Source organism: Mustela erminea, chromosome 15 (assembly GCF_009829155.1).
Source record: "Mustela erminea isolate mMusErm1 chromosome 15, mMusErm1.Pri, whole genome shotgun sequence".
In the NCBI taxonomy this organism is placed as follows: Eukaryota; Metazoa; Chordata; class Mammalia; order Carnivora; family Mustelidae; genus Mustela; species Mustela erminea.
The window spans coordinates 26,722,488-26,866,666 of record NC_045628.1 but is presented as its reverse complement, the minus strand read 5'-3'; positions in this window follow the sequence as shown (position 1 = coordinate 26,866,666).

Below are 144,179 nucleotides of genomic sequence, written 5' to 3'. Positions count from 1 at the left end.
TAATTTCTTAGCTCCTCTAGCACATACCATCCACTGACCTTCCCAATTTTTCTCAGCTCTCTTCCTTTATTCCTCCTTTATTCAATCTAGATTCCAGTGTGCATCAGTACAATCACTTTCTTATATAAGCCCCGATTCATTTCTTCGAAAATAAAAACAAAAAATACAAAATTCCACATATACTCAGCCTGTGCTTACACAGCTAAATGTTGCTAGAGGAAAACATAAAGCTATACTAATTCATGTCACTTTATAGTACTGATTTTTAGTCTCAAAAAGGCCACCAAAACTCCTTAGAATCATACCAGGTTTTCCTAGTTCACTTTACTATTCTCCCTGAAATTTATTTCATGCCTTCTCAACCCTCTTCTTTCTCTGCCCTCTCCACTCCTGCTTAATGGCTTTGTTTTTATTTTGGAGAGAACACAAAAGCAATGAGAAGAGTGTTCCTAGGGCTCTCACTGCCACATACCCGCATACCACCAATCTCCCTCTCTGACTGTACTATCATCATACCTCTATTTAAAAGATATGATCGCGTGTTTAAAGCTAATGTCGATCCTTTGCATTCACTAGAATCAAGAATGTCTTACTTTCTCCAACGTGTTGATCCAGATATTGATTCCTTCTCTGTTCATACGGGTTTACCCTCTCTACTGAATTACGACAACATTCAGACATATAGCAATACCTCATTATTTACAAAACAAAATTCTCCACTTAATGTGCCTTTCCCTTTTCCTTTCTAAGGAAATCCTCAAAAGAATTATTGGCAATGTTTTACTCAACTTATTTTCTATAGCACTTGACAGAAAATATTATCCCTTCTTTCTTGAAAAACATTTTCACCTGATATGTACAACTGTTCTTTTGCTACCTCCCTGGCCCATCTTTCTCCATTTCATTTACTGGCTATTTACTATTTCTCCAAATTTTGTGATTTATAATGGCCCAAGGATCATTCTTCAGAGTTTTCTATTCTATATCTGTTCTCATATTTAGATAATCAAATATAATCTTATAAATGTAAGCCAAGGTTTCTAAAACATTTTTTCCATTAACATCTCCCCAAAGAGAAAAATTAGATTTATAGTCTCCCTAATGAAAGAAATTAAATATCAAAAATAAGAATTCATCAGATAGGTTTGAGCTATAGAGGCCCATAGACTATTGCAATAGCAAAGATTTTCCCACCTCCAAGAACCAATTTTCACCTCCTGGAGGGAGATGACATCCCTACTGAGAATGCATGCTTTAAATTTTATTTATATTCTGATGAATCCCAAATTTATACTTCCAAGAAGAACCTCTTATCTGAACTCTAAACCAACTGCCTAAATGACTTCTTCACTTTGGGTGTACTAATTATCACAAATTGAAAATGTACCAAATCAAAATCTTGATGTATATGTTCCCTAAAGTCTCTCTCTCTCTCTCTCTTTTTTCCCTGAAACCTTCCCCTGCACAATAAATGGTAATTGTTTCATTAGTTCAGAGCCAAAACTTTGAGGGCATCTTTGTTTCTTCCCCTAACATCGGTATATCCTGTGGGATCTAACTCCACAATTTATCCAGAATCTGACCAGTTATCATTTCTATTACTAATTTACTTGTATTCATTTCCTCAGCTGGGTTGTTGTAATACTTCCTAGTTCTCTCTCTGATTTCTCCCTTTCTGCTATCCACTCATTCAAGTCTATTTCCTAAGTGGTAATAAAAAAAAAAAATTAAGCCACATAATAAATCTAAGCTTTCTAATAGCATCCCATATCACTCACACTCAAAGTCCATAAACTAGCCTACAAGAATTCACATGCTTTTCACTTAAGTTACTTCTCTGATCTCACTCTGAGCACTCATCCCATTGTTCTGGTCTAGCCACACTATCATCTTCCATGGCCTTTATTTATTTTTTTTTAAAGATTTTATTTATTTATTTGACAGAGAGAAATCACAAGTAGGCAGAGGGCAAGCCGAGAGAGAGAGAGAGAGAGAGAGAGAGAGAAAAGCAGGCTCCCTGCTGAGAGCCCCGTGTGGGGCTCAATCCCAGGACCTTGAGACCATGACCTGAGCCAAGCCGTAGAGGCTTTAACCCACTGAGCCACCCAGGCACCCCTTCCATGGCCTTTAAATGCACAAAGCAGTTCTCCATTCAAGGGCAACAAAAAATATTCTCCCTTTACCTGGACTTCCTCATGCGTTTCCATGCATCATTCCCTCAATTCATTCTGTTCTCTCCCTCCAAAAATCATTTTTATAAATTCGTCACTGACCACTTGTTTAAATTAGCATTCCACTCACCCCAACATTCTATATCCTTTTATCTTGTTTTTATGTTTTCTCTATAACTCTTACCACCATCGGTCATGTTCTATTTACCTGATTATTTGATAAATATTTATGGCCTCTTTCATAAATTTAACTCTCTTATAGTCCAAGATATTATTCTTTTCACTGATGTATCGACGGCAGGATACAGAGAGCCTTACAAATAAGATCTTCAAAAATATGCTGGATTAATTACATGAATTGAAAAGGCAAATTGTGTTTGTATAAACAATAAAATATATAGAAATTAATGAAGGAAAAACAGATGAAGAAAGCAAGCAGTATACAGGAATAAAGGAGAAAGGGGGGTAGAAAGAGACAGAATGAGAGAAAGAAATAAACAGAGCAAGAGATTTTTAGGAAAAAAGTTCTTCTTTTAGAAGATAAGATACACAGATACATACAAATTATATACTATGATAGAGTTTTCAGAAATGTTTACAAGGTTTTTTTTAAAAATAATTATAGTAACTCCAGTCTAATCATGAGAGAAACTTCAAACAAACCCAAACTGAAGGATAGAACAACCGACTAGTACTCCTCAAAACTGTTAAGTTCATTAAAAATGAGGAAAGACAAAGATCATTTCACAGACCAGAGAAACAAAGGAAACCTGACAACTAAAGGCAACATGGTACTCTGGACGCCTCCTAAAGCACAAAAAAGGGCAGTAACACACCAACATTAGTCGCAGGTTCGGACAAATAAATGTACCACTATAATGCAATGTAATAACATGAGGGAAACCAAAACTGGGTGAGGTCATACAGGAGCTCACTACCTCTTCAACTCTTCTGCAGGTCTGAAATTAGTACAAGATACAATTTATTTAAAATAAAAAAAGATAAATCAGGATGATGACAGATTGTAATATGCCAGAGAATGTTGTTTTAGAAAGTATATCAAGAAATGTGGTTGGTGTGATCTGACCATAGCCCAGATGAGTGAAGGGAGAGAGAGCCATTCAGATACCCGGGAAAGAAGATTCCAGGAAGACAAGGCAAAGAATCTGAGCTGGGCTCACACATCATCCACAATTCTCCATGAAAAACATGTAACTACTACACGCTACTAGAAAAACAGAAAGAACTGATGAAAACATTCCGGTTTTGCTTGTCAATACATATCACGCGCGGTGGCTACACTGATGGTAAGAATAGCATAACATGGAAAGTTGTCAAATGACTATTGTATACACCAAAACTAAGGTAATGTTGTGTGTCAGCTGTACTTCAATAGGAAATATAAAGATGTATCACTCAGTGATTAATTTCTGGCATAACCTAGAAACTGAATTACTACACATTTCAATAGAAAACAGACTTATTTACAACAGACTTTTTTAGGCCCAGCTAATTATTAGGTTGTTGTATTTTGACATCTTTTATTTCTGATTCATGTAACAGATGATGAGAAAGCAGTTCTCATTTTGTTCTTGGTAAAAAAAAAATGCTAAAATAAAAAAAAAATCACTCTTTCCAAAATATATATGTCCTACATAGTTCTGGGCCTTTAGCCTCTGAACTATCATTTCCTCAATTAAAAACTATAGTTACATATTTTTAAGCAAGTCCCCTTAAAATATATAGAGTTTGACTACATCAACAAAACCATAAGTATCCTTTGCAAATGATAAATAAAATTCCCTGAGCGGCCAGGGTAGTCACAAGGCATAATTTAATTCCTTTTGGAATCCATGGGCAAGGGTTAGTACCCATGAGTTCTAAAAATATAAAGACAATCTGCAATGTTGGCTTTAGTTAAAACCTGAGGCATCTGAACTACTCAGAAGAGCCTACCATTTACTGCAAACTTGCAGTATTTATACATAACACTGTTGTTTTTCAGTGAGGTTTCAATCTGTTTATATAGAACAAAAGTAATATTCATAGAGTCCAATAAAATCCCATGGATTTTGAAAAAGCAAGCATAAAAGGCTTACAGAGAAGAAACAGTACTTTCCAAAAGGGTATTTGCTTAAACAGACTATAAAATCTTGCTAAAATATCAAAAAATATAATTTTGAGAGCAAATTCATTTAATGTAATAGTAATAACAGCTATTATTATTTATTTACATATTATCTGGAGCAAGAACAAGGTGAGCCAAAATATAATGAATTATAGCATTTTGTTATACTTTTTGAATCTCCAAAAATTAATTTTAGAAATTACAAAAGAAAAATAGTATAAATTATAAAAACTGTGATGCTCATGGTAGATTAATTTATAAAAAGCTTTGAATTTTCTCGGGTTATTTAGCAGCTTTTAACTATCACAGATCAAACTAATTACAGATTTTTTTTTTAATCTGGCTATTACTTTTCTTTCTCATAAAATAAGGCTACACAAATAAGACATTTAAAAATGAGACCAAATAAAAGCTACTAAAACAATCAGAGCACAAAGATATTAGGAGAATTAATAGGCAAGTGACTGCTTCTAATTCCCTGGGGGACTGATTAGCTTTTGTGAAGTCAAGTCCCATAAAATCCTCTGTAGTTTAAAAAAAATAAAGAAAAGGAAAAAAAGACACTCTCTTTTTTTCATAACTTTATAATTGTTATATTGTTTCTCTCAGTGAAAGTCACTGCACATAAATGGATGCCACAAAATTTATACCATTATTAACACAGGGCATCGCAGATCACCATGCAGTAATGGGCTGATAATACTAAAATAATTTTTGGAGTGGAATTAATACTGACTTCATCTATAAAATGATGGCTTCACAAAACAGTCCCTGGAAAATAAATAATTCTTTAATTTGCTATCTTATTTTGTTTCAGGACGAAACTAATCTACAAATACATGTTCTTGCCGTAAATATGTACTTAAGGATAGTGAGCAGATTTTAAGACTCTAATGCACTTTGAAATTACCTATGCTATAGTTGTTATTTTGCAGAGAAAGGAATTAAGGTTCTGAGAGTTAAATGATTTTCTCAAGGACACATACTACTGTCTAGGGTAGTGAGGAGATAGACACATTTCTCCTTCCTACACCATATCCTAGGACTTAATGCATGCTCTATCTTTATTCATATCTTTAACTTGCTATGTATTGGAGGAGTTATGAATGATTATAAAACTCTTTTTACTTTATGTTCACATCATAGACTGGCACTTCTATGCACATGTTTTTTCCTTAGGAAATATATACAATACCTAAAATTGTTACACAGTTTGTCATGAAGACACAGTTATTTTGGAATTTCTATAATGAGAATGAAGTCCTGTGGGCTGTTAACAGATTGCTTTTAGTGATAATTGCCTATTTTTTCCAAACATAGGAACTTTTGACATATAATCTGTGGACAATAAGAAGGCCTTCATTAAGGGTATGTGTATCTTATCTGATATTTGATCTGATATCAATAGATTATTATAGCAGAAAAACTGGTCATGAAATTTCAATAAACTACTTCTTTGACAAATCAGATTTTCCAATTTTATCATGTGTGTTCTAATGACGAGACCAGCAAATCTGTTGTGTGATTTTTAAATTAGTTTATTATCAAACCATGCAACGTGGAAAGCAGAAAGTAGGAATGCATGAGAGAGCATGGGGAGAGCCTGATTAGTGATCTGCCCATTAGGTTAAAGCCTGTGCTTTTTCCACTGTTGAAGATACGTCCATGGAGGGTTTTTATTTGTTTTTAGGTTTATCTCTTTTCGATTGTACTTCCTTTCACACATAATCCTCCACATAAACCACTCCTCTACTTAAAACACAGTCACTACAATTAGGACCCCAAATGATCCATTAAATTCGTTTTGTCTTATTATGTACTCTGCTACTTTATTCAAGAAGATGGTTCATGATCTATGGATGCCTTCCCTTCGTCACATTTCTACCAGATCTTTGAGATCACGCTGAAATAGCGACAGTCGATTCCTCTCATCCTTTCAGTCTTTACTCTTTCCTATTTCCACTTTGTTTGACCTGGGGAGATGCATGGGTGCGTGTGTGAGGGTGTGTGTATAAATTTGCACACCCACTTGACCATCATGCCTTAACTTCAACACACATTGGTCTCTCCTAGGAGGAACTTCAAAATTATACATAAATATATAGAGTTAAAAGCTGGTTTTGTTCTATCTGGCCATTGTTTTCCATACAAATAAGACTTTAAAAATGAGACCAACTAAAAGCTACTAAAACAACCACAGCACAAAGTCACTAGGAGAATTAACGGGCAAGTGAACTGCCTGAAAGTAAAAAGTCAAGTCACAGATTATAAAAGTGCAATAATAATGCTTCAGCCTCTGAATTTAGCTAACATGCAATCTAAGTTCCAAGAGACAGACTTTTTCTTTTATAATTTTTTCCATATTGTAAAAAGAAAGAGACATAACGATGTTTATGATTTAAAAGTTTTACTAATTAATATGTTTTCTGAGCTACTCAGCACCAAGATTTTTAATAAAACTCCAGTAATAAATACAGTACTGTATTAGTGAAAGAACAGAAAAACAGATCAATGGAACAGAACACAGAACTCAGAAACAGACCCATACAAATATAGCCACGTGTTCTTTGAGAAAGGAACAAAGGTAAAAGAGAAAACACAGTCTTTTCAACAAATGTCATAGTACACTGGACATTCATGCAAAAAAGATGAATCTAGACTGAGAAATTCTATCTTTCACAAAACTTAATTCAAAATGGATATAGGCTTAAACATAAAACACGAAACTATGAAATTTCTAGAAAATAAAGTAAGAGACAACCTAGCTTACCTTGGGTTTAGCAATGACTATTTAGATATAATACCAAAAGCATGATTCATCAAAGAAAAAAAAATCATAAACTGGACTTAGTTAATAGTGGGAAAGACAGAGTTCAGAAAATGAAGAGGTCAGAAAATGAAGAGGTCAGAAAATGACTTGAAGAAAATGTTTGCAAAACACTACGGTGATAAAGGGACTAGTACCTGAAACATGCAAAGGAAACTTAAAATCCAACAAAAAGAAAACAAATAACTCAAGTAAATAATGGGCAAAATATGAATAGACATTACCTTAAATAATATATTCAAATGGTAACTTAGTATATGAAAAGGTCCTCAACACCATATCATTTTTCTATTTCGAACTAAAACAAACATGAGGTATCATTACATCATTCAAACGGCTGAATTCCAGAACACTGTCAACACCAAACACTGGTGAGGATGTGGAGCAGCAGGAACCCTCACAGAGTGTGGATGGGAATGTGAAATGTCAGACCCATGGGCTTACTATGTATTCTAGCAACATCACTTCTACATTTTTTTTTTCTCGGTAAAAACTGTGTCCACACAAAAGCTTGCACATGAATGTTTGTTATCAGCTTCACTCATAATTGCCAAAGCTGGGAAGCAAACTCGATGTCCTTGAATAGATGAATGGGCAAACTATGATCCATCAATACCACGGCATATTATCCAGCAATAAAAAGAAATGAGCTGTCAAGTCACAAAGCAACATGAGGGAATTTAAATGCATATCATCAGCTGAAAGAAGCCAATCTAAAAAGCCTATCTACTGTACGATTCCAGCTGTATGATATTCTGGAAAAGGTGATACCATAGAGATGGTGAAAAGATGAGTGGCTTCCAGACGTTGTGGGGAAGGAGGTGGTAGGGAAAAAGAAAAAGATGAATGTATGGTAAACAGAGGATATTTAAGGCAGTGAAACTATTTTGTCGCTCTGCCATGGTGCATTCATGACATTACACATTTGTCCAAACCTGTAACACAGTACAATGCAAAGAGTGAACCGTAATATAAACTATGGATGTATTTAATAATGCGTCCATATTGGCTCATCACTTGTAATAAATGTACCACACTAATTCAAAACTTGCCTGTAGGTGGGACTCTGCAGTAGGGTGTGAGGAATGAATATGACAATCCTACGCACTTTCTGCACAATTTTTCTATACATCAAATACCGCTCTAAAATATAAAGTCTACTAATAAAATAAAAATATTTTTAACGTTCTATAATGTAATCTTTCACCAGTACTCTATGGCATGTGAGAACTGTTTGATTTCATAGCCATCTTTTTGCGGTGCACTTAACATGTGAGGCTGTAGGTGGATGATTTAGTAATGCACTGCTTTTCTCTTTGTCATCCTTTAGAGAATACCTTCCTAGTGCTACGTCATCACTGACATATGGAAATAAACAGTAAAAGGCTCAAATGAGTTATAACCCGACTCGACACACACTCTCACACACTTAAATCATTAAAATAATGGATATTTACTTATATGGCCTAAGTCTTTTTAAAGTCCTGACTTTCATGAAGCAACTGCAGTTATGCTGTGTCATGTTAATCTATAATTAACCATTTTGAAAATTACACTTCTTCCCCATAACAAGTACCTGTTATTGTGTGCAATGGTGGAAAGGACACTATACACAATATTATACACATTATATACATCACATTGTAGGGTTCTATATAAATATCCCTCCCTTGCTGGTATGTGCGTGTATCCACTTAATTTGCAAAGTGAGAAGAACGCACTTTAAACTACTTCTCTTCATGTAGCTAGTAGTTTTTACAGTACAAAAGTGACCTTGGTTTGTTTATCATTAAAAACGGTGTTGTGTTTTTTATTTCCAGGTTGAGTCTGCATTATAAAAGTACAGCATAACTTTAGACACTAATTGTGCTCCAGAATGAGACTGAAGGAAAACCCAACAATTTAATTCAATTATTACTCACAATTTGAATATACTGGCCATGATATATATGACTAACGTGGGTATCCTGCTGCCTAGATTTGCTTCTGGCTCAGTTTGGTAAGTCTTCTGAAAGGTTTAGTGTACAGTTAACCAAATTCTTATGTGAAAATTAGGTTTGTGAAGTAACATAATCTAAAATCACTGGAAATATGTCATCACAGAAATAGGATATTTGCTTGAATTGTTCCTCTGGCCTTCTGAAATATTTCTATTGCTCCTGTCCTGATTTATGTATCATTGCTAACCTCTTCTTTCACAGCTCTTTTATAATATTATCAAAACGTGATTTTCCTCCTTCCCTCTCTTTTCCCACCTCCCTTTCTTTTCTCATTCTATTCACTATCAATAAACTGCCAGGCTACATGCCACAGAACAAGAAAGAAACTGTGTATTAATCCTCCTCTCAAAGAGTACAGGTTTTGGAGGTGGGACACAAAGTAATAGTATATAACATAAAATGTGACACATGTAGCAAAAGACTTGCATACATTATAAAGGGAGCTCTAAATCAAGTATTTCCTTGGTTTGCCACCTATGTTTTCCTTCATTCAGGATTCACCTCACAATTCATCTTCTAGCACTCTAAGTTTAAATATTCTCTGGAAAAAAATTACTAAGCTGTCTTCCTTTCTCTGTCAGTTTCTGAAATCCCATTTATTTATGACATTTTCAAAAAGTAAAATAAAGTAAACAAATTATTTGGAAATAAGTAATCACATCCAAAATCATGGTAATAAAAATTATGGAAAACTAAAACTTCGTCTAACACATTCAATAGTTAAGAAAAAAAATTTTTTTTTCAAATTTTTATTTATTTGACACGGAGAGAAAGGTCACAAGCAAGCAGAGAGATGGGTATGCAGGCTCCCTGCTGAGCAGAGAGCCAGACTAGGGGCTTGATCCCAGGACCCTGAGATCATGACCTGAGCCAAAGGCAGAGGCTTAACCCACTGAGCCACCCAGGCGCCCCGAGAAAACTTTTTTTTAAGCAAGCATTCTCACTTATGTATGTGTGTGCACGTATTTTAAAGGCAGAGGTCAGAACTATGTTTTAATTTATAAGTACAAAATACCCTGCTTTCTACTTTCCACTCTATTTTAGGTATCCTTTCATTCCATTCCAATTCATTTTCTTCATGCAGTGAGATCTCTAATTCTGTCTTCTAATCCTGAACTGCTTCAGACTTTTCCTTGTGTGCTGCTCCAGCATTTAACAAGGTTTTCTTAGCTTTTCGGGTTCAATGAATTTGTGAAAGTTTCAGTTATGTGCACATTTCCAATCTTTTTGTTTAGAAAAACCAAGGGAATTGAGGCGGTTAGGGGCTGCAAGGCAGCAGTCAACTATTATGAGCAAAAATAATAATAATAATAATATAGTGCTTACTCTGCTAAGGAAGCTAAGGGACTACAAAACTAGGTTTTCAGTTAAGTAGAGAAATATTGACTCCACAAAAGCAAGTAGGAGATACAAAATACAGAACATTTCACAGAGTAATATTTAGAGATTAGGTAGGCCTTCAAGTCATTTACCACAGCCAACTAAATTAACTAGAGAAGACTAATGCTACAGGGGAGAACACCAAGATTTTATCCTGTAAATGAATGGTTTAGTGATAAACTGTTCTCAGTCTTTTCAAGGATACCATCACAATATCAGTTTATCTTACTGGAAATATATAGATTTATTGAGAAATAGAACATAAATAAAAGTTTATTGGTTACAAGCTTTTAGCAATCTTGAATAAGAGTATAAGCTAGACTCTCCACTTAGTATTTAGCATTAAATGCATATAAAAATGGGAAAACACTACATGTGAAAAAGGATGCTCTTTCTATACTTAAAAAAATCCAAACCTATGGAAATTTATAATAAAAGGCTTACATGAGTTGTAATTCAATTCAGCACACTCCTTACACACTTAAGCTATTAAAATTATGAATATTACTTATTAAACATTCATACCAAAATGTAGTTTTCACAAAATAATAAGGCATAGTGTGCCTGAATGAATCTTTTTTTTTTTAATAAGAACATACTTTTTAAAATTCTGACTTTTATGAGGCAAATGCATGGTACTGTTGCATTAATCTAAGTTTATTCATATTTAAAATGGGGTTTTTTTGGGTCATTGAAAAATATTAGAGAGGAAGGTCAGTAATAAGGCAGTTTCAACTTGAAAAATGAGACTGAGAACAGTAGGAAATAGAAAGTGAGTACTGAACCAAAGCTTGTTTCAGTATTTAAGGCAGGGTAGCTGTTTCAATGGAGGGAAGGAGTCACGAGGCTGGTTTTGTTGTGAGCAATTTCCTGTGCTGTCTATTGCCTGAAACATAAGTATTCAATAAAAACTTACTAACCATTGAAAGGAAGAAGACATGGCTTATATAACTAGTTCTGCTATCCCCTAGATCCTGGAATTAAGCAATTCATTTTTCTATTATGGACCTCAGTTTCTTTGCTACTGAAAGAAATGAAGAAATGTCCTTTCCAGTCGCTAAAATTTTATGTTTTTAGGAGAAGTGAAGTTTTAGACCTAAATATATTTTAACTGTATTATAAATTGCTAAGAATTCATTTCTTTTACTATTTCAAATAAAAATAGTTTGTGCTTTCTTAAATACTGCATACTGAATATCCATTAAACATTCTGATGACTTAGATCCAAATCATGAACATTAGCTGACTTCACTGACTTTCCTCTTACATTTAGTTCATCTTACCCTCAGTTAAAGGAATGTCCGTTTTAAATAGGTGAGGATTGAGTAAACTTTTAGGCCACCGGGAATGATGAAAGAAAGTGGACTCTTTTCAATACAAAATGAGAAAAATTAATACTCTGAACACAGGTAGAAGGAACAGCTTTGGAAAAGCTTTGGAAAATAGTTTATTTTTTTAAGGGGTCTCAAATGGAAATGACTTTGGAATTCAGGGAGTTCACTTCTACTGGAAAGCAGCATGATTAAGACAATACAGAGTGATGGGCACTGCTAGAAGAAATAACAAGCAGGACTCCGCTAAGGACTTCGGGCTTCAAACCTTTTAGATAATGCTGTGCTGGTCTCAGGTACCGAATCTCCATAACTCCCTCAATATTTTCTCTTATCACATAAAATATTCCCAACAGTATGTTCTTATACTACAGACTACTGTAAATAAATATGGAATTTACAGGACTCACTCAAAACTCAAAATGTTTTCCTAAGTGTTAGGGTTTCAAGTGTTATTTTACTTTTCTGTCATTTTTTTTTTCTATTTTACCAAGGAGAAAGAGGAAAAAAAAATAGCAAGTGATATTTGGAAAGTAAATTTGACTCTAAGTGCAGTGTCACAAAACGATTTAAAAAGGATACTATAAAAATCTAATTTTAGGGATTTTTGTTTAATTTTTATTTTTATTTTATTTTTTCAGTGTTCTAAGATTCATTGTTAATGCACTACACCCAGTGCTCCAAGCAATATGTGCCCTCCTTAAAACCCACAACCAGGCTGACCCATCCCCCTACTCCTCTCCCTTCTAAAACCCTCAGTTGGGATTTTTAGAGAGTAAAATAGACTTCCAAATTTTATCACCACCAGGCCTGCCAAACGGGGCGTCTCACAAAATCTTCATTCCCAAGTGCTCAAATGTATTTGCTTTGATTGACAGAATGTTTTTAAATGGTGCCTTTCAATACTTTCAAGAATCTTAATGAATTGCAACTCCAGGTTAAACTTGTTTTTAACTAGAATTTTCTATACATACAGTTCTTAAATGAGTGGCTTTTTATTGAGCCAGAGGAAAGAAATTTGTTTCCTTTCAAATTTTACCCAAAAGAAACACATACTAAACTGCTACATTTTATTCTTTATCCCTAGAATACCCATGAGGTAAGGAATATGGATGGTACATTCACCTCCAAATCCCTGCTGCTCTAACAGTACCCACAAAATGGTAGACTGGATGTTGAAGGCATCAGTTAATCATATGGAACAGTACCAGGGGGTATAGGAATGCTTTAAAATCATGACTTGTGAGAGGTAACATGAAGGGAAAAGTTCCAGATTTTCAAGTCTGGTATTTGAGATGGCCCTGGTGTCATTAACAGAAAAAAGAGCATAAAAATAGAAAATAGAAAAAAATTAAGGGAAATAAGTTCAGAATTAGCTATACTGAGGCAAACAAAGCAGTAAAGCAGAAAATGAAATGTTTTACCAGTCAGTGGGAAAAATCTAGAGGAATTTCAACAGCTATTGATAAAGATTTTGGAGTAATCTTCCTAGATTAAGTACCATATTCCTGAAAGTAGATGAGCTTGAAGGGCAGAGAATATAAAGAGAGTGGATTGCTGCTTTGGAGACACACACACATGGTGGGGGGTAGGGGGAGAAGGAGGTAAAAATGTAAAGGAATGGGAAGGAATAAAAGGAATTTTTAACTGTAAGTGACTCTTAATCTTACAAAACAAACTGAGGGTTGCTGGGGGGAGGGGGGTTGGGAGAAGGGGGGGTGGGGTTATGGACATTGGGGAGGGTATGTGCTTTGGTGAGTGCTGTGAAGTGTGTAAACCTGGCGATTCACAGACCTGTACCCCTGGGGATAAAAATACATGTTTATTAAAAAAAAATTAAAAATTAAAAAAAAATAAATTAATTTAAAAAAAAAGTGTCATGCAAGCCATAAAAAGAGAATTTTCACAAGGAGAAATGAGTCAACTCCGTCCACTGACTTGGAATCATGAAGGAAGGTCTGAAAATGTCCTCTATGACCTCTCACCCACAGTGTGAATCAGAGGCAGACTAATCTAATTGAATTGACCTCTTGGGTTGAGATTTAATTTGGTAGCTCTGTGAAAACTATTTTACTTTGGGGAAATGCAAATGATTAAAGTGTGCATTCTCTACTATACCTAATCATCTTTATATCCTTACAAATTTTAAATTCCCTGTTATACTACCTTGAAACTCATGGCTTCCTTAATAGAGCTTAGTAATAAACACATCAAAATCTTCCATATATACCCCCCCCAAAAAAAAGTCAGGTAGGTATGCTCATAAGTACATTTCCTAAATGTGCATTTTACTTGAACTGATATCAAGTTTGTTGTAGAAATGCAGCCAACCCTCCAGAAATATGTGATACTGCTTTTCCCTCTACTGCTAGAAGGAAAATGGATCTTAAACCCGATATTTCCCCCTCACCAGCCAGTGTCTCCTGTCAATGGGTTTCCCCCTTGCCTTTTTGTGTGATTTTACTGTCTTCCAGTCATTACACAGCCACTACTCTTGCATTACTTTGCAATGAGCTTTCCCGCACTGCCCTGTGAGCTTGTTGCTCTCCCTCTTCACAGCGTCTCAACTTTTTCGCCTCTCATTATCCTTCTGCTGTCAGTCTCATTCAGCATCTTTCTTCATTCTCAAGTCTTGTAACTCTAATCCTCTTCGATGTTTGGTTTGCTGATTCTGTATCCTTTCTCTTCCTTTGTTTTTGGCTTACAGTTCCGCTTTATGTATCTACAGTGCATTTCCTTTAATCATGCTACTTTTTAAAAATTGCATCAGGTCTGAAGTTTCACACATCAGGTTCTATCAGTACCTTCCTTCATTCCATTTTATTCCTGAACGTATTCCCCTTATATCCTATCACTTTACTCTTCAGGCATTTTACTGCTTTAAGTCCTCAGTCTTTGCAGGCCTATGAATCAACATCCTTTATTGTTCTAAAGCAATTTACAGTGGTCACTAGTGAATTGCTCTCTTTGGCTACTCCAGGGAAAGACTATCTTTTTTTTTTCTTGTTTTCACTAAAGAAAAATCACTCTGTGTAGAAAGGAATATAAAAAATAAAGCCCAGATTTATTACAAGTCAGTAATCATGATTTTTCCCTCTTTTGTTTTTCTTTAGTTGAAAGAAACAAAAATTCAGAAAAACAATTATAGTGTCTAATTTTTTCATCATAAATGTGTCATCATAAATTAAAGCATGAAAAAATTTAAGTTCAATTATGTGTTTGATGACACCTTGGTAAATGTCAACAAAGTCTCCTGACTAAATGCAATGTTTTTTAGAGAGTTGAGGCAAATCTCTGCATGCCAGTAAACAAAATTAAAAACATATGGATCTCATACACATGTCAATATGTGAGTATAACCTTTCCCAAATAAATTATTAGAAGACAACAAATTAAGACAACTTAAGATCAGTATGTTTTCCATTTTCTCCACATCACCATCCATCCATTTCCTATTCTTTAAAATAATGGCTTGAACAAGAAGTTTCTCTGGTAATTTTCTCTTAAAATTCATATTTTTAATTTGCATAACAGTTCCAGCTTTGTTTACCAAAATACCAAAAAAAAAATAAATGAAAAATATATCTTTTGAATTTCTCTCTTGTCAAAAGAGTTTGTAATCCTAAATATTTGGTCAGTTAAGGCTACAGAAAGCACATCAAAGAACATTTTCTATAAAAATTCCTTAATCTGAAAAGTTAATATCTAAATTTATTGAGGCTTAAATTTTCCTTACTTCAAAGCGAAAACTTTTTATGCAAAGTAACAATGAGCTACTAATTGCCAGAATCAACTAATTATTTTTTTAATTTTTTTATAAACTTATAATGTATTTTTATCCCCAGGGGTACAGGTCTGTGAATCGCCAGGTTTACACACTTCACAGCAAAGAGTCAACTAATTTTTTTCTGAATTTATCATACTTGATCCCATTGTTGTGATGGCTTCATAGCACATCTTCTGTAATACTTTTCTAGAGATCTTTTTGCTCTGTTTCTCACTCTGATAGGCTTTCAATAGCACCATCTGTCTTTTCATCTATACCTTGATACACTGCCTATGTATTAGTGATTCTTAACGCTGTTGTCTCTATCCTGTATTTCTCAGTTTGCTCTCAAGACATTTACCTATATCTGATGGCAACTCATACTTACATTTTTCACAAGATACTAAAAGTTTAATCTGACCTTACTAGATACCAGTATTTCCCGTCATCTTAAATCTGTTCCACATCCAAACTCTATCTTCATCAACAGTATTATTATCCATCTGATCACCGACCTAGATCTAGGACTTCTCCTGCTCCCTCAGGCCCCACAACTGCTCACTCTAAGTATACTTTAGGGTCACTATTTCAAGAGACTTCCAAATCACAATTGCTATCTCAGTGGCTACCTTTGTGCACCATTGTCACTGATGTTTTCAATGTGGTCCTTCTACAAGTCAGTATAAGCATGTCCTTCTACTAATCTTTTGAGTTTCTTCCCATGGCCTTGAAGTTGAACAAATACCTTTGGATTATAAGTAAGACTTTAAATGATCTGTGCTTTACTAATTCTCCAGGTATATACCTCAAATACTAATTCAATTTTCTGTCCTAGTCTTTTGGCAAGGCCAAATAATTTCTATTCTTTCTTGGTGTATAATCTTTGTTTATAGTTTTCATACATCTTCAGTGTGGCCCCAAAAAAGTATTAATAGCTGATAAAATTCTACATATTCTCTTTATCATCCCCTATAAATGCTAAGGTAGCCAATTTACCATTTTGTTTTTGTTTTTTTAACCTCCTTTTCAACACCTTGTACACAGCTCTAGAAGGGCATTCAGAGGAAATGTGTGTATTTTTAAACATCCAGTAGGGGCAAAGATCTGTATTAAATGTGCCTTGACTTTTTTCTTTATGTTCTTTTCTTCTACCAGATATACATAGATTTTTACTCTTCTTCAGTTTTAGAGAGAGAGAACTTTTGTTATATCTGTAAGCTCTAGAAATTTATAATGGGAATCTTTACCTTTCCCTGGGTTGTATGTAAAAATTGTGTGTAATTTGTATTCCATCTTACCTATTGATACTAGCCATTGTTGAGTTATGCATCATCATACTAAGCCAAAATCTGCCAGGAACTGCTCCATGAAACAAGGACTCATGAGTATTTTTCATACTTGAGTAAGGACTGGGAATGCCATGTAAAAATCAATAGATGTTTTCACTATAGGAAATCTTAGAACTCTCATTGTACTGATGCACACTTTGAATTTTTAGAAGTATATAATAAATAATACAGCAGTTCACAAACTTATTTCACCATATATTTTTAATGACAAGTATTACCTAATACCAAATGAATGTCTAGCAACTGTTACCATGTATCAAATCAACACCAATTTGAAAATGCTGACCTAATTTTCATCCTTTCTGAACTGTCAGAAGATACTTCCTATATTAATTCAGCGAGTGAACATTATTTTTAAGAAGCTAAACTTCACAAGAAGATAAAATCATTAGAAACACCTGGAGATTTCAAAAATAACTCAGAATATAAGAAAAAAGAAAGTCCCTAGCTGGTTAGGTAGGAGAAAAAAGTGAATGGACTCAGTTACCACTGTTTGACACATGATGCCTAAGACCCAGAGATGTGTGATCCACTGTTCTCAGCAGTAACAATGCATGGGACTTAAAACATGGCCTCTGGCCTTAGTAATTGAGTTTGGAATTCTATTTGTACCAATAAGTTGGAGATCATCAGAGGAATTAGTTACATGAATAAATCGGTAATTTTGAGGAAAGTGTAAATCAAATTTAATGTGTCATCTAAAACCTTTCATAGCATTATTTTCAAGCTAGACACCCTCAAGAAGAAAATTTTAAAATCAACTAAACCAAATGTAAAAGAAACTGGCCTTTCCCAAAAAGAGGAACAAGTCTTCTGGATAACTTCCTCTTCAAACAGGATGGCTTCTGCCCAAATCTTTCTCTGGGAGATTTAGCTACCTGACGGAAGTATCTTTTTGCACCTAATTGGCAGCCATTTTCTCCTGAGCAGTAGACTATGGAATCCTATAGCCCTCCTTAGTGAATCCCAAGACAATTCCTAGCCACCTTAGACTTTGTTTCCTTTGCTTGAAAATCCCATTTCAAAAGAGAGAAAATAAACATGAAGGAACTACAAATAAATGGTCCTTTTATTGAGAAAAGATGTATTTTAGATTCAATTACCTAGATTATATATCTTTGAATAATTTGTCCTAGTAGAAAAGATAGTATTTCCTTCAGAATGCATGTGCTTCCACACCAACACTTTAGATTACTTATCACTGGGTTTCATACCCATTCCATTTGCTCTTGAATGATCTCTCTAGATGGAGATCTACAACAAAGATTAAACTTTTACAACATACAAAATTATGTAGCTCTTGGTAGGAGGCATTTGTTGGGGTTTTGTTCTAGCTTTGTCTTTCATTTAAGCCAGAATTAATATTACAGTTATTAACTTTAAAAAAGTCATGCCTTTCTTTATTAGCAAAACTTACATATAAATTGAGATGCTCATGAAAATTGTTAGAGAAGCTATATGTTATCAATTTATCTTGGATAAATATCAAGAGATTCTTGAGCCATACTGGTTGAAGCACAACAGAAATAAATTTGATGAAGCAGTCCATATGATATTGTATCTTCTGACATGAACTTCAACTTACAATTATTTGAACTGTTCAAGAATTTGTTTTATGAGAAACTGTTCATATATGTGCATATGGAATCTGTTCATACATTTTGCTCATATATGTGTATATATGAATGTGTCAGAAACAACAGATGCAGTTGAAGATACACAGATACCCATGCCCAAAATAGAAATCTTGAGAAAAAAATACATAGAAATTGTTACATGTAGTTAATAGTTAGTAATTGCTTTTAATGGCAATAATTTATTACCTAAATACGCCATATTCTTATTTTTCCCATTACTGACTTTCTAATAAAAATTTTTTTTCACTATATTCTTATTTTGACACTCCAGAGATTGCAATAAAAAAAAGGTATAAGGGATCAGTTTAGGGAGACAAATGTTCTAAAATATCCAGTGCTAGGTGTTACAGACAATCTTACTAATAATTGAAATCCATGACATGAATTCTAAAATAAAATTTTATATTAAAGCTCAAGTATGGATATACATGTAATCACTTTCCTTATTAATAATATATTATAACATCATAAGGCATTTTATTTTTTTTTTAAAGATTTTTTTTTATTTATTTATTCGACAGAGAGAGAGATCACAAGTAGGCAGAGAGAGAGAGGAGGAAGCAGGCTCCCTGCTGAGCAGAGAGCCCGATGTGGGACTCAATCCCAGGACCCTGAGATCATGACCTGAGCCGAAGGCAGCGGCTTAACCCACTGAGCCACCCAGGCGCCCTCATAAGGCATTTTAATATACAAAGTACTTTTTTTGTACCTACTAGCCTGTTGCAACTATAGCTCAAAAAATATATATCCTTCTAAACAGGTTAAAGTATGTATTCATTCTTCAATTTAATTTAAATGGCATAGTTTAATATTTAAATAAATAATATTGTCTTTAGCTTATAGCTAGGAACATGGCTTGAGTTTTAATGAAATTAAGCAAAGCAATATTGTAATAGACAAAGGATTTAAACATATTATTTTATTTAATTCCTGTATTTTTCATTCTTTTAAGTTTGTATGCTTGCCCCAGAATGATACATTTACAAGCCTGTAGCTATTATTATCATATTTATATTGTATAGGGAATAAGCAAGAAACATTTGAAATGGTGAGTGTGTTTAAGAGCCTCATAGGGACATTTATATCTATCTTCTTAGAACTTAAGTTTATTTTATTTTTTTTGTTGCCTCTAGTTTGTGGCAATTCGGCACTTTGTAAAGACTCAGCTCCAGGTAGGCAAGAACCCCAGTATCTCATACAAAGTTAAGTCAATTATATATTTTTCATAAAGTGCATTGTAACAGGCCTCATTATAAACAGCAATGCTGGGGTTTAATTACGATGTGCAACTTCCTTTACAGAATTATTTTTTTCAGTTCTCCTACCTGATGTAACAGTGAAGCATCTTAAATAAAACTTTTATTTGATATTCCTACAGATTTTTGCTTATATGAGAGTAGTACAAAGCAAAAAGCCTCAAGGCCAAGTTCCAAAGAGACTGTAGCAAGAGGAAGATGAAAATAGTTAAAGGTACATCCTCACACTTACTCAAATGTTTTGTACACAGTCTGACATGTCCTGATTTTTTTTTCTTATTTCTTAACCTCAAGATTTGAATCTAGCAGGAAACTTATTTTCTTGCTCTCATCTTCTTTTGATCTTATATTTCTTCTTCCCACTATCAGAAGCCTTGTATAGTCTTAGTGATATCATCCTTATTATATTGCTTGACATTTTTAGCTGATTTTCTAGTCTCTAATATCATGTCCTTCTAAGCCATAATTAATAGCAAATAAATGCTATTTAATTACTTTAATTAAATAAATTTTTATTCATATTGAATAGCAAATAATCCTTTAAAAATATTTAAGTCCGGGGGCGCCTGACTGGCTCAGTGGGTTGGGCCTCTGTCTTCAGCTCAGTCATGGTCTCGGGGGCCTGGAATCAAGCCCCACGTCGGGCTCTCTGCTCAGTGGGGAGTCTGCTTCCCCCACCCACCGCCTGCCTCTCTGCCTACTTGTGATCTCTCTCTCTCTCTGTGTCAAATAAATAAATAAAATCTTTAAAAAATATTTAAGTCCTATAAAATCATCTATCTTCTTTAAATTAATGTGACACCCCTGAGCATCTTCCAGGTCCCCCAAAAGTACTGAGCAGTCCAAAAATGGGAGAAAAAAAACAGATCTACAACAGTATAGTGCAGTACCATATTATTAGCAATAATGCCTATTTTAAAAAGAAAAAATATGTTAGAAAAAAACTATAGAAAGAGCAGAAATTGTAAAATAGACATAACAGGAGCAACTTACAAACGTCTTTCCCTACTATCTTGATACCTTTTTTTTTTTTTAAGATTTTATTTATTTGAGATAGAGCACATACGAGAGAGCACACATGATAGCACAAGTGAGAAAGAGTAAGCATGAGAAAAAGAGAGAGAGAGCAAGAGAAGGCTAGCGAGCGAAGGGGAGAAGGGGAGGGAGAAGCAGGCTCCCCACTGAGCCAGAAGCCCGGTGTGGGACTCAGTCCCAGGACCCTGGGATCCTGACCTGCACCAAAGGCAGATGCTCAACCACCTAGGAGCCCCCATCTTGGCACTTTTGATAGATATTACCACTGTTTGTGAATACCTAGTTCCCGTCTATTTCTGGGCATCCTGGAACCTTACTGTTACCCTGATAAGGTAAGGTCGAATGACCTGCTCTGCTGAATGAAACATGAATGGCAGTGATGTGTGGTACCTGTACGCAGACACATTAGGGAAGCAGTTCCAATGACAGACATCTAGAGAGCATAGAAAAGAAATAAACACTGGTGTTTCTAAAATATTGATATTTTGGAATTATTATAGCCTATATTGACCAATACAGTACTCTGAAGTCTACTTTTCAGCTCTCAGGTAAAAATTCTGTATTTTTCACTGCTTTAGCTGTTTGTTTTGAACCTGGAATCTATGTAAAAAATATAAAGGCAAAGACATTAAACCCATGAAATAATAAACCTTAGAGAGAGGAAATTGTAAAGAACTTTCACAGACTCTCATATTCCTGAAGTGATAAGATCTGACTTAAAAAGTTCTATGTTATAAACAATCTCAATCACATGCACGAAAAAAGTCTGAGTTGACCAAAATATTTTGTAACTGACATCATCTATCATTTAATTTTCATGTGCCTACCCATTTATTAAAGGAGAAAAACTTGTTAAATTGTGAAAAATCGTCGAGAAAAACTTATTAAATTGTGAAAAATCATAAAATAGCTTGATGTACTTTAGACACTATCTAATAATTAGCGGGTAAATTATAAATCTTGTTTCCATGGGTTTTTCATTGAGTCAAGTATTTTGGAACCCTTTCTATCAATAAGGGATAAATCAGAAAATCTAGTAATTCATTTCTTTTACACTCAGACTGAGGTTTTATTATAGTTATAAATGTAAGCATCAAATAAGCTATAAAAGTCTCAGAGACAATAAATACAAAAGATAAAAAAATATGCTATATGTTGGTTGACACTTAAATGCCAAGATGATATGTTTGATTTATTTTATATACATCAACGGAGAAAATATTTCTTTAAAAAAAATCTATATGGTTATATAGAGCTTTATTACTTTATCTGTGTGGTGAAAATTACACACACACACACACATACACACACACATACACTTAAAAGGAAGATCTGTGGGGCACCTGGATGGTGCAATCAGTTAAGCACCCATCCAACTCAGTTTTAGGTCAGGTCCAGATCTCAGAGTCATGAGATCGAGCCCCCTGTCAGGCTCCATGCTCAGCACAGAGTCTGTCTCTCTCTTCCTCTATCTCTCCCACTCATGCTCTCTTGCTTTCATCTCTCAAACAAATAAAATCTTTAAGTGAATAAACAAGGAAGATCTATGTATTTCTATCCCCAAAATTTGAAGGGGAAGAAATTAATATGTAGAAAACCATGAATACATTTAGTTTTAACATTAAAAAAGAAGAAGAAGAAGGAGGAGGAGGAGGAGGAGGAAAAATAAGGGGCGCCTGGGTGGCTCAATCATTCATCATCTGTGTTCGGATCACATCATGATCCAGGAGTCCAGGGTTCAACCCCAAGCTCCCTGCTCACTGGGGAGTCTGCTTTTCCCTCTGCCCTTTCCCCAACTCATGCGTTCTCACTCTCTCTCCCTCAAATAAATAAAATAATTTTTAAAATGAAAAAAAAAATTAAATTGTCATAAGTGAGCTATATTTGTCAGTAAATAATATAGGTACGAATTGATTTATATATAGTTTCCTTAAGACACGGGCATATCTAGGCAATATTTTAGAGTCTTAGTGCTTGAAGAAAAGAGCTCTGGAGCTAGATTGCCTGGTTAAAATGGCACAATCAGCTGTGTGACCTGGGGAAGTATACTTCATACCCTATTTTATGATTTCCTCATCTGCAAACCAGGATAAAGATAATACCTGTTCCATATGGCTCATTTGTGGACTAAATTAACTGAGACAATAATAAGCCCTAGGACAGAATGATTGCTCAATATTTGTTAATTATTGATAATGGTATTTTTTGAACAGGGAAAATGTTATAGTGAGAGGTGACTCAAAACAAGATAAGTCTGAATGGATATTTAATTGCTCAAATCTATCCTTTTATATCATACTATAATGCCCTTCTAGAGAAAACAGGTTTTATAACATTCCCATAGAACTGATGGTCAGCTGTAACACCTTATGACCAAAATTTTTCAATATTCAAATTTCAATGGTGTTAATTTTTTTTTTTTTTTTTTTTTTTTTTTGTCAGAGAGAGAGAGAGCGAGAGCGAGCACAGGCAGAGTGGCAGGCAGAGTCAGAGGGAGATGCCGGGATCATGACCTGAGCCGAAGGCAGCTGCTTAACCAACTGAGCCACCCAGACGTCCCTCAATGGTGTTAAATTTTTTAATTCTTGGGGCGCCTGGGTGGCTCAGTGGGTTAAAGCCTCTGCCTTCGGCTCAGGTCATGATCTCAGGGTCCTAGGATCCAGCCCTGCATCGGGCTCTCTGCTCAGCAGGGGGCCTGCTTCTCCCCCTCCCCTCTCTCTGCCTGCCTGTCTGCCTACTTGTGATCTCTGTCTGTCAAATAAATAAAAATAAAAATAAAAATGAAAACTTTTAAGAAAGAGAATAAAAATGAAGATCTGGACACTGGAATTAAAATTACACCAAATTGGGGCCCCTGGGTGGCTCAGTCTGTTAAGCATCTATCTTCAGCTCAGGTCATGATCCCAGCCCTACATCAGCTCCTTGCTTGGCAGGAAGCCTGCTTCTCCCTCTGCCTGCTGCTTACCCTGTTTGTGCGCACTCTCTCGCTCTCTCACTCTATGACAAATAAATAAATAAAATCTTTAAAATAAATAAATACATAAATAAACAAAACCAAATCAAAAACCTCTCCATGAAGATGGCTTCATTGGTAAATTCTACCAAACAAAATTAAATTTTCAAAGAAAATGTAATACTTATCCTTCTCAAACGCATCCAAAAAATTAAAGAAGAGGGATCACTTCTAAACTCGTTTTATGAAGCCCTCATAACCCTGATAGCAAAACCTGACAAGGAAACCTCAAGAAAAAAATTACAGGTCAAAGTCCCCAATGAACATAAAGGCAAAATTCCTCAAAATATATTAGCAAATCAAATTCAACATACATTAAAAGAATCATACACCATGATCAGGTGGGATTTATTGCAGGGATGCAAGAATGGTTTGACATCCATAAATAATTTAGCACGTTAACAAAATTAAAAATAAAAATCATACACCCATCTCAATAGGTACAGAAAAAAAATTGGCAAAATCCAACATCTAATTTACGAGAAAATTTCTCAACAAAGTGGGTGTGAAAGAAACATACCTCAACATAATAAAGGCCATATATGACAAAACCACATCAAACACCATTCTCAGTAGTGAAACACTAACTGCTTTTCTTCTAAGATCAGGAACAAGACAAGGATGCCCACTCTTGCCACTTTTACTCAGCATAGTATTGAAATCCTAGCCACAGTAATTAGATAAAATAATAATAATAATAATAATAATCCGAATAGGAAGCAAAGAAGTAAAACTGTAACTGTCACTATTTGCTGAGGACATGACCCAATATGTATAAAACTCTGAAGATTCCATCAAAAAACTCTTAAAAGCAACAAATGAATTCAGTGAAGTTGGAGGATACAAAAATCAATATACAGAAATTGGTAGTGTTTCTATACACTAAAAACAAACTACCATAAAGAGAATTAAGAAAATAATACCATTTACAACTTCATCAAAAGAATAAAATATCTAAAAATAAATTTAACCAAGAAGGTGAAAGACTTGTACACTGAAAACTATTAGACATTGATGAAATAAATGAAGAAGACACAAATAAACGGAAAGATATTCCATGCTCATGAACTGAAAGAATATTTTAAAAATATCCATACTGCTGAAAGTAATCTACTACCAAATTTAATGTAATACCTATCAGAATCCCAATGGCATTTTTCAGAATGAGAACAAACAATTCTAAAATTCTAAAGTTTGTATGGAACCACAAAGATGCTGAACAGCCAAAGCAATCTTGAGAAAGAGAACAAGTTGGAGTTATCATGCTCCCTGATTTCAAATTGTATTACAAAGCCATAGTAATCAAAACAATATGGTACTGGCATAAAAACAGATGTACAGATCAATGGAACAGAACAGAGAGTCCAGAAATAAGCCCACATATATATGGCCAATTAATTTACTACAAAAGACAACTATATACAATGGGGTAAGTACAATCTCTCAATAAATAGTGCTGGGAAAAGTGGAAAGTCCCAAACAACAGAGTGAAACTGAACCACTAATTTATACCACACACAAAAATGAAGTCAAAATGGATTAAAGACTGGAATGCAAGACCAGATACCATAGAACTCCTAGAAAAAACATAAGCTGTCAGCTCCTTGACATCAGTCTTGGCAATATTTTGGATCTGACTCTAAAGGCAATGATAATAAAAGCAAAAACAAACAAATTGGCCTACATCAACTAAAAAGCTTCTGCGTAGCTAAGGAAACCATGAACAAAATAAAAAGACAACCTTCTGAGGGGGAGAAGATGTTTGCATATAATATATCCAATAAGGGGCTAATATCCAAACAATGTAAAGAACTACAACTCAAGATAACAAAAGATAATCCAATTTAAAAATAAGCACAGGGGGCACCTGGGAGGCTCAGTCAGTTAAGCAGCTGCCTTCTGCTCAGCTCATGATCCCAGGGTCCTAGACTCCAGCACCACCTTGGGCTCCCTGCTCAGCAGGGAGTTTACTGCTCCTGCTCCCTCTGCCCTTCCCCCAGCTCAAGCTCGATCTCTCTCTCTCAAATTAAATCTTTGAAAAAAACAGACACAGGATGTTAACAGACATTTTTTTTCCCAGAGAAGACATACAGATGCCCAACAGACAGATGAAAAGATGCTCAACATCACTAGTCATCAGAGAAATACAAATCAAAACAATGAGATATGATCTCACACCTGTCAGTATGGCTATTATCAAAAAGTCAAGAAATAACATGTGTTGACAAAGATGTAGAGAAAAGGGAATGCTCATACACTATATACAATTGGCGGGAATGTAAATTGGCTCAGCCACTATTGAAAACAGTATGGAGGTTCCTCAAAAGAAATTAAAAATAGAACTACCATATGATCCAGCAATTCTACTTTTGGGCAGTTACTTAAAGAAAATGAAAACATAAACTAAGAAAGGTATATGCACCTCTCTGTTCATTTCAGCATTATCTATAATAGTCAAGATACGAAAATAACCTGTAACCTTCAATGGAGAAATGGATAAAGATGTGATACAACACACACACACACACGAATAGTATTCAGTCATAAAAAAGAAGGAAATCCTGTCATTTGTAACCACCTGGATGGACCTTGAAGGTATTATACTAAATAAGTTAGGTGGGGAAAAACAGCTACCATTTAATTTCATATATATGGGCACCTGAGTGGCTCAGTGGGTTAAGCCTCTGCCTTCAGCTCAGGTCATGATCTCAGCATCCTGGGATCGAGTCCCGCATCAGGCTCTCTGCTCAGCAGGGAGCCTGCTTCCCCCTCTCTGTCTGCCTGCCTCTCTGCCTACTTGTCATTCCTCTCTCTGTGTGTCAAATAAATAAATAAAATTAAAAAAATAATTTCATATATATGCAAAACCTAAAAAAAAAACAAATAAAAATTACAGATACAAAGAACAGATTGGTGGTTATCAGATGGAAAGGGGGTAAGTGAAAAGAATGAGGTCAGTTGTATGGTGACAGATGGTAACAAGACTTTATTGGTGATCACTTTGTTTTGTATGCAAATATCAAATTATGTTGCATACCTGAAACTAATAATGTCATGCCAATTTTACTTCAGTTAAAAATTAAATAAAATTACACTTAAGAGGTTATCTATGGAAATGAGTTTTTTCTACTGGCCTTTTTTTCTACATTCTATTATTATTATTATTATTATTAGTTTCATTTTTATTTTAGAGAGAGAATGAGAGCACAGGGAGAGGGCCAGAGGGAGAAAGAAACTTAAGCAAACTTTTTGTTGAGTAGAGACCCCCACAAAGGACTCAATCTCACAACCCTGAGATCATGACCTATGCCAAAACCAAGAGTCCAACACCTAATTAGCCACCTGTGCCACCCAGTACCCCTTTATAGGTTCTATTTTAATGGGCTTCAAATACTTTTTTTCTTTCCCACTTCATTATTCTGATAACCATTTTCTAAATTAATGCAATTTTTAAAATTAATTAATTAATCTATTTATTTATTTATTTATTTTAGTACAGAGAGTGCATAAAGCATTTTCTTTGTTCCTGGAGGCACAAAGATAAGCTGGAAGGAATACTTGTTTTCAGAGAGCTTAGATATATAACTGGGGGAAGAGCATATAAACACATAATTCCAATATTGCAAGACAACTGTTAAAGAGAACGGTTTACAAAGGAAACATAGCCATCTTTCATGGGTGGGTCAAGTAAGGCTAGAAAAGGAAGAGATGTCTAAGCTGTATCTTGAGTGATGAAAAGGCGCCTCACAGGATAAAGGGCAAACATGGAAGGGAGGCAGTTGAAAGTAGTGCTGATTCTGGTATCAGAAAAAGATAATGCAGGGCAGGAAGCATGAAAGACATAGGGCATCTAAAAATCAGCAAGTGTTGGTACCAAGTGGGAGAAAGTGGTGAGTACAGACCATGAGCTCTTGTACCACCATTTAGTGTTTATATTCTAAGTTACGGAAGGACACTGACTATTTTATGGAGTGTAACAATGTAATCATATTATAGAGATACTGAAATAATAGTATTGGCAGGCTTCAGTATCTAACTGATCAGATACGGAAGGCATAAGAGTCGTCAAAGCCTTGTTGGTTTCTGGCTTGCACTAGGTAGTAACTAAATTAGACTAACTATAAAAACAGTGTAGTAAAACAAACAATAGGTTTGCATTTAATGGAAAAACACAATAAAAACCAGTAGACTGTATAATTGCATTTGTTACAGTCACTAACTACTTTATATCTTTATTCAGGAAAAATATTTGGCTCTAAAAGTTTACCTGATTAGCTATACATGTACAAAGGTGGTTTATTTAAAACAAAATAATGCAGTATCCAAAGCACTTTATGAAACACAAGAAGAAGTAAGAATACCAGTTCAACATCAAATTATTCAGTACTCACCAGATCCTTAATATGTGCTATGTAATAATTACCACTGTAATAAAAGAAGATGTGCTTTCAACTCTTAATTTTCCAAATAATTCAAGTCTGACTTTTGGGGGTAATAGTGGAGATGGGACACCATCATAAAATGTAATATAAAATTACCACTCCATTTACAAAGGCATGTTGAATGAACTTATAATAGGCCATGTGTGGGAGTTACTCATAAAAGGTTAGGTATCAGATTTTACAGTTGAAGAATCTCATGTAAATTATGGTGCAATATACCAAAGTTATTCTCAACATAAAGTCATGCAGAAACTATTGCAGGTTGGTAGAATTCCACTTAGCGCAATACAGAACACACAGCTAACTAGTAATAGAAGGGAGAAGGGCCAGCTGTAATATACCACCACGGAGAAACTTAGTTCTCAAGAGTCTGCTGTTTTCTAAGTATAAACCGTGTGCCCTTTTTCCTTTTTTTCTCTTTGATTCTTAGACTTTTCTGTAAGTCCGGAAGTATTTCAGAATTTAAACAAATGAACTAGTATCTTTGAAAAAAATGGAACAAATTTGCCATGTTTAATCTTTTGTCGGCAATTAAAAGAAACTGGAGAAGAAAAAAATGTGGGAGTTAATTTCAAATTCTACTTTTGTATGTATTTGAAATTTTTATCACATATTTTTTAAGAAGAACAAATATACTGATTTTCTATATGTCATAAATGATCAAGGTTTCAAACTTAAAATATAGCATTCCAGAATGACAATTTTCAAAGTCAAAGAAATTCTTTACATTTATATATTAGACTGTTTAAATATATTCATATCCACAAACATGCTCAACAAACAGTTCCAAGAATAATACAACTAACTTCCATAAACCCACAACCCAAAGACCCTCCAACTGTCCCAATACTGCTTTATTCTACAGCAAAAGAATCCAAGCTAGAATCATAATGTACACTCACTTAGTACATCTTTCTAGTTTCACACAATCTGAAATATTTTCTCAGCTTTTTTTGGCTTTCTTGGCCACAAAATTTTTAAAACAAAACAATAATTTGGTAAAATATTTATATGTATTTAAGGAGTACCACCATTGATTAGATTCATGTTATGTACTGTTGGCCAAATTATCACAAAATCATCATGTGACACCTATTCCAGTGACATTAACTTGGTTTACTTAAGACGGTATCTGCTGTATTTCTCCAGTTGTAAAATAAATTGTTTCCTCAACCCATTCCCACTGTAATTAATAAGTGCCTTGTTGCAGGATATTTTAAAACTATGTAAAGTCTCATTTTTCATCCTATTCTCACCCAATAGTTTTAGTACCCATGGATATCTCTTCTATGATTTAATCACTAATATGATGGTTGCCAAATGTGATTTTCTAATTTAATCTGTTATTTCACATTGACTAGTTGGTATTACATAGCAAGAGATTTTACTCCCTTCTATTTATTCTTCTGTTTATTGATATCATATCAAATATGTGGTGACCCACATATTTCTATTTTATTCAACAAGTGAAAAACTATTCACAGTAGTATTTTCATACTCAAATTGACCTCAGTTTGATGGGTGGAAGCTCCTTGAAACTGGTTTTTTATGTTCTTTTAAAGTGTCTCCACCATTTTATGAGTAATTCTTCACTTTTCTCAAAAAACAAGTTACCTCAGGTCTAAAGTATTCTTTCTTTGCTTTGGCCTTGGAAACAATTAATTTCCCAAGGTACTTAGAAACCATGGTCTGAGTTATAGGTATGCTAACTGTAGTCCCTAGGTAGGCTCAGACGAAGAAGGATAGGAGGGAAAGATGGAATGTAAAGAGAAAAGAAAGGCTCTTCTTTTATTTGGATATATATTAAAGCATATTGATGTCATGTGATTTCATCTCTCTACATATTGAAGGATATATCTCTAGAAGGCATGAAATTTACACACACACACACACACACACACACACACACACAGGTTTTATATAATACCCAGTACATTATAAAATGCCATGGATTGACTCAAAAATGTCTTTTCGAAACTGATATATTCAGGTCAGTCTCTATTAAAATGTATATGTTTTTTACTCAGTGTTATATTTCTTAAGTCTCCTAAGTCCTCCTCTTTTTTTTTTTTTTTTTTTAAATTTATTGTCTCCTAAAGAATTAAGAGTTAGTTGTGCTTGACAAAGGTCTTAACCTTCCCCACAGCTTGACAAAATTTTAGACAGGTTTCTTCCTGAGTAGAGACCTCTGACAGCCCTTTCCTTAGAGAATTTACTTTAGACAACCTGCTATTGTACATTTTCTCTCTGCCTCTTTGAGATATAAATCTCAGTCTCTTGCCAGTTTTGAAATCCAATAATGTCTTTCTAGAAACCTGGGAGCCATTCCTTTGAAATGTAATTATCTGGGAAGATAATGTCCCTATCACCTCCTCTCAGTGGGAGGGCAAGAGTCAATTAAGCACCAATTAGCAAACACTTATGGCCTAATGACACTAACGAACTTCCCCAGTAACATTCTCCAGTACTTCTCACTAGCTCACCTTAATGCTGAAAACTCTACTTTTATTTCAGCAGAGCTGAGTTCAATCTCTCTCCCCCTTACTGCAATAGTCTTGAATAAAATCTCCCTTCCCTGTTTAACTTGTATGGTGCAATTTTTCTTTCAAATTAAGTAAGCCTGCACTTTCTCCCCAGCATCATTTGTCTTATTCCTCACATATAGCTTATACCCAGTCCCTCTTGGTAAGGACTAAACATTTATGGCACCTCAGAATCCATACATCAAAGCCCTAACCCCTAATGTGATGGTATTTGGAGGTGGGGCCTTTGGGAGGTAATTAGGTTTAGTTGAGTCATTGAGGGTAGAACTCATGTGATTGGGTCCATGTCCTTACAAAAAGAAGCTGAGTAGAGTGCTGTCTTCCATGTGGGGACCTCCTACTTGCAAGCCAAGAGGAAGCTTCTTACCATAATCTGATTTTGCTGGCACCCTAATGTCTAACTGACAGCCTCCACAATTGTGAGAAATGAGTTTCTGTTGTTTAAGCCATCCAGTCATTGGTATTGTTACAGCAGCCTGAGCTAAGGCAGCTGTATTTTCTGTGGAACTGAAATTAGTCATAAATTCCTGCTCATGTTTAGATCCAATCTATTAATAAGAATGGTTCATAGGTGATTCTATTTTGCCAATATAGGGAGAATATGCTGTGAACTGAATTTTGTCATACAAAAATTCACATGTGTAAAACTCTAAACCCCAATGTGACTGTATCTGCAGACAGGGTCCTTAAAGAGGTAATTAAAGTTAAGGCTGTAATCCAATAGGAGTAGTGTCCTTGTAACAGGAAGAGACACCAGGTACATACACACAGAGAGAAAAGGCCTCAGGCAAACAGCAAAGCAGGTAGCTGTCTGCTAAGCCAAGGAGACAATCATATTCAAGTTAGAAGATCTAGAGCCACCTAATACCCAGGTAGCACCCAGAACCAATTAAGTCAGAAAACTCTGGGGCTAGCAACCAAACATAAGTATTTTTCATCAACTGAATTGATTTATAAATCACATGCGAAAATATTCAGAGATTAAAGTATATTTTTTTAATGCCTACAAGGAGGAACCTAGTTAAGATATACAACATTTCCATCACTCAGTGGAGTTTTTTCTTGCCTCTGTGTAAGATGGATCCTGGTGACTGGATAGCTACCAAAAACTTTGTGTAAAAAAAAACCTCAAAGGTCCTAAGACTGCTATGAAGAACTAAAGTGATGTAATATAAATCTACAAAAGAACAATATTACCTCTGGATATGTGAACAGGCATAAAGAAGGCTTCTAACCTGCATACCAATTTGCAATAGACGTGCATATTATTTTTAGTACTTTGTTCCCTTCCTGTGTCCTGTCTTCCTTCCTTCCCTCTCTCACACAGTCTTATTTTTTTCTGACCTCCAATTTGCTAGCTATTTCATTTTATTGCTGTTTTAGCCCATGTTTATATTCCTTCTCTCCCCCCCCAATCAATTTACTAATTTTAATGTGCCTTTTAGCTGGAAAACAAACTAAAAGCACATTGGATACTTTTCAGAGCCGAGGGGTCTTTCCTCTGAATAAATTTTATGATGTTTAGTGCTTGACATTTTAACTTTTGCATGCCTAAAGACAGTGTTCTATGTGGGAAATACGCTCTTTTGCCGAATTTTGTATAGATGCAGAATTATTCTTATCATATTCATGATTTTTAGAATACACAACTCTAATCAACTCCTACCATTTCTTTCTGCCATCGGGAACCACATCTGTCAGCAGCAAACTCTGCTCTGAATTTTCTACTTTCTGGCCTATATTAACAGCTGCTTCTGAGACCACCTGGCTGTAGCACTAGCAAGAGGAAGCTATTTGGCTGTTATTAAATCTCAGGACCAGAAAGAGGAGGTTTGGTGGTGTGGACCAGATGTTTTCCCCGTTGCTCAGTAATGCTTCTAAGCCTCCTCTCTGCTGAGCTGTAAAATAAACTCCTCTTAAGCCACTCCTTCAGTCACATCTTGTGCTTCTCACTTAAACTCATGATTCATGTCCACAATTCCTTTAGTCACACCTTTGTAAGCCCAGGTAACTTCACTATTTATGGCTCTCTTGGACCATCACCTCCCATCCTTCCCACTCACTACTTAGAAAATTATCTGCCATTATCTGTATCATCCAAATACCCATTGCACTTACCTCTACATTTTCTCTTCTTTCCAGATTTGATTCCATGGCTTATGATACTCAGATTATTACAAACATTCTCAGAAAACTAGTCCTTCTCTTTATCATCACACTTAATTAGTATACCCCAATCGCAGGTGAAGTCAACTACCCTCAAAAAAAAATAATAAAATCAGTCTCACTGGTTTAATTTTAAATAAATGATAACATATCTCAAACAACTTACACTGCCTTTTGATCTTACTATCTGCCCTTAGGAAGCTCACTTTCTTATTATATATAAACACAATTCTATCCTTCTTCCTTTATCTTCATCATAATTCTACCCCAACACATAGCTGATGGCTTTGAACCTTATTTCACTGAGAAAGTAAGAGATCCTAATATTGAGGCTAAGATTATAGGAACAAATTAGGAGCATCCCAAGAAAACCTAGGTAAAACCTGACTTTTCTGTAGGTTTCATTAAATACTTACTATGTGAGTTTGTCCCCCCCCCCCCGTACACTGGCATTAAAAATAAAGTTGCTTTGGGCACCTGGGTGGCTCAGTGGTTAAGCCTCTGCCTTTGGCTCAGGTCATCATCTCAGGGTCCTGGGATCGAACCCCGCCTCGGGCTCTCTGCTCCTCAGGGAGCCTACTTCCCCCTCTCTCTCTCTCTGCCTGCCTCTCTGACTACTTGTGATCTCTGTAAAATAAATAAATAAAATCTAAAATAAAATAAAATAAAGTTGCTTTGTAAAAAATTCTGTAAAGATAATATTCCAAATAAGTGAGCCTAGATCCTCATCAATGGCCTGAGAAAGGCAAGTGCTTTGAAAACATGGTATAGAAAATGGAAAAGGGAGTTAAGAGCTGTGTTAAATATTCAGCTCTACTGCTAACTATGTAAATTTCTGTACCTTTCATAGTATCTAAGACTTGGTTCATGATTGGAAAAGGAATATATTGGTCTGAATGATCATTAAGATTCTGTCAAAGTGACATTTTGGAATCCTCTTTATATTAGGGAACTCAGCAGAAGGAAAACATGAGTCCTGGCAAAAAACACAGTTAGGGTTTTAGAAACCTGTATATTCATCTTGAGTTAAAAATTTTGGAACTCATAACATTAAAAGATCATTATATAAAAAAGATAGAACTTCTGTCTTTCAGTACAGTATCAGAGATAAATGTTCTCCAATAAATTTCTTTCAATAAAATTGTTGCATTTTGTTCTTAATTGTGGTGCTCATGATTTACTTTTACAGTACCTGGAGGGAGTATTTATAATCTGAGAGTGCTACAACTTTTCTTAAAAATTTCATGGGGGTTTTATATAAGGAAAAAGTGCCCTTGGAGTATCATATAAAATTAGAAACCTAGCCCAACACCCAAATGCTATAAATCCACACATTTTCTTTGCAATTCTGGAGCTTTGTAAATCAAATCTAATCCCCAATGCATAATATATGCTGTCGGCTACTACTTGCTATTAATAACAGGTGACATTCCTCTCCAACAAGTCTAAAACATTTTATCGCATTTAATGTAACAATTGCAAGTCTCTGCAGGTGAATGCAGATAGTAACAGTAAATAGAACTTTAAAAATCCAGAAAAGTACAGAAAATTGGAAATGTACTAAAAGTAGGTTTACTTCTGAGTTAGTACTGGAAGTCATAAATGCAGTAACTGCATTTAGGTGAGAAGAGTCTGAGTGACCGAAGCAGTGATTTAAAACCTATGTACCCACTGAGATGAAGTTAGGAAACCTAATCTTTTCTTATGTTGTCAAAGGTGTTATTTTGCATCACCTAACAAACGTAATTTCCATTATTTCAAAGTCTGCTTTCTCAGAAAACTAAAATCAAATATTAACCATTAATCTTAATGATTTTAATATTAGGCTCTATGGTTTATACTTGGTATATGGTGAGCTTTAAGATTTTTTTCAAAATTGTTACATCTACACAAACTTTACTTTGACCATAGTATTTTCTGTCCAATCTAACCTTATTCAATAATCACTTCTATCAGTCACACACATACACATTCATATATACAAACTAAACTAACCATAAAATCTCTATACTTGTCTATATTGCTTCAATTACTGTTTGTTTTCCCTTTTTTGGTAAAATGTCAAAATATCTCAAAATATCTTATATTAATTTATCATTTCTGCCTTAACAAACTGCCACACATTGGTGCCATAAGATCACAAAAATTTATCTTGAAAGTTCTCAAAGTCAGAATTCTGGAATGGATCTCATGGACTAAAGTTATAGGGGTTTTGTTGTTGTTGTTGTTGTTGTTAAGGACTGCATTCCTTCTGAAGGTTTTGAGAGGAAAAAAACCTTTCTGTGCCTTCTGCAGCATCCAGAGGTTGCCCAAGCTTGGGGCCCCATGCCATCTTCAAACTCAGCAGTGGCTGAGTGAGTCTTTTTCACACTGCATCATTCTGACACTGATTCCTCTGCTTCCCTCTTCTGTATTTTAAGGACTCTTGGGATTACATTTGATCCATCCAGGTAATTTCCCGATCTTAATTTCCATTGATGAGCCATTTTAATTCCATCTGCAATCTCAATTCTCCCTTACCATGTGATGTATTCATAGGTTCCAGGAATTAAGATGTGGAAATTTGGGGGGAGCCATTATTCTACCTACCATATCCTCCCACCTTTAAGTTATGTATTTTAGTAAAACTGTTGTGTTGTTGTTGTTTTAATAGATATTAGCTAATTTTTTAAATGAAGCCTCTTCAGTGCTATGGCAGGTAAACTCCAAGACGGGCCCAACGACATCCACAACCTGCTGTCCCAACCTTGTGAAATTCCCTCCCTTTGAATGAGGACTACAGTAGTGAATTGATTGTAACAAACAGAATATGCCAAAAGTGATGAAATGTCACCATATAATTAGGCTACACAAACTGTGACTTTCGTCTTACCAGCTTAAAAAGCCACATGGGGCAGGGAAACGTGGCAAAAGCGAGAAAAAAACTAAGGCCTTGGTTCAAACCATTCTTATTGGACTAAATGCTATCAACAACCATCCACTGAGTGACCCTGAAGGAGATGATTTCCCACTTGTTCACTGAGATCCTAATTAGAGCCAACTCCTTAATTATACTCTCACAAGAGACATGGAAGCCAAAAAAAAAAAAAAACCATCAAAATAGGACCTGGATTCTTGATCCACAGTTATTTTGAAATAATACATGTGGGTTATCTTAGCCAACTAAGTTTTGTGGTGATTTGTTACACAATAATGTACAACTAATAATTTTTTTTTTTTAAGCAACAACTAGGTCTTAACATGTTGAACAAATCACAAAAATAATGTAAAGTCAAAAAGCAGTTATGAAAAATACAAGTCTCATCTTGACATCTGAGTTTAAAAAATATCTGGTCACCAAGGACTGGACAAAGCTTCATGTCAAAAAATTTTGGAGGGGGCGCCTGGGTGGCTCAGTGGGTTAAGCCGCTGCCTTCGGCTCAGGTCATGATCTCAGGGTCCTGGGATCGAGTCCCACATTGGGCTCTCTGCTCAGCAGGGAGCCTGCTTCCTCCTCTCTCTCTCTGCCTGCCTCTCTGCCTACTTGTGATCTCTCTGTCAAATAAATAAATAAAATCTTAAAAAAAAAAAATTTTGGAGGAAAAAAAATTGGAGAAAGGTAAATTAGAAAAAGCTTTCCACCTACCAAATAAAGTAGTATTTCACACTGTAACTTGAAGGAAAAGAAAACTTACCAGGAAAAGGATGAATAAGTAGATTCGGCTGTCTCCCAGAGAGAGGATCCTTATTTCTTCGCAGACCAAGAACTTGGGAAAAGGGCAACTAATAGATTTTCGTCCAGAGGAGATTGGTGTCTTGAGGCCAGGAAAGATGACGATTAATGAGAGAATACAGCTAGAATGTTGGATCCAGGTAGAGCATCAAATATTCCAATTATTTGCATATACCACAACTGGTTTATCCTTTCAACTAGTGACGGGCCATTTGGGTTGATTCCACCTTTTGCCCGTTGGGAACAGGGCTAAGGTGCACTGGGTCAGAAAGAGAATAACGTCCTGACGCTGCTATCCACGTGAAAGCCCAACAAACAACTCTCCAGCGGTGAATTTTAGACACCTAGAATCTGCCAGGAGGAACAGCTGGACCAAGGAAAATAGATTGGTGTGTTTAGGTAGCTTGGTCGTGCAACTTGGCATATGCCCAGTTTGTGAAAAGGGGCACTGGGCCAGCAGCCCGCTCTCCCGGCAGGGCCCTTTGGTTTCCCGGAAACGCTAAGGATTTGCAGCCCGCGCATGCGCAGTTCACGCCCGCCGTCTGCCCACCCGCGGAGTTCCCTTTCGAGCCCAGTGTCCATGCCAAAGCTGTGCTCCACTACTGGCCAGACCTCTCCACCACACGAGGACTCTGAGGCGGGGCCAGGCACACAAGAGCACTGCGGTTTGCACGATGGGCGGTGTAAGCCAGAAAACTGACGGAAAAGTCTGGGAGGAGAGGCACCAGAAATACCCAAGTATTTCTCAGCCCAGGATTCGCTGACCTCCCGTTGTACTCCGGAAACCTCGCGAGATCGGGCGGGCTCTACAGTGCACTGGTGCACCGCAGTGCCTGGGCCTGGTTTAACCACTCTCTCAGCAGCCCCGGGGTGTAGCACCTCCCGGACAGGCCTCTTCTGCCGCTTTTTCAGGACCCTCACTTACTCCTCCCACACACAGTGGGGAAGTCACTTGATGCACCGTGTGGGCTCCAACTGTGCAGCGTTTGCCTTGATGGGAAATCCCACGTGCACCACTGTCGGGCCAAGCGTGGCCCTGACCTGCAGGTGTCACCCTTCATGTTAGGGAGGAAAAATTGTATTTGAACACCTGTTTGCAATTATTTAGGTATTCACCTCAGAGTGCAATTGCTGAGTCATATATAAATTTCTTCCTTTCTTATTCTGATGCCTTTTATTTCTTTTTGCTGCCTAATTGCTCTTAGAACCTCCAATATTGTGTTGCCTGCAGCCGTGCAAGCGGGCGGGCATCCTTGTATCTTTCCTAATCTTAAGGACAAGATTTTAGTCTTTCTCTATCGAGTATTTTGCTAGCAGTGATTTTTTCATAAATGCCCTGTATCATGTTCAGGAAATTCAATTTCTGTTCTGTTTTGTGAGTGGTTGTGGGTTTTTTTGTTTGTTTGTTTATTTATTAATTTTTATCATGAAGGGTATTGGATTTCGTCAAATAATTTTTCTGTGCCAACTCAAATGATGATGCTTATTTTATTTTTTCCCTTCATTCTCTTAGGTGGCATATTACATTGATTTTATGTTAAACCACCTTGCATTACTGAGATAAATCCCATTATATCAAGGTGTATCCTTTGAATGTGCTGTTAGACTCAGTTTGCTATTATTTTGTTAAGAACTTTTCTATCTATATTCATAAGGGATACTAATCTGTACTTTTCTTTCTTGTACTGTACTTACTTGCCTTGTTTTGGTATCTGAGTCATACCATTGGCCTCATAGAATGAGTTGGGCAGTGTTCCTTCCTCTTCTGTTTTTTGGGAAGAATTTGAGAAGATTTTTATTAATTCTACTTTAACGTTTGAAGCCATCTGTTCCTGGACTGCTTTTTACTGGGAATTATTATTACTGATTCTTTTTTTTTTTTTTTGCAGATTTCTATGTCTTTTTTAATTACCTTTAGTAAGTTGTATGATTCTCAGAATTTTTATATTTTATCTAGGTTAATTTGCTTCCTTTTGATCTTTAATAGTAATCTCTTATAATCTTTTTTATTTCTATAAGTTTGGTAATAACGTGCTCATTTCTTTTTTTTAATCATCTACATATTCTCCTTTTTTAATTTGACAGTTTACCTAAACGTTTATCAATTTTATTAAACTTTTTAAAGAACACATTTTGGTTTTGTTCATTCTCTCAATTATTTTCCCATTATCTACTTCATTTTTTACCACTATAATCTTTATTATTTAATTCCTTCTTCTAGGTTTAGATTTTTCTCTTTTTCTTTTTCTTGTTCTATAAGGAACAAGTTTAAATTATTGAATTTAGATATTCCTACTTTTTTGACATAGGCATTTACTGCTATAAATTTTGTTTAAATAGTCTTTGCTGCCTCCAATTGCTTTGGTTTCTCTTTTGTTTATTTTTTATGTTGTGGTTTTGTTTTCATTTGTGTCTAAATATTTTCTACTTTCCCTTGTGATTCCTTCTTGACACACTATTTAAGAGTTTGTTATTTAACTTCCACATATTTATGAATTTTCAACATAGTAATTTAAATTTTGTTAGATTTCTAGCTTCACTCTATTGTGTTCATAAAAGACTTTTTTTTTTGTTTTAAATTTCAGTGTTGTACAATTTGTTAACACTTATTTTGCTGCCTTATCTAAGATCTATTCTGGTGGCTCCTGGGTGGCTTGGTCGATTAAGTGTCTGCCTTCCGCTTAAGTCATGATCTCCAGGTCATGGGATTGAACCCCGGGTCAGGTTTCCTGCTCAACAAGGAGTCTTATTCTCCCTCTCTTCCTTCCCCTCCTCGTGCTCTCTCTCAAGTAAATAAATAAAATCTTTTAAATATAATCTGTTCTGGAGAATGTTGCATGAAAGGTCCTACTTATCCATGTGGTGGGATGTTTATTTGATGGTATTCCACAGGTCTCAGTCTATCTTAAGTTTTCTTTGTTCTTTTTCCTTTCTGCTCTTCAAACTGGATAATTCTAATGTCCTCTCTGCAAATTTGCTGATTCTTTTCTGCATGCTTAAATCTGCTCTTTACTGCTTTAGGGAAATTTTCATTTCAGTTATTGTGCTAGTATGCTCTTCTGTTTTGATTCTTTATATAATTTCTCTCTTCCTTGATATTCTCTATTTCTTCATACATTATTCTTCTATTTCCCTGTAGCGCTTTGTCCATGGTTTCCTTCAGTTCTTTGAGCATATTTAAAATAGGTGATTTAATGTCTCTCTCTAGTAACAATGTCTGTCCTTCCTCAGGGACAGTTTTGTAGATTTTTTTTTTCCTTTGGAAGGGCCAGATTTTGTTATTGCTTTGTATATTCCATCATATTTTGCTCATAACTGGGAATACCAGATAGTTTAATGTAATTCTAAAAATCACAATCTTTTTTTAAAAATTTTATTTTTAATTTTTTATAAACATATAATGTATTATTAGCCCCAAGGGTACAGGTCTGTGAATTGCCAGGTTTACACACTTCACAGCACTCACCATAGCACACACCCTCCCCAATGTCATAACCCCACCACCCTGTCCCTACCCTCTCCCCCTGGAAACCTTCAGTTTTTTTTTGTGAGATTAAGAGTCTCTTATGATTTGTCTCCCTCCCAATCCTGTCTTGTGTCATTTATTTTTTTCCTACCCTCCAAACCCCCCACATTGCATCTCCACCTCCTCATATCCGGGAGATCATATGATAGTTGTCTTTCCCCGACTGACTTATAAAAATCACATTCTTTTCTTCAGCTTTTCCCCCTTGCTTGTTTTGGGCTGTGACCATTTGTTTGTTCAGTGACTTTTCTAAACTATTTTTGGAATGTTTGTATTCTTTGTGTGGCCTCTGAAGTCTCTGTTCCTTAACTTACATTTAGTTAATATTTTGAAAAAAATTTCCTCAAATGCCAGGAGAGAAACAGAGAATAAGAGAGAATAATGAAACAAACAGAAAGAAAAAGAAAAAGAAAGAAAGAAAGAAAGAGAGAAAGAAAGAATGGATGGATATCCTAGTTTTTGTATATAGAACTGGGGCACTCCTTCATAACTTTAGCCAGGCCATTTACACCCCTGCCTTATCCTTCCCAGTGTGCTTCGCTAAGCCTAGAGATCAGCCAGAGTTAAGATTCAGGATCTTCTTAGATCTTCTCTGAGTACACATCTTGCCCTAGGCAAAGTCTCGGCTCTCTAAACTCCCTAGAATACAAAGGACTTTACTAATATCCCAGTTTCCCAAAGAAACTCTCTCCCCAGTTTTCCCTTCAAGGCTTTAGGAGCTCCGTTGTATACCTCAAACACAATATTTTACCTTAGGCAGTTGAGGGTTGTGTGCCTTACAAGATTTTCCAGGAATGATTACTGTTTTTCCACCCCAAGTGACTGCCACATTAGGTATAATAGAGATAAATGGTTTGCGTCAGTCCTTGGTAGCCCCCAGACAGATTAGAAGATACAAACACAAATTCTTTGTCTATAAGAGCTGCTCTGTTGCCCTGGGACCAGGCTCCCAGCTTCCAGACCACCATCAAGCTGTGAAGGAAGGAAGGGCAGGCCAGATAAAAATGCCACATAGCTTACTTGCCATTTTTAAATTTCCTTTCCCTAGATGAAGCATTCCTCGGTTGCTGGAAACCTTTGTTTTCCAGAGTTCTGACACAGCTAATTCTGATAGTTTTAGCTCGAATTTTCGATGTTTCTGTGGAGGGATGGGCCACTGGAGCTGCTGTCTCTGCACTTCCCTGACGGCCTCCAAGCCCCTCAGCTTCCTAAGTTTTTGCTCAGTAATAGGTAACAAATACAGTGACTCAAACTAAAATTTAGATGCATGTATTAGGACACACAGTATGTGTCTCTTTTAGACTCAGCACTGCCATCTTCCCCGCCTGTTTCACTTCCCTTCCCACTCCCAAGTCTGCTGTTTTCAGCTGTTGCAATGAGAACCCCTGAGTCGTGAACCATATAGCCACTATTTCATGGACTAATGTAGCCACTAACAAGTGACCATTTATTTGTATGAGACTTCTGTGAGCTCCTCTGCACAAAAGTGTAAGACTGGGAGCCAAGCACCAGGCTAATAAACTAGACCCCTATATTATTAGCTCTTCCCAACCTTTCCAGACCTGGAGAAAAATCTAGACTTTTGGTCAAAGAAATTGGCTTAATGACACAACTTGAAAGGCATGGCTTGATCTCATTAGAGTAAACTCTAATAGAGGGAAAACACTGCAATGGGGACCAAGAAAGTAAATTTATTTTTCTTACTCCCACCCAAGTACTATTCTACAAAGCAGAAATTCATAAAGCGGGATGCCTGGGTGGCTCAGTTGGTTAAGCAGCTGCCTTCAGCTCGGGTCATCATCCCAGCGTCATGGGATCGAGTCCCACATCGGGCTCCTTGCTCCGCAGGGAGCCTGCTTCTCCCTCTGACTCTGCCTGTGCTCGCTCTCGCTCGCTCTCTCTCTGAAAGATAAATAAATAAAATCTTTAAAAAAAAAAAGAAAGAAAGAAATTCATAAAGCCTCTATGAAGGCATCATTGAAGGCCCACCATGAGTTGTGTTTGTTATGAAGAACAGCAAGTTCCCTAATGCCTATATTCTGTTTGGTCTGTATCCTTTCTGACCACACTTCCTTCCCCCATCACCCCACTTCTACTTCCTTGTGATTATATTCCTCAAAAAAATAATAGCCCTTGGGTATTTCTTTTAGGTTTTTTGTTTGTTTGTTTGTTTGTTTGTTTTTATTTTTTTTATTGTGTGCATGAGCAGGGGAGGGGCAGAGGGAGAGAGCGTATCTCAAGCTGACTCCACACTGAGCACAGAGATCAACTCAGGGCTTGATCCCAGGACCCTGAGATCATGACCTGAGCTGAAATCAAGAGTTGGCACTTAACTGACTGAGACACCAGGTGCCTCAGTGGCTGACTGAGACACCAGGTGCCTCAGTGGCTGTTTTCTATAAAATGCTGGGCAAGGCATTAAATTACAGATTTTTTTTTTTTTTAATGTGTACTGTACCCACCCAAGTGTGTGAGCCAAGATCTGTAAACACTCTATATGGCATCATCAGTCATCCCACTTTTCCTAATGTGACTCATCATTAGCAATATAACTTTGGGGCTTAAATTAGGTAAGTTATTATCACCAGAAAATAGCTAGATAAATGTAAGGCAATTAAATTAATCTATTCATATAATATTTATTAAATGGTTGGCAATATTCTGAGTAGTACGTAAGATATCACCACATTTAAATTCAGCCAAAGCCATAGCTAGTGGTTTTGAGAGACTAATCATTGCTAGAATTACATACAGGTTTTTGGGCTTCTAACACTGTTACATTTGGAGACATTTTGAATTATCTCAAGTTCAATCAGAGAGACAGTTGCCTAGTTTCTATCACTACTTTAATCACAATCAATGAAAAATCTTTATACCAATGATTTCAGTTAGGCCAGTTCACTTCGATGAAAAGACCTGAGTATAAGCAGAAACAGAGAGGTTGTGATGTGATGGATAAAGCACAGAAAGAGAATAAATGTGGGTGGGATGCATATGACCAGGAGATGAAATGTTCTCTCTTTTTTAAAGATTGATTGATTGATTGATATCAGAGAGATATTAGAGAGAGAGAGAGAGAGAGAGAGAGAGAGAGAACAAACAGGCATTGTGGCAGGCAGAGTCAGAGAGAGAAGCAGGCTCCCTGCTGAGCAAGGAGCCCAATGTAGGACTCGATCCCAGGACCCTGGGATCATGACCTGAGCCAAAGGCAGCAGTTTAACCAACTGAGCCACCCAGGCACCCCCAGGAGATGAAATGTTCTTACTATACCATGAATGTTTTAGTAATTTTAAACAATTTATTTTTACTCTTTTACTTCCTTATGTAGAGTCTTATTCCTTTTCTATCTCTTGTATATATCTCCTCCTGATTTGAAACTAATAACTTCACTGCATATGCCATTATTTCATCCTTATTTATATATATAGATTGATATAAGTAGATAAATGGATTTATATAAGTAGATAAGGATGAAATAATGGCATATGTAGCAAAGTTATATATGTATATAATATATATAATCAGATAGATATATACATATCCATATATACATATACATATAGATACATCTCAGAAATCAGAGATATGTGATAAAATAAAAGGGTATTTTGCTTTAGACTCGATCCAGACTTCTGGGATCTTTTGAAAGTTATTCAATCTCTGTACTTCCATTTCCTCATTTGAAAAAGGTGGATAATAATCGTACTACTCTCATAAAGTTGTGAGGATTATATCATAACAATGCTTAGAACATTGTACACACCCAATAAATCTTGGGTATTGTTGCAGGCTTCCAGTTTGAACTGCCCATGCATTAAGAGCAAGAAGCTAGGTATGTGAGAATAAGGACTTAATTAAAGAGAGAGAGCAATCTTCTTAAAACAGAAAGGAAAGGGTAGATTCTGCTGTGATATAGTATATATTGACAGCAGAATAAAAGAGAATTATGTAGCCTTAGGAAGTACTGACCACAAGAAAGATATAGCCCCTTCATATGAACCATCCAAACCTCTTCGCTTACAGGCATTTTTACACAATATCAGACATACAGAAGAAACCTTTAAAAAATAGTCATTCAGGCCTTTATTTATAAAATACGCTACAGAGCCAGATAGTAGTGATCTTATAAGTCAGCCTAAATTATTTGTTCATTAATTTACCAACTATAATATATTCACTTTTCATGGTGAGGAAATCTACATTTTGTTCCATGATAATGACCAGTGTCAAGATACTTTTTTTTTTTTTAAGATTTTGTTTATTTATTTGAGAGAGAGAGATCACAAGTAGGCAGAGAGGCAGGCAGAGAGAGAGGGGTGGGGGAAGCAGGCTCCCCGCTGAGCAGAGAGCCCAATGTGGGGCTCGATCCCACGACCCTGGGATCATGACCTGAGCCGAAGGCAGAGGCTTAACCCACTGAGCCATCCAGGTGCCCCTCAAGATACTTTTTTTAAAAACTGTATTTTCACAGCTTTAAGAAGACAGAAAAAAACTCAAGTTTTGAATTAGAAATAACTGAATTGCCTCATATATTAGAAAAAGTTTTGTCTTAGAGGAAAGGCTGAAATTGGCATTATGCACCCTCTTTAAAATTAACTCAAATACTGACATTTCCAAAATTACATTGGGAGGATTAAGATACAAAAATATGATAAATCAGCCTATCTTACAAGGCTGTCAGTGGTAACATTACAGAGTAAACAATGGAAACGTTTGCTTAGCTATAAATGTAAAATTGAAGAAATCACTAACTTTTGCATATTATTGTTAATATTAAAAGCTCCTCATAGTCTGAAGGAAAAATATTTTCACCTGAATTCATCTTTTTCTTGTTCTAAATATAAACTATTTTAATTAGTGTATAAACTAAGTACTGTGCTAATTAATCAAATAAAGGAGAATACATTTGGGCCATCAATCAGTTTTAAAATGGGACTTGAATTAAATCAGTTACTCTGGCAAAGAATTTGTGAACATATTCAATAAACCACTCCTTAGGCATCTTTACCTTGGGAAAAAGATCTTATAAAAAAAAATTTTTTTAAGATCCTTCTTGAGCCTGACCTTAAACATGAGTTGCTGCTGATTCAATATGACTTGAAAGACCTCTCTCTATCTCTTTACCTACTAATCTTCCCAGCAGTCTAAATATAATTGGAGGTTTTTATTAAATACTGTTTTGCAAATCGGGACAAAGATATTATAAAGTCAGGAAAAGAAGGAAAAGTAAAACTAATTTTGGATGAGATTAGTACAGAAAAATATGCTGTAATTTTGCTTTGCTTTGCCTTGTTCTCCCTTTAGTTAAGCCACAAATCTGTCTTTTTTAAGTTTAGCAGTGTTGGCAAAGAGGGGCATGTGATCAATGACACAATTTACTGTGGTCATAAAATGAAAACAAATGTGTTTTATCAGACTCCCACTTTATAACTCAGTAAATTCATACTTAATAATGTCTTATATTCATTTAACATGGAAAAAAATCTCATCGAGTAAATAGGAATGAGAATGAAAATGCAAATACTTTGGGATTAATAATCCATTAACTTAAATGTAAATTCATATTTGAGTTCACATGTGGGAAAATACCTTTTCTTTTGATATTTTATACAGGTTCCCAAATATTCAATTATCTTCTACTTAAATTCCACAAGGGAAGGGAGTTTTCCGCCCTAACACCTGCTGGCCAGATTCACTGGTAGGTATGGTACCCTCCTACCTTATTGAGATTTGCCAGTCTGTAATTTCTTCCAAGTAGCACACACTTTATGACAGTACTCAACCAATGAGGGTACACTCTCCCTGCCTCATGCTTTTACTTCTTTATGGTTGGGATGGAAGAAATCTTATCCCCTTAGACTATTGCAAACATCTTTTTCTCTTTGCATTCTCTGCTCCCATATAGCCATGTACCTACACAAACTCATTCCAGGCTACCCTTCTGACTACTATCTAGTTCAGCAATAGACATCTTCTTCCTCCAACCTAGAGGGTTGTATTTTAGCTTGATCTTTCCCTGAGTGGCAGTAATAAAATCTACTATTCAGTTAGGGAAGGGTAAAGAGATTAAAACTAGATATTAATTCTCAATTTACCAGCCTTTTTTCTGAAGGCTGAGAAAATGTTTGCATAGGAGACCGGCGTTTCTGGATCAACTATCAGGTGGACCAGTTGAGAATTCCGTATTGCAAATATGGCTGCTGGATTACTAAGAAAATCTATGGTATCAGTAAAGACCAAATCTTATCTGCCAATTTCGAGTTATTGGACAGTTTTACTCCGACACCCATCCTTTATTCTTATTAAGTTTTGAACTGAACCTAAGGCAAAGAATAGGGTTGATTCCACCATGTACTGACTATCAATACTTCACAGGTAGATCTTTTAATATTTGCAAATTTTAGCAACTAGGATTGTGGTTTCAACTAACTTTGAAGGCTTTATCAGTGAACATTTTCAAGGGTCATACAGATACGCCCACATTCACTTTTGTTTTATTGATGTGATATGAGTAGCTTTATTTAAAAAGCCAGGAAGAAGAAAAAGAAGGGAAAGAAAGGAAAAGTGGTCTGTTGTTTCTCACCTCTTCATCTGCTGGATAGTGAGAAATACCTAATTTTGTTAAATCAGTAAGAACCAATAATGTAAACCAATTATTTAAGTGCTGAAGATTCAGTTAAAATGCTCAAAGGCTGGTAGTCAATTTTTTTTAAGCTTCCCCCCCGCCCATGACATCTCTTCAAATGCCAACAAAGTTTGTAGTGGATGTTTGCAAACCTATCACAAAGAGAAAAGAAGGAAACACAGATTTATATAAAATCCTCTGAATCCTTTTCTGCTACGGAGTAGCAGCTACTATGGTCTGCCTCAGATTGAGATAAATGAAGTAGAATACCAAATCCGGGTGTTGGAGTTCTTTGTCTTCATCTCCTTGTGTTTTTTCTTTTGCTGTCTCCATTCCACCCGTATTGGCATCTTATGGGCTCAAAGGCACTAAGCATGCTCCACTTCAGAGTATTTTCATGTGGCTTTTCTTCAATGTTCTTTCCCCAAATATCTTCACAGTCCTCAGTTCTCTGCTTTTAAATCAGCTTCCAATGGAGTCAGGTCCATTCCTCAACCCAATATTTCAATGCTATGTTTAATGCATCGTATTTATCAACATATGATATATGACTATTCATGTATATCTTTGTCCATTTCTTTCTTTTTTCTTCCTTTTTAAAAGATTTTATTTATTGGGGCACCTGGGTGGCTCAGATGGTTGGGTACCTGCCTTCAGCTCAGGTCATAGTCTCAGGGTCCTGGGATCAAGCCCCATGTCAGGCTCCCTGCTCAGTGGGGAGTCTGCTTCTCCCTCTCTCTCTGTCTGTCCCCTTGCTTGTACTCTCTCTGCCTCTCTCTCAAATGAATTAATAAAATCTTTAAAATATTGTATTTATTTGAGAGAGACAGAGGGAGAGAAGGAGCAGAGGAGGAACAAAGGTGGAGGGAGATGCAGACATGGGGCATGATCCTGGGACTCTGGGACCATGATCTGAGCTGAAGGCAGATGTGTAACCCATGAGCCACCCAGGCATCCCTGTCCATTTCTTCCATACTAGAAGATACATTGTAAAAACAATTATACATGTTTATAAAATTCTGTATCACTAATACCTAGAAAATGTCTCACATCTTATAGCTTTGAATTTAAAACAATATTGACTGGATGAATAAATACATGAATAACTAAATAAAATTATTTTGCCATGCTGTTTTAAGTGGTCTCATGTAAATGTTTTCTTATAGGCTAACAGTCTAGCTCTCATATACCTGGAGTCAATGCCATTAGCTTTCCCAATAGCCTTGAGCTGTACAAAAGTTTAAAGTGGCAATGTCTAAACCAATCTAACAAATGTGTTACTTATGCCCCGTATATCAATAATATTACATTCTCTTATACCATCTATAATCTCCTTTTGGATTTTTCAAATACATTTTCAAATACATACTTTTCAAATATGCTCTCCGCTTCATATTTATCAAATGCTTCTATCCCAAATCCATATTAAGCAGGTAAAGATGAGAATTGCCATCTTAAATATGTATACCACAAATAACCACTTATTGCAGCATAGATGTAGTTAGGAGGGAACTACACGGATAGCATAATGTCTTGCGTTGATATTGCCTGTAATTTTTTTTTATTTTTTAAAGATTTTATTTATTTATTTGACAGACAGAGATCACAAGTAGGCAGAAAGGCAGGCAGAGAGAGAGGAGGGGAAGCAGGCTCCCTGCTGAGCAGTTAGCATGATGCGGGGCTCGAACCCAAGACCCTGGGATCATGACCTGAGCTGAAAGCAGAGTCTTTAACCCACTGAGCCACCCAGGTGCCCCGATATTGCCTGTAATTTTAACACTAATGGCTAAGACATTTATAACTTAGGAAATTGCACTATGTGAGCAACCAGCAAGGGCATTTAGCTTTCTAATTACAAAAAACTCCAACATAATTTTTGGGTACTATATTTATGTTGTGTTTCTGTTATTATTATTATTATTATCAGTATTATTATTATCTTAAACTTGTCTCAGTTTCCAGTTCCAAAAACAATAGTTACCTCAACTTTTCTCAAAATGCTACTGAAGCCAAGGTAAGATTTTTTGATAGAGTAATGATATCTTTTAGAATATAAATAATTACTTCTGGGGGCACCTGGGTGTCTCAGTGGGTTAAGTCTCTGCCTTCGGCTCAGGTCATGATCCTGGGATCCTGAGATCAAGCCCCACATCGGGCTCTCTGCTCAGCAGGGAGCCTGCATTGCTCCCCGCCCCCCCCCCCGCCCCAGCCTGTCTCTCTGCCTACTTGTGATGTCTCTCTGTCAAATAAATAAATAAAATCTTTAAATAAATACATGAATAAATAAATAAATAATTCTGTTTGTCTGTTCCTGTCCCAGACCCTCTATAGCAATAGCAATAGAGTCCTACTTCTAACTGGTGCTTTGAGAAATTTACTCTTTGTGTAATGTTGTCCATCCAGAATTCTGGGTCCACACAGAGCAGCTTATTAAGGTGAATTTCAGATTAACTCAAAACCTGAATTAGAAATGAATACTGTAAAGATAACAGAAGTATGATGCAGAAGAAAATATTCATAAAGAAAAATTTCACTGTATCATGAAAAATTGATATATTTCATTAAGAAAGGAATTCTATTAAAAGAGCAAACCTGGAGCAAGGGTAAAAAAGATGACCAATTGGGAAAAACATATCTAAAAGGTCTAATAATACCAAAGAACTGAAACTAAGAAAACACAAGGAATTCCCTCGACCTAACAGCTCATAGAAAAAGTAAACCAAAGGGACACGTGGGTGGCGCAGTTGGTTAAGTGTCTGCCTTCTGATCAGGTCATGATCTCAGGGTCCGAGGACTGAGCCCCATGTTGGGCTCTCTGCTAAGCCAGATGCCTGCTTCTCCCTCTCCTTCGGCCTGCCCTTCTGCGCACTATTCTACCTGCTTGTGCTCTCTCTCTGTGTCTCTCTGTCAAATAAATTAAATAAATAAATAGATAAATAAATACATAAATAAATATCTTAAAATTAAATAAGCCAAAGATACAAGCAGGTGACTTTAGGGAAAGAACCCCAAATTAGTGCATCAATATAAAGAGATCCTCAATAATAAACATATTTTAAGACAACCAGGAATTTAGCTAATTAAAGTCTGGATAGTAATAAGCATTTTTAGCTACAGACCCAATGCATTACTCATGTGAATATAGTTTTTACTGCTGTCATTCTGGAGAGCAAAACTTATTCAAACTGACAAGGCTCAAACCCTGGGAATGAATGAACCACTCTTGAATATAGACCACAGAAAAATTTTCATAGCCATCCAATAAGGGAACATGTTTATGAACAGTTATCGCAGAGGGGTTGAGAGAGAGAGAGTGTGTGTGTATGTATCAATTGCTGAGAATTGTAGACAATAACTATATCCAAAACTGAAGAACATGTAAGTCAAATGTGAAGGACGCTTATGCAGAGAATGATGAGATAAATATACATGTGCAACACAAATATATTGTAAAAAAAAAAAAACTGTACTTAGAAATATTTAAAATGTGCGCATAAAACAACACTACATATTTTACAAAAATATGTAAGTATACAGGGTTATGTGCCAAACATTTTATCTGGTTGCCTAAAACAGGAGGAGAGACTGGAAGTAAGAAATGGGAGTGAAATAAAGGGTGGCAGGAATCCACGATGTCAGTGGTATCTGGCTATGAACATAAGCATAGGACTATTTGTTCCTAAGGTCCCCCAAATAAGTATGCTTAAGGTACACTTTATAAACTACAAGAATGGGGCTCCTGGGTGGCTCAGTCAGTTAAGCGTCTGCCTTTCGCTCAGGTCATGATCTCAGGGTCCTGGGATTGAGTCCCATATCAAGCTCCTTGTTCAGTGGGGAGCCTGCTTCTCCCTCTCCCTCTTTCTCCTCCCCCTGCTCATGCTCTTTCTCTCTCTTTCTCTCTCAAATAAATAAATAAAATATTTACAAAATAAATAAATAATAAAATACAAGGAGATGATGATCTATGGAGATGGGAAGCATTCCACAGGGATTGTTGGCTCACTTAAATGAACAGTTACAGAAACTATGTGTCAAAATTCTGTAGCTGCTGGTCATGCCAGAGCATGCCACCTTGGTTCAAATAAGAAAAATGTTTAATTGCAAGATTATTTTCTTCGCTTTTTAAAAAGAAACTTTAAAAATGAAAGCTGAATATGGAATTCAGAAACAGAGAATTTATTTATTCTTTTAGTTCTCTGCTTACTTTGTTATTGGACTTGCTATGAAAATGCTTTGTTTAAGAGAAAGTAAAAGCTGTTTGGATCCAGTGACATTTTAATGCTAAGCAGAGAAAGCTCTTCTAAAGCAGCACATTAAAAAGATACAACTGGAGAAAGTCAGCTTCTAATTAATGAGCTTTAAGAGAGAGGGGGAAAAATCAGCTACATAAAGACATACTTAAGCTTACAGTCCTCAGAGAGAAAACAATCCTCATTAGTGACTAAATCATTGGGGTTTGGAGTCAAAAGGGCTTAGCAACCTAAGATAATTTAAATGTGAAAACATATTGCTTTGATCGCAATTACCACCTAGGTTTCAGTAATTAATCTCTAAGAAATATGTATTGTGTGCTTGCATATGTGGGAGAAAAGAAATAAGGAGAAATGTCAATGTTTTAGGACTCAAAAATATTTAAGCTTGTATTCCTGATGCAATTTTAACACATGAAGTTTCAATCCGAGGTTCTGGTCTTGTGCCAGGAGGTGGAGCCCTTCAGCTATCCCTTGGTGCTCCTGGGCCCCTAGACTGGGTGAACGCCTATCATCTTGCAGGTTATAATAAAATCGTTTAATATTTGAAAATGATAATAGTACCTCTGTAGAGGGAAAATCAGGAAAGATAAAGTTTTTACAAATTTTAATACAAATAACATGACTTCTCTTGTTTACTTTATCAAATATAAATATGTAAGTTAATTTTAATATATTATAGTACATGTTATATATTGTGATAGATATAATATTGATGTATTAGAGTGTGTATTTATATGAGATTTAATTAAGTTAATATGTTCTAATAATTATAATTAGAAATCCCTGAAATGGTATAAAAGGAACTATAACTATTGATGCTGATTCTGAGGATGGTTCTATTTAAAAAATACACAAGTAAAGAATGTGACTGCCCTTCAGGAGATAAATGTTGACTGTGTAGAAAGAATAGATCTAAAGATATTTCCAGCATTCCATGGTGTATCCACTGGTTTTACTATATTGGAAGTCAGAATATAAGTATTTCTTCTGTCCCGGTGAGGCCTACCAATAAAGGACCTATTAGGAGTTGAAATGAATGCCATCAATCAAGAATATCTCTGCTTCAATTGCTCTTTAAGTTTACACTGAAAGCTACCAAATGTGTAAAACATTTAATACATTCAGTTATGAACACCTAAGTCTGGTTTTTAATTTTTTAGCCAGAGTGGTAAGACTTCATAATATTATTACCAGAGCCCTCTGTTTCTGCATTTTCTGCATTCTTCCTCTTCTCCTTCTTCTTCTTCTTCTTTTTTTTTTTTAATAGACTTTATAGGGAGGATGGTTTTTGGTTCATACAAAAATCCAGTGGAATGTACACAATTCTCATGTAGTCCACCCCTAACACACCCATAGCCTCCCAGAGTGATACATTTGTTACTGGCAATGAACTGACATTGACACATCGTTATCACCACAGTCCATAGTTTCCTTTAGGCTTCACTCTCCGTGATATGCAGTCTATGGGTTTTGATACATGTATAATAACATGTATCCATCACTATAGTTTCCTACAGAATGGTTTCACTCCCCTAAAATTCACTTGTGCTCCACTTTTTCATCTATCTCTCCTTCCAAATCTCTGGCAACCACTGTTCCTTTTCCTATTCTCATAGTTTTTGCCTTTTTATAGAATGCCTTATATTTGAATTACATCATCTATAAGCTCTTTCAGTGCTGATAGGACACATATATTGACTTCATAACCATGGATCCATTACAGTCCCCAAATTTTACTGTTTGAACCAGTTAATACATGAGGAGATACAGAAAAAAATTCCAAAGAAAAAGGAATGACTTTAGGGAATTTACTTAGGTCTCTAACAGTGCATAGAATCCTTAAGATACTATGAGTTAAAAAAAAAAAATGATGATTGTATCATTAAAAAAAAATGTTCATGAAATGTCAAGAGAGAAATTCAGTCAAATATTGAATAAATCATTAGCATAAAGTAGCTCTTAAATCATTGGAAGGAACTCAAATAATAGTATGTGCAACTGATACCAAGAAAATGTGTTGAAATTACTTCCTTTGCCATGCTGTCACTTCATATTAAGAAATAGATACACTGAAAACTCATGGTAAATTTGCAAAGCAGGGAAACTCCAACAGATAGCTTCTGTTTTGACCTTTTTAATAGGTTGTTTGAGCACAAAAATGAAAGTATTAGATTCAACATTTCAACTCTGCATTGGGAAAAAATATGCTGAAATTCTGACAAATTCCAGTTTAATGTGTTGTCAACATATATTCATAAAGAAATACATGCGTAGGCTCCTAATATGTTATTTTTAAATAAATTCATATTTTATATACCCATCTAAAAATGTGAGCTATATTTGGAAATTTCATGATAGAACTGTTGTAAATATATATATTTCCCTTTCACTACTTAAACCAATTTCCATATAAAATACTTTAATGCATCTTTATGAATTGTTAACATTATGGAGAGTTAAAATAGACTTTTATCAAGGAAGATCAGTTTGCTTCGCAGAGATGGCCCAGTAAATGGTAGTAGTATGTGAGTTCCCCTTTTCCAGGATAAATACTTGATTTTACTCAATGCTAAATTATTAAGGTAAGAGTCAAACACTATGATTAATTTGCAAAGAAAGCAAATTATAAATAAAGTGTTGCTATCATATTGAGTAAGCTGTTTAATGCAATACCAATAGGATCTAGGGAAAGTGGGATTCAAAATCAGATCTGTCTTTACTACTGTGTATATTGCTTTCCAATCAGCATTTATCTGGACTTCAAGATATGGACTCACACTAATTAGGTAGGGTAAATACAGATACCACAACACAATCGACAACGTGTAAAAAAGATATTTCTTTCCACAGCCTAAACAACTTTTATCTGTCCAAGTACCACTTCCTCTAAAAATCTTCAAGAGAAACAAATATGGAGAAAATGATAACTGGTTATCCATGTTATATTATATACAGTGCAGGATATTAAAAATATTCATCATCATATGAGAAAAAAATCCCATGTTATCCTTGAATTCCCAATACTTGTGACTTACCAAATACATGGGTTTCAGTTTTCAGACACACAGCCCCACCCTTTGACACACTCCCAAATTCTGGAGAGATCCCAGGTAGATATAGGTCATGTAGTAGATAGGCTGCAAAGACAGAATGTTTTCCCTATCTCTGCGTATACAGCAGTTCCCTCAGGAGGTGAATCTAGCTCCTCTCCCCTTTAAAGTAGCTGATGCTCTAACAAAAACCTAATCCATGTGGTACTGGCTCTGGGATGAAGTGGTAAGAAAAGTCCAGAAAGACAGCAAGAAGATTATCAGGAGAAACAAGAAATTCAGCGAGAAAACTGATAATGGAGACTGAAAAAACCAGGCATGGTATGTTTTGGTAGAAAAACTGGCAAGGCTACTGACTGTGTTATGTGTATTGATAGAAAATATACCTAATAAATTTGAGAGCTAAGTAGACATATTTTCAGGCATAATGTTCAAAGTGCCAGTAGGTTTATACATGCTCCCTATGATCTATTATAAAGGAAAAGAGATGAACTAAAGAAGGAGCTGTTCAGTTTTCCAGCAGAGTTTGGAGGAAATTTTTCAAACCCAATATTTGCTAAGTTAGAAAATACAAGCTTTTTTCATCCCTTACTACTCCTGACCAAAAAAAAAAAAAAAAAAAAAAAAAGAAGAAGAAGAAGAAGAAAGAAAAAAAGAAAAAAAAAAATTTCCAAGTGAGAAATCGCAGTAAGATAAATATCAGTCCATAATATTTCCAGTAAAATGTGGCTTCAAGGTAACTACGAGTTTAGGGCTGCAAGTTTCTTATTACATTCTTTGAAAGATTTAAAGTGGTGCTTTATAATCCCCTGAAGCTAAACCAAATGGATTCTAAGAATCTTAGGGCATTGCCCCATAGGAGTCTTACCAGCCGAAAGTAGAAGGATGTCTGTCTCTTATAAATGAGTCCTTGGAAGCACTGAATCAATTTCACTGTTACTTATTAAAACCAACAATGTTTTTAAGAGAACTGTATTGGTGAAAGAATCAACAGCCTGTAATAAAAGGGATAAGGCAGTGTAAAAGAAAAGAGAAATATGGGTCTCCTATTTTTAAGGGCAGTGTAGCTAAGAAGTTAAGAAAGCTATTCAGTTGTAAGCACAGGCTCTTTTTCATCAAGACATAAGAAAGAGTAAACTCAAAAGGCAGAGAGAAGCTCTTAGAAGATAGTGCTTAAAACCTTTGGAAAATACTCCCAGGGAGAGAAAGTAGGCCTTAACTGAAGAACCTCCCCTGTTCCAGGAGTAGGAGTCTCTAACAAAATATGTACAATAAATTATGCCCCAACAAAATGCATTTTAACAGTACTACTTTTGTATTATTTTTTTATTATTCATCTGAGAAATAGTCAAAATAAGCAAATGTTTATTTTGTGTGACTCTGAAGGAGAGGCAGAATTAGACTCTCTAAGGGTAGCCATTCTTGGACAAAGTATATCTTCACTTGCATGGATAATTGCTGAGATCATAGAAATATATATGATAACCATATAGGTTTTCTTTCATAGTGTTACTTATTGAAAATCAGTACATGAATATTTTAAATGGATACAAACAGATTTTAAGAGAACAGTGATAAAATATGAAAAAAATTAAAAGCACTTAAAATATTCCTTATTGACCATATTTTTAGGTCTATTTCTACTGAAAGTGACAGAAAACTAACTTGAACTAATTTATGCCAAAAAAAAAAAAGAAATGATTGCAAAGCAGTGCAAAAGTCTTTGGGAGTAATTTTGAATTCAGACATGGATTGAAAACTAGTCATCAAGACTGGATTTGTCTCTCCATTTTGGTTCTGCCTTCCTCTCTGCTGCCTTCACACTCTTGTTCTCAAGATATGGATAGTAAATGTGTACCATTAAGCCGTGAGTGCACCTGGAATGCCATTAGACTCACTTAAGGAACTCTAAACCCTTACCTAAATCCAGCTCCTCAGAAGCAGTCTTAGTTGGTCTGCAGTGGACCTACACATCCATATTGTTTAAAGCTCTTCAAATGTTTGTGATTCTTCTATCGACACAAGTCTTAGGAGCAAATCTCATTGGCCTCTATGGAATCAGTATTCCAACCTTGAACCAATCATTTTAGGTCACTCTGAGGACTCTCAGGCCAATCAGGGATGGCCCACCAATTTCCTAGCAACTGGGACAATTCCGTCAAAACTACATGTGCAAAGTCAGTTTTGGAATGTGGTACTTAAGGAATGTTAGGGTAATATTTTGACAGAAAGATGACAGCATTCCTGATAGCAAAAGCAGGAAGGTATCCACCATAAGGTATCCACCGTAAGTCAAACATGTGTTATTTTTCAAACATGTGTGTTATTTTTCTAATTCTTGGTGAACCACGATTCAAAAATTAGAATGCAAAAAACAATATTTCACTGTAAGTGTAGTAGGTTGTTTTCTGTGTGTCATGGAAATTTCCCAGATGTAGGCATTATATTAAATAAAATATGCAAATATAAATGTTTATTTCATTTATGCCTTGAGTTATTATTTTTTTTAATTAATTTATTTATTTGAGAGAGAAAGAGAGAGAGTGCAAGGGTAGGGAGGGAGGTAGGAGGGAGAAAGACAACCCCAAGCAGACTCCCTACTGAGGATGGAGCCCAAAGTAGGGCTCAATCCCAAGACCTTGAGATCATGACCCAAGCCAAAATAAGAATCAGACACTCAGAGGTGGGGGCGAGATGGCAGAGAAGTTAGAGACCCCATTTCAACTGGTCCCCTAAAGTGAGCTAATTATCTACCAGAACACTCTGAACACCCATGAAATCAGCCTGAGATATGGGATTATATATTTCTGGATCTCTACAAGAGGAGAAGACACCAGTTGAGAGGTAAAGCGAGTAGGAATCAGACTGATATCGAAGGATAAACAGAAGGGGGAGGGAGCCACCAGAAATGACCCATTGTAAAAAAATACCCCAATATGAGAGTGTCCTGTGATTATTGGGCCAAGCATTACCTTGGAGTCTGGTTACAAACACTCAAAAAGAGCAAAAGCTCTTAAGGGGCAACTGGTGGAATCTGGTGGTCACGGGCACAGGCCTAAGCTCATGGACCCAGGATGGCCTCTGCTGGAGACCACCTGTGCCAGAGTGCGGCAAAGCCTGCAGGCTGTGGTTCCTTAGTGGCCAGCTTTCCACTGCTTGCACCGGTGCTTGGCCAGGCACCCTCCGCAAGAAGTGAGGGAGTCTGATGTGTGTGCCAGCCAGCACTCTCTAGAACCACAGTCTTTGGCACTCTGCAGGTGCACTGTACGACCGACCGGGGACTGAACCATCTCCCTGCCCACACCTGAGAGTACTCTGTGTGGGTGCTAGCCGGTGGGTGCCAGGACTAGGCGAGAGTCTGAACACTCCCAACCCGGGCTTGGAAATCTCAGTTTGCTATCTCTGGTTTAGTGCAGTCCTGGCAAAGGCAGCCACTGGAAGCGGGCTCCCTGGACCAATATCACTTGCGCTTTTAGTAGTATGGAGGTGCAGAGATAAGCAGGCACTTTTTGGGCGACCCTGGAGACAGTGGCTCGGGACATGCACTGCCTGTGGGAGGTTGCATCGCTCAGTGGCTCAGCAAAATTGGCAGAGGGGGAGTCTGTGTGTTCTGGGCTGTTGCGGCCGGTGCGACAAATTGACCAGGAACGTGAGGGCAAGAGGATAAAGAAAAGAACTTGAGAAGTAAAGAGATGGGGGCAGGAGGAGCACTGAGGAGGATGTCCAGCAGTGCTCAGTTTATTCAAAGCATTAGGCCATATATATATAGTGATAATAGGAGAAGCAATACATCTGTGTCTAGTTAAACAACCACGAGTTCCCATAATAAATTTCACATTTAACTATAAGCAGATCTCGTGACCCCAAATGGCTGATGCCAGTACAATTGTTCTATATTGATACAGCAAACCTGAAAGTAATTTATGAGCAGTATTAGGGCAGCGAGGACCAGCAACAAACTTTTGACCCCAACCGAATTGTTCTCTGGGAAGTCACGTAGGCGAGCGCACAATCTATAGCACAGACCCTTTCTCAGTGCTACTCAACTTTTCCCATCCTAAACCTTTTGTTAGGTTATTCGGACTTTAAAGGAGGCACAAGTCAGGGCCTGGCTTGGTCCTCGTCTCAAGCCTTATTGCGGCCTCCCACACTGGGCCACCCACGGGGAGCAGACTGAGGATCCTCTCTGAAGATGGAGGTCTGGACGCAGTTTGCTTTCCACTAAACCTCTGAAAAGCCTCAAAAAGCTGCCAAAGAACAAAAACCTCCAGAGAACAAAAGCCTGAAAAACCGGTTTCCACAGAGCCCAGCCCCTTGATAGGGGGCAGGAGAACTCAACCCAAGCAAGACTGTCTGAAAAACAACACAGCAGGCCCCTCCCCAAGAAAGCCAGCCAAAAGAATGAGAGGACAACCACCACAGGGTCCCCATAAAACTGTAAAACCCCAATATCAGGGTCAAAGAAGATATTAAGCTCCCGGTATTGCCCTAAAATCTGTATATTTCATAGATACAACTTTCATTTTTAATTTGTTCTCACTATTCTTAATCTTTTTAATTTTTTAACCTATTTACCATTACACAAAGAGGTTCAATATAACAAATTCCATAATAACCTTTTAACTTGAACTTTTTTCATACATATATCTGTGGGGATTTTTTGCTTTTCTATTTTTTAAAAATATACATATAGATATAAGCTTCACGGTAACCCTCTTTCCCTCATCAATACTACCCCTTTATATAAACCAGTTTTAATCTCCCTTTAACTCTGGATTAAACTCCCTTTAACAAAGATAACAAGATACATCCAGGAAGAATCAAAATAATCTTCCTCCCCCACATTGAGAATTTATAACCACCCTCCCATCTTTTTCTTCTGTCAGTGTTTCTGTGTATTTGTTTTTGTTCTGGTATTATATAAATTTTATACCTGGGGCTCATTCTGGCTGGGTTCTTTTTTTTTTTTTTTTTTTTTTTTTTCTTGTCATTTACTTTTATCAATCTTTTCATTTGTCCATTTCTGTTCATATACCTTATAAATCTTAGCTTTGGGGTCCATTCTGGCTGGGTCTTCTCTCTCTGTCTCTCTCTCCCTGTCTTTTTTCCGTCTCTCTCTTTTTCTCTTTTTCTTTTCTTTTTTCTCTCTTTTTGGTGGTAACTTCGATTGCTTAGAAGTGTTCCAGGGTGCCCCTTGCCTGGATCACAGCTGATATATTCAGTTACACATCCTCTCAACCACCTCTCACCAAAATGATTAGGGGGAGGAATGCCCAACAGAGGAAAAATTCAGAGACTGTGACCTCTCTATCAGAGCTATTGGATGTGGACATAAACAGTATGTCAGAAGGGGAATTTAGGGTAACAATTATCCAGGCAATGACTAGGTTGGAGAAAACCATTAATGACAACATGAAATCTATTAAGGCAGAAGTGAAAGCCATCTGAGAAGAAGTTAAAAATGTTATCAATGAGATCCAATCTAATCTAAATTCTCTAACAGCTAGGGTAACTGAGTCAGAAGATAGAATTAGTGATCTAGAGGACAAAATATTAGAGAAAAAGGATCAGCAGGAGCCCTGGAACAAACAGCTTAGAAGCCATCAAAACAGAATTAGGGAACTAAATGATGCCATCAGAATTATTGGGATCCCTGAGGGTGAGGAAAGAAAGAAGACTAGAAGATATAGTTGAACAAATTCTTCATGAAAATTTTCCCAGTCTGGGGAATGGAACCAGTGTTTGTGTCCTAGATGCAGAAAAATCCCCCAAGATCAGAGAAAGACCTTGAGACACCTCATTGTGACACTGATGAATCATAATTTTAGACAGGAGCTCTTGAAAGCAGCTAGGGGGAAGAGATTCTTTATGTACAGAGGAAGGTCCATCAGAATAACATCAGACCTGTCCACAGAAACCTAGCAAGCCAGAAAAGTCTGGCAAGACATATTCAGGGCACTAAATGAGAAGAACATGCAGCCAAGAATACTTTATCCAGCAAGGCTGACATTCAAAATGGATGGAGAGTTAAAGAGTTTCGAAGACCAGCAAGGTTTAAAAGAGTATGTGACCACCAAACCAGCAATACAAGAAATATTAAGGGAGGTTCTATAAAAGAAGAAAGAACCCAAGAGTGTCATAGAACAGAAATTTACAGAGACAATCTATAGAAACAAGGACTTCACAGGCCAATAATGCCTGTGCCTGTGCCATGATGCCAATAAAAATGTATCTCTCAATAATCACTCTCAATGTGAACGGCCTAAACACTCCCAAAAAATGGCACAGGATAGCAGATTGGATAAAACGACAGGACCTGTCCATATGTTGTCTACAAGAGACCCATTTTGAACTTAAGGACACATCCAGACTGAAAGTGAAGGGATGGAGGAGCATCTTTCATGTCAATGGGCCTCAAAAGAAAGCTAGGGTAGCAATTCTCATATCAGATAAATTAGATTTTAAACTAAAGACTGTAGTCAGAGATAAAGAAGGACACTACATCATTCTTAAAGGGTCTATCCACCCAATCTAACAATTGTAAATATTTATGCCCCTGATATGGGAGCAGCCAACTACATAAGACAACTGTTGATCAAGATAAAGTCATATTGATATGAATACACTAATAGTAGGGGATCTTAACATGCCACTCTCAGTAATAGACAGATCATCCAAGCAGAAAATCAATTAAGAAACAAGAGCATTGAATGACACATTGGACTAGAGAACCCTCAAAGATATCTATAGAACATTCCACCCTAAAACAACAAACTACTCATTCTTCTTGAGTGCATATGGAACTTTCTCCAGAATAGACCACAAACTGCATAACAAATCAGGGCTCAACCAATACCAAAAGACTGAGATTATTCCCTGCATATTCTCAGACCACATGCTTTGAAACTGGAACTCAACCACAAGAAAAAGTTTGGAAGGAATTCAAACACTTGGAAGTTAAAGACCACCTTGCTTAGGAATGCTTGGATCAACCAGGAAATCAAAGAAGAACTTAAATAATTCATGGAAACCAATGCGAATGAAGACACTTCAGTCCAAAACCTATGGGATACAGCAAAGGTGGTCCTAAGGGGGAAATACATAGCCATCCAAGCCTACCTCAGAAAAATTGAGAAATCCGGAATACATCAGCTCTTTTTACACCTTAAAGAACTGGAGAATCAACAACATATGAAGCCAACCCCACACACAAGAAGGGAAATAACAAGATTAGAGCAGAGATCAATGAGATAGAAACTGGAGACATAGTAGAACACTATTATGAAACTAGAAGCTGGTTTTTTGAAAGAATCAATAAGGTCAACAAACCATTGGCCAAACTAATCCAAAAGAAAAGAGAGATAACCCAAATTAATAAAATTATGAATGAAAAGGGAAACACATCACAACTAACACCAAGGAAATAGAAACAATCATCAGAAATTATAATCAACCGTTATATGCCAATAAGTTAAGCAATCTAGATGAAATGGATGCATTCCTGGAGACCTATAAACCTCCAAAACTGAATCAGGAGGAAATTGACAACCTGAATAGATCAATATCTAGTAACGAGATTGAAGCAGTAATCAAAAACCTCCCCAAAAAAACCAGCCCACGATCTGACAGATTCCCTGGAGAAAGTCTACCAAACATTCAAAGAAGGCATAATACCTATTCTCCTGAAGCTGTTTCAAAAAATAGAAACAGAAGGAAAATTTCCAGACTCTTTTTATGAAGCTGGCATTACTCTGATCCCCAAAGCAGGCAAAGACCCCACCGAAAAGGAGAATTTCAGACAAATAACCCTGATGAATATGGATGCTAAGATTCTCAACAAGATCTTAGCTAATAGGATCCAACAACATTAAAAAGATTATCCACCATGACCAGGTGGGATTTATCCATGGGGTATAAGGGTGGTTCAACATTTGCAAATCAATCAATGTGATAGAACAAATCAGTAAAAGAAGACAGAACCACATGGTCCTCTCAATTGATGCAGAAAAAGCATTTGACAAGATACAGCATCTGTTCTTAATTAAAATATTTCAAAGTATAGGGATAGAGGGAACATTCCTCAACTTCATAAAATCTATCTATGAAAAACCCAGAGCGAATATCATCCTCAATGGGGAAAAGCTGACAGCCTTCCCTTTGAGATCAGGGACACGGCAAGGATGTCTACTCTTGCCACTCTTGTTCAACATAGTACTAGAAGTCCTAGCAACAGCAATCAGACAACACACATAAATAAAAGGCATTCAAATTGGAAATGGAGGAATCAAACTCTCTCTGTTTGTAGATGACATGATACTATATATGGAAAACTCAAAAGACTCTAATGCCAAACTACTAGAATTCATACAGCAATTCAGTAATGTGGCAGGATACAAAATCAATATACAGAAATCAGTTGCTTTCTTATACACTAACAATGAAAATACAGAAAGGGAAATTAGAGAGTCGATTCCATTTACTATAGCACCAAGAACCATAGGATACCTGGGAATAAACCTAACCAAAGAGGTAAAGGATCTGTACTTGAGCTACTACAGAATACTTATGGAAAAAATTGAAGACACAAAAAGATGAAAGACCAGTCCATGCTCATGGATCAGAAGAATAAACATTGTTAAAATGTCTATACTGCCTAGAGCAATCTATACTTTCAATGCCATCCCAATCAAAATTACACTGGCATTTTTCAACGAGCTGGAACAAACAATCCTAAAATTTGTATGGAACCAGAAGAGACCTGCATTGCTAAGGAAATGTTGAGAAAGAAAAACAAAACTCAGGCATTGCATTGCCTGATTTCAAGCTTTCAAGATCACCAAGGCAGCATGATACTGATACAAAAACAGACACATAGACCAGTGGAACAAATTAGAGAGCCCAGATACAGACCCTCTACTCTATGTTCAAGTAATCTTCAACAAAGCAGGAAAAAAATATACAGTAGAATAAAGACAATCTCTTCAATAAATGGTGGAGGGAAAATTGGACAGCTACATGTAGAAGAATGAAACTTGGCCTTTCTCTTACACCATACACAAAGATAAACTCGAAATGGATAAAAGACCTCCATGTGAGGCAGGAATCTATCTAAATCCTAGTGGAGAACACAGGCAGTAATCTCTTCGACTTCACCCCAGCAACTTCTTTCAAGATATGTCTCCAAAGATAAAGGAAATAAAAGTGAAAATGAACTTTTGGGGCTTCATCAAGATCAAAAGCTTCTGCACAGCAAAGGAAACAGTCAACAAAACAAAGAGGTAACCCACAGGTTGGGAGAAGATATTCGCAAATGACACTACAGACAAAGGGTTGATATCCAAGATCTATAAAGGACTCCTCAAACTCAATACATGCAAAACAGATAATCATATCAAAAAATGGGCAGAAGATATGAACAGACACTTCTCTAAAGAAGACATACAAATGGCTAACAGACACATGAAAAAATGTTCATCATCATTAGCAATTAAGGAGATTCAAATCAAAACCACATTGAAATACCACCTTACACCAGTCAGAATGGCCAAAATCATCAAGACAGTAAACAACATGTGTTGGAAAGGATGTGAAGAAAGAGTAACCCTCTTACACTACTGGTGGGAACCCAAGTTGGTGCAGCCACTTTGGAAAACAGTGTGGAGATTCCTTAAGAAATTAAAAATAGAGCTTCCTTATGACCTTGCAATTGCACTACTGGGTATTTATCCCAAAGAAACTGATGTAGTGAAAAGAAGGGCCATCTGTACACCAATGTTCATAGTAGCAGTGGCCACAGTCACCAAACTATGGAGAGAACCAAGATGCCCTTCAATGGATAAATGGATAAAGAAGATATGGTCCATATATACAAAGGAGAATTATGCCTCCATCAGAAAGGATGAGTACCCAACTTTTGTCTCAACATGGATGGGACTGGAGGAGATTTTGCTGAGTGAAGTCAAGGAGAGAGAGTCAATTATCATACTGTTTCATTTACTTGTGAGGCATAAGGAATAACATGGAGGACATTGGGAGATGGAGAGGAGAAGGGAGTTGGGGGCATCAGAGGGGGAGACAAACCGTGAGGGACTGTGGACCCTGAGAAACAAACTGAGGGTTTTGGAGGGGACGGGGTGGGGGGTTGCGTGAGCCTCGTGGTGGGTATTATGGAGGGCACATATTGCATGGAGACTGGGTGTGGTGCATAAACAATAAATGCTGGAACACTGAAAAGAAAAGAAAGGAAAAAAAAAAAAGAATCAGACACTCAATGAACTAAACCATCTAGGCACTCCTGATAGTATTATTATTATTGAAACAAGCAGAGCCTTTTCTTCTATCTACAGATTGTTCTACAACTAAAAACTATGTATCCTTTACAGATATTTTTGTATGAAAGAGCTAAAAATTTTATCAAAATTATACTCTTCTAAATTCAAGCAGTGAAGGAAAGATTCTGATATACATATTAGAATATTATCCTTTATATATTCTTCATTTTTCTTCTAAGAGAAATATGTCATTTCACAAAGTACTTGAGTATCTGATGCTCACTTAAATCTCAAAAACTCAGATTCCATTGTGAAACACCATTAAGTAAATAGACCACAATTACCAGAGAAATTGAGGTTGCATTCAGTGAGTCACATAGAAAGAGAAAGGAATTGGTTTACTTTAATTTAACAGACCCTCTGGTATTAATAGTACCTGTCAACAACAAAGAAGATGCTTTCTGGGAAAAAGGAGTTGCAAGTTCCCTGGTAATTCGTTTATTGATCTATGACCTAATGCATAGAGGATAATTAAATGAAACTCTTTGTAGACATCTATTGCATTAAGGTGAATACACAGCATTCATTTGTTAGTTTTTGGTTTTGTTGTTTTGGTTGTATCACAACAGCTTAACTTTGGTTAACATGAAGGAAAATGAATTTATTGAAAAGACATGGACTATGTCAAGAAGTTAGAAGTAATAACTCATAGGCAGAAAGAAACCTGGAAACTTTAAGAGCATCAGCACAGAATTTCACTGACCTTCCCTCTAATGAATATCCTGGCTCTCTCTGCTAAATGAAGCCCAGCTATCAGCAGCATCAGTGCCTCCTGAGCGCTGACAGAAAAGACAAAACTGTGCACTGTATTATAGACCAGCTAACAAGTTCTAAAAAGTTTCCTGGTTTATCCTTATGCACAAAGATTGAGAAGCGGTTCAATTAGTGTGACCCAAATATAACAACAAATCTCTGCCTCTCCATTCTTAAGTTAAGAGGGTGGGAGAGAAAATCTGGTCAACTTGACTCTAGCTGAGTGTTTCTCTAAGTTCTATCACAAATGGAGTAGGGCTCGGTCACACAGAGCAAATGCTGGCTCTTAGAGTCTCTTCTTACACCAGCATGTGGACTCAACGGGTAAGTTGTTTTAGGAATGCAGAATCACTCCCCTGCCTTTTGACAGATGTGAATACTATATGAATATGGAATTAAAAAACAAGGAGGGACGCATGTGTGGCTTAGTTGGTTAGGTGGCTGCTTTTGGCTTGCGTTGTGGTCCTAGGGTCCTGGGATCGAGCCCTGTGTCAGACTCCCAGCTCAGCGGGGAGACTGCTTCTCCCTCTCTCCTCTGCATTTGCTCACTCTCTTTCTCTCAAATAGATAAATAAAATCTTTTAGGAATTCATAAAAAGAAATGAAAAAAAAAAAAAGGAAAGGAATGAAACAAGTGTTAGAAGCCAAGGCATTTCAAAGAAAAAATATATGAATAAGTTTTATTTAAGTTTGGAAGTCTCTTTAACAAATCATCAGTGAAAAATTTCAAGATATGCTTATTGAAAGATAAGACAAAATACTTAATGTGTAGATCGTTGGGGATACTTGGGAATATGATCAATGATGGCTAGTTTTATCTATATATAACTTTTGCATATATATATAATAAATATAGAAATTGAATAGATACAGAAATTAATGTAGATCTGTATGTAAATGTGCATTAGTATACATACATATACTTATTATCTTTCTCCATTGTGTTACTAGAAAAGAAGAAAGTTCACAAAGTGATGGGAACATTTCACATGGATAAAAGAAGCAACTTGAAAAAGTTCCCAGTGGCCAAGACTGAGATAATTAGAGTAAAATAATAATGAAATAACTAGATTTTTCACTCATGTAATAAAATAAATGCCCTTGAGTTTATACTGATGTAAATAAAAGAAAGAAAAATATATAATTTTCTTGGGGTGCCTGGGTGGCTCAGTCAGTTAAGTGTCGGCCTTCAGTTCAGTTCATGATCTCAGGGTCCTGGGACCCAGTCCCGTATCAGGTTCCTAGCTCAAAGGGGAGTCTGCTTCTTCCTCTCTCTTTGCCCCTGCCCCCGACTTGTTCTCTCTCTTTCTCTTTCACTCTCTCTCAAATAAATAAAATCTTAAAAAAAGAAAGATAAATAATTTTCTTAAAATAGAATTCCAATTAATAAACATAGTAACAGTAATGGAGGTAGAAAATTGCCATTGGCCAAGTAACATAGTGTTACTCACTGCAAGCAAGACCTGTTGATAGATTATTAAAGTTACTAAGATATGGCGCACCTGGTTGGCTCAGTTGTTAAGCATCTGCCTTTAGCTCAGGTCGTGATCCCAGGGTCCTGGGATCAAGACCCAGGCTCCTGCTCAGTGGAGAGTCTGCTTCTCCCTCTCCCTCTGCCTGTCACTCCCCCTGCTTATGCTCACTTATTCTCTCTTTCTCTCTCTCTCAAATAAATAAATTAAATATTTTTTAAAATAAAATAAATTTAGTAAGACAAAGTATAATGAGATACAAGAATGTTATTAAAGTCTCAAAGTATTTTCCCAAAAGAGAATAATTAATTACAAAGGGGGAAAAAAAGGTAACATTAGAATCCAGAAATGTGGGGGTGCCTGGGTGGCTCAGTGGGTTAAAGCCTCTGCTTTCGGCTCAGGTCATGATCCCAGGGTCCTGGGATTGAGCCCCGCATTGGGCTCTCTGCTCAGCAGGGAGCCTGCTTCCTCCTCTCTCTCTCTCTGCCTGCTTCTCTGCCTACTTGTGATCTCTGTCTGTCAAATAAATAAACAAAATCTTTAATTAAAAAAAAAAAAGAATCCAGAAATCTGACAGGCACAAATTTAACGAACTGATCCGTGTTACTAGCGTCAGTATTCTGGCATATCAGAATCATGCATCTCTGACCTGATTGACTGTGAAGAACACGATACCACGTCTATGTCATTCTTTCACCATATGACATCACTATAACCATGGGAAACTGTTACACAAACCTAAATTAAGGAAAAGTCTCCAATAGGACAGACCAGGGTTAGAGAAAAACAGGAAGGTTATAAAAGACAGGAAAGACTGAGAGACCGTCTTTAACAGATAAAAAGCAGGAACTAAGGAAACATGACAAATACATTTAGTGTAGTGTTCTTGATTGGAACTTAGTCCAGAAAAAAGTAAAGGTTGGGAAGCTGGTGAAATTTGTGTAAGGTCTCAAGCTTCGTTAATAGTATTCATAGCAATGTTAATTACCTGGTTTGATATGTGTACCATGGTTATGTAAGATGTTAACATCGGGTAAACTAGGTGAAGCATTCATGGGGAAGCTACACACTACCTCTATACCTCTTTTGTAAATCTCAAAGTATTTCTAAATAAAAGGTGAAAAATAAAAACTTTCTTTCTTCTTCATATACATTTTTTAAATATTTTCTTCAGCTAAGGAGAATTCCCTCCATAGTTATTAAACATCCTAACAGACTGAACAATAAAAATCCCATTCAAGTAAAGTGTTGAATATACATACGGATTATAAAGACTCTTTTCAATAATGTATTAATTTAGTAGATGTTTCATATTACTATATTTTTGGTTGCCCATCTCTTCACTATTAATATTTAAGAGATTTTAGGAAATCATTATTACTGTGATAGTAAAGCAAAAAATATCAATTTTGTTTACCCACATAAAAACGTATATGATTAGGGGCACCTGGGTGGCTCAGTGGTTTAGGCCTCTGCCTTCAGCTCAGGTCATGATCTCAGGGTCCTGGGATCGAGCCCCACATTGGGGGGGGGAACCTGCTTCCCCCTCTCTCTCTGCCTGCCTCTCTGCCTACTTGTGATCTCTCTCTGTCAAATAAATAAATAAAAATCTTTAAAAAAAAAGTATATGATTAAAAGCAATATTTTTTTTCTGTTTTATAACTGGTACACAGAATCAAAGACTATAATATTTAATTTCTGAACACTGGATTTAAATAAGCATTATTTTTTGTTGTCGAATGCTAAATCATATTACCCACTATTCAATTTCAGCAATAAATATATCCTGTTAATAAAGTTCTCATTCCTATATATTTTCCAGATTATACAAATACTTCTTAAGATCACACCATATTTATAGTGCAGTTTTAGGTTCGCAGCAAGACTGAGTGAAAAATGTAGAGATTTCCCATATACCATCTGTCAGCACACATGCACAACCTCCTCCACTATCCATATCCAGATCAGTACATTTGTTATAATCAATGGATCTCCATTGATACCCTATATCCAAAATCCAAAACCCATAGTTTACATTATGGATCAGGGTTGGTGTAATACATTCCATGTATAATGAAATCTATTTGCCATTTTAGTGTCGTACAGATTAGTGTCACTACCGTAAAGTTCTCTGTGCTCCCATATTCTTTCCTTCCTTTCCTCTAACCCCTGGAATTACTGATCATTCTCCTGTCTCCATCCTTTTGCTTTTTCTAGAATGTTAGTACACTATATAGTCTTTCCAGGTTGGCTTCTTTGCCCAGTAGTATGCATTCCAAGTTCCTCCTTGTGTTTTCATGGCTTGATAGCCCATTGGTTTTTAGCTCCAAATAACTTTCCTTTATCTGGATGTACCACAGTTTACGCGTTCACCTGCTGAAGGGCATCTCCTTCGCTTCCAAGTTTTGGCAATTTTGAATAAACCTGCTGTAAATATCCATGTGCAGGTTGTGGGGCACTCTGATGGGGTAGGGGCCAGTAGTGGAAGAATTCACCCAAGGCTGAACAAAAGAGATGAAAATGTATTGAATACACTTCAAGGAAGCAGAGGGCAGGGCCGCCGAGGAGAAGTGTCTGCTGTGAAGTGGTAGTGAGGGGCCACAGTTACAGGGCAGAGCGACAGAACATAGCGACATATGGAATTTGCCCTTTTGTGGTAATCTTAGGAACTAGACCTTGTTGTAACTGGTCAGTTAGGGCCTACGGTTATTTCAAGGTGGGTTGCTTAATGAGCCTGTTTGCATTCAGTTTGGGGGTCACTGTGGGTCCATTTGCCTTGATCAAATTTCCACTAGTCAAGTCTGTTACCTAAAAAGCAGCCTCTACACAGGTTTTCTCATGGTATCATTCAACTCATTTGGGTAAATATCATGGTAAGATTGCTATATCTTATGGTAAGAGTATGTTCAGTTTTGCAAGAAACTGCAAAATTGTCTTCCAAGTGGCTATTCTACTTTACATTTCTACCAGCAATGAACTTAACATAGACAATGTTTTGGATTTTGGCCATTCCGATAGGTGTAGAGTGGTGTTTCATTCTTGTTTTAATTTGCAATTCCTAGTGACATGAGATGTTGAACATATTTCCGTGTATTTATTTTCCCTCTGTATATCTTCTTTAGTGAGGTATATGTACAGAGATCTTTTGCCCATTGTTAGATTGGGTTGTTCATTTTCTTATTGTCAAGCTTTAAGTGTTCGTTGTATATTTTGGAAAAGTCTTTTATTACATATGTCTTTTGCAAATGTTTTTCTTCCAGTCTATGTTGTCTTCTCATTCTCTTAACATTGTCTTTCCCAGAACAGAAGTGTTTAATTTTCATCAAATTTAGCTTATCAAGTCTTTCTTTCATGGATCCTATATTTGGTGTTATATCTAAAAAGTCATCTCTAATCCCAAGGTCGTTTAGTTTTTCTCCTATATTATCTTCTACTTTTATAGTTTTATATTTCATATTAAAGTCTGTGATCCATTTTGAGTTAGTTCTTGTGAAAGGCATAATGTCTGTGATTAGATTCATTTGGCTGATGAATGACTAGTTGTTCCAGCACCATTTGTTGAAAAGACTATCTTTTGTAGTACTCTTTGTTTCTTTGTCAAAGATCAGTTGAGTGTATTTTTGTGGGCTTCTTCTTCTTTTTCAAATTAATATTTATCTATTTTATGAAAATATGAAAACACCTAAAAAAATATGGCCCTCTAGGAATTGGCAGTGTGAGAATTAAACAAAACTCAAAATTTGTTCATTCCAAAATGAACAAAATGAGGGGCGCCTGGGCGGCTCAGTTGGTTAAGCATCTGCCTTTGGCTCAGGTCATGATCCCAGAGTCCTGGGATCAAGCCCTGCATCTCTGTGCTTGGCTGAGAGCCTACTTCTCTCCCTCCCCCTCGCCCCGCTCATGCTCTCTCTCTCAAATAAATAAATAAAATCTTAAAAAAACTAAACAAAATGAGAAAATTCCTTGTTCCTATTAAACTTAAATCTAACACATTAAAATTTTCTAAAAAACTTACCTCAGTATATCTAGATATCCTCTCGGAGAGAAAAGATGTGAAGGAATACCAGAATTCTAGCTTCTGGAGGGGAGGGGAGGGACCCAATCAATTTTATTTTTCATTTTTAGATTATTGTTATAGTATCGTTATCAATAATAGACAGGCTATTATGTCAGTATACTATTAAAGAAGAAAAGCATTTAATCACTTCACTGAGATTCTTATACCTGCTTAATCACTATGCTATTCTATCACATTGTAAGCATGTATTAGCATATATTAAGAGCAATACAGCAAAATCAAACATTCACAATATGTCAAACATTTTGCAAAAAACGTGAAAAGCAAGACACTCATTTACTTCCTTAGAAATGCTAATTAATCATGAACAGTGCTACAGAAGAAGTTATCTAAGAGCAAGTCTACTCACAGCAACAGCTTTGTGGGTTAGGAAAATGGCATTGTTCCAAAAAATCTTTCTTACGAGCATTAAAGAAAAAAATGCAGCAAACTTCAATCTTAATTGGAAATATCGAAAAGAAACTTTGAAACCCAAAGGATGGAAATGAAACAAAAGACTGAAAAAATGATAACAGAGAAACACAGACACTTCAAAATAAATTCTCTTAGGAAAAAGGTTGAAATTACAGTGCTGCTTCATAGAGAAATGTCAATAAATAGTTTCCAATTTACATCTGAAAATAATATTTTCTGATCACAGATGTCTAAAAATTTTAACGATAGCTTCAATGTTCGAAATCATGGCAATAACAGCAAAAAGCCTGTGGCCAGTGAGTTAATATTAAATGGTGCTGGTTTGTTTTCAGATTTATAAGGCAAAATGTGGCCAAGAAACTTTGAATTATTTTTGCATGCGAGAATTACATTACTAACTAAATGAAATTATGGAAAGATGAAAGTATGCATGTGTTAAAGTGTGTGTTATTTAGCAGTATGCTCTCAGATTTGGAACTAAGTAAAGCTCTATTGCTATTTTTAACATTTTTAATATTTAGGAGATAGACAATGTCTAAATAGTCAGTTCTGTACATTTCAAGCTCTGTTATTTAAAAGAATGTTGTGTGCTATCATTGAAGTACAGATAAATAAGCCACTATTATTTATTGAAAAAGCAATAATTATTGATGGACTTGAAAACCATGGAAATCTTTCATCCCAGTTCAGCCTTCTCAATTTATCTACGAGGAAACTGAATTAGAAAGATGAATTGACTTGCCTAACTTTGTATTAGAAAGCTAGCAAAGTCACAACTTTGCCTCATATATATTATAGACAATACCCCTTTATGATCTCATTTTTGTTTCGAATGTTACTTTGTGATACTCTTGTTCAAAATCTAAACACATGTTTCTTTCATGGAAACAATGTTGGTTATGACAATATGCTCTATGACCATCATACCCAATGTCTGTATAAGTTATATTCTGTTTGTTCAAGGCTTATTTTTTGGTTCCTGTAGTAGAAGTCCCTTCCATACACAAAGGAAAAGAAATATATCTTTTCCTTTTTAAATGTTTCTTAGGATTTATGTTATGTATTTGGATTAATGGGACTCCTTTAATTTGGAGCTATCCTTTTGGCACACCTGTTGAAGAGTATGCCTTCTTTTCTCTTTTGTGGCTATACTTCCTCCTCATATTTTTATGTTCCTCCCTCTAGGCTTTCAGGGACTTCATGAGCTTTCCTTAAGCCATCATTTATAATTATTTTTCTTTCTATCAATTATTTTGAGAATGATTTTTTAAGTTAACTAAGTTCACGGAGAAATGAACTTAATCCTCTGTCTCCAAGTTATCCCAATATCCCATTACAAAATATATATTGAATTAAAATATGGCATAATCTCAGTGGAGCTCCTTCCATATACTGTGATAACATGTATCACAAATAGAAAGATTATGGCTTTTAAATGGACAGGTTTATCATAAATCATCTATAAAATACTGGCCATGTCTTTAGTTCCATATTGCTTGGCCCTTAGCATCCAAACCTCAGGTCCTGGTTAAGATGAACACTCCAGTTGGACTCATCTTTTTTTTTTTCCTTTTCTTTTCTTTCCTTTTTTTTCTGTGTGTGTGTGTGTGTGTGTGTGTGTGCAGAGGTAGTGGTTTCTTTGCAGGGGATCTGGACTGCCCCAGTAAGACTCTTTAAATGTAGTAAACGAACTGGTCTATTTGCTTGAAGCCAAAGACTGTTTCCAGCTGATAAGTTTGATTGCTCTCTTTTAGTCAATGCAAAAGCCCTGAAGGGGAATTGCTTTAGATTCCTTTTTAGACCCTAAGCCAGCTCTGCAAAGCTCCAAGAAGACTAAACAAATTAAAAGACTTGGGGAGTGATTTTACAGTGAAAGCAAAATGGTTTAGGGGAACATAAATAATGCATTATGTAACGGGGGATGGGGGAGGGGGGAAGGATGATGGACTCAATCAAGCTCTATGAAAAAGACAAAAGTAATCCCTCTGAGACAATCACCTTAAGTTAAATAAATGAAAAATATTAGGGCACACTTAAATTGTTTTATTACTCTAACTCTAAAATTTTGTAATGACAATCTTATTTTTCATAAATAAAACTGAAAAGATCATGCCTATTTTGCTCAATGGAAATGAATAGTCCTTTTAAACTTGTCACGCAGAATTGGATCATTCTGTACTGGAAATGATGTTACTGCAACATGGCATTCCAAGCTATTTGCAATCATGTGAATTATTCCAGTGGCATTTAAGATAGGAACAGCTAATTGTAAGGCTGATGAATAATAAGTAAATAGTGGTTTCCTCATTATTTTAAATTATAAGTTTTCAAATATTCAGAGCTATGTTTATTAGAGAATAAAGGAGAGAAATCAAAGCTATATCAACATTAAGATCTCACCTAAACAGATTATGAACTTCTAACTATTTAATTATTTCAGTTTCTTTACTTATCTCTAAGAATAAATACTATAAGACATATTTTTTCAGATGTATCATTTTCCTATACTGTTGATTTTTATAAATCTGAGGCAAGGATGGGCAGTAATATTAGTCTATTCCTCTCACACCATATAAAAGATTTCTAATTTGGAGATTCTCCAAAGACATTATAGCTCTCCAAGACATTAGAGCATAGAAAAAGAAGTAAGTTTGTATCCACAAAATCAACTGAGTGGGATATGGGTAGACTCTAGAAAGAGATGGAATTTGAAAGAGGAACTGGTGTTGACTCTGGGATAACTGCTGGTAGAAGGAAACTAAAAAGACAAAAAATGTAACAGAAAGAATGAAATCAAATTGTTCTTCATCCCGGAATGAAGGACGAGGTAACAAATGACAGCAAAGACAAACAACAGTTGAGGAACTGGCCAAGATTAAAACATTTTCCAGTCTGAGTATCAAAAAGCTTGTAATGCAAAAAGAGGGGTGGAGGGCAGAAAGCATCCATTTAAGTAATTGCTTCCATGGGAAGCCACCACCCCTAGAAGAATGTTGCAACATTCTAGGGAGCCAGATTAATTCCCAAGTTTCAAGCATCACGCAGGTTGTTGCTACCTTTGTCATATAAACTTATTATTAGAAATGTGTATTTTGGGAAATAATATTCTGAAAATAACTGGCATGATTTTATCTTTTGCCTTTTCAAGTATAAGATGCACACACACGTCTTACTAAAGATATTTTATGACTAAAGGGAAATTAGGATTGGCTATCAAAGGAAATAAAAGGTAAGTCTAAGATAATAACATTTTTTTCTGGTATGTAAAACAGGGTTATAAAGCTAGACCATAGCATTCAGAATCAGGTATTTAGGAGGAAGATCAATTTTCTGATTATTTTTCTTCCATTTAAATAAATCATAGTTCAAAACAGGAAGGCTCAGTCCATAGTGTTGTTTTGAAACATGGGGAAAAGTCTATCTTATATGACAGTTCCATGCAGCTATAGCAAAGATATCTATGAAATAGGGGGCCTGAAAGCATAAATCCCTTATTTGGGGGAGCGTAGAGGATTATGGGAAGGAGGCAAAGCAATCAAATGGGACGATCTTTTCTCTCTCTGAGCTTTGACCCACTGAAGAGGAAGTGCTTTAGTAAGAAAGGTTACCATTTAGGGCAGACGAGGGCTCTGTTCCATACTGATTTGAAGCTGGATCATATCAGAGTACATCTGGTAGCTCTACATGCACAGACAGAGGGAAGTCCATGACATTTTTTCCCTGCTTTTTCTTCTCATGATGTGTTGATGGCTTGACTCAGATATTGCTGGGAATCTACATAGGGAGTTTGCCATAGGAAAACTAGTTTTGTAATGTGCTTGTGGAGTGGACTGCCAGGAATGTTTCTCTAAATCACATTATAGAGTTGTTTTATATACGTCTTACGATTATGTTGTTTACTATTTAGTTTATAAGATAAGAAACAGGGTAATATTGAATCATTCCTGAAATAATAGAACACTCGATATAGTGCCTAATATGTCTAGAAGCATTTTATCTATATTCCTTAATGTTTCACAAGAGTCTCACAAGAAAGTTAAGTGTTATTATTATTATTGTCTTTAAACCTCTGTGATGTCATTGCCGTCACCTAAAACATCCAATGGCCAACAGGGAAAAGTGACGGGATTACCACCACCATCTTCACTGTAGCATCTACCAGTGTTTTGAGCCCTCTATCTAAAGATCTTGATTTGCTGCCCACCAGACTCAACAACTGGACTCACAGTCATCTCCAATCATGAATCTTTGTTCTTCTTTTTATTTTCATAGAAATCTGCCTCATTAAAAATCTGATCATATGTATCATCCAGAAAATATCTTCTGCTACTAAGATCCATCAGATGACTCACATAGTCCTTCAACAACAGAAATCTGGTGGAAAACTAAGTAAATATATTTTTCTATGCCATTCAGTGGGAAACTTGGTTTCCTTTCAATAAAAGAGAAGACTGACCAAGATGACAAATTTTTCTGTCCATGTCTAAGATGAGAAAAGCCTTCTCTTAAGCTAGCAACCTCATTGGTCTGTTCATGGATCACACAATGATCTTAATACTAGTAATGCTTTGAGTAAACAGGTATGACTGTGTATTTTCAAGACATTTTTTTTTTGCATATAATGAGTACTTACCAGTTTTAAAACAGTAAATAAAAAACAAGCTATAGTTTCTAAACTGTTTACAAATATAGAATGTCTTTCCAAGAGTTATAATAATAACACTTCTTGTTTCAAGTAAAAAAAAAAAAAGAAAAATACATCTCATGTCTAGTACTCTTTCTTGAGTAACAAAACATATTTGATATTATATACCAAGTTCAGACAATAAAAGGAAAGAAAATGCCTTTCAATCTTTATTTTGACGTAAATACTTAAGAGACTGATTCATCACAATAAATAATTTTTATATGAGCGTATGTAATACACCTAGGCTTACCTACTTTAAAACTATTGAACATCTTCTTATTGTTTATTTAGATATGAAGCATCACCTTCTAATGATATATAAAACCTGAAAAAACCCTGAAGTGTTCTCTGGGCTGACTTGCAGGCATACACAGCTCTCAGACATTACTCTCTTCCCCTGACTTAGTCTTTTTTTGATTATCTTAGTCCCTGCTCCCATTCTTTCTAAAAATTAAACCTAACTTTATTTTTTTAAACCTAACCTTATTTTTTTTAAACCCAACCTTATTTTTTTCCTCCCCAAATTGCATGTTATTAATTGCATGCTCTTTAAAAAAAAGAAAAAATGTGTACCTGAACAATCAGATGGACCTGACATAATTAGAAGCTTCTGGTCCAGAGGAATATTTTAATTAATCTCAGAAGAGTTTTAAGGTGTTATAGAAACACGATTAACTGATGAACTGATGTAAGAAGAATAATTATGTCAAAACACTAGAGTCCTATCGCAAACTTTTTCCCAATCAAATAGTACCTCCAATAATATAGCAACATAAGCAACACAAGTCCTTATATAGGACTGTATTTTCTAGTTGTAAGAAAAAAAAGTTAGGTAATTTCAGTTCAGCAACTTCTGGATATATGTGTTGATGTCTGAAAATCATTTTTATGTGATACTTAATAAATTGTTTAGATCCTGTGGTGGTAAATCTTTCCATAGGAGAGTGACAAAGGATGAAGGTAGCAGGTGTGAGCCACTTTCAATTTGAATTTGATTGCTACTCAAGCTACTTAAGAATCAAGAAACTGAATTTTATATCTGTGTACCTTCTGTATATAATGAAGCTAATTATTCTAAAAATAATTGAGCTGACATTTCTGTGGTAATACCATCAAACCTGATTGTCATAATCTTTGAAAAGAAAAGGTTGAAGTTTAAATGATTATTTCTTATTTATAGTACAATAATTTAGCAGAACCTGGAAATTACTTTGTAGGATTAGAATAGATGTTAATCAAATCCAAACAAGATGTGAGAAAATAATTGGAATTTAGGGTGCAGGTTTAATTAAGGGGTGCTTAAGAACCTGCATCACCTTTTATTTATGTAGAAAACACACATAATAACCTTTAAGGAATTTTTGATAGCAAATGTATGGCATTCAGAAAACCTTGTGGGTGTTGCAGACACACTCAACAATCACCTAACAAAAACAAAGGTATTATACTTACTTCTTTCCAAAGGAGGAACATAATAGGAGATAGTGTATGCTGGAAGTTAATTATGCAAGTTAAATATATACAAAAGCACAGACTGAAAAGCAGTGTTTCTCAAACTGTGGTCACCAGACAACGTGATTATGAATAATATCTGGTGCTTATTCAACAGGCAGAGGGATGAATCTCATCAGAATACTCATAAGTAGAATCTGGGATCTGGATCTTATTTTTCTTTTTTCTGTTTTTAAAAGATTTATCTATTGGGGCACCTGGGGGGCTCAGTCAGTTAACCATCTGCCTTCTGCTCAGGTCATGATCCCAAGGTCCTGGCATCAGGCTCCCTCCTCAGTGGAGAGCCTGCTTCTCCCTCTCCCTCTGCTCATCTCCCCAACCCCTCACCCCTCCACTCGGGCTTTTGCTCTGGCACACTCTCTCTCTATTTCAAATAAATAAATAAAAGCTAAAAAAAAATTTATTTATTTATTTATTTAAGAGAAAGGGACAGAGAGAGAGACATGGGAGGATACAGAGGGCAAGAATCTTAAGCAGACTCCCCACTGAGGATGTAGCTGGAGGAGCCTTGATCCCACAACCCATGAGATCATGACCTGTGCTGAAACCAAATCAGACACTCAATTGACAGAGCCACCCAGATGCTCCCCCTCTTTTTAATGCATCTTATTTTTCAAGGACCCCACCAAGATTCATATGAACACTAACATTTGAGAACCACAGAGGAAAGCTGTAACAGAAATTTGAAATTATCCCTCGGTGACTCTAAGTTACATCTGTTACAGAGTATGTTCATAAACTTTGGTCAATTTCTTATTCATAAGTAAAATGGAGAACTCAACAATACACTCATCTATCTATCTCACCGGGATTTTTTAAGAATAGCAACAACAACAAAAAGAAACACTTTCAGTTGTTACCTGACATACAATATTATTTGTTGTTTGAACGTTTTTTAAGATTGCAAGTGAGATACATATATATACATATATGTATATGTATATATAGTATATATATACACATATGTATATATGTGTATACTATGCACATAGTATATATGTGTATACTATGCACATAGTATATATGTGTATATATACTAAAAAAATAAACTATTTAGAGTATATATAACTTCAATTATCCAGTTCTCAGTGTCATTGTTATTATAATCTTGGATCTTAATCAAACATTTTCTATTATCTCTAACCCTTCTTCTGTCACTATTCAAATAACACTTTAATGATTTTGATTCATTAGTAAATGATAAGCCTAGAAATTAGAATTAATTATCCCATGTACATGCTCTTTAATAATAAATTATTTATCGATTGATGATTTTATTGGTCTTTTCCTTAATACCCAAGCACAAGATCAGGACATTTTAATGACTGAGGCACCCTTGGGCCCTCAAGATCAGGACATTTTAACTTTTAGAACAGAAATCATTAATTCTCAGAGCAGTTTTTTTTCCCCAAAATTCTATGCATATAATTTGTTAAAGCAAATGTAGATATACAGAAATAATAACTAAAAACAAATAGCATATAAGTACATTAAACACCTGCAGATAATCATTATGGTAAAAGTTAAGGAGCAAAACTGGGCTAAAATCATATATAGTAGTCAAGCATAGGTGGGCAAATTCATAGTTCAGTTGTTTCTGGTGTAAAACATTAAAGACTAACAAATTTAAGACATTCTAAAAATATTCTTTTACACTTAATAAAAGCAAACATTTAGCTGATACTAAACACATCAAGCAATACAAAAAAGCATGAAATAATTATAATAGAAATTATCATGTACCTATTGCCATAGCAACACCTCCTTTATTTTTAAGCCATTGGTTGTGATAGCTGCATATAGGTATTTATTAATTTATTCATTTGATAAAGACATCTTTCTAGTCACTCTCCATGTGCTTTAAATGTATTAACTCATTTAAAAGATGTTCAACATCTCTAAACATCAGGGAAATGCAAATCAAAACCACACTGAAATTCAACCTCATACCAGTCACAATGGCTGGAATCAAAAAGACAAGAAATAACAAGTGTTGGTGGGGATGTGGAGAAAGGGAATGCTTTTACACTGTTGCTAAGTGAAGTAAGTCAGAAAGAGAAAGGTAGATACCATCTGATATCATTTATACACGGAAACTCTGAAACCAAAGCAGACAGTATAGAGAACAAACTGGTAGTTGCCAGAGGGAAGGTAGCTGAGGGAATGGCCAAAGTCGATGAACAGGATTAAGAGGTACAAACTTTCAGTTATGAAGCAAATAAGTTATGGAGATGAGATGTACAGCATAGGGAATATAGCCAATAATATTTTAATAACATTGTATGGTGACAGATGGTTACTAGACTTACTGCACTGAGCAATATTGTGGTGAGTAATGAATAGAATTGTTGAATCAATGTGTTGTACACTTAAAACTAATATAAGTATTGTATGTTAATTATACTTCAATAAAAATAAATCGTTGACACCACAAGAAAAATATTTTTTTACTCCACGGGTCATTTTTGGTTTATGTAATTAGAATGAACTTTTATGTACAACAACTTAAAGATATTGTATTGCTGAAGTTAACATCTGCAGATCATATGTTTTTGTGGGTTTAGATATTCTAAAAATTTAACTCATTTAGTAATCATTAAAGTATTTAAACAAAGAGAATAATCCCACACATATATACATATATTTATATATGTTTATTTACATTTATTATATATATGGAGAGGGATATATAGATCTGTTTAGCTTTAAAGAGCCAACTTTTGGCTTTGTTATCTTTTTTTTTTTAAAGATTTTATTTATTTATTTGAAGAGAGAGACACAGCAAGAGAGGGAACACAAGCAGGGGGAGTGGGAGAGGGAGAAGCAGGCTCTCCACTAAACTGAGAGTCTGATGTGGGGCTCGATCCCAGGACTCTGGGATCATGACCTGAACTGAAGGCAGACACCTAACGACTGAGTCACCCAGGTGCCCCAGGCTTTGTTATCTTTCTTTATAGTTTGCCTGTTTTTAAGCAAAATCATATCATTGATACCTATTCTTATCTTTTTCATATCACCCAAGTATATATATATTTAAGTAAATATATAGAGAGAATTATGACAATAAATTCAACAATGTATATAAAATGAACAAATATTATAAAAATATTTGTTTTATAATATATCTGATAATATAACTTATCAGAATTGACCCAAGATGCAATATAAAACATAAAACATTTTTCTAGTTCAGTATCTATTGGAAGACTGAAATCATTTTCAAATGCTTTAACTTTAAACAAAAGCCCAGAATACCAACCCTACACAATTTTCAAAAGGAGAGGAGGAAGAAACACCTTCCAACTGATCTTATAAAGAAGAAAAAAGTGTATGATCAGTTTAATAGATGCTGGAAAAGCATTTGAAAAACTCTCAGCAAATTAAAAGCAGAGAAAAGACTCCTTAAAGGGCATGTGCGAACAAACCTAGCCCTTGGCCCTGTAGATGAGACATGGACTCATGATAGGAGGAAGTTCTTTCACAAAACTTCATTGACTATGTCCTGTGCCCTGTGGACCTGCCATCCTCTGCCAAGGTCTTGTTCATTATTCTCAATGGCCAAATCTGAGCTGGAAATGCACGGCTTAAATAGTCCATCCTAGAAGATTCATTTTAAGACGAAACAGCCTCCTCTCTCTTCTGAGTAATTGAGCCTGAGTATGTTTAAATTTGGAAAACACCACTAAAATTGCCACTGGGCAAGAAGGGAACCGAGGGAGACTCCTGAAGCCTTATTTACTCTACATAAAATAAGGCTGGGAAAATGCTGCTCTCGCAGGCAGGCACTTGTTTCTCCAGCAACCAATTTCTACAGCAAGATCTACCAAGACGATTTACCCCTCTGCTGTCAAAAAACAGTTCATTCTGATGTTTGTACCAGAGGGTATATGTTTCTCCTTATATTTTAGGTACAAAATGAATATAACTTTGTATCAACTGCCCAGCTATATTTGGAAGTCCGATGTCTCTTTCTATATAAATGTATCCAATAAAGTAGGTTAAATATCTTGAAAAACAACACATATACTGGTAGGATTAGAGTACCAAATGGAAGAAAACATTGTATTAGACTTGCTTCTACAGATATATGCCAACAGAGCACTATTCAACAAAACTAGCCCATACTCTATTGCCCAGGAAGTCAAACCACAGTCTCAGGAGCACTGTGGCAGTTGGTCCGAGTGGTCAGGACTTAATCACTAACTGCTGGCTTTCCTAATTTTTTATTCCTTTCTCACTCATACTTCCAGCTTAGAACCAATCACCACAGAAAGACAAACATACTCTCCTAACAAATCATAGAGGATGCCTCACTTCTAGCTAGGCCATCTCCTGAAATAATACAAGGAGTAATAATATGAGGAATAATATAGGGAGGCCAATAATATGGGGAAATAATATACTGATAATACTGTCTTCCATGTAACCTCATGTGAAAAACCTCCAACCAGGGCATACCTGAAGCCCTTCCTTTTTTCCCACTCTTCCTTTGAGTCTGTGCCAAACACATGTGATGATGTATGGCTTCTTATATATCATGGCAAGCTCTGCAGGAACAGCCTTGGTTTTCATTTGGGTGATCTTCATTTATTTCCTCAGTTGGAGGAAAATATACAACCTCATTCTAACCTGGTAAATATATATTTCAGTGAACCATTTAATCCATTTTCTATTAAAATCAAACATATTAGAAGTAATGGCAACAAAAATAACAATCAAATCAGTCAATGGGACATGTTTATGAGATTCGTGCAGGATGACTGAAATTCTTTATGATGATTTGTAGATTTACTCAGATTGGCAGAAAATTCATTTCAATATCAATTATTTATTCAATTACCTCCACACTAATTTATTCAGATTGGCAGAAACTTTATTTCAACATTTATTTCAGTGATATTGATTAAAATGTATGAAAAGTCTAAAATTGGTTTTCAGAAATAAGTTTCCAATAGCATGATGAGGTTTTAAGTATGTATTTTATTAGAAATGACAAACCGTGTGACTTCTTTATACTTGCAAGGCACCCTCCATTGGATTCCAAAGCGTTTTTAATTTCTATTTGCAATGGTCTTGTTGCTTTTGGAGCCCTGAGACTTAGCAACTGGATAGACACATCACCTGCAGGAGTTGATGAACTACAAATCAGAAATCCCACGATGGAAAAACTGGCAGCTTTCTTGTTAGAAATAGACTAAAGGAGGGGTAAATTCGGCCCAACAGTTTTGGGGAAGAAGTTCAGATTTAGGACAAGGGTGCCATTACATTAGCTAGATAATATAAATTACAGAACAAATGTGGGCTGAGATTTCTTAGGTTTTCTCTGGCTTATAGTAAAATACAAAATGGAAGCTACCAGTTACCTCTTGGACACACTTTTTAGGGGCATCAAATTCTACATAAAATTACTCGCATGTTCAGTTTCCAAAATGATTTTGAGAAGTGCTTCAACTTCATGATTTTTCAGTCCGTGTGATATCTTTCTGCCCCCCCTTTCAAATCTATAGGTTGATTTGAGATGTCAGATTCTGTAATTGTACCATATCCCAAGCTTTCCAAGCCACCTTTTTAACTTTGAAGCTGTTCTTGTCCTTTGATTTTTAAAATATTTATTCCCATATGCTTGAAATGGTGTTCTTTATGTTTAGTACAGATTTGTGTATCACCTTTAAATTAACATAAAACAACATACTTCTAGAAAGTAACTTTTGCTTCATTTGGTGGAAAGCAAAAATACTTATTTTCCTAAAGCTATGCCTTCAGAGTATTCATTTCGTTGATTTTAAATAAACGGCTGCTTTTCTAAATTTAACTGACTTTAATTAAGGATAGTCAGAATAAGGTGATTAAAAACACTGGGTGATTCAGTCATCATGAGTTTATTCATTAAATAGAAAAAAAGGCCTTCGCAGAAAACAATCATAGTGTTTCAGGATTTCTTTTCCTTTAGTGCCTGAGGTTCTTCGTCAGGCCCCTTTGAAGAATGAAGAGGCAGATCAGATGACGAGTGGTGGGCAGCAAAGCAAAATTGATTGAGCCAGAGTACAAAGCTTCCAAAGAGGGAGGGTACCTGAGAGGGTTTCTGTTGGAGTTTCTAAGTCCAGGGGTTTTTAAGAGAATGTTCCCAGCTGTTTTAGCAGCTGGGTGCGCCTGTCACCCAATCAGGTTTTTTTGTCTATACGTTCATCCACCTATTAGGGCGTAGTTCACATGGGAAAGGGTGGAGGGCTCCTTCCCTAGAGATTGGTGTAAAATCCTTTTAAGGGTGTCTTTTGTCCCTGCCTGCCTTTCTTCTGACTATCCTTCTTTAACAGTAAACGAAGAAATAAGTCTCATAAGTCTGGTTTATCCTGAGGAGTGCTGATTTTCCCAAGGGCTCATTTCAAATTAGAGTAATGGCTAAAAGAAAGCAAAGCTTACAAACAAAAGCAATAGTGAGAGTTTTCATTATGGATTATTGCTTATAAATTTTCTCTGAATTGTAGTCAATATGATTTGACTGATACTTATATATACATAAAAATACTTTTGTTGCTGTACCAGGATTGTTACAATAGAAGGTCACCATAATATCACATAGGATATTCACAGGGCTCCAATGGTACCACCTTCTTCTGTTCATAGGAAAATCACGTTTTAATCGTATTTCTTCCTGTTGCTCTGAGAATGTTCTGGACCTTTTATGGACCTTTCCAAAGTGTTTTGTAATTCTCTTGATACTCCATGACAACATTTTTTTTTTTAACTACGCTATTGTCAATGGAGACTTGCAGAGAAATCCCAGTGCATGAATGTGTGGTTCTAAGGATGACTGCCCAGAGGATATGCTTCTTTGGAGAGCCACGCCTTTGGTCTACCTTATGTAGAAGCTGCTGAAATTGGTGATACAGTCCCTTTCAGTTTGCATCTCCTTGAAAAATGACCATATTTCTATAACTTTATCTGAAGCCCTTATTATTTTTAAATTGGGTTTTCTTTCATTTTATTATTGATTTGTAAGAATTCATGCTATAATCTGGATTAAAGCACCTCATCAGTTCTATTTGTTACAAATAGCTTCTCTCCTCTTTGTCTTGCTTTTTAATTTGTTTCTATCTTTTAATGAAAAGAAGCTGCTAATTTTAATGTAGCCATTTGTCAATATTTTTCTTAATGTTTTGTAGGATTTCTAACTTTCTAAGTTTTGGTTAAGAAATTTTCCTACTCTAAGTTTCTGAAGATATTCTCTGATCTGAAAGATTTATTAACCTCACTTTCACATTTATATATACCGTAACAACAATAATTTATATGAACATTTTATATGAACAGTGTGAGTTAAGTACTAAATTTTCAGTTTTTTATATATAACTATCTAGTAGACTCAGAATCATCTAATCTTTCCTCAGCACTGTAATATTGCTTTTGTATTAAATGAAATGTGATGATTTTTGAACTTGCTATCCTGATCCATGGATTTCTTGCTTATCTTTATAGGAAATAAAGCAGAGAACTTTACCAGTGCTTTTTATTTTTAATTAAATTCAACTAGTCAACATATAGTACATGATTAGTTTCAGATGTAGTGTTCAGTAACTCATCAGTTGCGTATAACACCCAGTGCTCATTGTATCATATGCGCTCCTTAATCCCATCACCTGGTTACCCCTCCCCGACTAGTGTGGTTTTTAACAATTTATCTAATCTAGTAGAGTGATTATCCCTCTTTGGTCATCTTTACATCTTTTTATTGTTCTTGGTCATTTGAATTTTCATATACATTTTAGAATCAACTTGTTAATTTACAAAAAAAAAACGGGAAGGGGGGAACTTCTATAGTTTTGACTGGATTTACATTGAATTTATACATCAATAGATCAATTTAGGAAAATGTGTCCTTTAGTCATTTGAGGTCCTCAAATTCAAGAATATATTTATATCCCTCCATCCTCTTTGATATAGAAGAAATAAAGATTCCTTACATATATTTTTAGATTCTTAGTTAATGACTTTTAACTTTATTCCATATGTTTTACTTTTTATAACTGCTTTTATTTTATATAATACAACTGATTTTTTGTATTGCCGTTACATACCAATTTTAGTATGTTGATCTTGCTTCCAAGTACCTTGCTGAATTTACTTATGAATTGCTAACTTATCTGTAGACTCTTGATATGGCACATAGACAATTGTGTCATCTGTAAATTATTAAAGCTGTATTTCTTTATTTTCATTTCTTATGCTATTCAATAGTTTTGTCTTGTTTATTGACTAAGACCTTCAATGCAATATTGAATGAAAGCAGTGAAAATAAATGATCATTTCTCATTTTTGATCTCAAAAAAAGTAAGTGAGCTAAATGTTTCTGATTAAGTAGGATGTTTGCTGTAGATTTTATGTATATACGTTTTATTTGAATATAGAATTTCTACACTAAATTTGGAAGTGTTTTTTAATCACAAATGAATATTGAGTATTATCAACTGTCTTATCTGTATTGGTTAAGGTACAATATCTATACTGTTTAGTTGTTACAATTGTTATAATTGTTTCTTCTCTCTCCTTATTTGGTTAATTAATATATTTGGGTACTATAGTAGTTTTTTTGTTGTTATTGTTATTTAGGAGACTTTTATCTAAGTGCACAAATCCTAGATCTACAACTCAATTAAATAGTCATGCACTTAAAATGTACTTAACTGTAGTCAGTATGCAGATTAAGAAAAACTGCACTAAGCCCCAAAAGCCCTCTGATGCTTCTTCATAGTGACTAGCTGAACTATGATAACGTCTAACTACATGTATTAATTTTGTCTGTTTTTGAACATTACATAAATTGAATCACATATGTGTACTCTTTTTTACCTGTGTTTTTATATCTGAAATTATTTTCTGAGATTCATTTCTATTGGTGCATATTGTTGCAACTTGCATGAGTGTTTTATGTATAAATACATCATAATTTATTTTCTTTACTGCAATGATGATCTTTGATTTTCCAGGCTGGCTATTATTATATATGTGTGTATATATATATATATATATATTTATAAATATTTTATATATTTGACAGAGAGAGAGAGATCTCAAGTAGGCAGAGAGAGAGGGGGAAACCGGCTCCCTGCTGAGCAGAGAGCCTAATGCCTCGCTTGATCCCAGGACCCTGAGATTTTGACCTGAGCTGAAGGCAGAGGCTTAACCCACTGAGCCATCCAGGCGCCCCCAGACTGGGTATTATTATAAATAGAAATGTTACTATATATGGTATATGATTAGTTTATAATCCTATTGAGGGGGACCTTAGTAAATGCCTATGTCTTTCAGATTAATCAGAGTGAACAATGGGGTGGAATAATCATAGAAAAAAATTTCAGAAGTCATGATGATGTAGACATGAGAGGTATATGTTCTTTGTGGACAATTCACTATGGTATCTCTACATATCTTAGGGCAGATTTTGTTGTATACTGTATTTTCAAAGGGGTTTACCCAACAAATAATACTGGAAGATATAATTTCTTCCATGAATTGTAGAAATAATATCAATTTCCTTCTTTATTGATAAAAATAATATCTCTCTGTAGAGCAAAAGTTGGGAAGGTTTGCTTGCAGCTTCCCTATAAGAGTAGGGGTTTCCTAAGCTAGAGGTTCCTCAGCTATGAAATAAATTCACTGTTTGCATAGCATCTGCCTTGGTCTACCTCAGCACCATCCCCATGGAATTTGTGGAATATGGGGAGTAAATTGAATATGAACATAAAGCTCATGCTGCCTGCCCTGCTCTCTAATAAAGTTCATTGTTTCTGAGTGAAGGATCTTGTGTTTGCTGACAGCATCAGTGAAGTTGAGGCAGCAGACTAATTTGTTAGCTTGCATCATCTCCTAGCTCTCACAGTTTTTGACAATCTGTTTCATTCTGAATATTTACTTTTTGGCTTACCTTCTAGTTTAATAATACTCTTTTCACCAGTATCTAATCTGCTCTTCAGTGCATTTACTGAGTTTTTAATATCATTTACTATAACTCTTAGTTCTAATTACATTTACATTTACATTCTTTTTGTTTTGTTTTGTTTTGTTTTTTAGCTTCTTAAGCATCCTCATCATTGCTTACTTTAAATTCTGTCACTGGTAACTCCCTTATCTGTATTCTCTATGGGTCTCTGCCTTTGGCCAGTTGTTTTTCTTGGTTTTCATTCACATTCTGTTCCTGATATGCCTGGTTAATTTTGATCGAGTGCTTGACATTTCATATTGCACCTTATTAAGATAATTTGAGGCTTTGGATTATGTAAATCTTATCTAGAGAGAATTTATCTTTGCTTCTGGCAGTGTAATAAAATTGAGATGATCTGAAACTCTGGTTTTAGTGAAGACTTGTTTCTTTCCAGTTCATGTTTATTCCTTTATTGTAGTCCATTGAGGGCCCTTTCCAAATTCTATGGATTTTTTCCAGATGGCCTTAAACTCCAAGCTTGTCCTTTTAAGTTCACAAGTCTGTAGAAAGCTTTGCTCAGCTTCCCAACCTCTTAACTGCTGCTTCCAAATCATTGTGATTTCTAAAAGAGAAAAGGTCTCAAATGTCCATTTCATCTATTTATTATCCTCTGCTCTCCCAGACTGATTTCACAATTTCTCAGGGCCTTGTTCTCTGATGCATTTTTGCTTCATTCAGTAAGTAGTTGTTTTTAGTGAAGTTATTTCAAGCCATCTAGTCCATCATTACCAGAAGAAACTCCTCAACTGTTTTTAACTCAATTAATTTATTTCATCTCATTCTTTTCTATAAATGAACTATTTCCCAGTAGACCTCAGTACATCAATCACTTAAATCTCTTTTGGTTCTACCCAAAGCTATATTTAGTCATGTCTGCACTCTAGCATGTACAGGAAATGCAAGTTTATGTTGCTTTACATTAATCATTAAATATTATATATATATGTATATATATAAAAATACAAGTATCATCTAGATATAAATATGGCATATGTTTAAGTCAAGACCTTAAAATACAATAGAAAGATTATACCATAAATCTTTTACCAGACTATGCAAAATTATCATGGTATTTTACCAAGAAAACCAAGCACTAGGAAAGAGAAAAACTGATATATTTCAGGTATCAGAAAAGAATGTTTCTGAGTTTACACTTCTTCCTAAGGATGCAGAATATTAAAGTTGTCAGTTGTCAATGTAGACTTATAAAAGGCAAGTTATATAAATGGAAATTAACTTAAAATGAATAGACATTTGACTCATTCAAATCCTGAACCTATCTCATTATAGTATTAGCAAACTTTAGGTGAAAAATTATAAAAGATAACATTATAGAATTGTCATAATGACCATAACATCATATTGATTCTTTGTTCTGAAGAGTAAAGGATTTTATAGTAAGTTAAGGAGCACTTTCTTCCTTTTCAGTACCAAAATTATTCATCAAAAGCAATTACATATCCTTATGTGAATCATAGGAATTTAGAGGCTTTTAAAAAATAAGGTTGTGATTATTATTAGAAGCAAATTAAATAATTTGGTCTAAACTGAAATCTAAGAAGTCTTTGAGAATGATAGTACATTATCCCACAATTGTTGCTTCTGTTCTAAAGATCTTTCTGGAGCTCATCAGTTCATTCCTTATCAGTTTATATCCCATTGTTAATACAGGTGTGTTCCCTTTATCCTCATAAATATGGAGTATCACAATCAGTTCCAAATAGCACCAATATACTTTAAGAACTTTCTTCAAGGGTAGGTCATTTCTCAAACTTGGTGCCATTTCTTAGTTTTCAGGGATCTTTTATGTCTCCTCATTCCAAAGAACATCAACACATGGACCTACTATTTGGTCATATTATGCTGACAGGCCTGAAAAGTTTGAATTAATAAAGAAGTTAAATGACATGGTAACACATTTATCAGAGAATGGAAAATGTATTCCACAAAATATATAGGATTTCCATTTCAGGGAAGGTTATAGGATTCTTCCACATCCTAGAATAAATTGCTATACTTTTTGCTCGCTACCACTACAAAAGAGACATAGAGTGTTGACTCAATCTTTTTACTTCATGATCTGAAAGACAGCCATACTTAAGAGACCAATAGCAAGATAAATTTCTTTAGTTAAAAGGGAATCTGTCAACTGGTTCTTTCACCCAGAAAACTGAGTATCAGTCAAGCATTTGTGACATTTCAGAATGATGTACAGCAGATATAACAAACCACAGTTGGAAACCACAGTGGAGCCTTCTTAGTTTAGAAGCGAGACCATGCCATCTTTTGCATGTAATCATGATTGCTTTCAGAAATAGCTTTTAGGTTGGTAATAAGGCCATAAAAGGGCATAAAAGCTGAAATCTTGAATGCTTATCACATTATTATATGACCTTAAATATTCTTTGTGAATTGTTTTTGTTGAACTGACATAATTGGGGGTGCATATCACCCTAAAAAAACCCTTGAGATATACAGTTGAACTTTAAAAAATATGGGTTTGAACTGTGTAGATCCACATATAAGCCGATTTTTTACAGTACAATACTGTAAAAATATTTTCTCTTATGATTTTCTTAATGAAATTTTATTTTCTTAAGTTTACTTTATTGCAAGAATACAGCATTTAATACATATAAAACAAAATATTTGTTAATCGATTATTTATAGTATTGGTAAGTCTTCTAGTAAACAATGAGCTCTTAGCAGTTAATGTTTTGAGGAGTCAAAAATTATACATGGGTTTTTGACTCTGTGTGTGTGTAGGAGGGGGTTCATGCCCCTAACCCCATGTAGCTCAAGGGACAATTGTATATGTAATTTCCTGATATACACAAATAAGTTGCACGATCAAACCATGTCATTAACTTTCACCCCATGATTATTCCTACCAGGTAAGTCTCATCTTCAATTCACACTTTTCTCATAAGGCATATTCTTTGGTCATCTGACAAAGGAGGTGGAAAATAACAGTTTATTGATGACTCAATATATATCCTTATATATCAGTAGAACAGCCAGAAATGGACTGTGTTGACAGTATAGCTTTCTCAGGAGTGTTTCTGAGGGCTATGGGACCAAGGAATGGCTTTCCAGGAGAGATTCCTTAGAATGGTGCATCCTGCCATCCGCTTTAGAAATATATATGGCATGAGTTAAGACTATTCCATAATTCTAGGTGGTTAACTTTGTTGGATAGTCAAAGAAATGAAAGAAGCAAGTTTGAGCAATTAGAAAGAATGGGGATTCTTGCAGACAGAAGTTATATAATGGCCCAAAGTATAAAAATATTTGTGTCACATGTGAATTCTTACTCAAAAGCCATTATGTTAGAGAAGATTTTTTTTTTAAAGATTTTATTTATTTATTTGACAGACAGAGATGACAAGTAGGCAGAGAGGCAGGCAGAGGCAGAGAGAGAATCAGGCTCCCCACTGAGCAAGGAGCCCGATGCAGGACTCGATCCCAGGACCCTGGGATCATGACCTGAGCCGAAGGCAGTGGCTTAACCAACTGAGCCACCCAGGCGTCCCTGTCAGAGAAGATTTTAATTATCAGTTGGGTATGTTTCCTTAAGCTAAATATGTAAGTAAGCCTTCTTCAACTGCCACTGTAATACTCTCACAAAGACCTCAGAAAGAGACAATTTTGCAAATAGGAGGCTATGCAGAAAATCAATGGCATGGACCTCCATAACTAAGGTTATTTTAGTTATTGCTGCCACTGAGTAATTAAACTTGCTAGTAGAGATAAGCAGCCTCAAGCCCTGAATATTGTATAATATTCTAAGTAAAAGTAGCTTGAAACAGGTCAATTTTATTTGCTCCTTCCACCTTAAAGAAAATTATTCTCAAAGAGATGCTCATTCAGGTTTTCAAAATATTTTATCTGCCTTTATGCCTTATTAGTACCAAAGTCTATCCATTGACTAAATGATGACATTTGCTTTAGTATTCTATAGAGTTTTGCTTTTGACTGAGGATTCTTTATATAGCAATATAAGGAAGGCAGGAGGCCTGGGAAAGCTAATGATTTCTATAGAAACAACAGTTCTAAACATCAGCATGCAAGGTACAGAATATATTTTGTGCAGATCTGAAAGTTAATAAATAGAAGTAGGGCATGACACTTCTACAGTTATTCATAAGTAAGCCATTCACAAAATATTTGTCTAGTATTCCCATGACTGTCATCTTGTGCAATTTAGAGATTTTACTATCTCAAAAAGACAGACTACCACTAATGGATTCATGATTCCATTGAATTAGATGATATTACGGAAATTTACTTTTTAACGCTTCTGATACCATTTGGGGAAAATAGGAATTTTAATGCTGGTTTCAGTGATTTCTGCAGATTGGAAACATCAGAAAGTTTGGATGGAGACAACATTTATTCTGGGAATACTTCACTTTTTTTTTTTTTTTTCTTAAATACAATGATGAATGTCAATGAAAGACTACTGTAACACTAGAAAAGCAGTACCACCATGGGTTCAGATCTTTCAGAAGAAAGGGTTATGTTATTAAAAAAAAGTCTTAGGGACACCTTGGTGGTACAATCTGCTAAGAATCATCCCATTCTTGGTTTCAGCTCAGGTCTGATCTCAGGGTTGTGAGATCAAAGCCTGCATCAGGCTCCACGCTCTGCATAGAGTCTCTGCTTCGGTTTGTCTCTCCCTCTCTGTCTGCCTCCCGCCTCCCACTCTCTCTCTTTCTCAAATAAATAAATCTTTTTAAAAAAAGTCTCAGAACCTGACCAGTTGAGTTCCAGATCAAATTCAAATTCCAGATTGAATTTAAAAGAATATTTTAAAGAAGATGAATGTTCATAAATTCCAACTATGACTCAGTGATCAGCTGTGGAACTGAGGAATTATCTTTTCCTAACATTAATTGCCTTTCTTTTCAGAGCTATCTAAATCTATCTATATACTTTTTTTAAATTAGTTTCTTTCATCTATATATAGTATATATTGCTTATGGTTAACTATGAAACTTAATCAGTAATGAAATAATATTTAGACAGCATTAGATCAGAACTAGAATAGAAATGGACAACACTGAATTATCTGGACCTTAGCATTCTATGTGATAAATATTGAGTTTTCCTCCCTTTTGGTCACATAGTCCACATATGCATAAATTTTGCATTGAAAAGGGGACAGATGGATTACGCTTCCTGAGAGCAATTTTCTGGTCTGGAAGTTTATGTATGGGAAGATTTATGTGGATGTTGAGCAACCAAGTTTTAGATTATTATAGTTATTTGTCTTATTTTTATTACTCATACTACCTATTTTAAGTTAGTCTACTACTATGCTATTCTGAATTCTTCTTCTACTTACACCATGGAAAAAAGAAGAGCTCCCTATTTTCTGTTTTCAGCTTCTGGAGAGTTGAAAATGAGCATATGACCAACAATCACCCATTTCAGTTCTCTTACATGGAGCTATAAATATTTTGAGGAGATCTTAAAAAGGAATGGCCAATCACAGAAATGGTATGGACATTAGAGGTCATGTTGGGAGCCAATGCAGTGGGACCTTTGGAAACATCCAAAAAAGTCCATTTTTATGATATGGTATTTACTGGATTTCACATTGCCTAGTTTTCCTTTTTCCTGACAATTTCTTCCTAAACCTTGTTCTCTAGTCTTTTTGATGATTCTTTGAGAAGCTAGTCTAGATAGACTCCCAATAACAAATTGGGACCCAAACTGACATGAAGGATAAAGCAGGTGAGTTGCTAAGAAACTTAGGTAAAATGACAACACATAAATATTAAAGCTGTTTTTTTCTTATATTATGTAGCATATGCAAACAGAAAGTAATTTTGCAAATTAACTGCCATTCTGTACCAAGGAAACAATAACATTGGAAAAGGGGTAGAATTCTAGGAACAAAAATTATATGAAGGACACAGGCATGAGTGAGAGCTCTGGGGTAGACTGAGGAACAGGTCAATCAAAGGGCACAGGTACTTTTGGTTACTAAATAAGTGTAAAAGATAAAGCAGAACACTAAGACCAAATCATTGTTTCACAAATCTACCTAAGTATAAGAATTACTTGGAAGCCTTATTATGGACCCTCTACTGAGATCCTTGGTGTTAATGTTGGGATGAGTCTAAGGATATCTATAGTCCCCAAACAATCTCACAATCCACAACGCCTGGGACAATTCTGGACTAAAAATAAGTTTGTATGAATAAGAGTACTAATTATCAACAGATGTTTGAAACCCAGATAATTATGATTTAAAGGATACTTTTGCTTATAATAATAACATAATCATGCTTTTGACAAAGTTTCAAAAATGAGATTGGAAAAAGTCTCCCAGCTTCAGAATGTGTTCTCTAGCTCAACAAATTTCAACAAACTGGAGAGATGTTCAGTTATTTTATTATGTTGCTTATAAGTAGCTTGGATCCAAAAGTGCAGAAAGGGAGAGATGATTGTCTGTGGCTCCCTGAAAGAGTCACACATTGCTTTCAAATTCAGTTGGCAAGAATTCAGTCAGAAACATCTGCAAGAATTTAGCACTGAGCCATGTATTCACTGATCTCTCTACCTGTTACTCTAATTGCAACACTATAAAATTTTTATTTTTATTCTAGTTCCCTCTGATGCTGCTGGAAGATCACAGAATAAACACGGCAGGGAATGGGAGTATAAGTTAAGAAAGCAATGGAAGAGAATGAGGCAGGAAAACAGAAAAAGTGAACTGGGAAGCTATGTGTCATCATGTATAGAATAACAAACAGACCCTCCACATCCTGTGGTTTCTGTCTCCAACATAGCTTCAAAAGAAATGGAAATTGCCTTTAAGCTGGGTAATATACTTGGCAGAACAGTATGGTATTAAGTAATAAATTGAGTCAGTGTACATATATTAAAAGAGGGGGAGATAAATTTATGTTTAGGCTATACTTCCATAGATTTCCTTCACTTCCTGCTCATCTGTTTTTTTTTTAATTTTTTATTTTTTATAAACATATATTTTTATCCCCAGGGGTACAGGTCTGTGAATCACCAGGTTTACACACTTCACAGCACCCACCAAAGCACATACCCTCCCCAATGTCCATAATCCCACCCCCTTCTCCCAAACCCCCTCCCCCCAGCAACCCTCAGTTTGTTTTGTGAGATTAAGACTCATCTGTTTTTTAGGCTATATTGCAAGCAGAAGATACTCTGAGCTCTCCCAATATTATATTCAGTTTTTCTTAAATCTGAATATATTTGAGTCAGCTTTGGCCATATTTCCTTTTGTTATTTGACGAGCACTATCAAGGAAGTAGGTATTTTATACACATATGGTTTTGAGGGTCTAAACTACATTGCTTTGGAAATAGGAATTGACAAAAGGAAAAAAAAAAAAAGAAAAAGAGGAGAGTTAGTTGTGAGTGAGACCAATATCCCAAGTCATAATTAAGCTCATGATCCTATAAGTTTATCACATAGATTCTACATTGTTTTCTTAGTCTCAAATTTCCAGTTAATTACAGTTTAAATGTAATAGAAAGGAAAACCCAATATAAACTTCTTTAAGTAAAATGGAACTTAGAGGTTATGTTGCTTAAACTCTAGAGTAGAGTGAAACTGGACCTCCAAGGTGTCCCAGGACTCTTTGCTGGTTTTAAGGCTGGCCTCTTGGTCAAATAAGGTGTTAGTTACCATGCAGTGTCAGAGGCAGTGACACCACAATCCTCCAGATAACAAAGTCACATGAAAAGTAGAGTCTGCTTCTTTCTATATATAGACAAAGAAAAGTCCAGATATGACGATTTACAGCCACCTAGTTACATTAAGTAACCAATTTTCTGATCAGTTATTCTGAGTTGCAAATACTGGGTCATATTTCTGCCCCTAGAGCCACAGATAAAATTGACTATATCTGCAAAAATGGAAAGAGAATTAGAAATAAATAGTAACTTAAAGTAAATGTGGGCTTTCTCACCAAAAAAATAAGGGAAGATTGTTGGCCTTGTGGGAAAACCCATAAAATCCATTAGTGTGTTTACCAATTTACTCCAGAATAGATAGTTGGATAAGGTTTCAGCCCCCAAATTGAACATCATATCAATTACAGCATTCTGAAGAACCCTAAACATGCACAAGAAAGTTAATTACAAGTTTTTGAAAGTACCCATGCCATATTCTATCACAAGTAATAATTAACTCCTGGGTACTTATTTCATTCTATCATTATTAAAAAAAACAAACAAAACTTTCATGGTTGAACAGTTCATTTTATTTCCAAATGCTTACAGAATAACTATTTATTTCTGAACGTTGCCAAATCCATGCAATTAATAATTAAAATGTTTAAGGATGATTCCCAGTGTAAAATGTTAGTAGTCACAGTTTTTTAAAACAAATACTTGGGAATATTTTCTCTAAATCATCCAAGATGAAGGAAAAAGTAAACTGTTTTCATGCAATTAAAGTATCTTAATTTTTAAAATAACTCTGTGATTTAATAATGGTCTGTTGTTGACTGCTTTTACCTTATAAATTTGGTTCCTAAAGATTTGTCTTTATTTATTAAGGGTATTAATATTCTTAAAATTTATAGTTTAAGGGACTCAAGTGCAAATTTACTATTTTTGATAGCAAAAAGTATCTCAAAATTAGTCTTTATTATTAAAACAAAAGACAAGGAAGAGACTTGTTTAAACTTAAACTTAATGTATTTGAACACTTGGTTATAAGTGATAGAAATCCTTCTTAATTAGGTTAAAAAATAAGGTAAATACACTAAATCTCAGACTCCAAAGAATATTTTAGAAACTATATTAGGGGCACCTCAGTGGTGCAGTTTGTTAAGCGTGGGACTCTTGGTTTTGGCTCAGGTCATGACCTCAGGTCATGATTTCAGGGTTGTGGATCAAGCCCTGTGTTGGGCCCCATGCTCATTGTGGAGTTTGCTTGAGATTCTCTCCCTCTCCCTCTGTCCTTCTCCCTAACCCGCCTATGTGTGTGTGTGTTCTCTTTCTCTCTCTCTCAAATAAATAAATCTTAAAAAAAAAGAAACTATTTTAGAAACTTCTGAGAACCATGACTTGTGTGCTACCATAACTTTTTCTTATATATATATATATATATATATATATATTCTGTTTAGATCAGTTTCTTTTTCTATTGTTAAGGTTTACTTTATACCCATGACAAGAGAGATACCAAAAACTCCAGGTTTTATCTTTCAGTTTCCTTTTCTGGTGAAAAATAATACTTTCAGTATTAATCTACTCACTAGTTCTGAATCAAGCACCACCCTTGGTCCAAACAATTTTACTAACAAGGCAGTTCCTTTATTAAATCTAAGGGGGGAACAAGAACAGTTCAAGAAAAGGTGCTCAGTGCTGAATGTTTCAGATCTGACCTTAATTACTTAAGGTGACATACACCTCATTTTTACCACTTTCTATATTATCCTTACTTCTGAATAATATACATGAGAAACGTGAATAAACTCAGCTACCATAGTTCTACTATCCTTAAACCTGTTTTTTGAGGTTATCTAAAATGCATGGCATAGGAATCCAAAGATTTCAATCATTCAAATTAATTTTGATAAAGCTAAACAAGATTTAACCCAACGGCATCCTATTTAACTTCAATTTCCTAGATCATTACCTCATTCCTGTTGTTATGTTTGTCTACTTCAAATTTGTAAATTAAGCAAATGATCTTTTTTTTTTTTTTTGGTAAAGAGATCTAGGCAAAGATCTCAGATTGGTAAAAGGAAATATTGAAAATGTTCAACACTAATTGGGCATATTGGTATTTTTATCATGCAAAGTTTTAAAGTCCTTGCTTTCCATGTAGCACTAAAAATCACAGCTCTTCCAGTTCACATTTATGTTTCATCTATGAAGAGGTGGAAGAAGTCTGCATGCCAAAAAGTCTCCCTCAGTATTCACAGTTTGAGAGCTTGAACTTGAAGGGATCATTGGATTGTAAACCATTTTACTTTTCATATAATTGATATGAAACTGGAGATACACCACATAGGTATATCATAGACTGTTACTCTTTACACAATATTTAAATGTTCTTAAAAGTGCTAGTAAATCATGCTTTTAATCTATAACTGAACTAAAAATAAATAATATATAGTTAATTGTCAAGCATAAAATACGTATTTTTCTCGTTTGGTAAATACATGGTATCTCACTATACTCTCGGTCTAAAATAAATGACATGAATGGATTCCTTTGCACTTTCATAATAATTTTTGTATTAATTTTATACAAAGAAGTTATGATAAAGGCCTAAGTGACATTATCACTTGCAGAAACATTTCTAAGCGCATTGATAATTATTTCCTTATACCAGTGTAGATGCAATCTCTTTATAGATAGTAGGATCAGAATAATTTTCTATCTCCTTTTCTAGTACCTGGCTTTGCACTCCTTGTAGAAGGTAGGGATGTTATTTCAAGGAACAGAGATATTGTAACTGGAGCTCTGATTGATAAAGGAAAATAAAATTATAGTCATATACTCTAAAATGTTATTTTACTTAATAAAATTTTTGTTTTACCTAATGAATATTAGCCAATTCATTCTAACAATGTAATAAGAGAATTATATACCATGACCAAGTGGGATTTATCCCACATATATATAGGACTGGTTTAGCATTTAACTCAATGTATCATGTCAATAAGCTAAAAAAAGAAAATCTCATGGCCATACCAATGCATGCAGAAAAAAAATTTGACAAAATCTAAAACACTTTCATAATAAAAAGAGTAAAATAGGAATAGAATAGAACTTGTTCAATTTGATAAAGAATACCTTAAATAACTTATAACCAACATCACATTTGATTGTGAGAAATTAAAAACTTTCTAACAAGGCAAGGAGTCCTTTCTCATTACTCTTTTTCAATATCCTACTGGAACTTTTAGCCAATGCATAAGACAAGAACAGGAAATAAAAGATATGCAGATAGAGAAAAGAAAAAAAACTATCTTTGTTCACTGATATCATGATTATCTATGTAGAAAATCCAAAAGAATAGACAACAAAACTCTTGGAACCAATAAGGGTTTATAGTCAGGTAGCAGGACACAAGATTAATACACAAAAATTAATTGCTTTGTATATAAAAAAATGAACAAGTAGAATTTGAAATTAAAAAGATATTATTTATATCAGTACCTAAAAATGAAGTACTTAGATATAAATCTAACAAAATATGTGCAAGATTTATATGTGGGAAACTGACTGTCAATCTCTGATGAATGACTTTAAGGATGAACTAAATAAATGAAGAGATATAGAATGTTCATGGATAGGAAAACTCAATATTGTCAAAATGTCAGTTCTTCCCAATTTGATTTATAGATTTAATGCTATCGCGGTTAAAGTCCCCCAGCAAGTTATTTTGTGGATATCAATAAACTAATTATACAGAAAGGCAAGAGACCCAGAATAGCCAATACAATATTGAAGTAGAAGAACAGAGTTGAGAATAGACATTACCTGACTTCAAGTCTTTCTGTAAAGCTACAATAATCAAGCGAGTATGGTATTGGTGAAAAGATAGACTAACAGATCAATGGAGCAGAATAAAGAGCCCAGAAATGGAGCCACATAAATATAGTCCACTGATCATTCACAAAAGAGCAAAGGCAACACAATGGAGCAAAAATGGTCATTTTGACAAATGGTATCCACATGCATAAAATAAATTAGTAAATCTAGACACAGACCTTTCACCCTTCACAAAAATTAACTCAAAATGGATCACACACCTAAATGTAAAACACAAAACTATAGAAATCATAAGAGATAATATAGGAGAAACCTGGACAACCTTGGATGTATCTATAACATTTTAGATACAACATCAAAGGTATGATCTATGAAACAAATCACTGTTAAGCTACAGCTGCATTTAATTATATTTAAGAACTTCTTTGTGACACAGTATTAAGAGAATGAGAACATCAGCCACAGACTTGGAGAAAATATTTGCAAAAGACGCATCTGATAAAGGACAATACCCAAAATATGCAAAGAACACTTTAAACTCCACAAGAAGAAAACAAACAACCTAAAGAAAACAAAAACAGATCAAACCTTAACAGACACCTCATCAAAGAACATGCACATATGACAAGCATATGTAAAGGTATTCTACATCATAGGTTACAAGACAAATGCAAATTCAAGTTAACAGTGAGATACAACTACTAGAATATACCTGTTAGAATGGTCAAAATTGGGAACACTGACAAGACCAAAAGTTGGTGAGGATATGGAGCAGTAGGAATACTTAAAATTTGCTGGTGGGAATGCATAATGGTACAACCATTTGGGAAGACATCTGGCAGTTTCTCACAACACCAAACATTCTCACCATAAGATCCAGACATCATGCTCCCTGGTATTTACCTAAAGTAAAAAAAAATTATGTTTACAACAAATCCTACAAGCGGATGTTTATAACAACTTTATTTATAATTGCCAAAACTTGGAAGTAACCAAGGTGTTTTTAGTAAGTGAATGGATACCTAAAGTGTGGTACATCCAGACAATGGAATATTATTCAGAGCTAAGAAGAAAAGAGCTATTAAACCCTGAAAAGACATGGAGGAACTCTTAGATGCACATTACTAAGAGAGAGAAGCCATTCTGTAAAGTCCGCATGAGACAGATGTGAATTCCTGGAAACAAAAAGGAGCATTAGAAGGAGGGAATGGTACAGAAAATTAAGTGATATTGTTGATAAGATTATTTTTAATGTCAACATTCAATAATTTTTGATTGGTAAATAACTTTATCTGGTTTTGAAACACTAAATGATATTTTGCCTTCTTAATTATTAAGCTGATGAAAAGGTGTGTTTCATTAAAACCTGATTTACCAAATACAATATTTTTTTTAAATATTGCAGAGAAAGACATGGTTCCTTTTGGAAAGGTGCTGTTTTAAAACATAGTCTGAAGACACATAAAGAGGAAGGGAGAAGCACAGGCAGATGCTGAACATAATGGCCCTCCTTTTATAACAGACAAGAAATGCAAAGCTCCCATAACAGAATGTTATTTGGGAACTAACCAACAGACACTTATGTGAGGCTCTTCTATGAGCCGAGTATCTGAGCATGTTAAAACCTCTCTGTAGGATTGGCTCTCTTTTTCTTAATTTTGAAAAGGAAAAACACTGTTTTGAGTTTCTTCTTTACACAAGTTGGCCAGCTTGGATGCAAAAAAAAAAAAAAAAAAAAAAAAGGGAGAGATGCTTCCAGCCTAACGGATAATTCAGAGAACTTATTACCCAGCTTTCTGGAAGAAGCTGAAGCCAGTGGAAATGTTACAACCCTGAAAGGCAACCCAGCCCTCTATGACAGAAATAACTCAGATGCAAAAGTACTCTTTTCTAAGATTGTTATGCCAATTGGCATTGAAATTTAAAAATTCCACTGGGGAAGATCTCAGCCCTGCTGATTTAATTACTAGGCTTTGCCTGACCTTATTTGTTTAAATTTTGCTATATTGAGTGTTGCTATGGAATCCTGCCTAAATTTATTTAGTAGTATTGAAAGAAAATATGACGGAACTGACTATTTTGGTTAAAAATAACAAAAACAAAATGGGATCTGTATGGCTAAGAGAAGATCTTGTTAGACTATTTATTTATTTATTTATTTATTTATTTATTTATTTATTTGAATTCCCAGATGCTTGTCTGGTCATCCAAGCCAAATGAAGAGAATTGTTGGTAATTAAAAAGTAATTCACTGAAGTGAGTGCAGCTGTAGCAATGGCTTTCCTGCCAGACTCAGTGTGATCTATAGAAGCAAAATGTAACTGTTTCAAGTGAAAAAAATATTCTTAACTTATGAGGATAAATCTGAAATATTTATTTGATTTATAAAAACTTCAATGAATTTTTAGCAAGTAAATTATAAAGAAGAAAGGAAAGTTTGCCAATCTGACAAATATTAGCCTCACATATGTGTGCATCTGAATAATTATATACAAACTGCTCTAAAATAAGCAAGCGAGTATTGTACAGCCATTTTATTTCCTATTTTATCCCTCGGGTTTAAAAGGCTTAAAATAAGTAGCCTGGGAAAGGGGGGGAGCATTTAAATTATTTATTTATTTTGACTTTTAAATATCGATAATACTTTTAAACTTGGCATTAAAATACCACTAAAGCTATGAATATTTTATTAACCTTCTTTGGGCATTTTCTTTGCCAAGTATTGTTTCTATGACCTTCAAATCAAAGGTATCTGCATGGTGAATCCTTCCCACACCACCTGAGGGTGTATGGTTTCTTTAGTTGGTATCTCCCAGATTCCTTTTAGTTTTGCTTGCTTTATCCAGTCATCACTATGAACGTTTCCCCCCCCCTATTTTGGCACTTACCATAATTTTGAAGCTACTTATTTCTATTTTTGTCTTCTCTAAGAGACTGCTATTTTTTGAAGGTCAGAGCAGAAAACATTTTCACCTTTATTGTTTATGCCCAACCTTCACCCATCATTTTCAGGGCATAGCAAACTTCAGGCCCTCAGGAGGGCCTTGGTAAAAGGAAACTGAGTGCAGAAAGAGCAGAGGAATGATAAACCTTATATAAACTCTTATAATTTATTTTGGTTTTATTAGTATATTTTACCAAAGTGTATCAGTGCTATTTGCATAAGAAGTGTTAGTGCATGGGTTATGTTTATTAATGAAGTGTTGTTTACTTGTAATACAGTTGGTTTATTGCTCTACTTTTATTAAATATATGCATTTTTATTGGACTTATGTTCAAACTATATAATGTGAAGATTTATTGGGAAACTGCATTAACCACAATTAGCTTTAAAGCAAAATATTAGACTGTAAAATTCTAAAAACTGAAGGATAGACTTATTCTCTGTATATATGTATATACATGAAAACTTGATGGATCTCAACTGTAAAACACTATCTTATGAGCTGTCCATAAACTTCATGTTCGATCCATAAGTTAAGTTATGAAATAAGTAAGTCTCCATTTAAAATACAAAATATTTTTATTTAAAAATATTTAAAATACAAAATATCTAAAAGTAGGATTCAAACACTTTAATAGCTATTATCACTTTAGAAGTTATTAAAAAGAGTAAAACATAAAACTGTGAATGGAAATAGTAATAGGCTGTTGAGGATATAAAAGGGTTAAAAAAAGGCATGCAAATAATCCAAAACTAAGAATTAAAGCACACTTGGGGCATCTGGGTGGCTCAGTTGGTTAAGCATCTGGCTCTTGTTATGGCTCAGGTCATGATCTGGGCTGCGAGATTGAGCTCTCTCCCCCTCTCTCTACCCCTCCCCACCTCTCTAAAAAAAAATAATAATAATTTTAAAAAATTAAAGCACATTCATTCATTCTGTAAATACGTTCTGAGATATTTGATGTACCAGTTATTGAAAATATGAAAATCTATTTAACAATTGCTTTTATAGTTTATTTTCTAGTAAGGGTGAGGCAAGAGACAATAAATGTGAATGGATGAATGAATGAATGAATGAATATTAGGTATATGTGAAATGAAGAAAAATAAAGAGAAAATAACAACTGGAAACCAATTGATAAAGGTGTGTGTGAGCAGAGACTTGAAGAATGGAAGTGAAATATCTGGGTAGCCAGGTAAGAGCTTTTTGGGGCAGAGGGAACAGTTTGGTAAAAGGCCCTGTGGCAGGACTATCCCTTGATTGTTCCATAGACATGGAGTAAATTGTGTACCTGAAATGAAATGAGTGAGATAGAGATAGTTATAATATTAGATTAGAGAAGTGGTCCAGCACAACGTGATGTAGGGCCATGTAGCTTACGGAATGACATCTTTCATTCTGAGAAAATTGTTAAGCTACTGTATGGTTTGGAGTCAAGGAACCCGTTTAAGTGTTTGAAAAAGCACATTATTATTGCTTTGTGAAGAATAAATTATAGAAGGCCAAAAAGGAAAGCGGTGAGACTGTTCAATGTTTTTTGTAACTGGAGTTCCGTACTTAGCTGGAAAGCCCTAGTGGGACAATACCTGCTATTTACGATGATCGTCTTTCAGAATTTGTAAAACATATACTGCATGACAATTCTGATTTCTTTGAATTTATCTTTCATATTTTTTCATAAAACTCATTTTACTTTATTATGTTTTTAATACTATTTCTGCACTTTTATCATCTCTTCATCTAATGAACATGATTAATACAAATACATGTAGCTTTCACTTAATATTCACGTACTATGAGGCATGTTGTGTACATAAACCACAACAATCCCCTAAGGCAGGAGTTATCATGTCCTACTTCATAATGAAAAGTGAAGCAACTGCAGGTTTAATCAACCTGCTTACTAATTTTCTGCTATTAAATAGCAGATCTGACATTCAGATCCAGATTTGCTTGTTACATGGCCTGCCTGTTACTTTTCCCCTGAACTACGTGGATGTTCCTAGTAATTATGGCCTATTAATTATAGCAGGATCTAAGCAAAAGTCTTAATGTGAATCTGAAAGAAAAAACATTTCCAAATTAGAAAGATTTAAGAATCCCAGAGATATATCATGGAAATTCATATCTCTACTGCTCAATTGTTTTCTAGAATAATGATGTCTATTAACATAGGAATGGAAATTAGAAATAATCTGTCTACTCCACAGCTTTCAGGCTATTATGCTGGATAAAATATTTGATCAAATTATTTTTTTTAAACATTGACAAATTGGCTATACATTTCATATACAAACTTTTCCCAGAACAAAGTATTGCTTATTACATATGCACTCTCAGTTAGCCTACCTGTCATAGACTATACATGAGAAATAAACTACTTTCAAGTCTGTACATTTTCTCTAGGAATTATGTGATTATTGCTACTAACAATCATTTTTAAAAGATTATTTATTTACTTATTTGAGAGAGAGAGAGAAAAAGAGAGAGAGCATGCAAATAGAGGGAGAGGCAGAGGGCGGATGGAAAAAGAGGGAAACAGAATCTCAAGCAGACTCCATGCTGAGTGGGAGTTCCTAGCAGGACTCAATCTCAGGACCCTGAGATCATGACGCCAGCCAAAACCAAATAACTGACTGAGCCACCAGGTGCCCCCCAAAATCCTGGGTAGTGCAGTCTTTTAGTATAGCTATAAATATATCCAGTTTCTGGCATTTTGTGGGAAAGAAATTTAAGACTAACAAACTATTTGCATATACAGTTCATTTCTGTGAAGATTAGCGTGTAAAGCCTTGTAAATCCACAAAAATAAGGAAATACTACCATTTTATCCAACTATTTTCATATTACTGATACACTTGAATGGGCTGATCCACTTGAATGACCAAAAATGTTTTCAATTTATTTGTTGCAAAGTGTTGCTGGATGTCTAATTGAATTACCCACTATTTTTCAAGGAATTAATGAGTTATTTAAAAAATATGTAATTTCAATCAATCATTTTTTTCCCTTTTTTAATATTAGCTAAAATTAACATGCATTTAAAAAGCATAGGAAATATGACTTGACTAAGAAGTAGCCAAGTGATCCTGTGGGGAGAATTCAGAGTACATCTCCTAAAAAATTAGTAACTGCTATTCGAACGTACCTTAGAATTTTCCATTAGCTTTTCAGTTTATTTGGAACTTCTTAAAAAAATTGCACATTCTAGATCCATGGCTGGGTGGCTCAGTTGGTTAAGTATCTGTCTTTAGCTCAGGTTGTGATTGCAGGGTCCTGGAATCGAGTCCTACATCAGACTCCTTGCTCAGTGGGAAGCTTGCTTCTCCTTCTGCCTCTGCCTGCTGCTCCCCCTGTTTGTACTCTCTCTCTCTCTGACAAATAAATAAGTAATATCTTTAAAAAAAAAAACTGTACATCCTCTGACTGTAGAAAATGTAATCACAGCTCCTGAGAATTGTTGAAATTGTTTTTAGATGCCTCTCTGTATTTCTGAGGACTTATTGAAAATATATGTTGAAGGGCCCCTTCCTAAGAAATCAAAAAATTCATGGTCAAATATTTAAAATACCTACTTTCTCCTAAAAAGAAAATAAACCTTTCACTAATTGTAATTTTAAATTAGTTTTTTTAAATGAAACCTTCCTAAACTTTAAGATATATTTGATAAATGAAATTTATGTTGACTTATCAAATATATAGTCAAAGTTTTCAAGTGTTCCTTTATGCTATCGATCGGGATATCCAGAACAGGAGTGTTCTGAACAAGGGGAACAAGTGAAAATCCTGGCAGGACTTTGACCTAGCTTATTTGCAACCCACTGAGGAAGGGATAGAGGTTTAGGAGATGAGTTCAGGGACACTACAAGGCACTAGAGGATCTTATGTTTTACACAAAGACATTGGAGTATCTTTGGATAGAAATAGAAAGCATCAAAAGGCTTGAGAACAGCAGTGAAGATCTGAATTGCATTTTAATCAGTATATTTAATTATTCATTGAAAAAAAAAGTCAGACATTCCAGATTAGTAAGGGACTTATTCCTTTAAAGAATGGAATTGAAAAGCTAAAAAGTTTCTCACATTTCAGTGACATTCATAATTCTGGTTTAAAATGTTTTCCCTCACCTGACTTGGTAAGTGAAAATCAACCATATGTCACCAAATTCTTCCCATCTTCCCCAACACAAACCTCTGCCAACTCTACCTTTACTGTGACAAATCAGATAAAATAAGAAGACAAACAAAAGAAATTCTGGGAAATTTGCTTGCTAGTTTTCTTGGGGGAGGGGGGCATGGGTAGGGGTGTTAAGGAACTTGGAGATAGAAGTTAATTTAAACCTAAAGGGAGCAGGGACACCTAGGTGGCTCAGTGGGTTAAGCCTCTGCCTTTGGCTCAGGTCATGATCTCAGGGTCCTGGGATTGAGTCCCGCATCAGGCTCTCTGCTCAGCAGGGAGCCTGCTTTCTCCTCTTTCTCTGCCTGCCTCTCTGCCTACTTGTGATCTCTCTCTCTGTCATATAAATAAATAAAAAATCTTTAAAAAAAAAATAACCTAAAGGGAGCAGATTAAGTATATTCTTTAAGTTTTACATTCTGCTGCTTGATGAACCTAGCAACCTGATGAAGGTAAGGACTTTATCAGAGTGGCTCGACACATATTTTAATATATTAATTAATTTATGCTTGTGGGTAGGGACATTTTGCCTTTCTTTCTTTTTTTTTTTTTAAATAGTTCTTTTTTTTTTTTTTAAAGATTTTATTTATTTATTTGACAGAGAGAGATCACAGTAGGAGAGAGGAAGGGAAGAGATCACAGAGAGAGAGGAGGGAAGCAGGCCCCTGCTGAGCAGAGAGCCCGATGTGGGACTCAATCCCAGGACCCTGAGATCATGACCTGAGCTGAAGGCAGCGGCTTAACCCACTGAGCCACCCAGGCGCCCCACATTTTGCCTTTCTATATGCTCGTAGATATTGTATCTTCTTATGGATGGGTAAGGATAGCTTGTGAAAGGGAGATTGGGACACTCATACTTAAAACTGTATTGCATGTAATTATGAAAACCACTTATAGTGGTAAACCTCTAATCCAACTCCCATTTAACTACATTTACGCCTTGCTTGTTTTATCTAAAATTCATAAGTTTCTGGGTATTTTTTCCTTACAAAGAGACATTTATCTATCTCTAGGTTATTTCTTTCAAAAACATGAACTCAGTGCTTGCAAGTTGCATTTCAAATGATTCTTCTACCAGCTGATAAAATAATTTTCATCCTATTAAACATATAAGTCAGGAAGGAAATACACTACAATATTTAATGGAATTACAGATAAAGTCTTATTCATGGTATAAAATACTGTGAGAAATATTTCTCACATGTGAGAAAGTGATGGAAATACTATATTTATAAAGGAGATGCACATTAGCATAGTTCTTCTGTCCTAATTTATTACTGTTAATGGGAAAATGTGGAATTATAGAACCAGATAGTTTAAAGGAAATTTCAGCAAACATGTCATACATACTTCCATGAGTATCCTAAAAAAAAATCTGTACATTGTAAAAGAGAATGTTGAAATATACATTGGAAATTTCACATACGTGGTTTTCAAAGGACACTCACATAAATTATAATATTCATTTTGCACTAATGTAATATGAAGGAGAAAGCACCTATTATTTTCAGCTTACTGTAAAGCAATGAATTATATTTTAAAGATTTTATTTATTGATTTGAATGAGACAGAGCAGGAGCAAGGAAGGGCCAGAGGGAGAGGGAGAGACAGACTCCCTGCTGAGGGGGACCTCAACATGGGACCCAATCCTAAGATTCCAGGATCACGACCTGAGCCAAAAGCAGATGCTTAACAAACAGGCTGTGCCAACCAGGCAACACTTAAGCAATTAATTAATATCTAAATCCAAAGCTATCTGTCCAGTAACTAACTGAGATAAGAATAAATTTCTTATCTATGCTATCTTTAATTAGTTCCGCATTATAACTTCAAATTGCTAAGGGAAAATGAAAATGACATTTTATTTTATTTTTTGAAAATGACATTTTAAAGTGAAATTCAATTTATATTTTTGTTTATATTATTGATTTATTATATTATTTCTTATATTTCTTATTTCTTATATTATTTCCTTGAGTGCTAAATTTTTTTTACATATTCTCCTTATTTCAGTTCTAAGCAAAATTAAATATGCAGTATCACTTACTATAGTAATATGGTTAAGATGACAAGATGTAATGTAAATAAAAACTGAAACTATTTTATTTATATTTGTCCTTACCCTTGTGAATGAGTCTGGTAACCCTAAATTTTGGTCCAGCTTTAAAATCCAGTTTGAACCTAGTTCCATTTAATAAACAAACATATGAAAAATTAAAAATCTGGTTTTCTCCCTAACAAAACACAAATGGAGTTTGAGAGATATAATTTTTTTTTTCAAAAGTAAAAGAAATGTTCGGAACAGGGATTCCATCTCAGCAATTTTGACATGTTAGTGGGTTTCCCTTCAATCTCTATTTATCAGAGGTTGTTCAACTATAATCCACTTTCCAGCGCATTAACCTGATACTATACTTTTACATTGTGTAACTCAAAAATGAAAGTCTTTTGGTCAATTAATTCAACTGCACTACACCTAGAATAGTATTTGTTTTCCAAATATACAAAATGTAAGGATTTCTTATCTTTTGGATTCCCTAATAAAAGCAGAAATAATCCACAGAATTGAAAATATGCTATGTAAAAATTAGATAGTATTTTTTCTAATGTGTGTGTCTGTGTAATTTTGCATTTGAGAATAAGGCATATTTTTTAAAAATTGGATTCAATTTCAATTACATTGTATTAATAAGACTTTTAAAAGTTACTTAATTTTTAAATGCTATGTCTCCAACAAGTGTTAGAATATGATTAATGATTAAAGAGGCAAAGAAGACAAAGTCTATTAAGGAAAGTATGGATTATTCTATTATTATACCTGGATTTTATACTGCTTGGGGAGGAAAAAAAAGTTGATTTCCTAAGTTACATTTAAAAAATATCTATTAGTCTTTTTTTTTTTTTTTTAATTTGACAGAGAGAGATCACAAGTAGGCAGAGAGGCAGGCAGAGAGAGGAGAGGAGGAAGCAGGCTCCCTGCTGAGCAGAGAGCCCGATGCGGGACTCGATCCCAGGACCCTGAGATCATGACCTGAGCCGAAGGCAGCGGCTTAACCCACTGAGCCAGCCAGGCACCCTAAAAAATATCTATTAGTCTTAAGACTGCTCAGAAGCAGGGATTCTCAGTGCTAGGACTGTTGACATTTGGGGCTGAATAGATTTTTGTTGTGAGGATCCGTTTCATGCATTAGAGAAATGGTTTGTATCATCTCTGACCTCTGCCCACTGAATTCAAATACCTTCCCCAGCTCCTCTCCTCCAATTTGTTGACAACTGAAAATGTCTCTAGACCCTGCCATGACCCTATGTGGGGTTCAAATTGCCTTGGCTGATAACCAAGGATTTAGGAAAAACTCTCAGCAGAGCATATTTTTGATAAAAGTTACTTTGTCCTATTTTATCTTTTGCTTCCAAGGTCTAAACATTTGCATCAGTATTTTTAAAAATGTAAGTTCAATGGGCATAAATTCATTTCAGAATACAAAATGTATGATCTTATTAATATGTATTGGGTATTTTATATTAAATATAAAATTTTAACAAACTTAAAAAGACACTTTTCTTTAGCTTTGTTAAATGGGTAAAATTGATACACTTTTTTTTTTTTTTAAGATTTTATTTATTTATTTGACAGAGAGAGTCATAGTGAGAGAGGGAACACAAGTCCGGGAGTAGGAAGGGAAAAGCAAGCTTCCTGCTGAGCAGGGAGCCCAATGCAGGGCTAGATCCCAGGATCCAGACCTGAGCCCAAGGCCACCGCTTAATGACTGAACCACCCAAGCGCCCCAAAATTGATAAACTTTACATGAGAAACATGCAGTTGCCTCATCTGCCAAATAGATATTGCTTTTAAAGTAAATAGTCATTGGAGAGTATTTTATAGTTAGTATTGTTTTAAATAAAACTAACTGGATTTTACAGGCATCAAAACTTAATTGAAATACATTGACCTGTGTTTGTAAGTTGAGTATTATCTCATGCAGGTATTTCTATGTTAATAAAGCTTATTATTAAGGACTTGTGTATGTCTCCAAAAAGTCTATCAAATGTTGTATTTCCATATGTTTACCCTTCCACACCCTTTTATGTTTATGTTTGTCATGCTTCGTAAATGTAACCTGGAGGAATGTTGGTATTTTTGGAGCTTGTGAAGTTGAGAAGAATGACTTGTTACACTGTTATAATTAATTGCAGTTACTTTATTTTATTATATCTAGTAATTGGCCATTTCGTTTATATCTGTGAAATTAACTCCTAATCAATATTTTCATGTGTAATATTCATGGGTATAATCTTACAAATACAAGCATTTTTAAAACAAAAGAAGTAAAACTAATGAAGACTATTTTACAATATCTTAAGGCTTTTTCTCATTATCTCTCAATATGTCATTAGTTATTTTCATTTCATTTACTTAATTATTCTTCATCCCATAAATGTTATTACTTAGTCATTCAGATTTTCAATGTTAATTTATTTGGAAATTAAGACATGATTTTAAGTTTTAACTTTGGAAAGTGACTAATAAAATTTTATATTTGGAATGAATTTACCTTCTTTTAATGAGCTAATTATTCACTATACTTGTTGGCAATCTTTTCTAAGCTATCTCTGGTTTCTTTATACTTAGCAGGTAATTAAAGGTTTCAAACTAAACATGATATTACATGTGCAGCCTTACTAGCCTTTTGGAATTTATGTGTTTATTTCTTATATTTATTTCTTACTGCTAGAAACCATATATTATGACAAAAGCTGTTTCTTATACCACTTACTTAACTTGTAACACTCAGCTAAGCATCTTAGCAGCACCACTTAGCATGGTGGGCAATTTCTCAAATAGATGTCAAATCTGTACTGATATTTACTTGTGCTTGAGGGATTTCTAAATCCTGAGCTACCTTTTGGTTATCTGTGGTTACATGAGACTAGCAAAAATAGGGATGCCAACACATTTGAGAATTTCTTTTTGGCCTTATCCTTTAAGGCATTTAACAACAAATTTTAGTGATATTTTGTTAATACCTTCTTTTTATTATTACCTTAATGTTATTTTTACAAAATTTAATACCAACTTTTCTAATCATTTCTATAACCCTTTCTAAACAGGGGAATATTGGAACAGGACTGAGGTTTTTAGGTTTTTACCATTTAGTAAAGACACTGCAATATAAAACAAAGAAACCTAGTAAGTCCAAAAACCCTATAAGAGCCATATGTTACTAGACTCACAGAATATTCAAATTCTATTGCTTACTTGCCATGTCAGCAAAAATTAAAAAAACATATCAAAACTTTTCCTCAGTGAGCTTGTAAGCGATCCTCTTCCGTAGTAGTGATAGGGGTACGTCTTTTGGTTGAATGAATCTTAACATTCATTAATTACCTCTTATTCTGCTTACTAGAGATTAGTTAAGATAATGGGATATAATACCAAGAAAAATAGATGTGAATCCTGTTTACATAGGGCCCAATCTTTAGCTGATATCAAAAGGTAGAGGTTTGATTTGCATCCTCTATGTGGTATGCACATATTTTCTCTAGATAGACACTGAGTAGTATATCAGAAAGTTAAGCTCATGAAAAAACTGTTCACCATGATTACGGTCCAACAGCATTTAATAGTCAATCACAGGCAATTTCATGCTGTGAACAAAGGGAAAAAATGGAAACTGTCTGCTTCTTTCTTTCTCTCTCTCTCTCTCTCTTTTTTTTTTTTTTTTTTAAACAATCCTGACCTGAAAGGCTTGAACAGTATCTCTTAGGACAGATTTACTTGAAAATAAATTAAATACTAATAAGTTCTCTTGATCAGAAGATTGTGTTGGAAATCTGCTAATTCTCACATTTTGGTTTAGGTCAAAACATTCATATGGGACTTAAGGCATCACTGAAATTTGAAAGAACTGATATATGATAAATGCTAGAGTCATACCTTATGACCAGACCTTTGTCTTTTTGTAGCTTCTCTTCCTCTCTTGTCATCTGACACATATCTACTCCCAGTACCTACCCTCAAAAGTTGTAGTATTCATCAAAGTTACTAAATACCATGACAATCATTCATTAAAATGCCTCACCACGTTCCAGAATTAAAGGTTGCTAAAAAAAATAAATTAATTAATTAAAAAAAAAAATAAAGGTTGCTAATCCCAGGAATTAAAATATCTTTAAAAGTATGGCCTCTGTAGTCAGTAATAGATAATCATTTTTGTAGTATTGCTAAAAAACTTTTAGCATATAAATATCAGAAATTTTACTTCCCTTCATAATACATGGTGAGGTAATCACCAATGAATAATTAGAGATATCCTTATAAACTCAAAGTAATCAAACCATAGTTGTAAGAAGTAAGATGGAACATTTCTTTCTATTGAAGTCCTCCATTTATTTAGGGCAAGTTAACAAAGTACCAGTGGGCTCTTACTCAGAATTGCATTCATTTTCTTTTACTCTCATCTGTAAAAACCAGTTGTAAATTAGGAGTTCCAACCACAAGAAGAGAAGTGAATAAATGTACTTTGCTCTACAGCATTTGAAAAATGTAAAACTAATTCTAAATCTCTATTAATCTGGTTCAACAGAGAAATAATATTTTAGTCATCAATTTCAGCTTTTTTTGTGTGTGTGTGTGGGGGGAACATATTACCTTTTCATATTTTTACAGAGGTCCTTGGGTTTTTTAAAATCTGCCAAAATTACAGAGATACCATGGGTTATTGCCTCCTTCCTTGAAAGTCAGATGACTTTCACAGATGATATCTGTGATATCACAGATGACTTTGCAGCTTCTGGGCTCTCCTGTAAAGAATGGAAATTGGCCCTGGATCCAGCTTCCCTAAGCAACAAGAAGGTATATTCCCTCTGAAGATATACCATCTACTCCAGGGAAAATGTGTTATGATGAATGGCTAACAAATCTGCTGATTAATATAGGTAATAAATTTAACTGGCTAAAAGACAATGACCTGAGTGGCCAGGTCATTACATTGAAAAACTCACCCACTTACCAAATATTATATTTTCCATGTATTTGTAAAATTCACAAGGTCTACAGAATGTTACAGCTTTCACAGCATTTGAGTCTCTCTCCTGAATTATAATTGTCAGGTTCAGAGTTACAGTTTAATTGTAATTGTAATTTCTTTTCTATTTGCCTGCTGCAGTTCTGCCACAGCATTTCCACTGTGAGCAAACTACAAAGTACTCTGGGCTCTTGCAGAGGTCAGGCTTGTGACATTTGGGAATGCATTTCTTGCAAGTTTTGACTTAACAAGTGTTTACAAAGGGTGAATGTCAATACATTTGTAAATCAAGAGATTTTCTCAATTTCAACACATTTTCCATCCCAATCCAGAAATACAATTGGCCTTATCAAATATAGTTTGTGTACATTGAAAAAAACTTGAAATGTTCAGTGTCTGAAATATGAATGCATACACATTGACATTCAACTTAGCTAACCCTCAAAACCACAGCTAATTGGCTGAATCAGTGGTCTGAGATCTAAAGACACACACGCACATTAAAAATAAAAGTGAATGGAACAAAAACTTCAAAAATATTCAAAGTTTGTCAGAACCATCCCATGTAGTAAAATTTGCTAAAAACTTTGCAAATAGTTAACAGGAACATATTTTGTGATAACATGTAACTTGACAAGCATAATGAGTTGTTTTGAGTAACTTCTCCAATAGGACACTTAGCAAGGTCTCATAAATAAGCTTGGGCTTTCATATACCTATAAAACTGAGACTTATTTGTAGAAGCTTCCCCTACCTATCTTGCAAAAACTTCTTGGCAACAAATGAAAGGTCTGATTATTCCTCTGGAATGGAAGAGGAAAATGATTAACAAAAATGGAAAACAAAAAAAATTTAAAAATTAAAAAATGGAAAACAAATACAAATTGCAATTTCAATGCATCATTTTGCTGCTCCAGAAAACAATGAATTTACTAGCAATGTACTTGTAGCAAATTATGTAAACCACAAATGAAAACGATAAACCCATCAAATGATTGATGCTGTGACCTATACCTGCACTGCAAAATTACTTAAAATGCTCTGGGTTAAAGAAATTGGATTGTATTAGCTCACTGGCCATTCTATAAATCTGTAGATGAATTACAATATATACCTTCTCAATGTTTAATTGTTGCTAAAATGTATCTGCTTGGTATTTTTAATGAAATGTTATATCTACTCTCCTTGCCAAAGGTAAAGGAAAGGGTTTAGGAAAAAAACATTTGAGAGTATGATAAAAGATGTATGTATTCTTTACTTTTCATATATTTTGCAGTAAACTTGTGGCTTGCTTCTTCCACTGTTGAAGCCATTTAAGGAAGAGGGCGAACTCACCGCTTTTGTATTCTTAAGACAAGTTTATTAGAGGCCATTGAAAGAAATTCCTTGTTTCTCTCAGATTACTACACACTTTGAACCCGAATCCAATAAATCCCTCATATTTTCAAGTTTATTTGCAGTTGTAATTCAAGCACAATTTCAACACCATCAATAAGGTTACGGTATAGCCTTGCAGCATACAGAACAGGAATGCAAATTTGCTGCTCGATATCATTGTTAATAGATTTTTTTTCTTTCAAGTTCTTCATGCTTTTGTTATGCGTTTTCTAAATCAACCGCTGCTAAAATTGTCAGTGAAGTGCTCCCTGGTTACATCGAAGTGATCTTACTTTCACTCGTACTTGCTTTGCCTGCAGCCTGCAAACTCTGACTTCATTGTGCATTCTGCTCCAGTGCCTTCTTTGGCTCTGTGCACGGGTTGTGACCGTCACTGGTGTGCAGTCAGCATTTTGGCATTCTAGATGCTTTTGTTTTGCATCTTCTCTAGATTTTAGGAAATGTTCTTATAAGAGTTCAACATGACCGTTCAGCTGATCCAGGGTTTTAACCGTGAACTGCCTAAATCTCATCTTGTGATTTTATCCAACCTCCCGCACAATGCATAGATTCTCCTGTTAACCTTTGGGACCCAGACAGGCTGAACTTCAAGCAAATTCTCAGACTCATTTGCAGCATTAGTTTCAAATACAGCAGTGAGAGTCCTGGCCAGCTATGTGGTACTCCTGGAATTATGTGCAACATTTGTTAAATTAGTGAAATGTCAAGTCATTTTTCCTGAGGAAAGATAATTAAATGTGTGTGGTTATAATGATAATAATGTTGATGGTCTGAGAGGATACACTGCATAGGAGAAGAGAAGGATCCATATTTGAGCATTGGAAATTGAAATACTATGTATAACTTGGACAAAAACTGGACTTGAAGGAGATTTGGAATCATAAAAAAAGAAAAAAAATATTCCAGCAATGTAAAGAATTTAGAATAGACGCCAACCCTTTAAAACTAGGAATTAGACGCTATAGGTACCATTTAGAGTCTTCTCTTTCATGCAAAGCATACAGGCATATGTGTGCGCTCACACATATACACTCACATACACAGGCTTGGCATTTGCCACTGAACATGATGGATCTACAACTCTGACTTTATAATCAGAGAAATGACCCTGTTTCTCAGTCCTCAGTAATATTGGACAGATGTCTGTATGAAATAACAAAGCAAAAACAAAACACCATATGTACATGTTTCTAATTCTATAATTTAAGGTAAAAAAAAAATACTCCTTGTTTCATAGTAAATGGAAACTAACACCCTAAACAAGGTCCTTTTCTCCTTTTAGCATTTTTCTTTACCCTCTCTGACCACTCTTTTCCTCAGACATACCATCCACCGCAGGCTTTCACTCTAATGTGTGTAACAGATGTGTATGTGTATGCTTATCTGAAATTGTATGATACTGTTTCATGATGTATCTGCTTATAATTTACACAAGTGATTTTTTTCATAAGTCTCATTGCATTTTAATTTTTGTTGCTCAACAATTTGTTCTGAGTTATGCATGTATGCATAACATTCTGTTACATAAACCTACTTCACTTTAATTATTTACTATACTTATTTTTGGTTGCCAATAACCTTCAGATATAATGTAAAAATGTCAGAAAATACTGGATGTCATTACCCATTTCTTCACTGCTAGTTATCTGAGGAACAAGATTATCATATGATTGAAATGATGACGAGGTGACCAATAGTCATTACCAGGGACAACCTTCCAATTCTACAGAAACTGAAATTGACCCAGATAAAGATTTTTTTTTTGTCATTGGATGAAAAATATGATGCTTATGTGACTTCCTCATAAAGATAATACATTTTGGGTTTCTTTTTCTGTGAAATCTAGAGGTCATGTTGTAATTTCAAGAATGGGGTGAAGCTCCATGAGACAATGACAATCTTCTAAAGCCTTCACAGTTGGAGACCTACCTTAGATGTTGCTTGTGATATCCATACTTAACATACACATTTTTACTGGTTCTTTTAAATAAAATGTTTCCCGTTTAAGTGATAAATGGTCAGAATTGTTACTTTTTTTTTCTCTTGGAAATGCCATCAATATGAACCCACGTATATATATAAAGAATGATTTTGATTAGGTTTAGCTGCTATTCTAAAGAATATCCAAATAATATTAACTCAAACAGGAGAGTAGCTTTTTTTTTTTTTTTTTTACGAAGCTCTTATCTGCTCTATCACTCTGGCATTACATCAGAATCTTAAGCAGGAGGAAGTAAGAGAGAAAGGGGACAATTGGAACTTTTGAGTCATCTGTTCAAGTTTCCAGGAAGTTTAGCTTCTATTTTGTTAGTCAACACTTATTCATAAGGCCAAGCAATATGACTCAAAGAAGGCTTGTCTTTATCCCAGGCAGCTGTGAGCTCAGGATTGGGGAACTATTTGCTGCTACAGAAACAGGCTGGATCCTGAAGAATATGGCCCATCTTCGTAATTCTTGCTGTAGCTTTATGTCCTTTGCTTCTCTGAATCAAATCAGTAACTTTATCCATTACTGCTTTTGACTTCAGACTGAGCGTTTCAACGGCAGATTTTTTTTTTCTGTCGTTCTTTGAGTTGTGTCAAGGATAGTCCTCATTGCTTGCTGTGTTTCTTGTCTTCACTTCTACCCAGAAAACGTCTGCTCGGCCCCAGCTACTTCTGGCAGTCCCAGTATGTATTTTTGAGTTTGGGATTATATTTATCTCCAAGATTCTATAAAAATGAAATTTCCGAGTTCTTCAAAAATTCAAAAATATATTCTTATGCTTTTGTAAAGATTTCAAGAGGATAAGGAGGAAATGCTGAAATACAGTCTCGTTTAAAGCAGATGTTCTTATAAGCATTTTAAATTCTGTTCCAGTGAAAGAAAAATAGAAAAGGATAATAGAGGCGATTTTAGTTTAACTTGGAAAGACTAATTAACAAGAAGCTGAATATGTTTGCATATAGAAGAAGTCCATAAACACCTAGACAATAATGTGATTATAGTCCTCACCACAAGACAAGAGGTATAGTAAATGGGAAAGGGAAGAGAGAGGTTTGAAGAAGCAAGCTGTCATTCAACATGGAAGTGATCTTTCAACGTTTTCCAGACCCATGAATTTTGGAGGAATTTATTTTCCATCCTTTGCATTTATTTAATTAGATATATAGAATAGTGTGACATCCTAACAACCAGGTCCAGTTAGCATCAATATCACTGATATCATCAACGTAATAAATCAGTGTAACAGACCAGTCCAGTAGCATGGAGAAGAGAGCAAGTTTGTTCCAGATTAGATCATACTGCAGGATTGTGAGAGTTACATTGCTACGCAGTAGGACAGTAAAGATATATTACTGGTATGCTCAGCTGAAAGAAAAGCACTTTTGATGATTTTTACTATCAAATTTTGAGGAAAAAAAACATTTTCCAGATCAATAGCTCATACCAAGTGCTAGCTGAGGGATATGTTAATTTATTCCAGCTCTGAAACCTCATCTGTAACAGCAGCTGCAATTGGAGTCAATAAGGGATTGAGATGATAATAATCCATCATTATTCTCCAAGATCCATCTGGATTACATATGATCCCTGTAGACAAATTGACTAGAACGTAGCATGAATCACCATCCTTGTAATGTTCAAGTCTTTTAGAGTGGCAATACCATCATGATTCATTTGGAATTACTGTTTTGGTAGATAAAAACAATTCTAGTGGTTTTCATTTGACCTTTCTTATTACAAGAGCCCAGGGAATCAATGTGGAAATCCTGCCAGTTGTTAAGTTTAACTATTCCAAATTATGGGAAATAACTTCAAGATGTGTTCAAGGATTAACATGTCCTCTGTGAAATGGGCGTAAGCCCTTAGGGTGCCTGGGTGGCTCAGTTGGTTAAGTGTTTGCCTTTGGCTCAGGTCATGATCCCAGCCTCCTGGGATTGAGCCCCCCATAGGATTCTCTGCTCAGTGGGCCTCCTTCTACATCTCCCTCTGCCTGCCACTCCCTCTGGCTGTGCGGGGTCTCTCTCTGTCAATAAAACAAAAACAAAAAGGGCACAAGTCCAAAGTTCATTGCTCAATTAATTTTCATAAGCCTCAAATCTGACTGGTGGAACACAATGGCATTTCAGGTGTCCTGGATTAAGGTCCTTTCAGAGATAGAGTCCAGCAATCTTTCAAAAGATCTGATTATTTTCTTTTTACCATTACACAGTTACCCTAATAAATGGTTACAGGTTATTTGAAGGAAGGAAGAAAGAAATTTTATGTTTTTTTGGCTTATGGAAGAATCCCCCCTTAAGGGGAATTGGCCTCTACTATGATCAAGAGATTTGTAGGTATATGAACTGGGTTAAATCTCATTTGGAGACTGTGATTCTCTATTATGGTGATTTAAATACTTTTGTTAACCAAACTTAGAGTTTAGTTACTCATATGAATTTAGTAGACTACCCATATGTTTCATTTTAGAGATACAATGTTCAACTTTTCAGTGTTAAAGATTTTATCAGTGAGATTATTCTGATTATTTCTTCTTCCTCATCTTTTTTTTTTTTAAAGATATTTTATTTATTTATTTGACACACACACAGAGAGAGAGAGCTAGGAAGAGGGAACACAAGCAGGAGTGTGACACAGGGAGAAGCAGGGAGCCGGATGCAGGGCTAGATCCCAGAATCCTGGGATCATGCCCTGAGCCAATGGCAGATGCTTAACCACTGAGCCACCCAGGTACCCCCAGATTATTCTGATTTTTAGATTGGCTTTGTCACCCATCATGGTAAACATGTATACCTTGTGTTTGACAGTTAAGGGTCACAACTTGGTCCAGACTTGATCATCCTCATTAAATTTAGAGAACTTAATTCTATGAACGACAGCAGCTCCCACTGTCATTTCTGGCTTACAAAGAATAACTGTCACAGAACTATTCAAATTTGTTGTGGATTAAGATACCCAAATGCTGGGGTAGACTGGAATGCTTGAATGGATTTATCATATAAAACTGGCTACTATGTCCCACAGAGGTTACAAAGGACATTCCTTCACAAGTATAGAAAATATATTTGTGAGTGGGACCCTTCCATGCTTGAATAGTTCTGTGACAGTTATTCTAAACAAGAAAATATCAACAAAACATTACACTTCTTATTTTTATGAAATGTCTATGATAACAACTTATTGCTCCTCCAAAGTTTCATCTCCCAGAGATACTAAATACAGGTGTCTACAGGTGCTAATTTCAGTAATTTCTTGCCACTCCATGCCATAGACTACCAATGGCCATTTTACCACTTGGAAACAGTGTCATTAATGTTTTTAAATATAATCAGGTAGAAATCATATCCAGATAACCCAGGCCCAATTCCAAGAACCCACCATTATGGTCCTGTTCCTGGGAAATCTTTCAGTCTACTTATTTTTCTAAAAAGTTAGAATTTATTCAGAGAGAAGAAAACCATCCTGAATAAAATAGTATATAGGATTTATCAAAGTGTTTAAGTCTTACGCAGTTTGAGAGCTAGTAGAAGAATATTTGCCATTCTTTACCCTGGCCCGAGACCAGAGAAGACAAAGGAGTAAATCAGACGGGAATTAGAGAAACTGCAGGTCTAGGTGGTGACCAAATAACATTAGACTAATGCCAACAGGATGGCCAAACTCATGGGTGACACATACAAATTGTCATGGTGACTGGCACCCTCCTTCAATCTTCACAGTGTAAGAATATGGCTCCTATTTCATTTCTGCCTTCAGACCCTCACAGAAATTTATCCTTTCATCAATACTAACCTGGGGCCATATAGTAAAACAATTCTGAGCAATGCAGTTGTAGCCTAACAAAATTGACTCAGAAATAAACCCCACAATTTACAAAACTATAGCTGCCTGAGATTCAAATGAAGTGGTATGCAAACCTTTCTTAAAACATCTGTCAGATAAGTAAATATTTATAGATATTGCTTTTTGAAGTCTTTTTTTTATAATAACAGGATTGTGAGATCAGAGGCACCTGGACACCATTTTAGCTGTATCGCTTTTCAAAGAAAACAGATTTGTGTAATGCATAGTTTTGCAGTTCATTTTACTAATGTAGAGCCAATTTTTATATTACAGTATTTCATGATTCTGGTTTTTTTTTTAATTATTTGTTTAGGCAGTTGTATTTTGATTTGATATTTCAAAATCCCTGACACATATGACAAAGTTATATTAAGTCATGATAGAGACAATTAACATCTTAATTAGAAGAAATCAAGGTCTTCTGTGGTAGTACTTGATCCTTTGTTAGAAACTACAATTCACCTGTCCTTTAACACAATTTACGGGTTTTTCAGAACAGTAGTACTCCCAAATAATATAGGCTATATTATTTTATATTTTATGGATATGACTTCAAAAATTTTATGTATTGTTTTGCTTCTTTAGAGTGGTTTTTTTTTTCTTTTAACTTTTGTTGGCATAACTTATTTTTTAAAAATAAGTTTCACATTTCTCTTTTGTGGGGACTACGTTGTCCCTTTTAGATTCTACACGCTTCCTGTTTCTCCCATCTTCACCCTGGCCTAACGCAATGACTGGAATATATCAAGAACTTAATCAATGTTTCATTGACTGGAGCATTCCCAGCAATGTTTTTATATTTGCCACAAACTACGTAGCTTCCAGCCCGGGAGTTTATATATGTTTGAGAAAAAATTATTGACTTTAAAATAACCTCACCCTTCACAAATCATTTAAATAATGAGATTTCTCAAAGACTATTAATCAAACTACATGGAGAAGAGTCATAAATATTGATGAATTATTTAATACTGTTGTTGTTAATGATTGCACTGCTCGTTTTATATAAAAATTCAATCTTTTTTCCTACGTATCATTTGGTAAAGCTCTTTACTGACTGAACAGAATGTGAATGATTATCAATTCTTTTCTTGCTTTGATGTACAGTCTGTGCCTCAAGGAAGATAAACCAAGGCATACATATATCCTCAAAGTTGTGATGCTTGTTCAGAAATGATATGAATTTGAGAGATTATGCAGATAGCATCATTCAACTAGCTTGGCTTTTCCTATTTCCTGATGCTTTTTTTTTTTTTTTTTGCATTAGTAAGTCTTTGTAAATTCTATAAACCCTCGAATTGTCCACAATTATTCACCAGCTCTGCATGAATACCCACGTATCCAGGCTGAATACTGTAATTATCAGGACTGATTTTTATTGTGAAGTTATAACCACTTCATCTCTTTCTAATGTGAATCAGGCTTATAAGAATGTTATGTGCTTTGTAAATGGTAATTAGGTAAATATGAAAAAAAAAAGAATGACTTTAAAAAGGAGACTGCAATGGCTTTCTGGTTTAACAAATTAGAAGGGTGGCTGGTTACAACTCAGTATTTATTGGAGATGTCTTTAAAAAAAAAATCAAATATTTTAACAGTCTTCATTGCTTCCTAAATCAAAATTGGATCGTTCAACTTGTAAAAGTCAAGGCTTTAACCTCTTTCCATCTTAGACTTAAGTACTTTCATATGAGATGTATAGATATAGATATAGATTTAAATCTGTGCCTGAAAAGTAAGAGATGCAAATGAGCATAGGGTAGCTAAATTAACATGGAGCAGAAGCTGTATAAGGATATTTGAAAAGTAAGCATAAGGCAAAAAGTTTTTGGAAAGAAAGTGCTAACTCGGGCGCCTGGGTGGCTCAGTGGGTTAAGCCGCTGCCTTCGGCTCAGGTCATGATCTCAGGGTCCTGGGATCGAGTCCTGCATCAGGCTCTCTGCTCAGCAGGGAGCCTGCTTCCTCCTTCTCTCTGCCTGCCTCTCTGCCTACTTGTAATCTCTCTCTGTCAAATAAATAAATAAATCTTTAAAAAAAAAAAAAAAAGAAAGTGCTAACTCACATATACAGATTCTATGTTTTCTTCTTTCTGAAAATTTTGTGCATGATCTTACCATGTTCATGAATGTTGCCTCATGTCTGATAATTATGGTTTGCTTATGATCTAATAATATTTCCCCAGAAAGTGAATATTTTTACTACCAGCATAAATGAAGTTATACTACCATACAGATTGTAATTTGTTGAATTATCTTCCTAGAGTAGAAATATTACATATTAAAAATCAGTCAGCACAAGACAATTAATCAATAAGCACAAATTTATCTACTGTAAACACAAATTTGACTTTTGAGAAATCCTAATTGAAGATTCTTTACCTGGTTTATTTGCCTGAATGATAGACACTTTCCTAAGGTAAATATAGATGTCTGTTGCTGGATTAGGTCATATTCAGATTTTTAAACAAAACAAGCAAAAAGATTATAAATGCATAGAAAACAAAGAAACAAACAAAAACTATTTTAAGCAGTGTCTGTCTCATAGAAATTTTCAAAAGAAATTGATAACCTGCATTTTTCTTACAGCAATATATCTTACAGTAATATAATTACTGTAATAGTCATTACAGTAAGAAATAGTATATTAATAGTATTAATACTATTATACTACTAATAGTATTACTATTAATTACTGTAATAAATAGTAATATTTCTTACAGTAATATATGATTCCTTGAGTAAATTTTTACCTTATCATCATGTAACATCTTATGAGGATTACCCAAATGTAAGCTTATTCAGATGAAAGGTGATCTTACTCAGTGAAGAAGGAACATTTCCCTGATTCCACTAAACAACTCAAGCATACTTAGTTCTATCATGTTATTTTTTAAAAAGATATTTCATCAGTATCCTTCAGTCTATCTAATATGTAAGTATTAACTTCAATTCTCCCCAATTTTAGAAAATCTAATCATATTTAGGAAGACATGTAAATGAATCTCAGAATGAAAGTTGGTGATAAAGACAGATAATGAGTTTATAACAAGGATACTATTTAAAAAGTCTGAATTTATAAGGAAACACAGCATTCAAAATTCAACCCTCAATTTCATAAACTCATGGTTTTGTGGATGGCTATTTCAGTTCAATTTAGTGGAATAAAGTGGAGGTAGCATTTTACATAAAACAGAACATCAACTCTATTTTAAATATGTTAGTGTTGATTTATATATAATGTAAAATTTAATTTTTATCTTTTGCCTTTTCAGGATTTTTCCCCCCCAGAATGGTTAAGAAGATGACAGTTATTTTTTTGGCTTCATCATATATACACATAACCAGCGTATTTTTAACCCTCTGGCTTCCTATCTCCCTTCCAAGTGTTCCACTTTGTGATGTTTCTGAGGAGTTGCTCACCTTTCTGTTCCAGACCTTCCTCTGGTGCTCTGCCTCTGAGACTCGGAGCCTCAGCTCTGTTCTACTGCCTCACCCAGGCAGCCTGGCTCCTTTCCATTGCTCCTTTCTGAAAAGGAAAGTGTGTTTCTTCCCTTATCATTTACCTTTTCCAATCTATCGTTAGCAAATCCTTCTTAACAGTTTTATTTCCTCATTGTTTTCTAATTTTTCTTTCTTTCTAATTATACTCATCTTAAATGAGCTTCAATTCAAATGTACTAAAATTAGAATTCTTCAAAATTAATTAACAACTTAATGCACATAGACTGTAGGGTGGGGGTGGGGGCTTGGTGGCTCAGTCAGTTAAGTTTTTGATTTTTCATTTTGGCTCAGGTCATGATCTCAGAGTTGTGGGAAGGAGCCTGCTTGGGATTCTTTTGCTCCCTCTCCCATTCCCCCTCCCACTAAATACATACATGCATACATACATATATACATATATACATGTACACAGACTACATTTGGTGTAGAAATAATTGTGTAACACAATTATTATATACTATATATAATAATATATATTATAATATATTATATTATATATTATATTTTAGTCATTACAGTAAGAAATAGTATAGTATACTATAGTATACTATAAAATTCAGAATTTTATATAATATATAATATAATATATTATAATATATATTATATTATAACAACATAATGCATTTGTTTCTTTGAATAGCTGGTTACTGAATGAGAAATGCCTTTGTTCAGTACATACTGTGTGCTTAGTTAATCATGATTTATTTGAAATTACCTTAACATTGTACCCTGCCTTGCCTTCCCTTTTAATAGGAAATAACTTCTAATTCTAAATAAACTCTAATAAATCAGTTTACTATTTAAAGCATATTTTTTCAATCAATCATTCTTTCATTCTTTTAAAACCTTTACTTTAGTCCCTACTCCATAGTGGAGCCCTGGGCATAGTTTCCAAGATAATATACAGCAAAATTATTGGTATCTTCCCTCACAGAGCTTATAGTTTGATGGATGACCCTGGAATTAAACAGATAATCATACACAGAGTCATGTTATAAATGGAATAACATGTAAATTACCAACATTTATGTGATTAAAATATAAGGCTCAACCCAGATACAACTTTTTCCATGAGGTTTTAACTGATCTCTCTAAATTCAGAATTTCCCAGTCTATCTTTTTGATTTCTGAAACACTTAATTTATTTTGTGTTGTCAGACTTAACTGCTCTATCTACATTCAGAATCTCCCATTTTCTTTCTTTGCAATTGCTAATAAACTTATTTATTTTAGGTTGTCAGGTTTGGTAAACAAAACAAAAACTAGATACCCAATTAAATTTGAATTTCAGACAAGTAACAGATAAAATTTTTAGTTTCCCTCTGCTGCCATAACAAATTACAAATTACCACAAAAAACTATAAGCTATGAAAATTTTCACATTATAAGTGAATTGACACTAATTTGAAATACTCAGAATGTAGGAGCTTAAAATAATGTATATGTATCATCATAGAATTCTAGAGGTCAAAAATCCAAAAGAGGTCACTGAGCTAAAAATCAAGAGTCAGGAGGGTTAAGTTACTTCTGGAGGCTTTGGCAGGGAACATTTCCTTGCATTTTCCAACTTCTATATGATGCCCACATTCCTTGGCTCACTGACCCATTCTATCTACAAAGCCAAAAGTGGTGGGTTGAATCCTAACATTGAATCACACCTAAATTCCTTCTATAAAATATGAGCCATACGATATTTAGGGATATATTAGAGAGTCTATACACACACACACACACACACACACACACACACACACACACATTTTATCATATATAACATATACATGTACACACAACTACCTGCATATATAATTTACCAACCCTTATTTATGTATTGTTTGCATGTTACAACACACATTTCTATTTTTATTCCAGGTATTTGATTAGATATATGACCTTCTGTTTAGAAGGATAATGACTCTATTCAGGGCAATATAATCTATCACCATGCTTAGTGTCAGAAGCAAATACATATTTTATTTTTATTAAGGAATTAATACATTGACTCCAGGAGTCTTTATTTTTCCATGATGCTCAGATTCATTCTATTATGCTCAGAATGAATTTTGAAACACAGCCATCTTAGGATGCCCCTATTTTCTTCTCCTTGGTTATTGATCATTTATCATTAGAGATGAGATGGAAAAGTCATTCGGTGGAAGTCCTGTCCTAGTTCAACAGTGGAAATACCTGATAATGTATGATGATGAACTGTTCTATATTCCAGGAATCCTTAACAGTAAAAATAAAGAGTAAAAACATCTCGAAAATACAGAATGCTAAGTGCTGCATACTAAACACATTATTATTATTATTATTATTCTACATTTATTCCCTGATATATTTTTTACTTTTTATTTATATTGGTGAGGGAGAGGGGAGGAGAATCTAAATCTTCTTAGATTTTGGGACCTCTAACATCCTACTCTAGCCCTGATCTTGGGTTTAAGGTATAACTGCTTCATTGTTTTTCTGGTTATAGATTATTCTACTCTATATGTTCCAATCTCTTGTGATGGATTTGTAGGTTTTCTTCTGTCATTTGCTATTACAAACAAAGCTGCAATGTCTTTGCTTATCTATGCCTCTTTGCATGTGTGTGAGCATATCTGTTTTATAAAATCCTATCAGTAAGTAAATGATTTTTAAATTTGCTTATCTATGCCTCTTTGCATGTGTGTGAGCATATCTGTTTTATAAAATCCTATCAGTAAGTAAATGATTTTTAAATTTAAGCCTAAGGAGACTCAAGGAGACATATGTGTCCCATTTTCCAAAAGACAAATCTGGAACATTTAAATTGTTTACTGAAGGTAATATATTGCTGGGATTCAAAGTTCCTTAATATTGGGTCATTTTATCCAAGGAATGATTGGGATTCCATACATTGTACTACCTCTCGAATAGAAATTTATTGAGGAAAACCTGCCTGATAGTATGACTTTTGGCCTATATAATTCAAATTGAAAGAATCCTTGCTCATGTTGCCACTGAGCACAGTAGCATCCTATTATCTTTACAAGGTTAACTTAATGGACTGTTATGCATATTGAAGAATACTTCTGAGTTCCCTCAAAGTCACTGAATCAGAATTTCTAAATGTTCATTAGCCATATATATAATAGAATTGGTCTAGAGTCAATGAATTTCTGTTATACCCTTTCTAAAACTGATCTTAAAATTGCATATACTAATATAAATTCAGATTGCTGTAATAAAAATAGACATGTGTACATGAAAAAAACTCATTATTTTTTAATTTCTCAAAGTTACTAAGTTCATTAGTGGTTAAGTTATTTATTGAGTTAAGACATTTAATCAGAAAATGGTCCTTCTGTCTTTCCCCGAGTATTCCTTTAGAAATGCCTTACTTAAAATGTAAGAAATTTCCAGTAACTTTTCAGGCTGCAGAGATACATTATTTATGTTAACAAACTGGAAAGAGTTCATTTGCTTTAATATTTATAAGGGAGATCAATGAGACATACAATGCAGTATTACTAAGCTCTAAAACCACTACAAAACATAGATTCAATTAATGTAATGTTAACCAAAGAATATAGTCAGCAATTCTTACATAAATAATTGTAATAAATGTCCAGATTTTTAAAACTCTTTGGATACCCTACCAAAGCCAGCCGTTAAGCAATGTATTCCGCTACCTCACTCCATTAAAAAATGTAATTTTAAGGAAAATTACATGCAGTCTTGCTCAGGGCAGATTACATATTTTAAAGCTATATTGGTTTCTTAAACCTTTGAAGATAATAAGGAGGTTCATTAAGCTATTACCTTTGAGTTACTTGAAATATTGAATACCCTCAGAATGATCTGATTCAAAAAGGTTTAATTGGCATAAGCCATGCCATGCCTTTTAAATAAAATATTTTGTAAGATATTCATAAAAATATTAATTATAAAAGCATGTTTATAATAAATCAACTGGCAAACAATTTGGGAATAAAAATGTTTGTAAATAAAATATCTGAATCAAATGAATTTAAAGGTTAGGATATTTGGAAATACAAGGATAGGATATTGGAAATACAAGAAAAAATACTATATTTCATTCACATAAAACTTTAATATTGGCCAGAAAAAAAAATTTTTGTCTTTTCCCCTTCAGTACAAGATGCGAATGTGTTAAACATTAAACAGCAATTAATAAGAATTTTGAGAAAAATTCAAAAGAGGTAAAAGCACTTTCTCTTAAAATACTTATTTTAAAAGTGATATAGGAATAACACTGTAATCAATATTCCTCACATTTGCATGCAGTAACTTGTAAAGCAGGAAAAAGGCAATCTAGCTATTCATATCACATACCCTGCAGCTATCTGAACAAGGGCAATACTTGGCAATCGGCATCACTAATTTCATTTATTAAAAAACTGCATTAAAACATTTCAAATGAATTAGTTTATATATTGAAGTGAATATATCAGTAAACTCAAGGGATTTTTAAGCTTTATCAAATACTTTGATCTTGATGACAATGAAATTCCTTGCAGCAGTTTACAAGATGCCGGTGAATTCTTGGATGAAGTCTGAAGTAAGTTATCTAAGTTAACTTATTTTGGGTAATTCTTTGCACAGCTGATGTCAATAGACTTTTGGAAAAAAAACATTAATTCTTTAAGTTACCACTTAAAATGCTATGTATTATAATTAAGTATAATCAGATGAGAGTCACCAATTTTTTAAAATTCAGTGAGAAATTCGGTATATATATTCTTCCATACTTGGTCCTAGCAAGTTATTTCTCTCCTTGAAACTACAAAACTTGCAGGATGGAGTATTCATTGTCCCTTTTGACTCAAAAACAGTGTTGTAATTGAAATTAAGTTTTCTGTTGCTGTTGATAATTTTTACTGGTTCTAAATTATTCCAAGTGGCAAAATTATTTTCACTGGTTTACTGACTTAGAAAAGCTCAATTGAGAGCTGAAGTCACGAAGCAAATTGCTTTTGATTTTTCAGATGTTGAATAATTCAACATATTTTCTTAGTAAAAAGAGCACTGATAGAAATAAAGTAAGCAGCTATGCACTGGAGAGTTTTAGCTTCACGGTCTCCAAAAGTGAAGACATTTGTATGCCTATGAAGGCACTGATTAAGGGGCCTATCTCTGGTTCAATTGGGGTACATAAAAAGGATGTAAATACTGTTAACATATGAAAATTCACTTGTGCTGGTAATGATTGAAAGAAAAAGAAAAACACAGAATACTTAACTTTTTTAAAAAAGAATTCACTGCAGAAGGATTGTTTCTATCTTCATTCAACAACTCTTCATTAGCCATTCCGACTCTCCAGAAGGCTGTATACTCAACCCATCTATTTTCTCCTAATACCAGACACCAGGGAGACCCTGTATATTCAAAGCTTACATGTTTCACTATAAAGTACTCAATATTTACTATTTATTTGCTGTGTATTTCGATCTGAATCACAGTTTCACAACCATATTATGAGGGAGCAAAAGGCCGGCTGAAGACAAAGCATAAGCTGACAGCCCCCATTCCTGGGTGGGACCTGAGTGACATTCTTCCAGGAATCTCCCAACTCTCTTTTCTTTTTTAAGATTTTTACTTATTTATTTAACAGAGAGAGCACAAGCAGGGGGAGCTGCAGGCAGAGGGAGAGGAAGAAGCTGAGCAGGGAGTCGGATGCGGGCTCCATCCTAGAACCCTGGGATCATGACCTGAGCCGCCCAGATGCTACTCTCCTGACTATTTTAAGGTTAATGCCTTGCTAGAGGGGAAGATAGCCTTAACTTGACAATGGCAAGGCCTCAGGTATCTCATAGGTCGTCTTTAGCATATGAAAGTTCTTTTGAAACCTCCCTTAATCCTTACCTCCCTGAAGAATCAGCCACCCCTACAAGCCTCCTGTGGCAGCTCTTTCTGCCCAGGGGTCCGTCCTAGTGCTTTAATAAACCACCATTTTGCACCAAAGGCATCTCAAGAATTCTTTTTTGGTCACTGGCTCCGGACTCCATCACACCGAACCTCACCTATATTCCAAACCCACATCAATATGATTAATGGGGGAAAATGCACAGCAGTTCTTGTAATTTCTATCACGAGGAAAAAGGACAAGAGGTAACACACATTTGTTAAAATAGTTTAGTGAAAACTTTTTGATTTAGCCCCCTGGTTCTTTTAAAGTTGATATGAGGTCTTCTGCAGTTAGAAGAGTAATTTAAAGATTGCAAAGTTTGATCAAGTCAGAAGGAAAAAAAAGTCTTCATCTGAAGCTAGCAAGTAAGAATGTTCAGTCAGTAACAGCTAGAAGAAAAACAAGCGTAATAAAACCAAAAATAAGAGATGGAATTCTGAAAATAATAGGATACGTAAAAACTTGTAGAACAAAATTAAATTCAAACAGTACATGGAAGTTAAGAGTTACACAAATGTTTTCTTATTTAGGTAACCCGTCTTAATATAAGAGCAATAATGTCAGTCACCAGACAGAGCTCCTCTTAGCAATGAAATATCTTGACATATTTCTCAGGTTGGTGTTCTTACATAAGACAACATTTATTTAAAATTACAGAAATACTAACAAATAACTCAGTGTGTCAGTCTAACTCATTCAATTGTGTAGTCTATTTTTTAAAGTAGATATAAGATTTATTCACAAACATATGTACACACACACACACACACACACACAACTAGGCAGAAAAATCAGGAGTCATCAAAAGATAAACTGGTATGATTAAGAAGTCAGTTGATAGGGGCGAATGGGTGGCTCAGTGGGTTAAAGCCACTGCCTTCAGCTCAGGTCATGATCTCAGGGTCCTGGGATGGAGCCCCACATCGGACTCTCTGCTCAGCAGGGATCCTGCTTCCTCCTCCTTCTCTGCCTGCTTCTCTACCTACTTGTGATCTCTGCCTGTCAAATAAATAAATAAAATCTTTAAAAAAAAAAAAAGAAAGAAAGAAAGAAAAGAAGTCAGTTGATAATATCAACTGATAATTGATAATATAATATTTCTACTCAAAAATATTTCCCATGAGTCATGGTACAGAACTCAGGGGATAAATTATTTGTCTTAGCCATCTGTACAATGTAAAACAGATTGATATAATGAAATTTGTCCCCAGTGAAAACTACTTCTATAGACAAACTGTACTACATGGTTGGCTATCTCAAGTGAAATATAATCAATTTCTTTAATTCAAAAGATAAAATGACAGCTTTTCCATCATCATGCTGGGGGACATGATGTTAGGCTAACTGCTTTTGAGTTCCTGCCCAAGGCTCCATTTTAAAAATTATATTTGATAGTCAACAGAACATGCTAAAAATTCATTGTTGTAGGTTTTAAGCTTTAGTCTTCATATTTGAAATTTGACTACCAAGGGCATGCTTGTTTTCTAGAGAAAGTTTAAACTCTTTTACAAAACAAATCCAAAGCTGGACCATGATCTGATACAGAATTTTTTTAAATTGCTAGACATTTAAAATAAAAATATCTTCACTGCCGCAGTAAAGCCAGCTGGGACATCCTAGCCCTGTGCTCTTCCATGGCCTTGGCAAATGCTTACAGTCCATTAAGGGGACACTTATTCATCACCTGGCTCTGGTGGGCTGGGGCAGGGGGCACATTTCCGGGCCTCAAGGGACTGACAGAGAGATAGTTCTTGGCAGGCTACCGCCCCAGGGCATTGCATTGCCTGCAGACTGAAACAAATTCCTAAATTAAAAAAAAAAAAAAAAAAAAAGTCTATTTACTATTCTATTCTGGAGCTTCAGAACACATCTGGAGATAATGAGGTGCTCTCAGAGAACATGGGTGAGGGCTGTCAACTTTGTTCTCTCCCATAGTCTTGCTGTTGCTCACGGGTAACTCCCAGAAAGGAGGAGCTGATATTCAAAAAATATAAAGAACTCATACAACTCAATAGCAAAATACAAACAATCCAGATGAAAAATAAGCAGAGGATCTGAATAGCCATTTTTTCAACAAAGGCACCCAAATAGCCAAAAGGCACATGAAGAGATGCTCAACATCACTAATCATTAGGGAAATGTAAATCAGAACCACAATGAGATAGCAGCTCACACCTGCTAAAATAGCTATTATCAAAAAGACAAAAATAACAAGTGTTCCCAAAGATGTGGAGAAAACAGAATTATCATGCTCTGTTAGTGAAATCTAAACTGGTACAGCCACTATGGAAGCCAGTATGGAGGTTCCCGAAAAACATTAATAATAAAACTCTCATATGACCTAGTAATCCACTTCTGAGTATTTATCCAAAGAAAACAAAACCCTAATTTGTAAAGATGCGTGCACTTTTATGCTCATTGCAGCATTATTTACAATATCCAAGATACGGAAACAACGGGAGTGCCCATCGATAGACAGATGGATAAAGAAGATACGGTAAAGGTGCACCTGAGTGGCTCAGTTGGTTAAGCGTCTGACTCTTGACTTAGGTCATGATCTGAGTCCTGAGATCAAGCCCTGTGATGGCCCCATGCTCAGCACAGTCTGCTTGTCCCTCTCTCTCTGCTCTTCCCCCACACCTCACCCCTGCTCTCTTTCTTTCTCTAACATAAATAAATAAATAAATAAACAAAAAAAATTAAATTAAAAAAAAAAAAAGATGTCGTAAATATACACAGGAGGATACTGCTCAGCCACAAACAGAATGAAAACTTGCATTTGCAAACATGGGTGGACCTTGAGGATATTATGCTAAAGAAGTAAGTCAGGCAGAGAAAGAAGTGCCATATGATTTCACTTACATGCGGGATCCAAATAACAAAACAAACAAAATAAGACAAAACCAAAACCAAATTCATAGATACAGAGAACACAGTGATGGTTGCTAGGGGAAGGGGAGATTGCAAAATGCATGAAGGGGATCAAGAGGCACAAACTTCCAATTATAAAACTAACGTCATAGGGATGTAACGTACAACCTGGTGACTGTACAGTATTATACTGCATATTTAAAACTTGCTAAGAGAGTAGTTCTCAAAAGCTCTTCCCACAAGAAAAGAAATTATAACTTTGAGGATAGATGGTAACTAGACTTATTGGTGATCGTTTTGCAGTGCATACAAATATTGAATCATGTTGTACACCTGAAGTTAATATGTCAATTTTACCTTAATTTAAAAAAACCCTTCATTTCATAATTGAAGATTTTGTCTATTGTCAGATACAATGACACTGAGAAAAGGATTCATAGGATACATTCCTTTAAATACTTTTTTTTCCTCTAAGAAGACTTACAGGATTAACTATGAGAAGGCGACAAGAATTTTCTATTTATTATTTTCTTCCTTATGCTTGATTCCAGTAAATCTCCAAGTTAAACATAATACTCAATCTCACCAACAAGATTATCTTCAGTTACTGCTCATATTCTCTTGGTATTTGCTACCTTTCCATAAATTTAACTTCTCAAACACACAAAGATATAAAGATATAGAGCTGTACTTAAATACAAACAGATAGGAAGACACTGTACTTTAATAATTAAGTAAATGCATAATATAATGAATAATATGAGTTACTATGTTTTCCAAAAATAATTAATGAAAAATAAAAATTTCCCCATAGAACTCAGAACATGTTGCCATAGTATCTTAGCAGTTCATAAAAGATATTACAAAGGAGTCATTTTCAAGCTGAATTTTGAAAGCACTTAGGACATTTTAAAATAAATTGTAGTCCAATATCCCTGACATTCAAGATGAAAGGGGAATGGGGAAAAAAAAAATTAAGATTTTTTATTTTTTTTTACTTGACAGAGAGAGATCACAAGTAAGCAGAGAGGCAGGCAGAGAGAGCAGGGAAGCAGGCTCCCAACTGAGCAGAGAGCCCATGCAATGCGGGGCGATCCCAGGACCTCGGATCATGACGGAAGCTGAAAGCAGAGGCTTTAACCCACTGAGCCACCCAGGCGCCCTGGAATGAGGAAAGTTTAAAGTAAGGGAGGTAAGAAGGGATAATCAGTCATGGGCCACAATTTGAAAAGTTTTATGCAGGAAGACATAGGGCAAATTGCTGTCCCTAAGCCTGGAAAAACAAACAGGAGAATCCAGGGGTTACGTCTTACCAGAACAGATTCAGGACTAGAAACCACGCAGGAAATAGCACGGGAGGAAACTGGAACTGTAATTGACAAATTTCTGGGGGCTCCATGAGGACAACTCTTGAGAATTAAAAACTCCAAGGACACTCAGTCTTAAGATTCCCACAATACTTACTGTCAGATTTACCTCCAGGAGCTTGACCAGATTTTCAGTATCAGAGGAAAGTACCCCCTGCTTCTGGTAGGTAGAGGAGAAAAGGAACCATTATGAAATACCAAAGAACTCTCTGTATTTAACAAGGTCTGCCCTCAGGAGAAACTAGTTAACCAGATCCTGATCTTCCAGGTATTATCAGAGTCTAACCCTCAAAGCCTAACACATGGGGGCAGAAGGTGTAAGGGAAATCTCTAAACTTACCCTCAATTTTGCTGTAAATGTTAAACTCTTCTAAAAAAATGAAGTCTTAATAATGAAAACAACCACTTGCATGTCATATTGGAAAATGTGCATTTTATTATATAGATTAGTATTTAGAAGATACTATTTTTTTCAGAATAGAAAAATATACTTCTTTAAGAAAGTCAAGCAATACAACAGTTATATATTAATGGAAACTTTTGGATGTACTCCCTACAAAATGGCAGATTAGAGAGTCTGAAAACATTTCCTAGAAACAAAGGTTTGACAGGGGTATAATAAACATAAATAAAATCAATTTGCATTCACAGGTTTTTACGATAAATCGCAAGGCTAAAAGGAGGAGGCACGATTTCACAGTGAAAAGCTAGTGCGAAAGCCCAGAGTGGTTAAGGGCATGTGGTGATAGAATATAGAGCTTTCTGTGTGAAAGCCTGGTCAGGATTCAGGAGGCAAGACGCTGGACATGCACGTAACACATGCACTTGGAAATATGCCCTTCAGCTAAAGCTAAGATTTTAAGGAAAACGGGGGCCACGAAAAGAAAATCAACTTCAAGCAAAAAAGAAGAAAGAAAAAAGAAAAAAAAAAAAGAAAACAAAAAAAGCATTGATATATACTGATAATGAAAGCAAGAAGAAAAGAAAGAAAATGAAGGAAGGAGGAAAAGGAGAGATTAAAGGAAGAGCCAGATAGAGGAAGGAAGGAAGGAAAGAAGGAAGAATAGGAAAATAAGACTCCTTTAAATTTTAAATTTTTAAATTTTTTTTTTAAGATTTTATTTATTTATTTGACAGAGAGAGATCACAAGTAGATGGAGAGGCAGGTAGAGAGAGAGAGAGGAGGAAGCAGGCTCCCTGCTGAGCAGAGAGCCCGATGCGGGACTCGATCCCAGGACCCTGAGATCATGACCTGAGCCGAAGGCAGCGGCTTAACCCACTGAGCCACCCAGGCGCCCCATAAGACTCCTGTAATATTTTATAGTAGCACACCAATTTTAATACAAAAAGTCATTACGGGTTGATAGCAAGTGGTGCCTAGCATCAGTAAAAGTGAAACTTTTGATGAAAAAGACCCTTTGCTCAGGTCCCACAGTAACTTATATATTCAGATCACCTAAATACAAGTGAAAAGAACACCCAAGCACAAAACCCTCGTGTAACAACTTCAGAGAAAAGTCACCTGAGTGAAAAAATTAAAAACTGAGTCACACTCCTAAGAAATTTTGATGCTAAAATTATCAGTTATGATTATAAAATTGCCATGTTGAAAACATTTATAGCAATAAAGCAGCAATTGCAAATGATCAGCAATGACCAGGCTACTCTGGAAAAGAACCACACAGGAGAGGTTCTCAGGGAAAACGTGTATGGCGCTTGTGTGGTGGGTGCTTCTCTTCCCACAAGAATGTTCACAAGGAAAATATATTCACAAGGAAATGTAATGCTCGCAAGGATATGTGAATGTTTGCATGGGAATGTACATGGTGCTAATGTAAATCATTTCCAAGGTTGTACATTTTAACCTCATATGTAATATAACCACAATTTTGAAATAAAGAAAGTACAGAAATTTTATAAACAAGGCTCATAAATCTTTCTTTGCCAGTGGTAGCATTTGGTATAGTTCTCATATTTTCCTTTGTCAATTTATATATTTCCTATGATAGGATTGATACTTAAATTCATTTTTAAATGTCTGCATCACATTGAGTACACCTTAAATTAATGAAATATTTTCTTTTTCTTGGACATCAGAATTTGCACTTTATACATGTAGGTTTTTCTGTATTTTAAGATTCTGTCTCTTGTCAGTTGCAGATATCCATACAATCAAGAGCATGGAAACTGAATTAAATAATAAAAATATTTCTTCCTTAGTATACTGGCAAAATTTTTCAGGCTTCTTGAATTTATTATCTATCACTGGAACATGTAAAAAATAGTTTCTTCATAATCCCGCTGAGACAACTATCTTTCTTTGGTCTTGTTTTGTTTTCTTTTCTAATTTGGCCAGAAGAAAATTTCATGGATTAGGACTTTAATTAATATTTCTTTAAAAGAATTGAAGTTTTTATGCCAGTATAATTAATTGTCTAATCACTCTCATTGCTTAGAAAAACATTTTAAAAACAACAATTTCCATAAAACTGATGGAATGTTGCTGTAAAAATCATCCAATCTACTCAAGCACTGCAAACTGCCCCCTCCAGTGACACTGCATTCTGTGTTTTCTACCCCCCCCCATCTAAAGGGAAAAGATGTTTTGCTTTCTCTGTATTAGTTATATACTTATCATTACTTCCACCAACACATACATACACTCCTGTTCCCTGGTCTAGTGATTTGCACTCAAAGTTTGTTAAATGCAAAATGCCAATTAAAAATATGAACAAATAAATCTTCCCTGCAATGATTGTCCAAACCACATTGTTGTGAAATATAAGCATTTCTATTTAGTAAAGTGAATTTCAGACCATTTTTGGCAATATAAAAAGATGATTCCTTAATATGCTCCTTGAAGTGTGTGTTATATCTAGTCGTTATATCTAGATAATAGTCACGTTCAGTAGGCTATATTTTCCAGGTATTTATGTTTACTGAATTCACTCTTTTTTCCTTTCAGACAGGGTAATTGTAAAAACAAAGATTATGAGAATGCTTTTAACAGCAACCCCATATTAATACAAAATTGTTTTTCCTATTTCTAATAATTGATTTTTATATTTTCAACAAGGGATATGCATATGTGATAAGAAACATAAAGGATTTAGAGGAGAAAGAAGCAAAGGATAGAAGGAGAAAAGAGAAGAGTGATCATTACAGGACCTCGTATAAAATGTGTTACCCCTTTAATTCAAGAGACAATTCAAGGTAGAATTGTCAACCTCCAAGTAATTTTATTTATGCCTAGAGGAACTGAAAATTCATAAATGACAACCTTTGTTGTATTGTATCTAATTTTTTAAAAATTACCTTAAAAGAAAAAAATAGTGATTTCTTTGTAGTATTGAGTGAGTAAATGATTGATGAAAGATGAGCCATTGCTTTCTTTTTTTTTTTTTTTTTTAAAGATTTTATTTATTTATTTGACAGGCAGAGATCACAAGTAGGCAGAGAGGCAGACAGAGAGAGAAGGGGAAGCAGGCTCTCCACTGAGCAGAGAGCCCGATGCGGGGCTCGATCCCAGGACCCTGAGATCATGACCTGAGCTGAAAGCAGAGGCCTTAAGCCACTGAGCCACCCAGGCGCCCCCATTGCTTTCTTTTTTTCATTGCTCTCAGATTTACTACAATCTCTTCACATGAAATCTTTGCTTCCTTGAATAACTACTAAGAATTTGTTTAAAACAATCTAAGTTCTTTTGTTTGTTTGTTTAAATATTTTATTTATTTATTTGACAGAGAGAGAGACAGCGAGAGGGGGAATATGGGCAGGGGAAGTGGAAGAGGGGGAAGCAGGCTTCCTGCTGAGCAGGGAGCCCTATGTGCGGCTCCATCCCAGGACCCTGAGATCATGACCTGAGCCGAGCTCAGATGCTTAATGATGAGTCACTCAGGTGCCCTATAACAATCTAAGTTCTTATCTTTTCTCTGAGAACAGGTTTTACTCTTTGTATTTCTTCCTAGTCTTCACTGAGGTGTTTTTATTATGTGGGCCAATATATTAAAAATATTTAGTCGGGGTCATATATTTAATTCCATTGACTTTCAACTACTTGAGATACACTGACTCAAGACTTGTTGGTATATTTAAGGTAATGTTGACAACATTATATTCGTAGTGCTTCACACATCCTATAGGATAATCGATAAACAGAGAACACTAAAGTTCAATTTACATATAACTGGGAAAACCAACACTTGAATACAGCAGACTCAAGTATGGAGCCCATTTTTGAAGAGTAGTAAATGTAAAGGAAGACTACAAAAGAGAAATTTGTATAAAGGAACCTTAATAGTGGTGAAATAGAAATAAAAATACCCCGAGACAGTATCTTGTCCTGGTAAGGATGTTGAGAATGGATCAAACCTGGTGCATCAAAAGGAGAGGGTATGAAAAGCATATAACTCTAGAGGAAGTAAAGCATGGAAATACATCTAGGGAACAAGGAGGAAAAAGAGGAGGCTTGGTGGTGGAAAGAGAGAAGTAATCATACTGTTCAAGTTCATAAACCTATGAAAACAAGAAAAGTGTCACTGAATCACAAGCAGAAGGCACACTGACCAGCCCATGCCCTACCATTGCACGCACACCCACAAAGGTACCATTGATAAAGGAGCTGAACTTCACTGGAGCACCAAAATAGAAAGCTCTTAAAGAAAATAAAGAAACCATCCAAACTCCTCACCTCACTCCACCGAAATTGTTATTGCTGAAATAAAAAAAGTCTACAAAACTTTTTTAACAAAAGAAAAACAACTGAAGAACAAGATGTCATCTCAGAGAGGTTGTAAGGTACCAACGAAAGAGTGGGTAAAATCTTTCTGCAACTCTAGGAAAGGACAGAGAGAAAGAGAGAAGTATTCTCTTTTCTTCCAATAATTCTAACAAATGTATTATTGCTCACATTAGGAAATGCATGCCTCAATTGCTAATAGGGTGTTTTTTGGTCTATTTAATACCAGAAAGTTTAATAGCATAATAATCCAAGTCCCAAGACATTATGGTTGATTCATAATGCTAAATATGGGCTTCAACCTGGGAGTTTCTCTAATCTAGCAAAAGGCGTTAGAGAGATGTCAACACTTAGACCAAAGCACAATCTCTCTTTTGAGAGATTGAATTAAAAGCAAATGAAAGCAATAGTTGGAAGAAAGAAGAACAGATAATGTACCCTCTACTTGAAAGTTATTCTCAATATGGAGACTGATTTTGGCCTTTTCTAGCAAGAAAAACATATGCATCAGGTGTCTTAAAAAATTAAGTTGCTGAATTCAAATTCCAACTTAGTCTTAAAGAAGCCCTAGAGTAGAGGGCTCCTTTAAAAATATATGTCATAAATAGAGGACCCATGAGATCATGATCTGAGCATAAACAATGAATCTGATGCTAACCCAACAGAACCACCCAGGTGCCCCCAAACTTTCAATACCTGGTAATGCAGCTCTTAGGAAAGATCGAGGCTTCCAGTTCTGAGCAAATCTCAAATTTAAAGATGGTCCAGGGAGATCATCGCCATGAAATGAACCTTTTGGAGTTCAAATTTAATTCACTTTCAAATAATCTATATGAGGAAGTGGAGAACCATCAAAAATGGACAGAAAGCCGGTTCATCACCTATGCAAAAGACCACCTTGGGCATATAAATCAATGTCTGAAGCTCCTACAGGAGAAACTGGAAAAGTCTGAAAATAAAATGGAAGAAAAATTACTGAAGCTTTCAAGCAAATTAGAGAACCTCATTAACACAGAGAAACAGGAAGGAGGACTAAGCAAAGTAAAGCATATAGAAAACAAACTGTCCAAAAAGATGAACCAACTGGAAAAGCACATCTGGGGTGAATTAGAGAAAATGCAGAGTGAATATCAATCAGGATTTCAATCAATTCATGACTCTCTCAGCTCCCTCCAACAAATACAGAAAACAAAGATGGATTTAGAGAAATATAAAGTACAGAAAGACCTAAAGAAATTACAGCGCAAGATAGTGGAACTCCAGGAGGTATAAAACTTTTCAGTCATCTTTTTCACCAGCTAATATAGTTGCTTGCTGGTAAAGTGGAAAGAAGTTAGTATCTCTGGGGTGTTTACTACTTCTTATATCTCTGTATTTCTTACCACCTTTTTAAAGAGATTAATGTGCCAGAAAAATCCAATAAAACAAAGAAATTTAAAATATATATATATGTGTCATAAATAAATTAAAAATACATATAAATATATGTTATAAATAATATAGGAAGACATTAAGGAAATGCATTATAAGCAGATGCGCCAGGATGGACAAATGGACAAAGAGAAGAATGTTTTTTCCAGGCAAATATATAGGTAGAGTTTAAGATAACACATATGGGTCTGGCAAAAGGAATGGCAAGAAGTAAAGTTGAAAGAGTTTTGATAAGGTAAGTGTTTGAAGGGTCTTGAAATCAAGGTAAAGATTTGAGAACTCATGTAAGCTATAACATGCCTTTAAAGACTTAGAATTTTTTTTTTTTAAAGTGGGAACAGCAGAATGAGAGCAGCCAGTATTTCATTACTCATACATCATACATGAGACATAATGAGGCTCTACTAGTGACATTATGATAGAGGTGGAGGTGCATTCTAAACGTGTTTCCTGGATCTCGATGAAAGTAAGTCGAGAGCAATGCTTTTAGCTTCTGGGAAAATAAAATAGGAAAATAAGATAAATAGAAATATCTAGTAAGAAGTTGGAAAACAGACCACAAATTCAAGAGAGAGAGAGGACTAAAGATATGAGAGTCATAAAAATAATAGTTACTATTTACGGATCGTCTTCTGTGAGTCAGAGAGTTGTCATACATTATTTCATGTAATCCTCAAAAACTTCAAAGTAAAAGGACAAAAGTTTGCCCTTTTAAAAAGGAGGAGAGTAGATTTGAAAGGGATTAAGAAACTTGCCCAAAGTCACACAATTAGTAAGCCACAAATTTAGTAAGCAGCTTAACCAAGATTGACTATTTGTAATGTTTGAAACTTACACTTTTTAAAAATATACTTTGTGTCTGTATTGGAGTGATAATTGAAGCAATGCAAACAGATAACCATATCTTATTAAACGCAATATACAAATTATATTAAAGTATGGACACAAAGCAACATTCTTCCTTATCTACCACAGCTAAGTATCATGGACATCACATGTGAGTGCATACGTAAACACAGACATACAAGCCTATGTTTTGAGTTTATGACTTTGGTGTGTTTTTGTGAAATTTTGTGAAATAACTTCTCATCTTTTTATTATCACTTAGATCATCCAGATAATTTTGCTGTGGGTAAAATTTAAGCTATAATAGTACCATTTTAGGCAAACCTCTATAAATTAAGGTTTTGAAAAGTATCAATTATCAAATTATATGTAAAGGAATGCAACGAAGATAGCTACCAGTTTATCAAACCTCATTTTCTTCTTCTTCAGCACAGAGCTGCTCTACGTTTTCCAGCCTCCCTTGATTTAGATAAATACATATTACTGAGATAAGCGATGGGTTCTATTTCAAGACTAATCTTAGAAAGTATTTTCCTCCCTAGACTGTCCCTGTCCCTATTCTAGGTGGATTCTTGCCATAACAAGGCCCTAGAGAATGGGAGAATCAAATGACTTACAAGACTTGGACTTTTGGACTCACAGCTTAAAGGAGAACTACTTACTAATCAGGAAAACTACTCTGGACTATTACATGACTAAGAAATAAATTTTTACTGTGTGTGGGCTATGTAGCATGTTGGGGTCTTTATTATTATGGGCTAGCTATCCTAAAATACTGACATTGACATATAAATAAATACGTATCATTATTTTATAGGGTTCAGATTTTCAAGTACTGTCAATTTGAAGTAAAATTAGAAAGTTACAATTTAAAATCTATCATTTTGATTTTAGTCCTAACTGATTGCTAATTTACACATGAAATAGACATGATTGCTAATTTAGTTCATAGTGAATATTGGAAAAATACTTCAATGAGTGTTTGTGCTGACAGAGTGAAACTGTCAAAAACCTTTTGCCTCTAATCTTCCTATACCTGTAAGATGATCCTGCTACTATGTTTACTATTAACACATGACTTTTTAGAATTTTTTTAAGTTTCCATTCTATCATCTACATAGCACAACATAATGAAAGCAATTTTGCTCATCATTGCTAAGTCCTGAGAACTAGATGTGGTATTCTGGTTACTCATTTATGAAACTATATAGAAACTAAAACTGACTGTGAGGAAATCGTGAAAGGACAAGCGCAATTGTAATAATTGGATCTTGGCATAACAAAGAAGTCCTAGAAATACTCAGACTTGAAATAATCTACGGTAATTTTCTCAGGAGGTTTTCAGTCCCAATTAAGCTTGTGTGTTGTGACTGAATTTTAATTAGTATGGATGTTTGCACTTCAGAAATTCAGAGTTTGAATTAAACTTCATAAATTTGTGAGACCAAAAGAAAAAAAGAATTATTCAATAAGCTTAGAATTTTAATGAAGGCTTTTGAAAATGCTAACATTCTTCGTATCATAGCTGTTATGTCGTCCCCAAATACTTCTATAAAAATGGTTTGAAGATCCAGACTGAATTAACCAGTCAGTTGAGTCAAACGTTCAAAAATGTTTAAACACTAACCAAAGGCACTGTTTGAGAAATTAATATGTCATTGAATTATTTGTTTTTTACATTTTAAGCAAATGATCAAGCAGTTCCATAGAGATGCAGACTTGAAGTGTTTTTGAAATTATATTTTTGATTTCCAAACAACTCAGTTTTTTGGAGAATTTTTTGAGAAGCTAATGTCTACTGCACTTCATTTACTTGAAGACTACCAAACTAAAAGTGTGTGTCTGTTTCAATAGCAATTATGTGTTTTGTTTTGTTTGTTGGTCGGCTTTTTTTGAAACTACTTTATTAAGATACAATTAACATACAAATAGCTACATATTTAATGTATACAACTTGATGAATTTGGATATATGTATAACATCTATGAATCTGCCTTTTCATTTGTCTGTTTTTTAAAAGATTTCTCAGGAAATGGTTATGCAGCAAAATCACCTTTTATCATCCATGGCAACTTTGAACATATATCTCTCTGACAGGACAAAACTGAAATGCCTCAAAACCAATGGTTTTTAAACTTCCATGTGTATTGCAATAATCTGGAGAGCCAGATAAAACACAGTTTGCTAGGTTTCAACTCCTGAGTTTCTGATTCAATATTTCTAGGAGAGGTACCAGTGTTTGCATTTCTAATAAGTCCTCAGGTGATGTGCTGCTGCTGGTCCACAGTTCTGTCTAAAAACCACTGGTGAAGCATTGAAGCCAACTTAACACTGGAGCTCTATTTATATGATGACATTTTAAAAAGCTAAACATGTGTTGAAAAACCTATATATTTTTTTACAATTAACCCTTGAACAATGTGAGGGTTAAGGATGCTAACCCACCACAACCTCAAAATCCAGTATAACTTTTGACTCCCCCAAAATTTAACTAGTAATAGCCTATTGTTGACCAGAAACTTTTCTGATAACATAAACACTTGGTTAGCACATATTTTGTATGTAATATGTATTATATACTATATTTTACAATAATGTAAGGTAGAGAAAAGAAATTCTTAAAATTGTAAGTAAAAAATGTTTACAGTACTATAGTGTATTTAAATTTTTTTTTTTTTTTGCATAAATGGACCCATGCAGTTTAAAGCTGTGTTGTTCAAGGGTGCACTGTGTATCAAAGTTGGGCTCCTTCTTTCTACTTGGCATATGTTGGCTTTAAGTATAAAAAAAAATTCTTTCTATATATATTTGTAGAAAAGTGAAATATTTTGGAAAAAAGTTTCAAAGGAAAGAAAATTTGTATGTAAAGGAGATAGAAATAAAAAATACATATATACACACATATATTTATTATCATTTTACTGTACATACAGACACTGTAGATTGTATGTATTTGTATTGATTTCCAATTTTGTTGTGACAAGAAAAAGTACTAAGTAATATTTCAACATCTTTAATATCACTGAGATTTGTTTATGGTCCAGCATATGAATTATCTTGGTGAATATTCCATGTTCAATTTAAAAGCTTTCTAAATAGTTTGTGGTATAGTGTTTTGTACATGAAAATTAAGTTGAAATGATGGATAGTGTCATTCAGATAATATTCCTCTTAGCTTTTTTGTTTTATTTCATTTCCCAGGGATGAATGGTAAAA